The following is a 144,179-nucleotide window of genomic DNA, read 5'->3' as shown; positions in this document are numbered from 1 at the left end:
ACCACTGAGCAACAACCACAGCCTCAATAATTTTCTTCTTAATTAATTATTATTATTATTATTATTGGTGCTAAGGATTGAACCCAGGGCCTTGTGCGTGCAAGGCAAGTACTCTACCAACTGCGCTATATACCCAGCCCTCATCATTTTTTAATGCTAAAGTATTTTAAAGTGAATTAGAGCATATTAGTCCACTGTTTCAGTGTACATCTCTAAGAAAAATATTTCCTGTATACCAAAATAAAATGATCACATAATAAAAAAATTCCTTAGTACAATCTAAAACCTAATCTGTAAATTTTAGAAGAAAATTTTCCAGTTATTGCCCAAAATCTTTTTATAGGACCATGCTTTGTATCTGGTTGCTATGTCTATATATCTCTTTCCCTTAACCAGAAAGCAATACTTAAAGCTGAACCTTATTTGCTGCCACCTTGTGAGACAGTTCAATTCCAGGGCAGCAGGAGTGAGGGAAAAGGGAAGCAAAGGCAAGGAAACTGGGAAGTGAATTTGCCAAAGGAACCATCACTTTTATCAAGGGTGACTGATTGCTTGTTCCTATGGGGCCATCTTCTGGGAGGTTGGATGAACAAATGTGTTTCAGGAAAGTCCATCAGGGAACAAGGAGGAATATATCTGCCAGTTCTTATTTCCTATTTGTACCATGAGGCACTACCACCCTTGATTTCTAGGTTACAAATGCACAGGTGCCCAACAGACCAAAGCATCTCATGCCTTATTATCACAGGAGAGCTCTGGACAGGAGACCAGTTGAGAAACACTAGCACAACAAACTGTGGTCGGGTGGGATATATGTGAGACTGTCCTGATGTAAGTGTTACATGGAGTTGCTCTCTACAGCTTGCCACAGTTCTTCTCTTGTTCTGAGTCAGAACAAGTGGCCAAAGGCCACGAGATAGAAAGAAGGGTGTTTGATATAATCTTTAAATCTAGACTTGTTCCCCTTTCTTTTTCCATGACATTGACCTGATGAAGGGATCCACTGTCCTACAGAATGTGCCCCATTTAGAATTTGTCCAATGGCTTCCTCATGAAGTCACTTAGCTTGTTCTTCTACCCCCTGTAAAATGGAAGTTCAAGATAAGGCTTGCATAGATCCAAGTTAAACATTTTTGTATATAATACAATGATAGTGTCTGGTTTATTTCATATCACAGTAGGACACACATTATCTTGTCTCACTAACAGTGAAGCTGAAATTGACCACTGGATTAAGGTAACACTTTGTAACCCTATAATGATACATAATCTAAAAATAGAGTAAATTTTTAAATTAACATGCAGAAAGGGGGTTGGGTTGTGGCTCAGAGGTAGAGTGCTCACCTACCATATTGTGAGGCATTGGGTTCGATCCTCAGTACCACATAAAAATAAAATAAAGAGATTGTGTCCACCAATAACTAAGAAATGAATATTTTTTTAAAAAAGATGCAGAAAGGAATTGCAGCTGAAGAACTGTATAGTTTTTTGGTGGGGAGAGTTTTTATTTATTTGGTATTGGGGATTGAACCCCTGAGCACTTTAACACTGAGCTATATCCCCAGTCCTTTTTAAATTTTTTTAAGTTTGAGACATTGTCTCACTAAGTTTCCCATGCTGGCCTTGAATTTGAGATCCTCCTGTCTCTTAAGTTTTTGGAATTAGAGGTGTGCACCACCACACCTGGTAAGAACTATAAAGTTTACTTTGAAAATCTAAGTCTCACTAATCTGGTAGATTTAAGTGATTCTAAGTAATCATTGGCTAGCTTGGATCTGGTGGTAATGAGATGACAATAATATGATCATTTTCCTGGATTCACCTGTACTTTTATAGTATGGATTTTATAAATTATATAGTACTGAATGTATAAAAATAATAGTATTCTACATAGGCAGCTAATAATAGTGCTCGATAACCACTGAATATTAACAAGCATTTAATAGTAAGTAATTTTTATATTGTAGCCATTTTAAAGTGCTTGACATGTATTAACTCCTTTTATCTTCATAACAATAGTGAGTTGGGTATAATTATTTTTCTCCTTTTATAAATCGTGAACCTAGAGCAAAGGTTTTTCTTTCTACTTTAAATGCTCTTTTCTCAGATATCCACAAGGTTATCCCCTTTCTTCCTTCCAATTTTTGTTCAATATTACCTTCTTATAAATGTTTATGTCACCACTAAAAGCTGAAATTTTCCCTTTTCTCTAGTGCTTGTCTCCCTTATTCTGCACTATTTCCTTTCTCCATAACTCTTGTCTTCTCTGACGACATATTAATGTGTCAACTTGGCTAGCTGAACCACATCTCCCCCAATTCTCTTCTCTGTATGTTTGTAGAATGGTCACAAGAGAGATTTTGTTGAGATCTGGGAGGCAGAAGGGAAGCAGCAGCCACATGGTTTTCAGTCTCAGATGGTCAAATCAGATGCATTCAGAGTTGCTGCACTTTATACATGTGTCACTCTTTCTTCTGCCCGTCTTTGGTGTGTGGCACACATTTCTGTGTCTCCTCACTACCTCCTTCAGTTTATCTGATTCCTGGACCAGTGAATGTTTAGCTTCTGGATGAGGGATGCCAGCTGCATCTGTAGGATACTTACCTCATTAAAGTTGGAGGTGAGGCTGGGCATGGTGGTGCATGCCTATAATTCCAGTGACTTGGTTGCCTGAGGCAGGAAGATAATAAGTTTGAGGTCAGCCTGGGCAGTTTAGCAACTGCCCCCAGGACAACTACACCCCCAGGACATTGATGAGAAAGGAATGGAATCCTAAAAATTAGGATGAGTACAGTTAATCAAAGTCTAAAGCTGGAGACATTAAAAAAATGTTTTTAGCTGCAGATGAACACAATACCTTTGTTTTACTTATTTTTATGTGGTACTGAGGATCAAACCCAGTGCCTCATACATGCTAAGCAAGTGCTCTACCACTGAGCCACAACTGCAACTTTAAGCTGGAGACCTTTGAACTTTTAATTTCTGCCAAGCCTTCTTTGCTAGTAAAGACAGTTCTTCCACCTTTGTCTGAGATGGTTAGTTTCCCCTTGCCTATAATGGGTTCTCATGAGGTAGCTACCTTGTAAGAGACTACTAAGCATCTTCAGGACCTGTTCTCAGTGCCTTATTGTTTGTAGACATATAACCAGACTCACTGTAGTCCCCCTGTCACAGTAAGGGTTTATGGAAGTCAGGTGATCAATGGAAGTTAGGTTCTGATTTATTTCACACTGGGCCTAGGGAGTTCTTCTACCTATCTTGTGGGTTATTGCTGAGGGCCATTGCCAAGTAGGAATGATGCATGGATATTTCCTTGCCAGCGTACCCCATGTTAAATGGACTTGCCTTGGAAATTTGCTGTGACCTTGCATGTGTGTTTGAGAAAGGTGACCTTGCCCAAGGACCAAGGCGGATCCGGGTTTAGAGCTGATCATGTTTGAGGAAGTATCCCGGTCCTTGGGTTTAGGGCGTTCCCGGTTTAAGACAATAGGGGTTTTAGGGAAGTTGGAGGTTGAAGATTATTGCTGCCGGGATAAGGGTGTTCCTGCTGCTTGTTCCCGTTGAGTTCTCGTGAGATTCAAAGGAGATTGGAAAAAAGCCTCGTGGAGTAGGTGAATTGGGCGGCAGGAACTGGGATTGCCCCAGAGCGTGTGTGGAGGCCGGTGTAAGTTCGGGAATAAAGAATTGCTGTTTACATAGAAGAAGACCTCAGAAGATGGAAAAAATATACCCTGCTCATGGATAGGCAGAACTAACATCATCAAAATGGCGATATTACCAAAAGTTCTCTATAAGTTCAATGCTATCCCAATCAAAATCCCAACAGCATTTCTTGTAGAAATAGATAAAACAATCAGGAAATTCATATGGAATAATAAAAGACCCAGAATAGCAAAAACAATGCTAAGCAGGAAGTGTGAATCAGGCGGTATAGCGATACCAGACTTCAAACTATACTACAGAGCAATAGTAACAAAAACAGCATGGTACTGGTACCAAAACAGGCGAGTGGACCAATGGTACAGAATAGAAGACACAGTAACCAATCCGCAAAACTACAACTATCTTATATTTGATAAAGGGGCTAAAAGCATGCAATGGAGGAAGGATAGCATCTTCAACAAATGGTGCTGGGAAAACTGGAAATCCATTTGCATCAAAATGAAACTGAATCCCTTTCTCTCGCCATGCACAAAAGTTAACTCAAAATGGATCAAGGAGCTCGATATTAAATCAGAGACACGGTGTCTGATAGAAGAAAATGTCGGCTATGATCTACATACTGTGGGGTCAGGCCCCAAATTCCTCAATAGGACACCCATAGCGCAAGAGTTAACAACCAGAATCAACAAATGGGACTTACTCAAACTAAAAAGTTTTCTCTCAACAAAAGAAACAATAAGAGAGATAAACAGGGAGTCTACATCCTGGGAACAAATCTTTACCCCACACACTTCAGATAGAGCCCTAATATCCAGAGTATACAAAGAACTCAAAAAATTAGATAATAAGATAACAAATAACCCAATCAACAAATGGGCCAAGGACCTGAACAGACACTTCTCAGAGGAGGACATACAATCAATCAACAAGTACATGAAAAAATGCTCAACATCGCTAGCAGTCAGAGAAATGCAAATCAAAACCACCCTAAGATACCATCTCACTCCAGTAAGATTGGCAGCCATTAAGAAGTCCAACAACAACAAGTGCTGGCGAGGATGCGGGGAAATGGGTACACTTGTTCATTGTTGGTGGGACTGCAAAATGGTGCAGCCAATTTGGAAAGCAGTATGGAGATTTCTTGGAAAGCTGGGAATGGAACCACCATTTGACCCAGCTATTCCCCTTCTCGGTCTATTCCCTAAAGACCTAACAAGAGCATGCTACAGGGACACTGCTATATCGATGTTCATAGCAGCACAATTCACGATAGCAAGATTGTGGAACCAACCTAGAAGCCCTTCAATAGATGAATGGATTAAAAAATGTGGCATTTATACACAATGGAGTATTACTCTGCAATAAGAAATGACAAAATCATAGAATTTGGAAGGAAATGGATGGCATTAGAGCAGATTATGCTAAGTGAAGCTAGCCAATCCTTAAAAAACAAATGTCAAATGTCTTCTTTGATATAAGGGGAGTAACCAAGGACAGGGTAGAGACGAAGAGCTGGAGAAGAAGAATAACATTAAACAGGGATGATAGGCGGGAGGGAAAGTGAGAGTTAAGGGAAATTGCATGGAATTGGAAGGTGAGCCTCAGGGTTATACACAATTACATATAAGAGGAAAGGAGGAGTAGGAGAAAAATTATAGAAGTGGAAGAAACGATTTATAGTAGAGGGGATGGAGAGAGAGAAGGGGAGGGGAGGGGAGGGGAGGGGTGAGGGGACAGTGGAGAATGGGATAGACAGCAGAATACATCAGTCACTAGAAAGGCAATTTGTAAATCAATGGAAATGTAACTGATGTGACACAGCAATCTGTACACGGGGTAAAAATGGGAGTTCATAACCCACTTGAATCAATCTGTGAAATATGGTATATTAAGAACTATGTAATGTTTTGAACAACCAACAATAAAATAAAAACAAAACAAAACAAAACAAATAAACTAAAAAATTAATCCAAAAAAAAAAAAAGAATTGCTGTTTGAATCTACAAGCTGTGTGATGGCTCGTGATTCTGTGCCAAGCCAAGACATTGGCAGGTTATTTTACCAGTTCCATAATGTAAAGTTGTAATAGATGTACCCAACAATTAGCAGAGTTTATGGGTTTATTGACCTATGAAGTAAGAGATATTATGGTAGAAAAATCCAGGTGGAAGCTACTAGAACCACACTTTCTTGTAATTACAGTAAATAAAATGCATACTGCATTCCTGGAGGGAGTACAGCAATTAGTGTCATCATAAAGGACTTGAAAGATGTAAGGATGGTGAGTCCTATCACATCCCCACTCAACTTACCTAATTCAATCTTTGCAGAAGACAAAGGGATCTCGGATAATGACTGTTGGTTATCATAAACTTAAGCAATTAATGATTCCTGCTGGAGCTGCTGTTTCATGTCATTTTGTACCTAGAGAAAAATCACAACTAAGAGCTACATAAAATCATTCTCTGGGATATCTGTCACCTAGCTGGTGGCAGATTTATTATGTTGGGCAACTTTTATCATGGAAGGTGTGGCAGTGTGTCCCCACTGGAATGGATAGTGTGTATATGGATTTTCCTTCCCTGTTTATAAAGCTTTTGCCCAAACCACCATTTAGGCACCTACAGAATCGCTTATTCACTCTCATAATATTTCACACATAGCATCACTTCTATAAAAGGAAGTTGTTTTGTTTTGTTTTTGCAGTACTAGGGATTGAACCAGGAGCGCTCATATACCATCATGCCTGGCTTTGTTTTTCTTTATTTTACTTAAGACTCCAGAAAAACTGGAGTAAACTTTTACTTTTATAGTCAATTGAATTTTAACAGGGGTGCCAAGACCATTCAGTGGGATAAAAAATAGTAACTTCAACAAATGGTCCTGGAACAACTGGATATAAACATGCAAAAAGAGCGAACTTAGTACCAGGTGTAATGGCACGTGCTTATAATACTAGAGACTCTGGAGACTGAGGCAGAAGGATTTGCAAATTTGAAGCTAGCCTCAGCCACTTAGTGAAACCCTGTCTCAAAATGAAAATTAAAAGAACTGGAGTTGAAGCTCAGTGTTAGGTTACTCCTTAATAATTCTAGCCCGGTTGCAGGGGGAAAAATGGACTCTTTTATAGCACCATACACAAAAATTAAGTCAAAATAGATTATACACTTAAATGTAAGAGCTAAAACCAGAAAATTTCTAACTCTCTTTTTTTTTTTTCCAGTGCTGGCAATGGACCCCAGGGCCTGTGCATGCAAGGCAAGCATTCTACCATTGAGCTACATCCCCAGCCCCTAAAACTAGAAAACATTTAGAGAAGAAAACAGATAAAATAAGTAGGTCTCCATGACCTAGGTTAGGGCAAAGACTTATTAGACATGGCACCAAAAGCACAATACAAAATATGCGTCATCAGAGTTAAACAAACAAACAAACAAACAAAAAACCCCAAACAACTCCCTTTTCTAAGGATACTATCAAAAAGTGAAAAGATAACCCGTAGTGTATCAGATTACTGTGCATGCCATGACAAAACACCATAGCTTGAATGTCTTTAAAAAACAAAAAACAAATTTAGTTTTTCACAGTTCTGGAGAAAGTCCAAGATCAAGATTCCATCAGGATTGATTTCTTCTGAGGCCTCTTTCCTTGGCTTGCATATGGCCATCTCTTTGGCTTCTGACATGGCTTTTCCTTTGCCAGCACCTCCCTGGTATTACTTTGTGTGCCCTAATCTGACAGTCATTAGGTTGGATTAGGGCCTACCCTATAATGGCCTCATTTTAACCTAATTACCAGCATCATCTGTTGTAGTCCACTCTTTCCCCATTAAATGGTGTGGCACTTTTTTTCTTTCTTTTTTTTTTTTTTTTTGAGGACTGGGTATCTAACCTAGGGCCTCACTCATGTTAGGTAAGCACTCCACCACTGAGCTACATCCCCAGCCCTACCTGAAACTCTTGTTAAAACCAGTTGAGAATACATCTATTTCTGGACTTTTAATTCTTTTTCACTGGTTCATATATTCCTCCTGCCAACATCACACTGTATTGGTTACAATAGCTTTGTAATTATTTTTAAAAATTCTTTATTTGGGCTGGGGATGTGGCTCAAGTGATAGCACGCTCACCTGGCATGTGCGGGGCGCTGGATTCGATCCTCAGCACCACATAAAAAAAATTAAATAAAGATGTTGTGTCCACTGAAAACTAAAAAATAAATAATAAAAAATTCTCCCTTCTGCATCTGATCCAGATGTCAATGATTGTCTCAAAAAAAAAAAATTCTCCCTCTCTCTCTTTAAAAAAATTTAAAAAAAAATTATTTATTTACAGGACTCCAGTTGAACTTAGTGGTAAAATGAATTTACAATGTTTCGGTTTTGATCCCTAGCCTTACACACAAATACATACACAGAGCTGACCATGTTTAAAGATAAATATATAAATTATTTGTTTAACTGATACATATTAAAATTATACATATTAATGATGTACTGTGTGTTGTTTTGATCACATGTATGCATAGCATTCAAATCAACTTCAATGTATTTTATCTACTCAAACATTTATCTTTTTTTTTTTCTTTTTAGTACTGGAGATTGAACTCAGGGGCACTTTACCCCTGAGATACATCCCCAGACTTTTTTTTATACATCTATACGTATATTTTAGTTTTAGGTAGACACAATACCTTCATTTTATTTGTTTTTATTTTTATATGGTTGCTGGAGATTGAACCCAGTGCCTCACACATGCTAGGAAAGCGCTCTACCTCTGAGCCACAGCTCTGGTCCCCCATCCCCAGCAGACCTTTTAATTTATTTAATTTATTTTTTTAAAAACATATTTATTTTTTAGTTGCAGTTGGACACAATACCTTTATTTTATTCATATATTTTTATGTGGTGCTGAGGATCGAACCCAGGGTCTCGCGTGTGCAAGGCGAGCGCTCTACCGCTGAGCCACAACCCCAGCCCCTTGTTTTTTATTTTGAGGTAGGGTCTTATAGTTTGCTGAAGGTCTCACTAAATTGCTGAATTTGCAATCTTCCTACCTCAGCATCCAGAGGGGTTAGAGTTAATGGAATGTGCCAGTATACCCAACTTGAGAGTAATCATTTTTAAAAAATGTTGATTTTTTTAGTTGTATTTGTCAATATCTTTATTTATTTATTTTTATGTGGTGCTGAGGATTGAACCCGGCCTTGCATGCACTAGGCAAGTGCTCAGTGCATGCAACTCCAGCACAACCCTCCCCCCGCCCCCACTGCAGAGTAATCTGGCATGCAGATATCTTATTGTGGATTTGATATGCATTTCCCTGATGATTAGTAATATTGAACATTATTTCATATACTTTATATGCCTTCTACCCATTAGCAGACCATTTAAAAAATAAGTTTTTTTTGTTGTTGTTTGTTTTTTTTTGGTTGCTGCGTTTTTGTAGTTCGTTATATAATCAGAATACCAACCTTTTGAGATGTATGGATTATAAATTTTCTGTCATTCTGTAGGTTGTTTCCTTACTTTAATTTTAGTTTCTTTTATTACTTTTTAGTTTAATGTAATCCAGATTTTTACTTTTGTGATATTGTCCAAAATATCCTTGCCCATTCCAATGAAGTCTTTGTGTAGAAATGAGGCACAGTGATCTGGATGCATTGACACATCTGTAATCCTAGCTACTTGGGAGGCTGAGGCAGGAGGGCTGCAAGTTTGAGGCCAGCCTGGGCTATATAGTGAGACCCTATCTTAAAAAGAAAAAAATGAAGTGTAGTAGTAAGACCATGCTCATAGAACTCACAAGTTTTACCTTATCCCCTCTATAGAAGTCACTGGTCTGATAAAATAGTAGGATGGCCTTTTAAAGAGTCATATATGGCACCAGTTGACATATGGCATACCTTGTGAGGCTGAGGCAGTGTCCTCCACAACTCAATATATATCTGACAATGATATAGTTGGTACACTTTATTCTATAGTCTGGAATCATGGGTCTGGGATTAAGGGCTGATAATAAGGGTGACCTCATTCAATATTATCCCCAGAGATCCACTAGTAAACTTTTTGCTTCCTTTTCCTGAGACTTTGGATTCTTCTAGTCTAGAAGTCTTAGTTCCAAAGGAAGAGATGTTCCCTCCAGAGGACACAACAATTATTCCATTAGGCTGGAAGCTGAGACTACCATTTGGTCACTTTTGAGTTCTGCATGCCAATGGGTCAACAGGGGTTATTGTATTTGCTGGAATGATTGACCTTGACTACAAGGGGGAAATTGGGTTGCTACTGCACAAAGTGGTTAGGAAAAAGTATGTGTGGAGTGTAGAGGATATCTGGAATGCCTAGATTTTAATCTCATGTCCTGTGATTAAAATCTAGGTTGAAACTAGGACAACCCAGTTCTGACAGGACTGCTAATGACCCAGACCCTTCAGAAAGGAAGGTTTGGGTCACCCTACCAGTCAAGGAACTATTACCAGATGAGCGCTTGTTGAAGGCAAAGAGACTATGACATGATTAGCAGTTATAAATGTCTGCTGTGATAGGTGACATTCATAAAAGTGAAGACTATGGGGCTGGGTTGTGGCTCAGTGGTACAGCACTTGCCTAGCACATGTGAGGTCCTGGGTTCAAACCTCAGCACCACATAAAATAAATAAATTTTAAAAATAAACCATAGTAGCTATAATAAAATTTAAAAAAGGGAAGACTATGGTAGTCACCAGTTTTAAACTGAAAAAATTGCTCTGAACACATTAATGATTACACGAACCTGTGAATTGTTTTATAGAATTTACTTATTTCTGAGATTTATTTTTGAACTTAGATTTTTTCCAAAAAGAAAAATGTTTTACATTTTTTATTAGTGCATCACAGTTATACATAATAGCGGGGTTCATTTGGACATAGTTGTAAATGCATGTAACATAGTTTGCTCCATTTCAATCCCTAGTACTTACTGTTTCCCTCTCCTTCTCCTCCTTCCTGACCCCCTTCCTCTAAGGAAAATAACTTTAAAAAAAACTACCCTTTTATTACCTTTAAGCACATTACATAATATTAAAATAAAACAATTAAATGTTGTCTGCTAGAGGGCTTTTTTTTTTTTGTACTGGGGATCAAAACCAGGGGTGCTCTACCACTGAGTTATACATCCCAGCCCTAGCCCTTTTTATTCTTTGAGACAGTATCTCACTAAGTTGCTTAGGCTTGACAGTATCTCACTAAATTGCTGAGGCTGGCCTTGAACTAGCAATCTTCCTGCCTTAGACTTCTGAGTTGCTAGGATTACAGGTGTGGGCCATTGCACCTGAATAGAGGTGTCTTTTTTGGTGGCGGGTACTGGGTATTGAACTCAGGGGCACTCAACCACTGAGCCACATCCCCAGCCCTATTTTTTATTTAGACTTGCTTAGTGCCTCATTTTTGATGAAGCTGGCTTTGAACAAGTTCCTCCTGCCTAGGCCTCCTGAGCCGCTGGGAATACAGGTATGGGCCACTGTGCCCAGCTTAGAAGTTTTGATTTAATATTTTATACATTCAAATTAGCACATCAAAATATAGCTGTGGTAGTAGGGCTCAGGTTGTGGCTCAGTGTTATATGCGTGAAGCAGTGGGCTCAATTCTCATTACTGCATATAAATAAATGAATAAAATAAAGACCCATCAACAACTAAAAAAATATTTTTAAAAAAGTCTATCTAAAGCAGGGATGGCTTCCTATTAGTAATCATAGTCCTTTATAAATGTCTCTAGTGCAGTACTCATCACCTTCTATTACAGTTATTTGTTCACTGATATAGTTTTCAGGCTAGACTACAAACTCCATGTAGGCATTCTCTCTATCTTCCTCCCTCACTTCTTATTTTTTTCTTCCTTCTTTCCATCCTCCCTTTCCTTTCCCTTCCTCCCTCCCTCCCTCCCTTCCTTTTGCCAGTGCTCCGGTAATGTCCAGATTTTAGAAATACTCTATCTTGGAAAAAAGTAAGTTTTCAGTGTGGTATGGTTTATAAGAATAAATATGAACACTGCATATGTATAAATGGGTGATTAATCAGTTAATGACTATAGCAGGACATAGTGGTGCATATCTGTAGTTCTAGGTACCCAGAAGGCTGAGGCAGGAGAATCATAAGTTCTAAGCAGCCTAGACAACTTAGTGAGACAGGGTCTTTCTAAAATAAAAAAACTTTAAAAAAAAGCAAAAACTGTGGGATGTTAAGTTTAGTGATAGAGTGCTTGCCTAGCATGCACTAAGTCCACATGTTCAATTTGCAGCACTGCAGAAAAAAAAAATGACTGTATGTGAACATCCTTATGATCATTTAACAATGTTGTTAATAAAAATAATTTTGGAATCAGAAACGAGGCTTTAAAAACTGGCTGTGCAAGTTATTATTTGTTTTTCCAGTTTCCAAGTCATTTTATTCAAAATTTGTGTTTGTTTCCTGAATCAATAAATACTATACAAAACAATGTAAAAACGGCTACCATTTTCTCTCCCCTGCTTCTCTCACCTGAGGACAATCCCATGGGCAACCTTACTTAGAGGTTCTCCATGCAGATTTGGTCCAGCAAATGAGGTTGTGACGTTATAACTCCTTAAATCATTTTCAGAGGGATTCAAGTGGGGTGGGAGAGCCTCTGGGATCTGAAGGTGACTAGGTTAGGGGCATGGATTAATGTCTTCTGGTAGGAGAGGGCGCCTGGGACAAGAGCCTACCCCAAAGAAAAGAGTGTCTAAAATGTTCACGGTTCCTTCTTTTGCCTCAAAAAGTGGCATTTATTCAAAGAAAAAAGACAAAAAAAAAAAAAAAAAGAAAAGATGTCCATCCCTTGACTCCCTTCCCTCTTCTATCTGCTCCTTAGCCCCTAGGATTGAACCCTGGCTGGAACTAGGTAGCAGGACAACCCCTCTCAGATGAGGTCAGCAACATTGAGGGGCATCTCTTCAATGGAGGTGTTGTAGAAGGTCTCCGTGTCTCGAAGAGTTCTCTTGTCTTCTGTCACCATGTTAATAGCCACACCCTTTCATCGAAAACACCTACCTTGACCAATTCTGTGGATGTAGTTTTCCCTATTGGTGGGAAGGTCATAGTTGATAACTACAGAAACCTGCTGCACATCAATGCTTCTGGCCTATATCAAGAAAGATGGCAAATTCATCCTTTGAATTGAGGATATGATCCATCAGAGGGACTTAAATATACATGTAGGCAGTCAAAGAAATGCAAGAGAAATCAAGTATCCTCTGTTTCCCAAAGATCTTAAGCATGCCAGGTTTTCTTCCAAATTGCTACTTTCCTAAGAGAGGCACTAGTTGGCCCTATGGAGAGGAAATCACCTAATGAAACTTATTATTAAGCATTAGGTGCCTGACTTAGCCTCTCAGAGTCTCAATTACCTTGTTTTACAAAATAAGATAACTTCTCATAGTAATATCATGAGGATTGAGACAACTGTCACAGTGCTTGGCTTAGAACAGGAGCTCAATAAAAGATATATTATATACTACATATGTCCAGGAGTAATTAGACTTTGAGTTAATTATTATAATTTCTGTATTATTTATTATAATTATTAAGAAAACACAAAGCAATGTATGAAACTCTGGCTCATAATTGGATTTTATTTATTTATTTAGCAGTTCTGGAGATGGAACTCAGGAACCCTCTATCTACCATTGAGCTCCATTCCCACCCTTTTTTTTTTTTTTTAAGAGAGAGTGAGGGGAGAGAGAGAGAGAGAGAATTTTGATATTTATTTTTTAGTTATCGGCGGACACAACATCTTTGTTTGTATGTGGTGCTGAGGATCAAACCCGGGCCGCGCTGCATGCCAGACGGGCGTGCTACCGCTTGAGCCACATCCCCAGCTCATTCCCACCCTTTTTATTTTATTTTTTAAAAAATATTTTTAGTTGTAGATGGATATAATAACTTTATTTTATTTATTTTTGTATGTGGTGCTGAGGATCGAACTCAGTGCCTCACATGTGCTAGGCAAGCGCTATACCACTGAGTCACAATCCCAAATTTTTCATTTGGAGACAGGGTCTTGCTAAACTGTCTGGATGGCCTCAAATTTGCAATCTTCTTGCCCCTGTCTCCCAAATTGCTGGGATTACAGACTTGCAACATTACACCCAGCCCATAACTGGCTTTAATAAAAAACAAAACAAAAAAACATAGAGTGTTCTTATAGATATTAGGCAAGCTTCCTCAAAATTTGACATTTGAGAAGTCCTCATTTATAAAATGACTGGTTCAAAACTGGCCTATAGCTGGGCACAGTGGCAAATGCCTGTAATCAAAGCGAGTTAGGATGCTGAAGCAGGAGGATCACAAGTTTGAGGCCAGACTCAGCAATTTAGCAAGGCCCTAAATAACTTAGTAAGTCTCTGTCTTAAAGTTAAAAAAAATAAAAAGGGCTCTGGGGATGTAATGTGCTCCTGGGTTCAAGCCCCAGTGCCAAAAAACAAAACAAAAAGCCCAAATCTAGCCTATGTATATCAGAGGATTGTTAAAAGATCAATGCCACAGTCTGGTTGGGCACAATTCAGGAGCCACTTGTCAAAAGAAACTAACTTTATTTTTAGAACTACAAACGCCAAACAAAACAGCTCCTCAGGAAAAAACCCTCAGAGCCCAACTGCCACCACCGGCTTCCCTCAAGCCTCTCACCCCACACCAGCCTCTCCACCTCCCACAAACCTTCTGCTCTTGAGGCCGATTGGCTGGGTTGCGTGGGCGGAGCCAAAGAAGTCCCCTAATGAGCAGCTCCCCAATCAGCTAGATGTTGCTGGGGCCGCTGTGAGCCAATCATCAGCTGGCAGTCTGAAGGGCAGGGAAACATCCCAATGAACATCACCGCAGAGGAGCCAATCAGCTAGATGTTGCTGGGGCCGCTGTGAGCCAATCATCAGTTGGCAGTCTGAAGGGCAGGGAAACAGCCCAATGAACATCACCACAGAGGAGCCAATCAGCTAGATGTTGCTGGGGCCGCTGTGAGCCAATCATCAGTTGGCAGTCTGAAGGGCAGGGAAACAGCCCAATGAACATTACCACAGAGGAGCCAATCAGCTAGATGTTGCTGGGGCCGCTGTGAACCAATCATCAGCCGACAGCTGGAAGTTTGCTGGGGCCCCTTTGGCTGTGGCTCTCAACATCTCCCCCTCTCTGTTTAAACAACAAGCATGTGGCTTGGGGACCGTGCCTGCCTTAGGTTGTCCAATACTACATATGGTCCTTACCTGTCTTTGGATGAGCTGACCTCAGGGCGTCAGCCTCCTGTCTTAGGTTGGTACCATTGTAATTGGATCTTACCTGTAGTTGACTACCGGTCCAGTATACAGCCACACCTGTGGAGAGGTCTTTGTCATGACAAGCAGAAGGGAGGAAGATACACCAAGCCAATTGATGGCTCTTGTTGGAAAAACTGTACCACTGATGACATCATCAGCAAAAATACCCCAACACTACCACAAGTCGCTGCACCAACAGATAGTTCACAATGCATACAAGTGACACATAGTTTAGGCAAGTTCTGCAAGCAGTTCAGTGATGGCTATTGCAGAAACTGTAGATTAGTTTTATCTTTGTCTTCACCGGCACTGGGATGAAGATAGGAATTCTGGCAATAATGGCTAAAGAAAAAATTATGTAACATTCCAGAAGGCACTAAAAGAAAACAATTTTCTTAACAATTTACATTGTCTTCACTGGCACTGGGATGAAGATAGGAATTCTGGCAATAATGGCTAAAGAAAAAATTATGTAACATTCCAGAAGGCACTAAAAGAAAACAATTTTCTTAACAATTTACATTATCTTGAAGAGAATTATTAAATATAATGAAAAGGAAAGGTGAAAGTAAACAAACAGATCTGTTAACCTTCTTTTTTGTTTACATATTAAAACAATTCTTAATAGTTATTTACCCAATTTAAATTAAACCATTTAAATCACGTGAATAAAAAAAATATTTGGATCCATTTTTTCATGAGCGCTCATCATATATGATATATGGATATACGTACATTCAAACATATAACACAAAACACAAGTGTGCACACATAATATAATACATACAACACATAATAGTAAAGGCCTTATAACTTTTTACAGGTGAAATCTCCATTGCAATGTTTAAAAACTCTATAGTCAAAAAAAAAAAATAGAACTGATCAGCAAAACTTAACCTAGGTCTGTATGAGCTCAAAAAACAAAATAGAACTTCATGATATGGGAAAGGGCAATAATAAAATAGATATTGAAAAAAGCATCCTGGTTCTGTCGCAGATGTAAGGACAGCCAAATTGGAGTTTTGGATATCAGCTGTTATGGATTTGAGCCAAATCATCTTCTTTTTGGTCTGCAGAAATCGCTTTAGTTAATCTCTCTGGAATCCAAATTGGCTGCTGTTCTTCCTGTGGAAACACACAAACAGGCCCCCGACTCCAGACAATCACTGGGTCAGAACCTTGGTTAATCTCTCTGGAATCCAAATTGGCTGCTGTTCTTCCTGTGGAAACACACAAACAGACCCCCGACTCCAGACAATTACTGGGTCAGGACCTTTCCATTGTCCTGTTAGAATATCTTTCCAAAGTACCTTGGGCTTATGTACACTTTTTGGACACATATGCCTTTCTGCAGCACTAAGTCCTGATGAATCCAAATTTAAAAAGTTTAGAGTAAAAAGGGTTATTTTAAGTTTATCTTTGGGGAATATATACCCCTTCCCAATTCCATCTTTTTGCTTTAATAAGTACATTTTAATAGTTTGATGAGCTCTTTCAACTATGCCTTGTCCCTGTGGATTGTATGGGATTCCTGTTATATGAGTAATGCCAAATGATGAGCAAAATTGTTTAAAAGAGGTAGAAGTATAACCAGGGGCATTATCTGTTTTTAACTGTTTTGGAATGCCCACAGTGGCAAAATTTTGTAAGCAATGAGCTATAACATCTTTAGTTTTTTCTCCGGCATGAAGGGAGCCCATCAAAAATCCAGAAGAAGTATCAACTGTAACATGCAAATATTTTAATTTTCCAAATTCTGGCAAATGTGTGACGTCCATCTGCCAAATATGGTTAGGTATCAATCCTCTAGGATTGACTCCAAGATTAACTTGTGGTAAAAAGGTCACACAATTTTGACATTGTTTTATTATTTGTCTAGCTTGTTCCTTAGTTATTTTAAAACGCTTTTGTAAAGTATTAGCATTGACATGGAACCTTTTATGAAAATTTATAGCTTCTAGTGTAGAGAAAATATGTATGTCATGTGTAGTTTTATCTGCTAAATCATTGCCCAAACTAAGGGCTCCAGGCAATCTTGTATGTGCCCTGATATGTCCTAAAAAGAATGGATCTTTTCTGTCCCAGATTAAACTTTGTATAGTGGAAAACAAAGAGAAAACAGTAGAAGAAGGGGAAATCCTACCAGCATCTTCAAGGGATACTATAGCATTAACTATATACTGACTATCAGAAAATAAATTAAATACAGAATCTTTAAACATCACAAAAGCTTGTAATACTGCATTAAGCTCTACCTTTTGAGCTGATTGTTTGGGTACTAAAAGTGTAAAAGTTTGATCAGGTGTAACTATTGCTGCTGTACCATTATTTGACCCATCAGTGAATATATTTGGAGCATTCATGATAGGTGTTTTTCTTGTCATTTTTGGAAAAATTACAGGATGCAATGACCAAAAAGACAATAAAGGATTAGATGGTAAGTGGTTATCAAATGAAACATTAGATTTGCACATGATTATTGCCCAAGTATTTAACTCATTAGCTAATTCATCAATTTGATTCATAGTATATGGAGTAATAATTTTATTGGGAGAAATTCCAAATACTCCCTTTGCTGTTTTTATTCCTTTGAGTATTAATTGTCCTACAGCCTCAGGATACCTAGTAAGAATAGTGTTAGGAGAATAAGATAAATGTATCCATAATAATGGACCTTCTTGCCAAAATACTCCTGTAGGAATATTTTTTGTTGGTAGTACAATAAATAATAAAGGCAAACTTATATCAATTCTATCCAAATGCATATTTTCCATATATGTTTCAATGATTTTTAATGCCTTTCTTGCTTCAGGCGTTAACATTCGGGGTGAATTTGGATCTGATGGACCTTTTAGGATATCAAATAAAGGTCCCACCTCTCCTGTTGGTATACCTAGATAAGGCCTTATCCAATTTATGTCCCCTAATAACTTTTGAAAGTCATTAAGTGATTTGAGTTGATCTACTCGTATTTGAATTTTTGGTGGACGGACCATGGTTGAGGATAATAGAACTCCTAAATAATTAATTGGAAAATTTAATTGTACTTTATCTATTGCTATCTCTAGATTATAATTTTTAATTAGTTTGTAAGTGTGGCATAACATTCTAGCAATGTTTTTTTAGCTTTGTGTGCTAATAATACATCATCCATATAGTGAAATATTCAGGATTTAGCTTTGTGTGCTAATAATACATCATCCATATAGTGAAAATGTTCAGGATTTTGATTTCTAAGTGGCTGGATTACTTTGTTAACATAAATTTGACACATAGTTGGGCTGTTAGCCATCCCTTGAGGGAGTACTTTCCATTCATATCTCTGATCAGGACCTTCATGATTCAGTGCAGGGATAGTAAATGCAAAACGTGGACTATCCTCAGGATGAATTGGAATTGAAAAAAAAAATCTTTAATATCTATAACTAAAACATACCAAGTTTTTGGCAAAGCAGACAATTGAGGAATCCCCAGTTGAGCAGGTCCCATAATGACCATTTCATTATTAATGGCTCTTAAATCTTGCAATAATCTCCATTTACCAGATTTCTTTTTGATGACAAAAATGGGAGTATTATGGGGAGATACAGAAGGTTGTATATGTCCTTCTGCTAATTGTTGTTTGACCAGATCATGGGCTACTTGTATCTTTTCTTTAGTCAAGGGCCACTGAGGAACCCATACTGGTCTTTCTGATTTCCATGTAATTTTTATTGTCTCAGTGGCCCTTTGTGAAAATCCAACCCATGTCTGTCTGTTCCTTGATCTATTTGTATTGGTGCTGCTATACCTTGTTCTTGTTTTTCTAATCTTTTTCCTTTCTTAAAACCTTGTCTAGCCATAATAGTGGGTGCATTTTGATTGATGTTATTTGTTAATGTCAAACTTAATTGATCTAAGACATCTCGTCCCCATAAATTTACGGGAAGATGATCCAATACATATGGTTGTATAGTTCCTTCACATCCTTCAGGATCCTTCCAATCTAATACCATTGCACTTCTATGGGGATTAGTCGCCACTCCTAGGCCTCGAAGCATTTGAGTGGCTTGTTGTAATGGCCAATGTTTTGGCCATTCTTGACGAGAGATGATGCTAAGGTCTGCACCTATATCCAGTAGCCCATTAAATTCATGTCCTTGAATATTTAGTTTTAGCATGGGGCAAGAATCTAAATTTAAAGAAAGCATAGCCCAATCTACACCTGTGGAGCCTAATCCCTTGGAACCTCTTTCTACAGCATGACTGGAAAATTTACCATGTAGGCTTCGTATTATTAGTAACTGTGCTATTCTATCTCCTGGTGAAATTATTGATATACCCTTTGGAGAAGTGGCTACAATTTTTATTTCACCTTCATAATCGGGATCAATTACCCCAGGTCTTATCAAAAGTCCTTTTAGAGTAGAAGAGCTGCGTCCCAATAATAAGCCTACTGTTCCTTTGGGAAGAGGTCCTTTTACCCCTGTGGGAATGATTTGAACTCCCATCTCTGGAGTTAGTACTGATCTGGCGGAGGCACAGATGTCCAACCCTGCGCTCCCTCTGGTTTGTCTGATGAGGGATCTGATGGACAATGTGTCCTGGTCACTACCCTGATGGGGTTGCTGGGTTCCTCCAGTGCTCCATATATTTGTGGTTTGGGGCCCCGGAGTATTGGGGCCCCCTGTCCATTTTTTGGCAACGGAGCCCGATGCCTTTGTCCATGATATTGTGGATAAACACCTTGTCCTTGTTCGTTTTTTGATAATGGAGTACCCTCTATGGTGGTTTGAGAACGGCATTCATTAGCCCAATGTCTCCCTCTACGGCATCGTGGGCAAATACCCGGTATTCTACTCCTTTGATACCTAGTTTTGTTAAACCCTCCTCCTATGGGGCAATTCCTTTTAAAATGTCCTGTTTGTTGACAATTGTAGCATGTTCTTGGCCTGGTATATAAAGCCTGTTTTACTGCAGCTGCTACAATTTGCCCTTGTTCATTAATGTCTCTGGCATCTAAAGCCTATTTTACTGCAGCTGCCATGACTTGCTCTTGTTCATTAATGTCTCTACATAATTTAATATATGTGTTTAAATCTTCCTGTTTCCATGGTCTAATGATATCTCTGCACCAACGATTCGCTTGGTCATAAGCCAGTTGTTTTATTAGTGGCATTGCTTGTTCTGTATTCCCAAAAATTCTGGTAGCTGTTTGAATAAGCCTATCTACAAATTCAGCGTAAGGTTCATTAGCTCCTTGTATTACCTTAGATAATTGACCTTGTAAACCTTCATGTCCTTGTAAAGTCTTCCATGCCCTAATCGCCTCTGTAGCAATTTGTGAGTATACGCCAGGATCATATGCAATTTGTTGCTGCTGATCCTCATAAGGTCCCTTTCCTAACAACACACGTAGATTTCTCTGAGGATAACCAGCTGCTGCATTTCGCCTAGCCGTCTCCTTGCAAAATTCCTCATTGGCAACCTTCCATAACAGGTATTGACCTCCATTTAGCACAGCTTTACACGTTTTAGCCCAATCTGCTGGTGTCATGTTCAAGTTGTTAATGGATTCGACCAAGCTTACAGTGAAGGGTGCTTGAGGACCATAGGTTGTTACAGCCTCTTTTAGCTCCTTCACTGTTTTGAAATTTAAACCCTGGTAAATTTGCTGTCCTCCTACCTCAAATACAGGGCATGTTAATACTTGAGATCCTGTCTCAGGATCCCAACTATCAACTGCGGGGGTTGGGAGCCTCCTAGCATATGGAGGTGGTGCTGTTGATTGGACACTTATGCCCTCTGGTGATAGAATGCTGTTAGTAGCAGTCTCCTGTAGAGGTGGTGCTGTTGGTTGGACACTTACGCTGTCTGATAGAAAGGTGTTATTAGCAGTCTCCTGTTGTAACTTTTCCCCTGATGGCTTTTTCTGCTCTAAACTTCCTTCCTCTGTCTCACTAGCTCAAAAGACCTTCTCTTTTACTTGAATCTTTTCCTCTTTCTGACTAATTTGAGAGACCTTCTCTTTTACTTGAATCAATATGTCTTCTCCTTCCTCTACCTTTGTCTGAATTGAAGGCTTTGGACTAAGCAAACCAGATACGAACGTCCACAATGGCAATGTGCCAACTGGCAGAGTCCCTGGGTTGTTCTTTTCTATTCTTTTTAAATCTTCACCATGATGGTTCCACTTTGATATATTTAACAACTCCTCCTTAAAAAGCCATGGGCTACATTTTTGTATTGTATCTTGATTTTACTGGGATGCCTCCATCCTCTAACAATTTACTTAACAGTCTTTCGGTTTGTTTTTTACTAATTTCTGTTCCCGTATTTCTACTATAATACAACCCAACAAGATAACACCAAACAAAACCGAGACAGAATGAAATAAAATTGGAACAAAAATTCATTATATCAGCCTTTCTATCCTCCTGAAATGTGCATCCGTCCTTTCTCCCTATCTGTTCCTCAGACGCAAATAGTTTTTCCTCAGATGTGAGCGGTTTTTCTTCCGTCTCACTCATCTCCAGGGACAGGCAACTTAAAACAAAAATGAAGCAAAACAAAAGAGGAAACTTAGAATGGCTACCCATCCTCTCGCCCTGCCCTCAGGGGCGAGCAGTTTACTTTCCCTCAGTCGCTCCCCGTGCGAGCCACCAAATGCCGCAGTCTGGCTGGGCACAATTCAGGAGCCACTTGTCAAAAGAAACGAACTTTATTTTTAGAACTACAAACGCCAAATAAAACAGCTCCTCAGGAAAAAACCCTCAGAGCCCAACTGCCATCACTGGCTTCCCACAAGCCTCTCACCCCACACCAGCCTCTCCACCTCCCACAATCCTCCTGCTCTTGAGGCCGATTGGCTGGGTTGCATGGGCGGAGCCAAAGAAGTTCCCTAATGAGCAGCTCCGTGGAGGAGCCAATCAGCTAGATGTTGCTGGGGCCGCTGTGAGCCAATCATCAGCTGGCAGTCTGAAGGGCAGGGAAACAGCCCAATGAACATCACCACAGAGGAGCCAATCAGCTAGATGTTGCTGGGGCCGCTGTGAACCAATCATCAGCCGGCAGCTGGAAGTTTGCTGGGGCCCCTTTGGCTGTGGCTCTCAACAGATCAAATAGCTGGGGTTGGTGGTATATGCCTATAATTCCAGCAATTTGGGGCCCTGACACAGGAGTATCACAAGTTTGAGGACAGTGTTGGCAATTTGGTGACACTCTCATCAATTTAGGGAGCCCCTGTCTCAAAATTTAAAAAAAAAAAAAAAAAAAAAAACACTGCGGATGTAGCATAAAGCATCCATGGATTCAATCCCCAATCCCTATTACATACCCTACCAAAAAAAAAAGAATCAAATATAGAAATGAGTTTTACAAATTGTAAGGTGTTAAAAATGCCTGTTAATTTTATATTTACACTCTGAGTTCTTCAACTGCAATTGAATGTGAAAGTATTAGACTTGGGGTATATATAACTCAGTGGTAGAATGTTCACTTGGAATGTGTGAGGCCCTGGATTTGAAAACTAACCCTCCCTCCACATACACAAATTAAAATTGCTATACTAATATGCAGTTTTACCATATACATATTTTATATTATCATTATTATAAAATATAATAATGTCAGTGGACTTTTATTTTATTGATTTACATGCAGTACTGAGACTTGAACCCAGTGCCTCACACATGCTAAGCAAGCACTCTACCACTGAGCTACAACCCCAGCCCAGTTTTACCTTCTCATTCATTTTTCTTTTCTTTCTTGCATTGCTGGGGACTAAACCCAAGGCCTTGACTTATTGGATGAGCATTCCACCACAAGCTATGCCCAAAGTTCATCCTTGTCCATTTTCTTTCTTTTTTAAAAAATATTTTTAAATTTTTTTAAGTTATAGTTTGGCACAATACCTTTATTTTGTTTATTTATTTTTATGTGGTGCTGAGGATCGAACCCAGGGCCCTCACATGTGCTAGGTGAACGCTCTACCACTGAGCCACAACCCCAGCTCTCCTTGTCCATTTTCTAAAGAAAAATCACAGCCATTTATTTCTCAAACTTACTAGGAGGCCTGATGACTTAATGTTACAAATTCATAAAATTGATCCTGGGGGACATAGATATTCAAACTGCCAAAAGTTTTATATATATATATATATATATATATATATATATATATATACATATATATATATATATATTTTAACATGTTGATGGAATTTTATTTTCTTTATTTATTTATATGCAGTGCTGAGAATCGAACCCAGTGCCTTACACATGCTAGGCAAGTGCCCTACCACTGAGCCATAGCCCCAGCCCCCAACTGCCAAAAGTTACACTCATTAGCATACTGTTGCTTACTGAAAATCTACCATTGGCTCAAGTAGACAGAAACTTAAATAATCAGTGAGAAACTTGATCAGGCACCTAACCGCCATTAAATTTTCCCATGACCTTTCCCTCAGCGTTCAGCATGACAGCCCTTTGCATGAACAAGCTGAGATGGCCTTGGGAAGATTAGGGACAATTGACTTTACATGTTTATGTGAGGTGGGAGTTTTTTGTTATTTTTTTTATGTGGATTCACAGTTAACAGTTCCTAAACTTAGCTGCATATTATAATCCTCCAGGAATCCACTCCAGACAAATGAGAAAAATAATATTAGAAGGAACACCTCACCCGGCAAGGCAAGATGGTACACACTTAATCCCAGCTATTAGGGATGCGTAGACAGGAAGATCAAAAGTTGAGGTCAATCTTGGCAACTTAGCAAGACCCTGTCTCAAAATTTAAAACAAACAAACAAATAAATAAATAAATAAATAAGGTTAGGGTGTAGCTCAGTGGTTGAGAGTCCCTGGGTTAAATCCCTAGTACCAGGAAAAAGAAAAAAAAATAATCAAGGAGGAATCCTCAGCAACAGTATTTGAACAAATTTCAGGTTCTTCTTATGCAGTTAATTGATCAAGCCCCTCTGTCTGTGGACTACTGGCAACCTCTGGTTCACCTTGTTTTAGTATTGTTTCCCTCTTATTCACTTTTAAGTGCTCTTTCTTTTGCTAGTAGTTCTGTATTTCCCAGGGTCCCCAATGTCAGGATGAAGTCTATCTGATATGTCATTGACACCCTAATGTGACTTAGTTTAATGTGCTATTTCTTCAGAAATGCTAATGGTGGGATTTGAGACTGTATGATAGCCTGGGGTGGGGGTGGTTGAGAGAGGAAGGGCTTTGTTTCCTGACCCCACAAATGACTACTTAGGGAATAGCTTCCTTTTACCTATCCATAAAGTCAGCCATACATATAAATTATGCCTCACTCTACAGAGATGAATTTCAAGAAGGTGGTGCAAATGAAGTCAACGGAAAATCTAGATAGGACCTGAAATCTTTTTTTTTCTTTTACATTTTTTTTTAGTTGTTGATGAACCTTTATTTTATTCATTTATTTATATGTAGTGCTGAGAACTGAACCCAGCGCCTCACACATGCAAGGCAAGTGCTCTACCACTGAGCTACAACCCCAGCCCAGGACTATTTGCTACTCCCTATTGAACAAAACTTCTTCATTTTTTTCTTCTTTTAATTAAAGGTGTGAGAGAGAGTTTTCTTAGCGAATAGAGGATTACTTTCACTGGAATTATTCAACATACTCTGGCTTTCCATTTGGCAGGGAGATTGCAAAGGGGATTAAATTGGATTAGAATCTTTCAATAATCTTTAATTAATTTTTTCTATTCCTCTGATATAGCAAAGATTATTATTCTTCATCAGATATTTCTCCAGTTTATGACAAGTAGGATTAAATTCTTTACTTTTTACATGTGTATGTTAGATGCTTTTAGTTTGATCTTTTCCTAGGAGCCTTTGTCCAGGTTGCCATACTTAGAAAGGGCCTTTCAGAATGGTAACGTTTCTTTTTTTTTTTTTTTTAATTTTTTTCAATTGATTGTTCTAAACATTACAAAGCTCTTGACATATCATATTTCATACATTAGAATCAAGTGGGTTATGAACTCCCAATTTTACCCCAAATACAGATTGCAGAATCACATCGGTTACACATCCACATTTTTACATAATGCCATATTAGTAACTGTTGTATTCTGCTGCCTTTCCTATCCTCTACTATCCTCCCTCCCCTCCCCTCCCATCTTCTCTCTCTACCCCATCTACTGTAATTCATTTCTCTCCTTGTTTATTTTCCCATTCCCCTCACAACCAGAATGGTAACATTTCTATAGATACTCCATATAGCTCTTGAAATTGCTCTTCTGGTCCAGGCCCTGCTCTTTTCTTCTTTGAGTTACTTTATCAGTCCTCTAACTATGTCTGGTCTCTTGTCTTTCTTTTTTTTTTTTGTGTGTGTGTGTGTGCGTGACACTGGGGGTTGCACACAAGATGTAGTGCATGCTAGGTAAGCACTCTACAGCTGAGCCCTGCTCTATTGTCTTTCTGCAATCCCTTCTTCAAACTTTGCCAGAATTGAATTTCTAAATGTCAATCTGTTTATATAACTTTTCTATTGTAGTGGGTAGCCCATCATTATCCAGATAATGTTCAAATGTGTTAAAATGAATGCCTGAGGCTTTTTAATGATCTGATATCCATTAGACTTTCCAAAATTCTCATTATGATAGTATTCCTTCTACAAACCATTTGTAATTTCTTGAATTCTCCGGGTTTTCTTAAGCCTCTGTTTTGCAAAAACTGTTCCTTCTGCCTGGGATAGCAGTAGCTCTTTCATTTTGAAGTCAACTTTTTGTCACCTTTCATTCCATAACTACATTAAGTGTTCCTCTATTGAAGTCCAATGATATCCTGATATACAGTCACTGTAGTAGTAATTACAATGTGCTGCAGCTGATTTTCATGTTTTCCATACTAGACAACCTTTAAGTAAGGATAACTTTCATTTATAGATTTCTCTAACACACAGAAAATGCACTTAATAAATATCTCTGAAGTTAATGACCTTAAAAATAGATGAATCCTAACTTGATTTCATTATAAAGCATGAGGTCAAATTTATAGTCAACTAACACAGTCAACAACAGAATGTAATGAATGGAAAAATAATAAAACCTGTGCAGGGAATACCCCTAGGGGTCAGACTACATAAGGGAGGGCATACTGCTGGACATGGTGGTGCACACCTGTAATTCCAGCTACTTGGGATGCTAAGGCAGAAGGATTGAGAATTCTAACCCAGCCTCGGCAACATCAGCATACAAATTCTGAACAGACAAAGACCCAGAACCTATGGAGATGTCCATTAATTGTAAAGAAAAGCATGGAATGAAAGCATAATTGGTGGTAATAGTGGGGAATGCAATTATTTTCTTGTAGTTTTCTGGAAATAGTTCTTGTGATAGCCTAAACTCCCAACTATGCTGTACTATATTTTGTTTTGTTCCCATAGTTCTGGGGATTGAACCTAGGGGCACTCTACCACTGAGCCACACCTCCCAACCCTTTTATTTTTATTTTATGTTTTTGAGGTGTCAGGACAAGTACTCTTCCACTGAGCTACATCCCCAGCTCCTTCTTTTATTTTTTATTTTCAGACAGGGAATTGCTTAATTACTGAGGTTGGCCTTGAATTTTTCAATCCTGCCTCAACTTCCCAACAGCTGGGATTTCAGATATGAGTCACCATGCATGGCCCCGTTCTCTTACTTGGAGGAAGAAGAAGAGGAGGGGAAGACAAAGAAGAGAACCTAAAAGGTAGGCTCCATGAATTAGAGTTGACCTTCTCCTCACTTGAAATCATGAGGATTAATTTGTGATTACAATAGTAGGTAAAAGGGCTGAGTGTGTAACTCAGGGATAGAGCACTTGCCTAGCAAGCCGAAGGTCCTGGGTTTAATCCTCTGTGCCCTCCCCATGTAGAATAATTAGTAATATAGTATAAATTAAGTATAACAATTTATCATAATGGAATTATATATCAGTTGAATCAATTCCCAAGCTATTATATAAATGATAATGAATTGTTCTTGGTTAAATAAACTCAATGTAAATTACATGTCATATTTGTACTTTAGCAGCCTCTAGGAAGTGTTTGTTATAAATGGAGCCTAGAAGTACAGTCAAATTAAAAACACATATGCAGGTTTCTATATTCACTAGAATATAGGTTTCTAAACACTATAGGTTTCTATATTTACTAGAATACTTTTACCCAATGTCTAATTTGCCACTGTTTTTTTTTTTTCGCTTTTTATTACTTTTTGGTCAAATAGAGGGATTGGTTACAAACCAGGATTCCTTTGAGGTCCTTCACACCAGCAGGATATATTCCTGTTCTACTCCCTGGGATATGCTTAAAAGGCTTTTTAGAGCTTAAATTAAACTTGATTATTATTATTTTTTTTCATAGAATCTGCTTCCAAGGAAAACTTACCTTCCTTGGGGAGGAAATTGCCATATATCCTTTCAGAGATAAAAAAGATCATAAAAAATAAATATTAAGGTGAAATTAGGGGGAAGAAACAGATATAAATACAACAATTATCATTTCCTTTAAACAACAGCTAAGAAAATAATAATAATCACCACTTATTAAGTTCTTTCTATGTGCCAGATACTGCCAGGTATTTCACAACTCTCTGTGATAGCTAATATTATATCCATTTTTATAATTTAGGAAAACAAAGTTCAGAGATAAATAACTTGGCCCAAGGTCACATAGCTAGATATGACACAGCCAGAATCTTTTTTTAATTTTTTTTTTGTAGTTGGAGATGGACAGAATTCCTTCCTTCCTTCCTTCCTTCCTTCCCTCCCTCCCTCCCTCTCTCCCTCCCTCCCTCCCTCCTTCCTTCCTTCCTTCCTTCCTTGGATTGAACCCAGTGCCTCACACATGCTAGGCAAGCACTCTGCCACTGAGCTATAGCCCCAACCCTCATGAAATCTTATGTTGTAAGTGTATGTTTCTTTTCTCCAATTCCACTTAAATATTTATTTGTTTATAATCTATGTTGGTGCTAAAGGGAATTTAGGAAACTTCCTCCCTAAGGAAAATGAATTTCCTTGGAAGCAAATACTATGGAAAAATAGAGTATCAAATGTGAAGTTCAACTTTAACAGCTATGTTGTTAAAAGAGAGGGGGAATTATTCTTCCAAATATTTTCAAAGATTTACCTTTTCATATCTTTTCCCCCCAGTGTCTTTTTTTTTGGTGACACAGGATCTGTCTATTTTGCTTCCTTTTCCTGTTTCTCTCAATTTAGGAACACTATATACTTCCATAACAGGTGGAAAACTTGTCAAAATACCAAGTACAGCACAATTACCAAATTTAAAAGTGATAAAACACTACATGGACCATCTCTGCAATGATACAGAAGAAACAGGTAACAATACCGTGGAGAACTGAATGACTAGAGTACAGTGTTTTGAGACAAACACACTCTGTGTGTGTGTGGACACATACTGGCATTCGTGTACATGTGTTAAGATATAATTTTGTGGGGCTGGGGCTATAGTTCAGTGGTAAAGCGCTTGCCTTGCAGGTGTGAGGCTCTGGGTTCAATCCTCAACACCACATAAAAATAAATACACACATAAAGCTATTGTGTCTATCTACAACTAAAAAAATATTTAAAAAGATATAATTTTGCATGATTTGATTAATACATTAACACTATGTTTATGTATTACCTATTTTAAAGAAATTATTGTTGAGAATCATGCCTTTTAACAAAAGAGTCATGACTGTTTTGTACCTTGTGTTAGTTGATGCTCTTATCCTTGGGTTCTGATTGCACCTTAGCTTTTGCCTTTCTAGGAAAAACTAGTTGATGTAACTATCCAGTAGCTGGATAGCAAAGCAATCGAACACTCCACCACCTTACCTTTGTAAATATACCTAGAAGATGCCATGATCCATCTTTCTACTTTCTAAATATCCTCAGACTGAGCCTCACATAGTAGTTCTGACTCATCATTCATAGACAATTCAGTTTTCTGTTTGCTTCATGTATATGGAGTAAACTACTTCCTTGTAATACAATCATATTGACATTGTATTCTGAGAACTCCCTCAGGAATACAGTTTACATTTTCAGTCTTGCTCATTTTTGAAAAATTTTTTAGTACATTATAAAAATACATAATATTGGGGTGGGTTTTAATGCGTAGAATGTAATTTGCTCCATTTCAGTTCCCAGTACTTCCTCTTTCTCACCTCTCTTCCTTCCCTAGTCTTGTTCATCTTTAAATCATCATTTGCTGAGGTGGGGGATTGATGTACTATTAATATAAACTAATCTTAGGCTGGGGTTGTAGTTCAGTGGTAGAGCACTTACCTCGAAGGCTTGAGGCCCTGGGTTTGAGCCTCAGCACCACATAAAAATAAACATATTGTGTCCATCTACAACTAAAAAAAAAAATCTTTAGCAGAACATGGTGGCATGTGCTTGCGGTCCCCGTTACTCAAGAAGCTGAGGAAGGAGGATCACTTGAGACCAGGAGTTCAAGGCCAGCCTGAGCGACATAATAAGACTCTGTCTCAAGAAGAAACAAACAAAATCTCCTAATATGATATTATCTTTTACTTTTTGTTAAAATTATTATTTCATGTTTCTTTCTTTTTTAATGGTAGTAGAGATTGAATCCAGGGTTTTGCACATACTAGGCAAGTGTTCTACTCCTGAGTTACATTCCCAGTTCTTTATAAATTTTGAGACAGGATCTTGCGGAATTGCTCAAGTGGGCCTCAAATTTGTGATCCTACTGCCTCAGGACTACTGAGTTACTGGGATTACAGGTGTGTGACACTACAACTGGCCTTGAAATTACTATTTCTTGACCAAACATTTAATTTAAATAATTAATCACCTACTTTCTTTTCCAGAGAACTATTTTAACAAGTGAAGAAGTTTCAGTATTTGGAAGTATATTGTTCTGTCATATGTCTATCATACATTTTATTCCTTCACAGAAGGACTCTATGGGAGAGACATAAAAACTGTTTAGCATGCACTTGTTAATAGTGAATATAGGCCAACTGACAAGCTAACCTAAGAAACATCTTTCTAGCAAAAACATATCTTTGAGTTTGTGGCTGTAGTGGATCAGTTTTTCTTGTCAGATAAAAGAATGAGGCAGTGGTAGTGGTGATAAAATGCACTTCTTTGTCTTTCCTTGGAAATCACTGATAGCCTCAATTCCCGTAGCTCTCTGGCATCTACTCAACCTAATAAACTTCTTCCTTTAATCTTGGATGATGAATAGCACCTTAATCACAGGTTACACAAATGGGCACCATTTCTTTATGGTACTTGACTTTAATTCCTTTTTCCTTTTGCCACCATAGGTTTGTTGACATCTATGGTTCATGATTTTTAGTTTCTTTCAAATGCAAAAAAGGCTATGGGGTGGAATCCTTTGAGATTAACCCCGCTTCATTGAATATCAAAAGTATGTTCACTTCTCACAGTTGAAGAGCACAGATAATAAAATAAGTGCCTTAACTTATTCATTAGTGATCAGAACAGGGATCCCCTTCTAGATCCTCTCCTAGCTTACAATAGTGTGCTCTTTAGACCTATGAGGACTTCTTTTAATATTTTTCACTAGAAATGGGAGGTTTTTCTCCTTCTTTCTCCTTACTTTCCCCTAAATCTAGAGTGTCTTCAACAGAAACTATCAAGGAAGTCAGCTGACAACCTGTCAGTGCTATGCCTTATATACTATTATAAGACATGCTAAATGACTATATCAGAACAATTGAAGAACAATTTATAGAAAAGCTGGTGGAGCTGTCTCTACTTAAAGCTAATCTCTGAGCTGGTGTGGTGGTGTACATTGACAATCCTAGTTACTTGGGAAGCTGAGGAAGGAGGATGGCAAGTTTGAGGTGAGCCTCTGTAATTTAGGGAGACCCTGTTTCAAAATAACATTTTAAAAGGGGCTGAAGATATAGTTCAGTGATAGTGCACCCTTGGTTTAGATTCTCGGTGAAAAAAAAAAGGTAAGCCAATCTTTGCATTTGAACTTTGATACCTATCCTCTTCCAGCTTTCTTTTCTACCTTCTTTCTACACAGCAACTGTGCCTATCTTCTCTTGGTTACTTAGTGCTTATCAACTAAATCCTTCCCAATATCAGTTCAACATGCTTTAATCCCAACAAATTTAATGCAAAGAAAAAGCCACTTTAGAGGTATACTTCCTTTACTGCTTTGTCCTTTTTAATTTTAATTTCTTTTAGTCATTGATGGGCCTTTATTTATTTATTTGTATGTGGTGCTAAGAATTGAACCCAGGGCCTCACAGGTGCCAGGCAAGTGCCCTACCTCTAAGCCACTACCCCAGCCCCTGCTTTGTCCTTTTCTTCACCTATAAAATCACTTTCTTTTTTTGCACTTACATCTCCATTTCTTCACCTATGCTTTGATTTGGTCTCTGCTATCAGGAGCTCAAACAATTGTGGATAAGGTTAGAAAGCCTTCCACATTACTAAATCCAAGACACTATTTTCTTGTTCTCATCCACTTGGTGACCAAGTATTGATCTTGGTAAGGACTTGACACTGTGAATTCTCCCCCTTCTAGAAACACTGTGTTGGTGCCTTTTAATTTTCCTCTTATCTCTCTTGCTCTTCAGGTTCATTTTCATCTGTAGAGCATTAACAGTTCAAACACTTCACATCTGGTTTCTCCGCTTTTCTTCTCTTCTCACTCTAAACTTGTTCCTAGGCAATCTCAACCAAATTAGCAACTGTACTTATATTCACAACTCTCAAATTAATACTTTGAGGTCAAAGTCCACTGGCTTAACAAAATTGGATTTAACACTTGTTTATGTCTCATATGTCTATATGAAACTATTCGACACAACTTTTCCTATCAAATAAACACAGATTTTCTTATTTAAATGTTTACTTTTACATAGTTCTGATAGGATTGTAGTTTTAGGAAAGCAACCTAACAGTTTACATTGAGAGCTTTAAAAAAATTGTCTTTTTCATGTTGGCCAAATTATATTGTTATATTATGTGCCGGTATGAATATGTATCAACAAATCTTGCCAATATGTACAATATACCAATAAAATGTATGGAAAATTTTCTTTTTTAGACATGAATTTTTGAAAGCTAACTTTGAAGTGAAAACATTGATGATATTAAATTTGGAAAAATGTAGGCTGGGGATGTGGCTTAAGCGGTAGCGCGCTCGCCTGGCATGCATGCGGCCCCGGTTCGATCCTCAGCACTACATACCAACAAAGATTTTGTGTCCGCAGAGAACTAAAAAATAAATATTAAAAAAATTCTCTCTCTCTCTCTCTCTCTCTCCTCTCTCACTCTCTCTTTTAAAAAAAATAAATAAATAAATTTGGAAAAATGTAAATACTGATATACAAACTAGGCTTAATAGAAACATGTTTATTCCTAAACATATTTTCATACTTTCCACAATATCTGATTTTATGTTATGTTCCCACTCACTATTTTATTTACTTATTTTTAATGTGGTACTGGGGATGGAACCCAGTGCTTCACATGTGCTAGGCAAGCGCTCTATCACTGAGACACAACCCTGGCCCCTTACTCTTTTGTCTCACTTGCATCAACATTAGCATTCAGCATAACTTTCTAACCTAAATTAATATCAGGTTCTGGCTTAAGTGCTAGTTGTAAATATGTATGTTTGGAATTCTGCACAAAATTTATTTAAGATCAAGGATACAACTCTGTAGTCCCCTTATATATGGCAGTATGTGTGGGATATTCAATAAAGATTTTTTTAAACAAAATATGTAAATTTTACTTTTATTTTAAATTAACAGTTCACTAGAGCTGTATAGCATTTAAAATTTCCTATTTGTTCCTTTTCTTGCTATAGAATACTACTTATTAATACTTCAATTTTATTTTTAAAAACCAGAACAATGCTTGTATGACTTAGCATTGAAATTCTTAAGATGAACTGGATGGACCCTGCAATACCTGCCCTCCTTCGGTTTAGATGATGTTTCTTTATGGAATCTACTCCTAAATCTGTGGTACACTGTACAATTTTTAGGTGCCTCATTCAACCTGTCCTGGTAGTATTTAATCTTTTAGCCTTGGCACTGCAGTTTTATTTCTTCTTCTGCTTGGCAGGTCAGGCACATTTATCATGAGTTGACTGAAGGTGGTAGACCATAGAACCTCAGTGGTGGCACAAACTGCTTGTCCTATTGCCATGTTTTCCAAATGATGTTTTTCTCTTTGGTATTGTGTCTGCCAACACTACAGCTTTTAAAACCAGGTGTTCCATAAATGATTAGTTTCATTTACAAAACTTGCTATTTTCTCTGTATATTCAGATATACATATACTTTTATATCATTTTTATATTTAAGCTGTAAGCCTATTGTATCCCTGAATGCACAGGGTACAGAGCACAGTACTTGGAACAGAAAATACATAATACATATTTGTTAGATGAATAATTATTCACTTTTTTGTATTTCTTATAGTCTCCTCAACTTTCTCTAGGTAAAGATTAAAGCTTTCCATTTGAACATTTGTGTTATTCCTGATTATAAAGTCCAAGGTTTCTTTCTATCAATTTAGGTTTCTAGTCCATTCAGATTTATACTTTATGGACAATGGCTGCTGCTATTAAGAAAACCAAGGCATGAATAAATAACGTAGACTCTCCAATGTGTCTACAAGTTGTACTTTATTTATTTTGCTACTGGGAATTGAACCCAGGGACTCTTTACCACTGAGCTACATGCCTAGACCTTTTTATTTTTTGATTTGCTAAATTGGGAAGGCCTCACTAAATTACTGAGGTTGGTCTTAATCTTGTGATCCTCCTGCCTCAAGTCTCTGGAGTTGCTGGAATTACAGGGGTGTGCTACTGTGCCTGGCCAACTTGTATTTTATTTTGATAATCTGTCATGAAGGGCTAACACATTTTTTTTTCCTTGAAAGAGAAGTTTAAGAAAATAAGATCTGAGGAAAAAAAAAAAAAAGAAAAGAAGAGCTGGGTGCAGTGGCACCGGCCTATCCCAGCGACTCTGAAGACCAAGGCAGGAGGATGGCAAGTTCCAGGACTGCCTGGGCAACTTAAGGAGACTGGGTTTCAAAATCAAAATGTAAGGGCTGGGGTTGTAGCTCAGTGGTAGAGCTCTTGCCTTGCATGAGGCCCTGGGTACTATCCCCAGCACCACATAAAAATAAATAAATAAACAAATAAAAATAAAGATATTAAAAAAAATTAAAATGTAAAATGCCTGGTGAATGTAGCACAGCGGTAGAGGGTCCCTGGGTTCAAACCCCAGTACAAAAACAAAAACAAAACAAACAAAACCCCACAAAAGCAAAAACAACAAAACCCTATAGGATTTTGAAATCTTGCATGCTAAGGTTTATATAGCCAAAGTACAAAGTTTTTTTTCCCAGTTGTTGGCTTTTGGGGCAGGGAATTTTCTGGGAAGTACTGAGCTTTCATTACCTAAAAGTAGTTCGGATGAGCAAGTCAAACTTCAGATGAAAATTTTCATTATCTAGAAAATAACTGACTAGAATGTAAAAAAAAAAAAAAGTCCTTACTAGTTTAAGATGAATACTGACTGAAAGGGTAACTGACATGATCACCCTTTACTTTAAAAGAAAATATTTGGCTGACAAATAAAAAATATTTATATATATATATGTATATATATATAAATTTGGCTGGGAGCTATGACAAATGCCTATAATTCCAGCTACTTGGAAGGCTCAGGCAGGAGGATACAGGTAAGCCTGGGTAATTTAGGCAGACCCTGTCTTAAAACAAAAAACTTGGTGTGGCAGCAGGGATGGATGAAGCATCTAAAAATGTTGATAATTTTTTAAAAAAATAATTTCTTGTAGATGAACAGCATACCTTTATTTTGTCTGTTTATACGTGGTGGTAAGGATCAAATTCAGTGCCGCACACAGGCTAGCCATTGCTCTGCTACTGAGCTACTGCCCCAGCCCCTGATAATTTCTTTAGATCTGGAAGTTCACTGTATTCTTCTGTTTGAGCTTTTCCATAATAATACTCCCCCCCCCCCCCCAACCATGGTACTGGGGATTGAACCTCAGGCCTCCTGTATGCTAGGCAAACACTTTACCATTTAGCCATATCTTCATTCATGTTTTAAAGTTTTTTAAGATATTAGCTTTGTTCTATTTTTAACTCTAGGAATTCCATTTATCCTTATAGCCTTGACAAATACAGGACATAGGAAAACTACACAACCGATCATTATTTTTTATTTGCAAATCTCTGCAAGTCCCCTGTGACTACACTGTCTCATTAGGGGAGGCTTCATCTTTGTAATATACATTCTCAGCATAAATATTTGATTTCTTAAAACAAAGAAAGTTGGCTTCCTGAACATCTCATGTGGTGGTACCAAACCTCTGATACTACCCCAGAATCTTTTTATAATCAAGAATCACAATTCTTTCCAGAAATAGTTTTTTCGCTCCTTACATGACACGTTTCGGAGATACAGTGTGAGGCGGAAGCAGACCTGCGCTTCAGGTCAGGGACCAATCCAGAGTTGGAAGGCCATCGCAGGGTTCTCTTTGGGACTCAGTTTCCCAAGCAAAAGACCAGTGGGGCGGTCTTCCCGCGTCTCGCTGCCCCTCCCGACCCGCGGGCTGCCCCGCCCTGAGGGCGGAGACCGGGCGGAGCGGCGCGTTCTCCTCCGCCTCTTTCCGACTCACCACTGCCCCTGGCGCCCGCGGCGCATGTGCCCAGCGCCCCCTCCCCGGCCCTGGATTCCACTTCCCCTCCGCTCGCGCTGCAGCGGCAGCTGCCTCCAGGCCCCGCGCCGCCTCCGGAGTCCATGGCCGGAACGCGCTGGGTACTCGGGGCGCTGCTCCGGGGCTGCGGCTGTAACTGCAGCAGCTGCCGGCGCACCGGCGCTGCTTGTTTGCCCTTTTATTCCGCCGCTGGCTCCTTCCCCTCGGGCGTTTCGGGCCGCCGCCGCCTGCTGCTGTTACTCGGGGCCGCTGCGGCCGCCGCCTCTCAGACGCGGGGCCTCCAGATCGGGCCTGCGCCCGCCGGGAGGCTGGCGGGCCCTCCACCTGCGGCCACCTCAGCGGCGGCCGCGGCCGCCGCCTCCTACCCGGCTCTGCGCGCTCCTCTGCTACCGCAGTCGCTGGCGGCCGCCGCGGGCTCCGCGCGGAGCTACAGCCAGGTACGTGGACGCTGCAAGGGGCTGCGCACTGGACCCCTCTCCGGACGCGCGCACGCGTCCCCGCGCCTCTTCGCGTGTGCCTCGCGTGCGCGCCCGGGTATCCGCGGCAGGCGCCGCACACCCGCCCCCCTCCCGCTCCGTCCTCCTATTGGGCACGGGAACAAGGGACGCTCTCCCAGGCCTTGGGTTTTCTCCTTGTTTTGTTCTCCCCTCGAGTCTCTGGTCGGTTGGGCAGTGTAAGTGTGGCTGGGGTGAATGTTGAGGCCTTGTTTCCCGCCGGGCCCATGGTAGGTTTTGTTAGGCTGCTGATGCCCCCAACCCCGCATCCCTCTAGCTTTCCGCCCGCTGGTGGTGAAGTTGGGAGGCCGGACCCCGCGGAGGGTTGGGAGTTTGGGTGCAGCCAGAGCACTAGGCCCGGGCGGCCCTCGGCGCCTCACGGTAGCCACTGATACTAAGGTTCGCCACACAGCTGCGTGAGCTGGCTTGGGAAGGAGCCGCATCTCCAGCGCGCCCCTCTCTCTTGTTTTCCCGGGGAAAGGCGGGCTGCCCCAATTTACTGAAGGTCACCTCTGCAACTCCAGTTCCTTTGACAGAAGGTCCTTTAGGACTGTCGATCGCGGTCCACTGGGAGAACACTTGGATATTGGGGGAGGGGCTGAGTGGGGTAGGAGCGTCTAGTGGGCTACGATTTGGGGCCCCAGTTGGGAATATTTTCCTTTACTTTTTTCCATTCTTTTCTTTTAAAGTGTGTATTTGAAGAACCCAGATTGCAACTATTCTATGCATTGTATATGGAGCTTTTTCTTCTGCTTATTACGTGGCATCTGAGAAGTGCTAGCTCACTTTTTCACTACCTACCGCGCTAATGCTTTGGGTCATATTTATCATAATTCAGTTTGTGCTTCTCCTTGAATTTATGGAATTTGGGAGGCTGCTGTCTGCTCATGGCTGAGCTAATTGATTTGAATACTGGCCCAATACTTTATCCTGCTTTTTTTCTGTAAAATATTATGATGCTTATGGAATTCTGGGAAAAGAGAAAAAAGTTGTCTTAAAAGAATCGTTTTGTGAGCTGGTTTCTTGTAAAATCTGTTGTGTGTTAGACATTTTGCCTACACTTATTGACGCCTTAAAATTGGACTTTAAGTGTTCATGAAAACCTGACTGGAACACAGATATCTGTCCTTAGCTTAGTAGATTGCAAGTCTTAAAGCTTGATTTACGTTCTCAATTTACGGCTGTAGTGCTTTGTTGGATTCTCTCTACATTCCAGTTTGGGCTCAGTGTTATAGTCTACTTTAGGTATTTCTCAGGCTCCTGTTACCTCACACTTCTGCTGTTGCCTTTTAAGATCTTTCCCTTATTCAATTGGTCCAACAGATTAATCTTTCCAAGGCCTCCTGCTGTCTTGTTGTTTTACCCACTCCTCAGTGTCTTTTTATTAACTTCCCTTTGCTAACCCAAGTGAAGGACACAGAGGCCTTCTGCTGTATAGTACCCAAGTTCCTTCTGCCAGCTCATCTTCTTTGGCTCTGTTTTTACCCTGCAAGACAAATGGGATTAATTGCTATTTTTCAAATGCACCTTTGTTTGGACTGCTGTTTCCCCTCGCCTCAAACTGGAATACTTTTATATTTCTCAAACTTTTATATTTCCTGCAAGGTCCATCTTTGATCACTTCCTGATTCTTTTTCTGTTAGAGCTTTATTTTTAATTTCTATAGTATTTTGTATCTTAATTATAGCACTTGAAGCATCTTGTCTTCTGTATGTGTCTTATTTTGAAATGAAGGTCTAATGTGGTGCATTCTGTGTAGGGGACTCTAAAATATTTTTGTCATACTGAAGGAATCCTTCTTGTACTATCCTAACTAAAATATTATTATTAGTTATAATTTGGGGTTGATGAATTTAAAAATAAGTCCTGAAGAAAATTTGCACTGCTAAATGACTAGGATATATTTGCTTATTGCTTTAGGATGTTCAATTTTAAGCCAAAACAGGAAAGTTAGATTTATGAAGTTTACTTCTGACCTCTGAAATAATCTTAATATCTAGAGCATCTGTTTGAAGAAATAAGCACTAAGTTGGTTGTCTTTTCTTCATTTCTCTTGAAAGGAGTCCAAAACTACCTACCTGGAGGACCTTCCACCACTCCCTGAGTATGAATTGGCCCCATCCAAGTTAGGAGAGGAGGTGGATGATGTTTATCTCATTCGAGCTCAAGGATTGCCTTGGTCATGTACTGTGGAAGATGTGCTTAACTTTTTCTCAGGTAAATCTTATTGTATTTTAAATATGTAATTTTGTCTGAGTAAAGGGTTGATCTACAGAATCCCAAGTATAGCTATGGTGGAGACAGTGTCTTTGATGATAGGAAATTGTTCTGGCTGGTTTTACACTCAATACCAAGTGACATCATGATACTGTTTGTGGTATGTATCATATTTAATGATTGACTGCAACAAAAATAATATTAAAATAACATGATATGAAGCCAGTTTTCTTTTAAGTTTTACTATGTACATAACAAAAAGCCAAACCTATTAGTGGAAATGTGGGATTGAAAGTAGCTGTTTATGTAGTAAATGAACTTAAATGCAAGATTACTTGCATAAAGTTCCTTTAATAACATATTTCAAGGTTTACTAGTCCTTAGTTTTTTAGTTTCTATATCTGACTGTAGTTTTTAATTTTCCTTTCAAGAGGCTTTTAGGGGGCTGGGGTTGTGGTTCAGTGGTAGAGTACTTGCCTGGCATGTGTGCAACACTGGGTTCGATCCTCAGCACCACATAAAAAACAAAAATAAAAATAAAACAAAGGTATTGTGTACATCTACAACTAAAAAAAGAAAAATTTTTAAAAAAGGGCTTTTAGTAGATGTCACTTTCAAGTGTGGTAAAAGGATGTAACTGAAGGGCTGGGGTTGTAACTCAGTGACAGAGCACTTGCCTAGCATGTGAGAGGCACTGGGTTCGATTTTCAGCACCACATATAAATAAATAAAAACTAAAGGTACATCAACAACTAAAAAATCTTAAAAAAAAAAGATGTGACTTAATGTATTAATGTTCATAATATTGTGTGAGTCACGCATTTTATAAAGCCAATTGCCACTTACATCTTTGACTTGCATTGTAGGAAATGTGCACTATGGGGATACCTTTCTTATAATGGAAAATGGGGAAAGTTAAATTATCATAGCAGAATTATTTTTATAGGAGATATTTTATTCATAGAAATTAAACCTATTATTTTAATTCCTTAAGTGATTAGAAACCTGTTATATAAACTTTGGAATGGACATAATGCATTTTGAGTTGCACCCAGCCTGACTTGACATTTAATGGTCAGAAGATCTTAAGCTTCTGAGCCAAGGTTTCCTTATCTTTTCTGCTTGGAACATTTTAGACACCGCTACCTCATTAGTGTTTGGATGACTTCAGTGATGGGGATTTGTGTAAAGAATGTGACAGGCATTTTGGTTCCTCCTTTGTTGTAGGAAAATTGCATTCTAATGACTTGTATAATTGAGCTTGATGTTTGATTTCTGTTTTTAATTGACTTTATTCATATACTTTTAGACTGCAGAATCCGCAATAGTGAGAATGGAATACATTTCCTTTTAAATAGAGATGGGAAACGAAGGGGTGATGCCTTAATTGAAATGGAGTCAGAGCAGGATGTGCAGAAAGCCTTAGAAAAGCACCGCATGTACATGGGTCAGCGATATGTGGAAGGTATGTTCCTTAGATTCTGGCTTTTTATGATCTTGCATTAGATTTTAAATTTTGCGAGACTCGTTAACAATAGTGAAATAGTTAAATATTATGAATGCATTATTTTATAACTTGTAAAAATGAAGCTTAGAGAGATCATCAGAATTTTTTATAGATTGAAAGTGTTGACCAAGTTTATCTTAAAGTTGTGAGAGTTAAATAGGTTATGATTGGCACATAATAAATATTCAATAAATGTTATTTTCTTCAGAGATGTGCAAAAAGATTAAAACCATTGGTGTTTTAATTCTTGGATAATCTACCAAGTGTTAGTGTATTTGATTTCTTTTTTAAAAAGTAGTGTCCTGGCCTGGGGATGTGGCTCAAGTGATAGCGCGCTTGCCTGGCATGCGTGTGGCCCGGGTTCAATCCTCAGCACCACATTCAAACAAAGATGTTGTGTCCACAGAAAACTAAGAAATAAATATTAAAAAATTCTCTCTCTCTCTCTCTCTCTCTCTCTCTCTCCCCCCCCCCCTCTTTAAAAAAAAAAAAAAAGTAGTGTCCTTCCGGGGCTGAGGTTGTGGCTCAGCCGTAGAGTACTCACCTAGAACGTGCGAAGACCTGGGTTCGATCCTCAGCACCACATAAAAATAAATAAATAAAGGTTAAAAAAGTGGTGTCTTTGTTATGTAAATTTTACATCCATTTTGTGCTTTTTCTTTGTAGTATATGAGATAAATAATGAAGATGTGGATGCCTTAATGAAGAGCCTACAGGTCAAGTCGTCACCTGTGGTGAATGATGGTGTAGTTCGATTAAGAGGACTTCCTTATAGTTGCAATGAGAAAGATATCGTGGACTTCTTTGCAGGTGCTTTGTAGTCATATCATGTTTGGGTTCTTATTTCTTTTCTCCCCCCACACCCTGTCCCCTTGCCTTGTTGTTCTATATCTTAGATGTGTTTTGATCTAATAGGCAGATCTTTGGGGGATGTCACATTTCAGAATTTCATGAGGGTTTGTCTTACAATAGAAGAAAATATCTGCTCAAAATAGTGGCCGTATTTGTCTAATACAATAACCATTTATATGATTTCAAAGTGTTATCTAATTTCTAGCTATAAAATATGTGCCATTAGTAGTAACGTTAGTCTAAATCTCTGTTGTCTCTTCAAATATAATTAATGACAAAAAAGTTAAAAAAAATTGAGGGAATGGCGTGTTTATGATAGATTACTTGGACCTGAGCGTGGTCTTGCACACCTATAATCCCAGGTATTCTGAAGGCTGAGGAAGGAGGATCTCAAATTTAAGGTTAGCCTAGACAACTTAGCGAGATCCTGTCTCAAAAAAAAAAAAAAAAAAGGCAGGGTGGGTTGGGGTGTAGCTCAGTAGTAGAGTACCTCTTGGTTCAATTCCTAGTATTGAAAAAAAGATTGGTTAGTTGGACCATCAACATTCTGAAAATATAAATACATATTTATTAATAACTTCTGGCTGCATAATAACTTCTACCCATTAAGCATGTATCCAGCTTTGGGATTGGCAAAACCACATACAAGTTTTATTAGTGCATTTGTTAACTATAAAGATTATAAAAAGGTTCCTGGTAGCAACACTAATTTGGAATAATTTTTTGTATCCTAGGACTGAATATAGTGGACATTACTTTTGTAATGGACTATAGAGGGAGAAGAAAAACAGGGGAAGCATATGTGCAGTTTGAAGAACCAGAAATGGCCAACCAAGCCTTGTTGAAACACAGGGAAGAAATTGGTAACCGGTGAGTGAGACAGATACTAGTGATGCAGCAGCATCACACTTCAAGTCATTTTGATGAATGTGTTCTAATATGACTGAAAGTTTTCAGACACAGAAATGTAGAATAGTATGAGGAGCCACCAGACATCCATTGCTTGGATTAACAAATTATTGACATTTGTTATGTTCATTTCATCTGTTTATTTTCAGTATTTGTCTTTTAAAAAAGGTATTTTCTTACATAATCACAACAAAAAGAAAATACCTTTTTTAAAAGACAAATACTGAAAATAAACAGATGAAATAAACATAACAAATGTCAATAATTTGTTAATCCAAAATTAGCAATAATTTATTATCCAGTAATAACCCACAATCTTTTCACAGTTAAACCCCAAATACCTTTTTGTAGTTCGTTTGTTTGAGCCAGAATCCAGACAAATCCACACCTTGCTTTTAATATGACTCTGATTCTCTTAAAATAGAGCAAATTCCCTTCTTTATTTTTTATTCTTTTTCCCTTTTAAAAATGCAGTTGACTTTTGAAGAAATTGGGTCAGGCAGTGTCTCCTGTTTATATCACATCAGGATGCATGTAATGATGTAGGTGATTTGTGCTTAGCTTCAATTTTGGAGGCATAGGAAATTGTCAAATTTTAAATCTCTGTTTTGCTGTTTTCTGGCCTTTTTATTTAGCTCCTTCGAAGCTTTTTTTTTTTTTTTTTTTTTTTTTTTTTTTTTTTTTAAATAGCGCCACTCCAAAAGCTGACTATTTCAGAATCTACTTATAGAATGGGTTTATAGGTCTTTTTAAAAAAGTGGTTCTTGAGTTGGGCACAGTGACACACCTATAATCCAAGCTACTTGGGATGCTGTAACAGGAGGATGCGAGTTTGAGGCTAGCATGGGCAATACAAGACTCTGTTTCAAAAAAATGTTTTGTTTAATTATTATTTTTTCTTCCCTTTAGGTTCTGGGAATCAAACCCAGGGCCTCATTTATGCTAGGCAAAGTGCTCTACCACTGAGCTACACACCTAGTCCCTCATTTAATTGTTTTAGGTCTGTAAATACAAATAATTTTTTTAAAAAAATTATTTATTTATTTTTCTTCTGGTCATATGAGAAAATAGCTTGAGAGTTAAACTCATATGCAATTTCCCTACTTCCCCACACACAAAAAAAATGAGGCACAAGTAAAATTATAAAGTTTCTAGTATTATACTAAAAATGAAAAAGAGTTGGAGGGTGTCAGGTCTTTAGATCTGTCACGATCTCTTGACTCTAGAGTATAAGCAATTAAAGGAGAACTTATTTGCATTTTGCCTTGAGCCTAATGGCAGGATTATGATGTCTGATTTTTGTTTTTTATGGGGTACTATGAGAATATTAGCACAAATAATAGGCATTTATGTCTATAATTCAATACAGCCTACCAAGAGAGTCAACTTTAAATTTAAATGAAGAAAAATTAAATCATTATCTATAGGACACCAGCTGTTTTCCATATGATTTCTGTGGAACTTGTGACTGACTCTTGGCGTCCAGGCTATAGTGAGTGGGTTTTTTTTTTTTTTTTTTTGTCACTACATAAAGAGTCTTACTGAGTTGCTTAGAACCTTACCCTTGCTGAAGCTGGCATTGGATTTATGATCCTCCTGCCTCAGCCTCCCAACACACTGGGATTACAGGAGTGCACCACTGCACTTGGCTCTGTTCACTTTTTTTTTAAATTTATTTATTTTTTATTAGCTACACTTGACATTACAATGATCTTGGCAATTTATACATTTGAATCAATTGGGGCATAATTTCTCATTTTTCTGATTGTACAGATTGCAGAATCACACTGGTCATAGAGTCACCTATATATATACAGCTATCATAAAGTCTATTCTATTCTGCTGCCCTTCCTATCCCCCCCTTCCCCTCCCCTCCCCTGCCATCACTTCTCTCTATCCAATCTAATATGACACACTTTTTTTTTTCTTTTTCTCCTCACAACATCATACATGTATTCTGTATAACGATGAGGGTCTCCTTCCGTATTCCGTGCAACTCCCCTTCTTCCTCCTTTTCCCTCCCACCTCTCTTCCCTATTTAGTGGTAATAATACAAATAATTTTTACAGGTACTGTTTAATAAGCTAGTGTGGAGTAACAGTGTTGAGGGAAAAAAAGCTTGGATTTAATTTAGTCCCACTGTCACTATAATGGCAAGTCAGAATTCTTAGGTTCTCATTTACCTCCTAGGGAAATTCTAGAAAAGGTAGCTTTTCCTATCCTGGGACTCTTTTGTTTGAACTTGGGTACTTTACCACTGAGCTTTCTTACCAGTGATGGACTATAGAGGGAATTTTTTATTTTTTATTTTGAGACAGAGTCTTGCTAAATTGCTGTGGGTTTCCCTTAGTCTGTGAAGCTGGCCTTGAACTTGTGATCCTCCTACCTCAGCCCCCTGAGTTGCTGGGATTATAGGTGTGTGCTACTGCACTTGGCTACACTGGGACCATCTTTTACAAATGTGACTAATTTTCAAAGAATTCAATTGCAGGGCTTCGACAGGTTGATAAGCAACTATGGAAAGAAGACCAAAAAAACCTTTGTTTTGGCTTGCTTTTCATTACTGTAATGAAATACTGATGCAGGCTAACTTTATAACAATAAGAGGTTTATTTAGCCCATAGTTTTAGATGCTGAAAGTCCACACAGTGTGGTGCATTGACAAGGTCCCCCCTGCTGTGAATGGTATGAGTGCTTACCTGTGGGAAGAAGAAATCACATCTCACAACAAGAAGTCAGAGTGATTTTAGGGGTAGACTCAGGCTTTTATAACAACTTACTTTTCTGAGAATTAACTTCAGGATTCCCTTCTTAGAGCAGTACCCCAAATGACTAAAAGACCATCTTCTTAAAGTTTCACAGCATCCCCCAGTATTGTCACTCCAGTTACGAAGCTCCTAACCAAGAAATTGGGGGCGGGGGGGGGGACATCTAAGCCACAGCAACCTTGTAAACATTCTTTTTTTTAAAAAAAAATCCATAAATCTGTGAAACCTTTTGCATTCCAAAAAAAAGTTTAGTTTCTGTACCCACAATTACAATGAGGATAGTTATTCTTATAAAGCAAAACAGTAAAAAATGTTGTTAAAATGTATATGAGAATATATTTGGGGGCAAAAATTTTGAGGCAAAATGATTAAATTATTGATCTATTCTGTTCAGAGTATTGTTTTCATGGGTTAATATCTGTAGTCACTGTTAAATTTTCCCTTTCCTGTTCTTTTTTGGATACATGTATTTTATAAGCTATTGGAAATATCTTAAAACCTATTTTATTTATTTATTTTTTTAGTATTATGTTTTAGTTGTAGTTGGACACAATACTTTTATTTTGTTTTTATGTGGTGCTTAGGATGGAACCCAGCGTCCCACACGTGCTAGGCAAGGGCTCTACTGCTGAGCCACAACCCCAACCCCTTAAAACCTATTTTAAATGGGTTCAATGTACAGTTATTTTGCATCATTTGTGACTATTCGTTTTTGTTTTGACCTAGGTATATAGAGATATTTCCAAGCAGAAGGAATGAAGTTCGAACCCATGTTGGCTCTCATAAGGGAAAGAAAATGGCATCTTCTCCTACTGCTAAGTATATAACTGAGCCAGAAATGGTCTTTGAAGAACATGAAGTAAATGAAGACATTCGACCCATGACAGGTTTTGAAAATGAGAAGGAGATAGGTAAGGTCCTATCTCCTTTTGAGACTCATTGGGTCTATCTTGTATGTTTTGGTTTTTGTTACAATATTTTTCTTTTTTTTTTTTTTTTTTTAATTATTTTATTGTTGGTTGTTCGAAACATTACATAGTTCTTAATATACCATATTTCACAGATTGATTCGAGTGTGTTATGAACTCCCATTTTTACCCCGTATACAGATTGCTGTGTCACATCAGTTACATTTCCATTGATTTACAAATTGCCTTTCTAGTGACTGATGTATTCTGCTGTCTATCCCATTCTCCACTGTCCCCTCACCCCTCCCCTCCCCTCCCCTCCCCTTCTCTCTCTCCATCCCCTCTACTATAAATCGTTTCTTCCACTTCTATAATTTTCCTCCTACTCCTCCTTTCCTCTTATATGTAATTGTGTATAACCTTGAGGCTCACCTTCCAATTCCATGCAATTTCCCTTAACTCTCACTTTCCCTCCCGCCTATCATCCCTGTTTAATGTTATTCTTCTTCTCCAGCTCTTCGTCTCTACCCTGTCCTTGGTTACTCCCCTTATATCAAAGCAGACATTTGACATTTGTTTTTTAAGGATTGGCTAGCTTCACTTAGCATAATCTGCTCTAATGCCATCCATTTCCCTCCAAATTCTATGATTTTGTCATTTCTTATTGCAGAGTAATACTCCATTGTGTATAAATGCCACATTTTTTTAATCCATTCATCTATTGAAGGGCTTCTAGGTTGGTTCCACAATCTTGCTATCGTGAATTGTGCTGCTATGAACATCGATATAGCAGTGTCCCTGTAGCATGCTCTTGTTAGGTCTTTAGGGAATAGACAGAGTAGGGGAATAGCTGGGTCAAATGGTGGTTCCATTCCCAGCTTTCCAAGGAATCTCCATACTGCTTTCCAAATTGGCTGCACCATTTTGCAGTCCCACCAACAATGAACAAGTGTACCCATTTCCCCGCATCCTCGCCAGCACTTGTTGTTGTTGGACTTCTTAATGGCTGCCAATCTTACTGGAGTGAGATGGTATCTTAGGGTGGTTTTGATTTGCATTTCTCTGACTGCTAGCGATGTTGAGCATTTTTTCATGTACTTGTTGATTGATGTTACAATATTTTTCTTAATAATCATATTGTATTGTGAGATTGCAGGACAAGGAAATTGAGTTAAAGATTTAATGTCTCTGTAGTATGTATTTTGAATATATACTGAAGGGCTTAATTATTTGGTTATGTTTTTAACTTAATTTTGTAGTCTATTAAAAGCTGGACACTAAAAATGTAATGAAAGGAAGTAAAATGTCAGCATTTAAACTAAGATAGGGAAAGATAGTTGTACAGAGCAGGGATATTAAGGATTTTGTTTGCCTCTGGATTTAATAATTTCTTTGATTCCTAACCTCGAAGCAACATTGGAGTCTTTGAAATTTGTTAAGTATTTTCCAGTTGGCGCTTTGCAGTTATCCTGTCACTGTATTTTTCTATCTTCCTTTCCTTTCCTCCTGGAACCCAGAAAGTTTCTCTTGCTTTATAGTTCAGTTCATGACCGGTTTACCTTCGTTCTGTTGTAACAGAAAATTAAGTTCTTAATTTAGTAATGGATTCAAGTATTAGATACTTATGGGTATTCAGGTGATATTTGTTAAATAGCAGAAATTTAGATTATTTTGGCTTTTAAAGCCCTTCCTTACTGGTTCAAGATGTTTTGAAGATTTTGATATAAAGGCCATATCTAATTATAATCTGTTAATAGCTCTTGATGCTTTATGTCCTTGATGGTGTTTTTTGTTTCTCCTTCAGAATTGCCTAAGGAGATGTCAGAAAAGCTTCCAGAAGCTGTTGATTTTGGAACTACGCCTTCATTGCATTTTGTCCACATGAGAGGATTACCTTTTCAAGCTAATGCCCAAGACATTATAAATGTGTGTGCCATTAAGATATCCATTCTCAATAGGTTTGAACTGAAGTTCTAAAATTGAACTTGTATTAGTTTGCGGAAGGTGCAGAAGAAAATGCTGTATTTCTGGAGTATCTTTAGATAGTGAAATAGCATCTCTTGTTGTAAAGGTTGTTTAATTTTTTGTAGCTGAAAAGTGTAGGATATCTGGGTATGGTTGTCTGTGCCTATAGTCCCAACTACTTCAAGGATAAGGCAGGAGGATTGCTTGAATCCAGGAGTTTGAGGCCAACTTGTGGATTGTAGGTGGATTGGTTCTCTTAAAAAGGGTGGGGGTTGGGGCCAGGGCTGGGGTTGTGGTTCAGCGGTAGAGCACTTGCTTAGCATGTGCAAGGCCCTGGGTTTGATCCTCACCATCACATAAAAATAAATAAAGGCATTGTGTCCAACTAAAAAAAAAAAATATTAAAAAAAAAAGGGGGTGGGGTGTGGCTCCGTGATAGAGGTGCTTGCTTAGCATGTGTGAGGTACTGGGTTTGATTCTCACCACTACATATAAATAAGAACAAAGTAAAGGTTCATCCACAACTTAAAAGGGTGGGGATGGCGTTTTATTACACTTGTGAAAATCAGGTGAGGATTTTATAAATGCACAGCAAAATGGTGTAGATTTATTAATAAAGTAGGAAAATTTGGTTTTAGAATAAATGACTTCAACTTATCTTTCACTTTGGGAAAATGACACTAAAGCATATGATTACAGAGGTTTTTTTTGTTTATTTTTTTTTACAGAGCAGTTATATACAGATATTTCAGTGTTCCATTATAAATTGAAAATATCATAATTTGAAAATACATTTAATATACCTAATCGGCTAAACATCATAGCAACACAGTATACTGTAGGGTGTTGGTGGTTTATCTTTGTGATCTTGTGGTTGACTGGGAGATGTTTGTTGCCACTACTGAGCATCTCAACAGAGTACCTTACTTTGTATTGCTAGCCAGGGAAAAATTAAAAATTTTTTAATTTTTAATTTTTTATGGTTTCTACTTAATTTGGATTGCTTTTGCACAATTGTGAAGTTGAAAAATCATAACTGGAACCATCTAACCATTACAAATTCAGGGCACGTCTGTACTAGACAAAAATCTAGGCTTGAGTTTTTATGAGATACCATGTAGCCTTCATGAAATGGGATTCCCTAATATTTGAGAAAGTAAATTTAAAATACATTTTTTTTTTATATTTATTTTTTAGTTCTCGGCGGACACAACATCTTTGTTGGTATGTGGTGCTGAGGATCGAACCCGGGCCGCACGCATGCCAGGCGAGCACGCTACCGCTTGAGCCACATCCCCAGCCCCAACATTTTTAAATTTAGTAATAGATACTGTGTGAAATAAAACATAAAACTACAAAGCTCTCAACTTTATGAACTTGAGAACATGTATGAAAGATAGATCCAAACGTAGATAGAGTCTTTGGTTACTAGTGAAGCCTCAGAGTTGTCATTATTTCAAAAAACATACTAAGAGCTAGGTATGGTAACATATGTCTGTAGTCCTAATGACTTGGAAGTCTGAGGCAGGAGGATCACAAGTTCAAGGCCAGTGTCAGTTGTTTAGTGTTTATCGAGGTCCTAAGCCAATTAGTTAGAACTTGACTCAAAAAATGAAGGACTCAAGTTGTAACTTAGTGATAAAAGACCCCTGGGTTCAGTCTCCAGTACAAAAAAAAAGGCACATATTAGGAATTATATCTTTACCCAATTGAAGTTTGCAGGTTTTCATTGAAACTTGTTTTTGCGGGCTGGAGTTGTGGCTCAGTGGTAGAGCACTTGCCTAGCATATGTGAGGCCCTAGGTTTGATCCTCAGCACCACATAACAATAAATAAAGATATTGTGTTCATCTACAACTAAAAAATATTAAAAAAAAAAAGGAAGAAACGTGTTGTTGCTTTGGTTTGGAATGATAATCATTTAGTGTGGTAGCCCAGTTTGTGTATTTCTGAAAACTGATAGCTACGTATCTGATTAAATGTATTACTAAGGAATAAAGTATATTTGATAGATATTCTTTAGAAACAGATGTGTGTGGGAGAAATGAAAAATTGTGTGAGAACCATTTGTATAAGGATCTGTAGTTTGAGGTTCTTTGATAACAGATATTTGAAATGTAAGTTTGAGTCTGAGAAAACTCAGACCAGAAGAGATGGTAGATTTGTAACTATCTTATTGCTTAATGGATTTTCTAAAAACCACTGTGTCAGGTGTCTGAATCAATGACTGAAAGCAAAAGCAGAGCCACCACTACCTGGGCTGGGGATGTGGCTCAGGGGTAGATTGCTTGCCTGACACACTTGAGGCCCTGTGTTTGATCTCTAGTGCTGCAAGAAAAAAAAAACTAGAGCTACCAGATATCTAAAGCTTGGTCCTAGTTCAGTTATATTCTTTTTGTTTGCCTCCATTTAGTTTTTTGCTCCCCTGAAGCCTGTGAGAATCACCATGGAATACAGTTCCAGTGGAAAGGCTACTGGAGAAGCTGATGTGCACTTCGATACTCATGAGGATGCTGTTGCAGCTATGCTCAAGGATAGGTCCCATGTTCGTAAGTATTGCTCATGGTTTTCCTTGTATTCAGTGCTTATCTTTGCTTACAAATATCTTTCCTTATTTAGGGATTGGTCTAGAATTTTTCCTAAGGAAAATAAAGGTAAAATATAAAACACTGTATTATAAGAAAAACATTTAGTTGACTGCCAGTTTCCTTATATTTCTATCCAGAGTTGGGGTTTTGTTTTAATTTTGCTTTTGCCTACTTGTTTTTGATTTTTTAAATGTTTTTATTTTAAATTTGGGTGGCAATGGGGTCTTGCTAGTCTCAAATTTAAGGGGTTCAAGTGATCTTCCTGCCTCAGCCTCCTGGTAGCTAAGACCATAGGTGTTTGCCATCCTCTGTAGCCTCGTTTTTTAAAAATATTTTATTGTTGATGGACCTTTATTTATTTCTCTATATGTGGTGTTGAGAATCAAACCCAGGGCCTCCTACATGCAAGCGCTTTACCACTGAGCCACAACTCCAGCCCTCGTTTTTTTTTTTCCCCCAATAAAGAAAAATGTTTGAGTTATCATCTAAACTATGAGAAAAATGGCTGCAGTATTTTTTCTGCCTTTTCAGGTTTTAAAAACTAATATTTTTCTATTGTTTTCAGAGCATAGGTATATTGAACTGTTCCTGAATTCATGTCCAAAAGGAAAATAAGACTTCCAGGGACTCCAGATAGTAAGGTAATTTTTTTTTTTCCCTACCGTGCATGCATTGAACCCAGGGCCTTGCATTTGCTGAGCTAGTGCCCTGTTGAGCTATATTCCCAGCCCAAGTAAAGTAAATTTAAGAGGTCCAATTATGGAAATTATTTTCAAATAGATGAATAATCATTAACTCACTAATTTGAATATGGTAGAAACCATTCTCTTTTTAATAAAGATCAAGCTCTAGTGATAGTTAAAGTAACACTATAAAGAATAAAAGTTCATTTTGATTGTATAGTGCTTTCAAGCATTATCCATGCATAAAATTTTTTTCATAATTCCCAACATTTATCATGCTGTGCCCCTCCATAAATTGTATAGCTATCTTTTATAGCTGTAAATTATAATATATGGAAAGTTTCCCTTGCATTAGCTTTTCTTCCCACTAAAATGTAAACACATTTCTTCAGTTTTGAGATATTTTTACAATATATAAAAGGTGTTATATATGAAATCAGGGTGTGTCATTCATATGCAGTTAATTTGTCATTACTTCCTTTTTCTTTTGAAAATGATTTTTTGTCTTAGGAAGAACATAGTTTCATAGTGTTAACTTATCTATGACATATTTAATAAACATATATATTCTTCCCTCCCTCGGAACTGGGGATTGAACCCAGGGGTGCTGTACCACCAAGCTACATAATTTTTTTTTTTTTTTTTTTGTGGTGCTGGGGATTGAACCCAGGGCCTTGTGCATGCAAGGCAAGCATTCTACCACTGAGCTATATCCCCAGCCCCTCTTAAAATGTTTTTTGAGACAGTCTCCCTAAGTTGCCAAGACTGGCCTCGAACTTGGTGATACTCCTGCGTTAGTTCCCTGAGTAGCTGGGATTATAGGTGTGTACCACTGCACCTGGCTGCTAAATATATCTCAGTGTCCTTTGACTAAATTTGTAATATCTTTTTTTCTCCATTAATTGTTTTCATATATTGTATTGCAGTTATTTCCCCATATGTAGTAAAACACATTCTGTTGCTATAGATGTTGTAGGTTACTTTTGGATATAAAGTTCCACAGTCCCAATTATTACCTTATTTCTATGTGAAATGTATTTTGTGCTCAGTGCCAGAAATCATACAAAGCTAGGTACCTTAATGCCTTAATTTCCTTACTTTAAATTTTGTTTTGTTTTGTTTTGTTTTTATGGTACTGATGATTGAACCTAGGTGTGCTTTATCACTGAGCTACATCCCTAATACCTTTTATTTTTGAGATAAGGTCTCTCTAAGTTGCTAAGGCTGCCCTTGAACTTGTGATCCTCCTGCCTCCATCTTCTGAGGTGTTGGGATTATAGGTATGCACCACCTGAAATGTTGGGATTATAGGAATGTACCAACATGTCCGGCTCCTGACTTAAATTTTGTCAGATAACTTATACTGAGTCAGGAAGAAAAAAAAAATGAACTTGTACTTTTAAATGGTATGTAAACACAAGTTTTTTTTTTTTTTTTTTTTACATTTCAAACAGAAGTGCAGCCGGGTGCAGTGGCTCACACTTGTAATCCCAGCAGTTTGGGAGGCTGAGATAGAAGGATTGCAAGTTCAAATCCAGTCTCAGCAAAAAGTAAGGTGCTAAGCAACTCAGTGAGACCCTGTCTCTAAATAAAATACAAAATAGGAGTAGGGATGTGGCTCAGTGGTCAAGTGCCCCTGAGTTCAATTCCTAGTACTGCCCCCTGCCAAAAAAAAAAAAAAAAGCAAAACAAAAGTGTAATATTTTTTTGTTTTATTTTCAGGATGAAGCAAGAAGCATTTCATTTGCACATCTTTCTTGGACATGGGCTATAAAGTTCCTGTTTATTGGCAGAAACTGCTAGAGAAAGGATTTTGGGTTTGGGGTTAATGCTTCTAAGAAAAATTCATAGTGAACAATTGAGAAGGAGAAAGATTCAATTTGGTATTATGAAATAAACCACAAATCTTAAATTTTTGTTTAAACTGTTCAGGATCTGATTAAGAAAATCTGATTAATTCTTTATTTTATATAATTAAGCAGTTTGTTTTTATAGAGGATATGTTACCCATTGTAAAGACTACATATTTTTATTCAGTACTATCTTTAAAAAATCTTTTTCTCATTTAAAAAATAATCTGTTCAAAGTTTTGATTTTGCCTATGAATTGAGAGCTCTGATGTAAAGCTTCTTATGGATGAAATAATGTTTTATTGTAACCAAACACTCACCAAAGCAAGGAAAGGTTTCAGACCTTTAAACCACTATGGTGTGGCAGATAGTTTTAATTTTAGCTATATTTGATTATTTAGATAGGGGTAGTGATTAAAATAAATAAATACCACAGGTTAGTGAGTATAAATGACAAGTTGGCAGTTTTATGTCTTTAGAAATGTTTTGCCTTTCTAAACCTTGTGGTTAAAGGCATTTAACATTGGTGCCTGTCTGTTTAGGGGGAAGTCTAGTCTCAACTTAAAAGTTGATCTCCCCCTCTGTTTTTTTTTGGTTTTGGGTAAACCTTAAGGGTGTTTGTTAGTCTTGAAACTGTAAAGTGATATGTCACAATAGTCCAGACTTATACGGACATTAATGGCTTCACTTGATTTAAACCAGCTCTAGACAGGAAAAAAAAAAATCTGTCTCCCTCATTTGCTTTTCAGTGCAGTAGCACATCCCATATTTTAGAACAAGTAGGGGTGCCTTGCTTTAAATAAAAATAGCATTTAATGTATAATTGTGTGAAGGGTTTATGGATAAAGCTACTTCTGCCACATTGTGGCAGTACCTTCTGCTTTAATATTAACAGCTTGTTATTTAAATATTGGACAAAATGGCTGGCTTCAAAATGTAGTCATTAATAAACTAACTTTATGTGCACCTGTGTAGGAGAATCAAAGTTCTGTATACTTTCTTTGCCTTGTTCCTGTTCTCAGGGTGACAGCTGCCACCAGGAGATGTGGTTATAGTTCTTAAAATTGAATTTTCCCAGATTTCAGAGAGGTGATATCTGGAAGAGAGATGATGTTTTCTCTCACTTAATATATAACCATCTTTGATTACCAGCTAAGATACAAAAATCACTGTACTGTAAGCAGTCAATAAATGGAGGCTCACTTTAGGCTGAAGATTACCTAAGAGTATTTATTATTGGAGTATGTGAATCAGTTGCTTATATATTTTATTACAGCAATTCCTGGTATATTAATGTAAGAAGAAATGATTAATTTTCAGTTGTATTTAAAAAAATTCTCCTGTAAGTACATGACTTAATCTAACAGATGTACTACTCAGATGGAAATGTTTTCATATGTGGTTGAATGTGCCAAGTTGTGAGAACTGGTATCCGTACTTATGTCATTTGTTCAGGGTCTGAACAATCCCATTCATAATTGGTATATAATTTTCTTTAGAAAACACCTGTAGAGTCTATTGGGATTGGGTTTAGTGAGGAATTCATTCATTTGTACTTTGTCTTCAGCTAATGAGTTTCATTTGCACTTTTTTGGTAAAAGAATGAGAGCAAGAACATTAAAATACTGAGTGATGGGTAAACTTGAAGGAATATGTCTTCTTGCTTCACTAAAGACTGAGTTCTCAGTATAAAACAGGTTCATTTTTGGGAAGTCACCATATGAATTCATATATTCTACTTATTAGTTTTTGTTCATAATTTAGGCTAGTGAGTGAGTGATTGATAAGGCAAATGTAGTTATTAGGAGAGGAGGAGATCCACATAACAGAATAAAAGTCTTATTCATTCACAGGAAATTTTTGTGTCTCAAAATTTTTTGTTCAAACTTGGCTGTGCATTATTATTTGCTTTTGAAGGAAGCAATGAGTGAATTTCTATCTTCTGTGTGATTTCCTTATGTCTTTATAATCTTTGTTGTAAAACTGTCAAAAATGGTGGGGTTGGAGTCTGTGGTCAGAGTCCCCATATCCTGCTTTGGTTTAGCTGTTTCTTAAGTTAGTGCAAGGGAGAAAAACTCTGATAGGGATTATGTAAACACAAAGGAGAAAATTCCTGAAGATTGTGATCCAATGTAATGTGTTCACTGATTCTGGACACTGAAACTGAGCCAGTGTTCCTTTATACCCAGTTGGCAATAGCATCCAAGTTAGGTATGGTCAGAAGATTCTATGTCCTTTTCACTACTGCACTGTGGAGAAGCATAAGAAAACCACTTCCCTGTAGGTGACATGGTATGTAAAGATCCCACTTATTAGCCAACATGCTCTGTTAGCATTTCTAAACAATCCCAAGTAGGTTAGTAGGTTTTTATTTGGAGATTCTTTTTTCTTCTGTGTTAACATCCTCTTCACCTTATTATTTAAAACACTCCATATTCCTGAAGAGTTCCCATACATTATGTGAAAGGATTCTCGTTCAATTGGTAGGACCAAAGTAGAGTGGTGTACCTCAGCTGTAGAGTAGAAGGAGGTTGAAATAATAGAGGCTTTGATAAAACAAGACTTTTCAAGTAGTAGAAATATGTTCCTATTCCTGAGTTTAACAGATTAGAAAATAATCTGAAATTTTTAGGAAGGGAATAAAGCTGCTGTAGGCGTTCATTTATCGTTTTTTGTTAGTAGACATATTTTCAGTTCCTTAGATAGAGATTAATTTTAGTTTGGTAAGAAACTGCTAAACTGTCTTCCAAAGTGGCTATCCCATTTTTCATTCCCACCAAGAGTTTGTGTAGCTCCCCATCCTTACCTGCATTTGGTGGAGTTAAGTGTTTTGGATTTAAGCTATTCTAGTAGGGGTATAGTGTTATCTCATTTTTTTAAAAAATGTGTTTTTTTTTTAAGCTGTAGGTGGACACAATACCTTTATTTATTTAATGTGGTACTAAGGATCGAACCCAGTGCTTTGTGTGTGCTGGGTGAGCGCTCTACCACTGAGCCATAGCCCCAACCCTTATTGTTTTGATTTCAATATTGTTTTGATTTCAATTTCCATAAAGAAGTTATTTCCATAGTGCAATAATAAACATCTTTTCATACACTTAGTTGCCTTTTTTTCATCTTTGGTGAAGTGTCTGTTTAGATCTTCTGCCCTGTTTTTTGGTAAGTTTTCTTATTGAGTTTCATAAAAGGGATAAAGGAATATTCAGTCTGTCTTAAACTTTGATGATATGAAAATGAAGAATGGGGCTAATTTAAAAATTCTTTATATTTTTTGAAGTAAATGAAGAGATGGAGAAGGTATGCAGTGAACAGCCTTCCTCCCATTCTATTACTTTAGCCACTTCCCCTTCTCAGGCAACCCTATCATCAATTTTTAATATAAACTTATACTGTATATATATTTAAGCAATTATTAGACATTGCTGGTCTGCATTTTTCCCCCAATTGAACAATTTAAAGGTTGTTTTATATTAGTATACAAAATCTTCACTCATTTTTTTTTTTTTTTTGTTCTGTTGATTGAACTCAGACACTCAGCCACTCAGCCAGCCCTATATTTTGTATTTTATTTAGAGACAGGGTCTCACTGAGGTGCTTAGTGCCTAACCATTGCTGAGGCTGGCTTTGAACTTGTGATCCTCCTGTCTCATCCTCCCGAGCTGCTGGGATTACAGGTGTAAACCACTGTGCCCAGCTTTGTTCTTTGTTAATGATTGTGCAGTGTGAACTATCTTTATATCTTCTTTCAATTAAAAAAAACCCTTTATTATGGAAAATTTCAAACATACAAAAATAGAATAGCATAATCACCTTCCCATTTAAATCACCAATGATTATCAGTTTATGGGTATCCTGGTTTCATCCCCATCGATTTATTCTTTTTTGTGGTAGTGGGGATTGAACCCAGGGTCAATTATTATGGACTACATTGCCCAACCTTTTTATTTTTTATTTTGAGAAGGAGTCTTGCTAAGTTGAGGCTGGCTTTGAACTTGCAATCCTTCTGCCTTAGCTTCTTGAGAAGTGGGATTATATGCTATTGAGCCTGGCTTTTTTCTTTAATCCCACTTATTTGGGGGCTGAGGCAAGAGAATTGAAAGTTCAAGGCAAGGCAATTTAGTGAGACCGTTTCAAAATTGGGGAGAAAAAAGGGGTGGGGGGAATGTAGCTCAGTGTTATATAGTACCACTGGGTTCAATCCCCAGTACCACAAGTCTCACATTGTTGCCTAAATTGATTCCAGACTTATGAGCCTGAGTGATTCTCCTGCCTCTGCCTCCCACGTGCCAGTTCTGAAGGTGCTTGCCACTGCACATGGCTTTCCCCCACCTCATTAATTTTTTTAAAATTAATGGCTTTGTAGTTTTTTTTTTTTTTTTTTTTTTTTTTTTTTTTTTTTTTTTTTTTTGTAGTTGCAGGTAGACAGCATGCCTTATTTGCTTATTTTTGTATGTGATGCTAAGAATTGAACCCAGTGCCGCATGCATGCTAGGCAAGTGCTCTGCCACTGAGCTACAGCCCCAGCCCCAGCCCTCTCCTCATTAATTTTTAAACTTAGATAGCATTATTTCACCTGTAAATATTTCAGAATGCACTTTAAAAATAAAACAACTCATTTCATAAAAATACAATTTCTTGTGACCAAGCCGGTTATCATTTTTGAAAACTTTTTTTTTTCCTTTGGTGGTACTGAGGATTGAACCAGGGGTGCTTTACGCTCAGCTACATCTCCAGCCCTTTTTATTTTTTGAGACAGGGTCTTGCTAAAAAGTTGCTGAGGCTGGCTTCCAATTTGTAATCCTGCCTCAGCCTCTTGAGTGGGTGGGATTAGAGGCATGCACCCGCACACCCAGTCATTTCTTTGAATCAGAATGCAGACAATCCACATGCACATTACAGTTGAGTATGCATATTTTTCCTTGCAATCTTTTACAAAAAATTTGAAACATACATACAATTTGGATCATCAACATACCTTTTACCCATCACTTAGATTCTGCTAGTGACATTCTGCCATACTTTATCATGTACATATTCATCCCTCAGTTTTTCTTTTTTGTTTTTGTGGTACCGGGGTTGGAACCTAGGGATGCTCCACCACCAACTCTGTTGCCTGACTTTTACATTTTTTGTTTAGAAACAGGGTCTTGTTGCTAAATTGCTCAGGCTGCCCTTGAATTTGTGCTGCTCCTTCCTCAGCCTGCTGAGTCACTGGGATTACAGGCATGTGCCACCATGTCCAGCCATCTTCTTTATCCATGTCAAAATAAATTGTAGACATTTATACTTAAACTTTTCAGTATACATGTCATTGATTTTTTTTTTTAATAGTAGGGATTGAATTTAGGGGCACTGGACTACTGAGCCCTATTTTGTAAATATTTATTTAGAGACAAGGTCTCACTAAGTTGATTAGTCTTTCACTTTTGCTGAGGTTGGCTTTGAACTCGATCCTCCTTTCTCAGCCTGTGTTCTGTGTATTTGTGCAATTTAACTCAAGCCCTTAGCAAGCTATGAAACATTTCCATCACATTAGAATTTTGTTTATTGATTGATTGATTGGTACTGGGAATTGAACCCAGAGGTGCTTAACCACTAAGCCACATCCTCAGCCTTCTTTATATTTTATTTAGAGACAGAATCTTTCTAAGTTGCTGAGGCTGGCTTTGAACTCTTGATCCTCCTACCTTAGCATTGCTGGAGAAAATTTTTTACCTGGTCAGTTCCTGTACCATTCCTGTACTTTGTTCTCTTCCCTTGCAAGTATCCATTGTTAGGATTTTGTTGACCACAGATTAGTTTTGTTTATTTTAGAAATTAATTGGAATCATATAGTACATATGCTTATATATAATGTGTATGCTTGTGTAAGTTTCAGCATTTGCGATTCTTTTTTGTGTTTCACCTCTCTGTTCCTTTTCATTGCTGATTAGTATTCCACTGTATGAATATGAATATGCCACAGTTGAACCTTTACCTGTTAGGTGAGCAATTGATGAGCTGGTTCCAGGTTTTGGCTGTTATGAATAAAGTTGCTTTGAACATCTTCTACAAGCCTTTTTGTGCACTTTCATTTTAATTTATTTGGGGTAAATGTCTAGGAGTAGAAGATCTCGAGTTGCAAGAGTGATATATTTTAAATTAGGGTCTTACATAGCTTTTTTTATAGTGGCCCTCCTATTTTACATTCCCACAGAATTGTAAGTACATTCTAACTGTTGGGTGTTGCTAGTCTGTAAGTTTAGCCATTGTATGTTTTTAATTCACTTTCTCTTAAAACTGATAATGAACACTTTTTCATAAACTTATTGGGGCCTTTAGTGAACTTGAATGCCTGTTTATTTTTCTTAATTGGTACGTTTCCCCATATATTTTTTTCTTATTTGTTGAATAAGATTAACCTGTAAATTTCCACAGTCTGAATTTTGCTGATTGCTTGTTTGATGTTTATTGATCCCTTTTTAAAATTGGGTTTGGTGTTTTAATTTCAAGAGTCCCTTATTACTGCTGTAGTGAGCTTTAAATACCTTTTGCTTTTAGTGTGTTCTCATTTCTTATTGTGTCAGGAATTGTCCATGCCTGAAACTTTTTTCCCCTTTTTTTGTGGTATTGTGGATACAACCCAGGGCCTCCACACTCAATTACTACATCCCCAGCCCTTTTTATTTTGAGACAGAATCTCACTAATTTGCCCAGGCTGGCCTTGAATGTGAGATTCTCCTGAGTGACTGGATTATAGGCACATGCCACCATGTCTGGCATAGATTCATAAATCTCCCCTTTTATGATTTCTGGTTTTGTGTCAGAATTAGGTATCTCAGTGAAATGATTCTGAAGCCTACAGGTAAAGTTAATAGGTATGTTCAAAGACTTCTGATCCCAAAACATCTGTTTCTAACTGAAATAAAGCTTTCTTCTACCATTTGACAGAAAATGGCAAATATTTGGGAATAAAGATCTAGAGTTAAGAGACTTGAGATATTCATAATTTCTGGTAGGCTTTCTGGTCAGCTGCCTGTAATTCCATTCATTCCTCATTTTCTTAAGAAAGTAAGTCAGGGAATACAGGTGATGTATCATAATAGTTTTTAACCTGCTCTTACCTATAAGAATGTCTTATTTGTGATTAACCTTATCATTGAATATGAATGATACTTTTGTTTTAGAAAGCGGTATCCTCAAAGGTAAGGCATTAATGCTTCCTGGAGACTTGTGTAGCCTTTTAATCTGCTTGCCCACTGGAGGCTGGAGTTACTTCTTACCATCTTAATTAACTCTTAGGGAATTGATATCTTTAGCAATGCTTATAATTACTTATGGATTCTATTTTTAAATTAATTTTACATTTCAAAGATAATAAACTGAATAAAGTTTGTGTCTTTATGTGTAAAAATTGTGCTTGTCAAATATTTCGTTTCTGATTTGGTATATTGACTGGCTGCAAAAGTAACACAAAGGTAATCAATGTGTTAAACATGAAATCAACCTGTCCTTAGGAGGTTGAGAATAAAATAGAAGACCTTAATGTTTGACAGTTCTCAAGCCAACAAATTTTTAAGAATCAGTGAGAGTTGACCTTGGAGAACATTTGGGGAACTATATTAAGCTAAGTTATTTAAAAGAAGTTGTACTATAAATCCAAACAGGGCCACTTACTATACTTCTGAAATATAATTCTTTAAAAACACTTTACTTTTTTTTTTGTTATCAAAGCTGAATGAAGCTGTAGTGGACAATGGCCCAGAGAATTACTTAAAAACCACTAGGCCATATCTGGAGTCCTATCAGGGAATGGGTAAATTCCCTTAAAGAGTTTCATAATACATTTTTATTTTTATTAATATTTATTTTTTAGGTTTTTAGGTGGACACAATATCTTTTTTTTCTGTTTCTTTTTTTTATTGGTTGTTCACAACATTACAAAGCTCTTGACATATCATATTTCATACATTAGAATCAAGTGGGTTATGAACTCCCATTTTTACCCCAAATACAGATTGCAGAATCACATCGGTTACACATCACATTTTTACATACTGCCATATTAGTGACTGTTGTATTCTGCTACCTTTCCTATCCTCTACTATCCCCCCTCCCCTCCCCTCCCATCTTCTCTCTCTACCCCATCTACCCCATTTCCCTCCATGTTTGTTATCCCATTCCCCTCATAACCTCTTATATGTAATTTTGTATAACAATGAGGGTCTCCCTCCGTTTCCATGTGATTTCCCTTTTCTCTCCCTTTCCCTCCCACCTCATGTCTCTGTTTAATGTTAATCTTTTCTTCCTGCTCTTCCTCCCTGTTCTGTTCTTAGTTGCTCTCATTATATCAAAGAAGACATTTGGTATTCGTTTTTTAGGGATTGGCTAGCTTCACTAAGCATAATCTGCTCTAGTGCCATCCATTTCCCTGCAAATTCCATGATTTTGTCATTTTTTAGTGCTGCATAATATTCCATGGTGTATAAATGCCACATTTTTTTTATCCATTCATCTATTGAAGGGCATCTGGGTTGATTCCACAGTCTAGCAATTGTGAATTGTGCTGCTATGAACATCGATGTGGCAGTATCCCTGTACTATGCTCTTTTAAGGTCTTCAGGAAATAGTCCGAGAAGGGCAATAGCTGGGTCAAATGGTGGTTCCATTCCCAGCTTTCCCAGGAATCTCCATACTGCTTTCCAAATTGGCCGCACCCGTTTGCAGTCCCACCAGCAGTGTACAAGAGTACCCTTTTCCCCACATCCTCGCCAGCACTCATTGTTGTTTGACTTCATCATGGCTGCCAATCTTACTGGGGTGAGGTGGTATCTTAGGGTGGTTTTGATTTGCATTTCCTTGACTGCTAGAGATGGTGAGCATTTTTTCATGTACTTGTTGATTGATTGTATGTCCTCCTCTGTGAAGTGTTTGTTCATGTCCTTGGCCCATTTGTTGATTGGGTTATTTGTTTTCTTATTGTCTAATTTTTTGAGTTCTTTGTATACTCTGGATATTAGGGCTCTATCTGAAGTGTGAGGAGTAAAAATTTGTTCCCAGGATGTAGGCTCCCTATTTACCTCTCTCTCTTTTTTTTTTTTTAAAGAGAGAGTGAGAGAGGAGAGAAAGTGAGAGAGAGAGAATTTTTAATATTTATTTTTTAGTTCTCGGCGGACACAACATCTTTGTTGGTATGTGGTGCTGAGGATCGAACCCGGGCCGCACGCATGCCAGGCGAGCGCGCTACCACTTGAGCCACATCCCCAGCCCCCCCTATTTACCTCTCTTATTCTCTTGCTGAGAAAAAACTTTTCAGTTTAAGAAAGTCCTATTTGTTGATTCTTGTTATTAACTCTTGTGCTATGGGTGTCCTATTAAGGAATTTTGAGCCCGACCCCACAATATGTAGATCGGAGCCAACTTTTTCTTCTATCAGACGGAGAGTCTCTGATTTGATATCTAGCTCCTTGATCCACTTTGAGTTGACTTTTGTGCATGGCGAGAGGAGGGGATTCAGTTTCATTTTGTTGCATATGGATTTCCAGTTTTACCAACACCATTTGTTGAAGATGCTATCCTTTCTCCATTGCATGTTTTTAGCTCCTTTATCAAATATAAGATAGTTGTAGCTTGTGGATTAGTCTCTGTGTCCTCTATTCTGTACCATGGGTCCACCCGCCTGTTCTGGTACCAGTACCATGCTGTTTTTATTACTATTGCTCTGTAATATAGTTTGAAATCTGGTATCGCTATACCACCTGATTCACACTTCCTGCTTAGAATTGTTTTTGCTATTCTGGGTCTTTTATTTTTCCATATGAATTTCATGATTGCTTTATCTATTTCTACAAGAAATGCCATTGGGATTTTGATTGGCATTGCATTAAACCTATAGAGAACTTTTGGTAATATCGCCATTTTGATGATGTTAGTTCTGCCTATCCATGAACAAGGTATATTTTTCCATCTTCTAAGATCCTCTTCTATTTCTCTCTTTAGGGTTCTGTAGTTTTCATTGTATAGGTCTTTCACCTCTTTTGTTAGGTTGATTCCCAAGTATTTTATTTTTTTTTGATGATATTGTGAATGGAGTGTTTTTCCTCATTTCCGTTTCAGAAGTTTTGTCGCTGATATACAGAAATGCCTTTGATTTATGTGTGTTGATTTTATATCCTGGCACTTTGCTGAATTCATTTATTAGTTCTAGTAGTTTTTTTGTAGACCCTTTTGGGTCTTCTAGGTATAGAATCATGTCATCCGCAAATAGTGATAATTTAAGTTCTTCTTTTCCTATTTTTATGCCTTTAATTTCTTTCGTCTAATTGCTCTGGCCAGTGTTTCGAGAACTATATTGAATAGAAGTGGTGATAGGGGGCATCCCTGTCTTGTTCCAGATTTTAGAGGGAATGCCTTCAATTTTTCTCCATTCAGAATGATGCTAGCCTGAGGCTTAGCATAGATAGCTTTTACAATGTCGAGGTAAGTTCCTGTTATCCCTAGTTTTTCTAATGTTTTGAACATAAAGGGATGCTGTACTTTGTCAAATGCTTTTTCTGCGTCTATCGAGATGATCATATGGTTCTTATCTTTAAGTCTATTGATGTGGTGAATAACATTTATTGATTTCCGTATATTGAACCATCCTTGCATCCCAGGGATGAATCCTACTTGATCATGGTGCACAATTTTTTTGATGTGCCTTTGTATCCGATTCGCCAGAATTTTATTGAGGATTTTTGCATCTAGGTTCATTAGAGATATTGGTCTGTAGTTTTCTTTCTTTGAGGTGTCTTTGTCTGGTTTCGTAATCAGGGTGATGTTGGCCTCATAGAATGAATATGGCAGAGCTCCCTCTTTTTCTATTTCCTGAAATAACTTGAAAAGTATTGGTATTAATTCTTCTTTAAAGGTTTTGTAAAACTCCGCTGTATACCCATCCGGTCCTGGGCTTTTCTTGGTTGGAAGTCTTTTGATTGCTTCTTCTATTTCATCTATTGATATTGGTCTGTTTAAGTTGTGAGTATCCTCCTGACTCAGTCTGGGCAAATCATATGACTTAAGGAATTTATCGATGTCTTCACTATCTTCTATTTTATTGGAATATAGGTTTTCAAAATAATTTCTAATTGTCTTCTGTATTTCTGAAGCGTCTGTTGTAATATTGCCTTTTTCATCCCGTATGTTAGTAATTTGAGTTCTCTCTCTTCTTCTCTTCGTTAGTATGGCTAGGGGTCTGTCGATCTTATTTATTTTTTCAAAGAACCAACTTTTTGTTTTGTTAATTTTTTCAATAGTTTCTTTTGTTTCAATTTCATTGATTTCTGCTCTGATTTTAATTAATTCTTGCCTTCTGCTACATTTGCTGTTGTTTTGCTCTTCCTTTTCTAGGGCTTTGAGATGAAGTGTGAGCTCATTTATTTGTTGGTTTTTCCTTTTTTTGAGGAATGACCTCCAGGGGATGAATTTCCCTCTTAAAACTGCTTTCATTGTGTGCTGAGGATCGAACCCAGTGCCTCACGCATGCCAGGCAAGCGTGCTACCACTTGAGCCACATCCCGAGCCCCCATAATACATTTTTATAACTTAATATAAATGATTCTAATCATCACATTTCTACATCTACTTAACCCTGAAAAGTCCTTAGATCCTATTTGGACATAAATTGCTTTCAGTGATGTTAGTCAGGTTTTATAAGGTTAGATATATATGAAAGCAGTTTAAAAAATTAAAAAAAAATTCTCCTCTTTTGTACTAGGGATTGAACCTGGGGTACTTTATCTAGTCCTTTTTACATTTGAGGCAGGGTCTTCTAGATACTTTTCTGTGGCTGGCCTGGAATTTGGGATCTTCATGTGTCAGGCTCCCAAATTGTTGGGATTATAGGTGTGTGCCACTGTGCCTGGCTTAGTTTTTGTTTGTTTTTTTTGGTACTAAGGATTAACTTTAGAAGAGTTTTAGATACATAGGACATAAAAATAGTAGGATTCCTACATACACCTTACCTGTTTTGCCTACTGTTATCACACTGTTATATAGTATATCTGTCACAATTAAGGAATCAACATTGACAAATTACTTTTCCACACTTCAAATTTTCTTAGCTTTTTTTCTAATACCCTTTTCATTTTAGGGACTTTCACATTACATTTAGTTATATAGCCTTAAACACCTCAGATGTTTTGTTTTTGATGATTTTGATGATTTGAAGGAGCAAAGATCAGTTATTTTGTAGAATGTCTCTCACATAGGTATTTTTTTTCTTCTTCTTCTGCTTGGCCTGGAGCTTTTTGGGAAGACCATTCTCTTCATATCACATTAAGGGGTACATATTATCGATGTCACTGCAAATTCTGATGACCTTGGCCAGGTTATTATAATTAATCTTCTCGCCATATCCTAATATTTTGAAGGAACCTACTGAACACAGTCCATACCCAAGAGGTGGGGAATTAAGCCCATTCACCTTGAAGTGGATGGATTTACTTACATAAATTGAAAATTTTCTGTATGGGAGATGTGTCATGTCTTTATTTGGTCATTTATATCAATATGGACTCAGGATACATATCTTTAGGCTATACTCCTATAATGTTACTTTGTTGCTCAGAATGTTTCATTTTTGGCCATTGGGAGATTCTTCAGTAAACTCTTTTGTCCTTTTTGTAGTGTACACTTCCTTACTTTTCAGGCAATACAAGATGCCCCAGACCTGGAACCAGCCATTTTTCAGAGAAGCCCTTGAACTCCTTTCAGTTTTCTTTTTTTGTGGGACTGAGGATCAAACTCAGGTTTTGTGCATGCTAGTCAAGTTCTTTACCACTTAGTTATATTCCCAGCTCTCCTCTGGCTCCTTTATTTTTATTTTATTTTTTAGCAACACTGGGGATTGAATCCAGGGGTACTCTACCACTGAGGTACACTAGTACTCTTTTTGAGATAAAAGCCTCAATTTGCTGAGGGTGCCTTGAACATAATGTGATCCTCCTGCCACAGCCTCCTGAGTTACTGGGATTATAAGTGTGTGCCATCATGTCTGGTTCTTTTGTTTTTATGGCTGTAATATTTCACCGTGTGTGTGTATGTTATATATATATATCTCACATCTTTTTGCTGCTATGAACATGAATATACAAATATCTTTAGGAGACACTGCTTTATATTCTTTTGGATATATACACAGAAATGAGCTTACTGGCAATCTGTTTAATTTTAGAAACTGTCATACTGTTCCCAGTCACTGAACCATTTTGTATGGCAACATTTTGTAGTTTTTAGTGTATAAAAAAAGGCTAACTAGCTATGTGCAAAAAAACTTTTTTTTTTTTTTTTTTTTTTTTTTTTGGTGAACTCAGGAGTGCTCTTCTGCTGAGCTGCATCCTAATGAGACAGGGTCTTGCTAAATTGCTGAATCTGGCCTTGAAGTTTTGATCCTCCTGCTTCAGCCTCACGAGTTGCCATTATGCTGGCATGCAGCTCTGAGCAATTCTAAACGAAAACTCAATTAATTAATTACTTATTCTTCCTTATGTTTCTAATTATGGAGTTGCCTCTTTTCAATTTAATGCAAAACTTAATTATAAAATAACATTTGCCAACTAAGGATAATTCCCATTTTGTTCACTTTTGTTCCCCTCATTCTGTGTGCAGCACCTAAAACAATGCTGGCTCATACAGATACCCTATTCCACCCACCTCCCCCACTAAAAAAGGAAGGCCCTCTCACACACAAAATTATTTAAAGGAAAAAGGAGACAACAAACTAAACTAGAATTATTAATTTTTATTTTCCTCAGGTATTCTTAAACTTTAGCTTCACCATGTAACAGTCTAGACTTCTGGAATAACAACTCTTTCCCAGACTGTAACCTTTTTCAGAGATAGAATTTATCAAATAACATGGTTCCAGGATGTTTTTACTCCTGAATTCTAAACCAGCCACAGAATAATGTCTTCTCAGGTCTTAATTGGAATCAAACAATCTAGACATATATAACATAATCATTTCTTTCCTTGCTGAGTGCACTTGCCTTTTTCCAGTCTGTTACTAAGAGATGTCTGAGTATTGCCCTTTCCAAGAAACCAGTCTGCCAGTTCTGATTCTTGGTTCAGAATAAGGAGTTCCTTATTCAAGGAATAATTTAATAAATATGAACTAACTGTTCTCAGCCATCAACAAATTAAACCTGCTTTATACTTGACTTAGCTTTGCTTACAATACTGCTTACAATTTCCCTTATGACATGGAGAGGAAGGAAGGACTGGGAGAGAGATGGCTTGTTTTGTGGTAGGGGACTCTGTTCTTTCTTGTTCTAATAATGAAAATACTTGTAGGTCAAGACCAGAAAATTCTGATCCTAAAATTATAATATATTACACAATATTATTTTCAGTACATTCAGAATTTATATTACTCTCTAATTTCCCTGAGTTGGGGTTCACAGTTTGGTAGAGATATGTAAAGAAGAGGTAGTTAGTGGGAGTGAAGAGGAAACAATGTTTATGTCTAGCAGCACCTGGGAAAATAGGTAACATCATTTTGACCTCAGTTAACATTTATCTTTCCTTCTTGAAACAGCAAATGTAATAGAGGGAGATGATCACTTTTCCATTTTTTTTCCCACCCTGCTGTTCTGGGGAATCAAAGTAAGGGTCTTGTGCATGCTAAGCAGCCACTCTACAACTGAGCCACATCTCCAGCCCCTTTCTTTAAATTCATATATGCTTGCACCCTTCCTATTATATCAACCCCATACTCATAAAAATAGCCTTTCCAAAGGTACAAAATAAAATAACCCCCTTCAAATTTGGGTTGTTTAGATTTACAGAAGAAAGGCTCAACTCAGTAACTTTTTAAAATTTATATTAGGGAAATTGAGCAAAATTTCCAGCAAACCCAATCACTGCCTTTTTTTCCCTGGACCTTGTTTACCTAAATTATTCCTATCAACTTAGTTGATTTTAAGAATTGGGCTTTAGGGGTCTTGACATCTAACACAGGTACAGAATGCACCTGTGTGAGTGATTGGTTCAGGTCTCTTCTCCAGTCTTATGATGGGCTGGTGGAATATTGCTTCATCAGCTGCTTGTGACAGGGATTGCAAACTCGCTCAGGCTTGATACTTGAGGGAAGCGGCAGTTCGTTTGTTGAACAAGCATTACAGAAAGTTCCTCTGCAGTTCTTACATACATTCTACAAGGAGAAGAGGAGGTTAGGTGAGAAAAAGAAGAGCAAGGCATAGAATGCATGGGATAGAAAGGCTGAATATTCTAAGTGCTCAGTGCCTAATCAAGTGCAGGCTGAATGTCTGCTAGGTACCAGGTAGTAGCTGACTAAATTTAGTTCTGATCTACAAACAAGTTCACAGTCTAAGATCTAAATGTTATTAGATCTAAATGAAGAGAAGCAGCAATGCCACAACACTCAAAAGAACAGGTAACACAGAAATTGTTCAGTCTTTGGAATACATTTCATACTTGTGATCCTGACATTCATTTTCAGCGGGGCTAATTTAGTGCAAGTACCTAAGCACATGCACTAAGGCAGTGACCTAGCAATGGCTTTGGTGAACAGCCTAGGATTAAAAAAACTGCTAACTTTGAACCGAAAATAAGATTCTGAATACACTCATGTGCTTAATGCATTCTTGTGATGCTCCACAAGCACATCCTTTGGGATATCAGTGAGACAGGCCCATAGCTGGCTCCATCATGTTTATAGGGAAACTCATCTCTATGAGTCTTTAGTGGCCAAGCACTGGAAGTCATGTTTGTCACTATGGCAGTGTCACTGCTAAGGTTGCAACCAGGAGATATACAGCTCATCATAAAAGGTTGTGAAGAATAATTCCCCCCATGAAATACTGCTTTCATCCCAAGCAATCTTCCTGAGGGTGCAGTGGAGTGGGGGTGGGGGTCACTTTCATCTGAAAGCCTGAGAAACCTTTTCCTATGATATGTTGAAGTTACTTTGAATGGCTCAGAAAAGCTGGAATTTGATTAGCAGTTTCTTCTCTTTTGGCACATCTTTCTGTAACTGCAACTTCTAATCTATAAAAGCAGTTCATCCATTATCTGGTTCTGCTAAACTAAGACTAGGTCACAATAATAATTTTGTTTGCTAAAATTCAGAATGATAAAAAATGGTGATGTAATCCAGAATTTGGGCAAAATTCTCATGTCTTCCAAGCACTTGTTTTTTTTTATAGTCATTTGTACTTAACATTTCTTGAGCATGTACTATAAATTGGGTACCATATTAGACGCTGAGGATACTGTGGTTATGCAGTCCCAGTTGTTGAGGACATTCCTTTCTGAATGCTTCCTTTACTCTGCCTACACTCTACTATAATAAACTGGAAATGTACTCAGGCAGAGACCTAAGGACCACGGGAAAAACAAGTGGTCCAACGGGAAGAGCTCATTTCCCTTTGTTCTGAGCTGGATGAAATACTAGAAGTCACTTTGGTAAATGTCGTATGTTTAAATAAATTATTTGCTTAAAATTATATGTATAGTTATTCATATAATTTGCCAACATGAATTACTATGACTGAAAAAAAAATAGGTATCTGATAGATGCTTGCTCCCTTGGCTTCCTACCTGACTCTTGGCACTCTGCTCTATACAACAAAGTTCCTGCTATTCCTGGAAAGGGGCTAGTGGTGCAAAGAACATCTTCATGAAGAACCTATTCATTTCTCTCCACTTACCTTTGATAGGCTGTCATCCTGGCATAGCTGACATATCTGTGGCTTTTCAGAGAGCAGCGGCTGATCCTAAAGCACACAGTGAGTCAGTTACTTTCCCTCAGCACTAGAAACTTGAATGCTTTCAGAACATGCATTTTCTTTTTGGTTCTGGGGATTAAATCCTGGAGTGCTTAACCAGTGATCCTCATCCTCCCAGACTTTTTTTATTTTTTGAGACAGGGCCTTACTAAATTGCTGAGGCTGGCTTTGAACTTCTGGTCCTCCTGCCTCAGCTTCCTGAGTCCCTGGGATTATAGGTGTGTGCTATGGTGCCTGGCCGGAAAATGCATTTATATATATATTTAGCTATTGTAGCCACACTCAGACTATCTGGAAACTAAAGAAACAAAATTCACATAGTCCTACCACCTTTGCTATAACCCTAACACTATCCTTACAACTTTTAATTTTTATAATAAAACAACATGGTTATACTTCTAAATAGAAAATTTAAGCACAGAGAAGTATAAAGTAAAAAAGTTTTAAAAACTGCCCCATCCTTGTTTATTCTACCATCAAAAATAGAGAGCAGTAGGCTTCATTTTATATCCTAATAGCTAAGTCACACAGTAACTCAAGCACAGAGGCATTTATGGTCTTTCTTGTAGTGTTATCAGATTATATTTGTATTCTATAAGCATTTATGTTAGTTTATTTCTAACTGATCATTTTTTCCTTTCCATTTTATATAAGGAAAAACTAAAGGAAAGAGAGCAGAGGTCTCACAGTATGTCAAGAGAAGTGAGAACTGCTGTTTTCTTAGCAAGTTGCTCAAGACTGTGCTACTTTCTGACCCTTGACTTACATTATGGTTCTTGTTTACAAATAGATTTGGACTTATATTTTACATCTCCTTTTTACTAGCAAGAAAACAGTTGGCATTTATGTTTTCCAACATGTATGAAAACTTTAGGCAATCCATTATTTAGTACATTGTTGAAAGGTTGGTACACAGAGGATATACCATTTATTTTTTTCCCATACTGTTTACTGGCTAGGCATAGTGTACCAACTTCATACTTTTAGAAAAATTGGAGGTTCAGTTACCTGTTCATCTGTAGGGTGGGACAGCAGCCTACAATATAGAAACAAAAAATCATAACAAATATCAACTTAATATATTTCCATTTATATCATCTCAGTAAATGTTCAGAAGACAAATAGTTTGTCAAACAAGCAATACTGGAGTTCTTTGATATTACTAGGAACAATTGAATTATTAATTTTGCACTCCCAGATTTTAGACATTTTGGTTAAGTCTATTATTAGAATCTGACACTTGACCTATATTATGGTTCCCATTTACAAACAGATTTGGAGTTATAGTTTATACTTCCTCTTATCTACCAAGAAAATAGCATTCTTTTTTTTTTTTTCCTTTTAGTTCATGTTGCTAAGAACAGAACCCAGGTCTTTGGGTATGCTAGGCAAGCACCCTACCATTGAGCTATATTCCTAGCCCAACATTAATGTTTTCTAACATGTAAAATTCCAGTGGCCCATTAGACATATATTTTAATAGCTTTTTTTCCTATCCATTATAATGGAAATCTATCCATTATCCTATGTCATATATCAGTCTCTTCTCCCAAATATTCATAAAACGTTAGCTTTAGCAAATTAATCAGGGAAAGGGAAATGAAAGAGATTGTCACATGAAAGTCCATTCAAGCTGTTCTATTTCTTCATTAGACTACATTGAGCTAATCCTGACTTCCCTACTTGGAGCAGAACCTAAAGTAGAGAAGTAAAGCCCAGGTACTTTTAGTTGTGGGGAAAGTGTGCCACAGGTTGATAATTGTTCCATTTCTTTTTAATTGATGGCAGTGTGATCACAAGACTAGGTTATACCACGTGGGGACGAGGTTTTCAAATATTCCTTGGATCACAATTTCAAGAGGACTGGTGTGGTTCCATGATTGCAGTTCTGGCTGGAATAGGCCCTGGAAGTTGCCATTATGTTGTACAGAAACAAAGGACTTAAAAACAGAAGATATGTGATAAGCAAAGGCAACTTGCTATGTCACCTAGCCTCTCTGTGACACTCAGTTTTCTCATCTGTAAAGTAGGAATGGATGGTTTTATTTTTGAAAGAGAATTTAATTTAGAAGGAGATACTGAATGTGAAACACACCTTCTAAGCCACAGAGCACAATACAGATAGTATAAGGAAGCACTGACATATTCCCAGGGCCTAAATCAGTACTTGGCATTTAATAGACACTCTTGATAATTCCAATTAATAACTGGATTTTAGACCACTAGTAGGCTGACCCTGAAAGGCACTTGGAAGGCCAATTTTACAGCCGAGTACCCTTCCCTGTGCCTATGCTAATCTGTAATGTCAGATGAGCTGTATCTTTTTTTCATACATAAATACATGTTTGTTCTTTTTGTGTGTGTGCTATTGAGGACTGAAACCAGGAGACACTACCATTGAGTTATATCCCCAGCCCATTTTAATTTTTTATTTTGAGACAGGGTCTTCCTAGGTTGTGGAGGCTGGTCTCAATCTTGTGATCCTCCTGCCTCAGCCTAACAAGCTGCTGGGATTACAAGCTTGGATCACTTCTCTGGGCTAGATTGACTGAAGTTTAAGGTTAGTCTTATATTAAACCATGTTCTCTAAGAGCACAACTAAAGACTTAGAAATTATGTTGTCCTTGGAGGCAAGGAAAGGATATTTTGACTAAGTCTGTGATAGTCAACTTACCACTGGATTATGTGTTTAACTTCCCCAGCAGCTACCTATGCTTTAGAGAGAGCAAAGATGACACTCTACCTCATTCTTAAGGCATCAAAAGCCTGGGTAGGGACAGCTTTCCAGAGTGGACACTATAGAGGTCTTTCCAAAATCCTTTATGGTTTTCTTTTCTCATCACTAACTTCTCCCCCTCCTTTAAATATACTTAATTTTAAATTCACAGCAAAACAGAATTGAAAGTACAGAGACTTCCAACATACCTCTGCACTCCCAGCTTCCCCTAATATCAATATGCTGCACCACAGTGGGTACATTTGTCACAACTGATGAGTCTATATCAATACATCATCATCACCCAGAGTTTATAGTCTAGATTTCTTGGTGGTACACATTCTATAGGTTTGGACAAATGTGTAATGAAATGTATCCACCATTACAGTAGTGTTCAGAATAGTTTCATTACTTGAAAAATGCTCCATGATCCTCTATGATTTCATCTCTCCCTTCAGCCACTGGCAGCCACTGATTTTTTTTTTTTACTGTCTCCATGGCTTTGCCTTTTCTAGACTCACAGAGTTGGAGCTTCTTCATTTTTTGATGCAGTGGCACTATATATTTTGTTATATTTCTAACCTGCTAAATTACTGTTAAAAATCAGCTTCCTTGAAATAATTCTGTTTTACATAGTGAGAAGATCAGACACAAAGTTAAGAAACAGAAATGAAGTTAAGCTGTTTCAGACACTTAAGAAAAAGAAATAAGAGAGCAGGAAATGTGAATATCTATTTGAAACTTAGCACACACGTGAAAAGAAGTCATATTCAGGAACATTTAAGAACCAAGAAATGCTATGATTTATGCTACATTCTCCTGGGACACCAATTCAGTATAAATGAGAACTAATCTTTAAGTGATAATTTGAGTTTTAGAATTAATCAAGTAAGAGTCAGAGGACAGCCTGATTACCCTTCTTTGTTCTGAAATGACCTAATAAGTTTAGTTTAATTAATACTGTTTTCTGGTTTTATTATTTATTCACTTTCCCCTCCAAATGTCTTTCTGGCATATTAATATTAAAAGTCAGTGTTTTGCCTGTGTCAGTGCCAATGTATATTAAATAAGCTCCCTCTTTCCCACTGCCCCCAAGTGACTTTGTATCTTACTTAATACTTAATTAACAAACACCTGCGGTTTTCTTCCAAGGACTTTTTAATTTTATCATTTTCCTCTTGAATTTTGTACTTTCCATCCTGCCAAAAGAAAATAGCCCAATTTCAAAATTTATCTTATTTATGAGTAAAGTAAGTTCAAAATACCTATATATCAGTTACTTCTTATGAGTTTTTTTTTTTTTTTTTCCCCTGACTGAGCTCTGCATAACTGGTAAAATCAAGCACAAATGTATCTAGCAGACCTGTGTAATCCTCTGGGAATTCAATTAAATAGATGCCTGAATGCTACAACAACTTCTACAGCCTATGTATTCAGAGAGTTTTCTACTCTGAAGAATGAAGTAACGTTCCACCTGCATAGTGATACCAATGCTCTTAAGCCCTGTCTGAGCAGTTTTTAGGGACAAATTCTGTGGCATGAGAACATATATGTGTACACATACGCACTGCTGCATGCCTTGAATTGCAGTCCATCTGCTTCCAAAAGTGGAATCTGTGTTCTCAGACCATTCAACTATCAAAGAAGGGAGGTTAATGTACTATTTATCCTTCTAAAACTCTACTACAAGGCAATTCTAGATTGAAAAACTTAAACTCACTGATAAAATAAGGTAAGACTTACGTAAACCTTGTAACTCCTTCATATTTTGTTCACTAAACTTAATAAAGATAGCATGCTTATATAAAATGGCTCTTTACATACTTTAAAACATTAGCGGTGGTTACTATTACAATGCATTTACAAAGTTGCTTAGGGCCTTGCTCAGTTGCCAAGGCTGGTCTTAAACTCTCAAAGTTGCTTAGGGCCTTGCTTAGTTGCCAAGGCTGGTCTTAAACTTGCTATCCTCCTGCTTTAGACTCCTGAGCTGCTCCCATTAAAAAAAAAACAAACAACAACAACAACAAAAAACTCTTTGGCAAATTAACAGCTCATTCTCTAGAAATTTTAAATAAGAATCGTATATAGGTTTTACTTTATTATATATAATAACATACATAAAGGAGCCAATTTCTTCTCTGTGTTTGATACAAAAAGTACCTCATGCGTTTTGGACTTCATTACTTGAAGAAATTGGCTCTTGTTTCCTAGTCCCAGAGATATCTTATCCAATTTTAGCCTCCTCACCACAGCAGGTGCTAGACGACCCTCCTTTTAAGAATGTTTGGTAGGAATTTTTATTTCTGCTCTTTAAAACCACTCTGTTACTTTCCCTTCTTTAAGCCTTGTTCCCTCTAATTATTTCTAAAAGAAATTCCTAGAGTATGCTCAAACTGAAATCCTCATGACTTAGAAATACTAGCAGAAATCCAAGAAGCATGTTTTTGGTAAGCTACCACAAAAATCTTAAAAAATTATTATTACAATCCCCTTTCCAAATGAAATCATGAAGACTCGGAATAAAGCTTTCATCTCTCCAGTCCAGCTCATTTGCTGTCTGTATACCAGAGGCCACAACAATAAGGTATGAAATCCATGGGCTCATCAAGGTAGCCTCTCAAAATTAAAATAAAGTAAATAAACAAGAGAGTAACAAACATACCACCTTGGGTTCTGGCTTCTGACTCTTTTCTGGGGTGCTCCTGTTGTGTAACCTTCTTTCTTTTTCCTGTTTTAGTTCTAACTCAAGCTGGTTCCTGGGTTAGGTGGGAAAGGAAGATTGAAAATTTGAATTTCTGTATTCACATTCCAAACTCTTTTCTTTTTTAAATATTTCTTTTTTTTTTCAACTTTTTTTTTTTTTTTTTTTTTGCCAAATCTTTCTCTTAAAGTTGAGTAATTAAGTTTCTTTTGGGGTATTGAACATGGGGGCACTCGACTACTGAGCCTTATTTTGTATTTTATTTAGAGAAAGGGTCTCACTGAGTTGCTCAGTACCTCGCTTTTTGCTGAGGCTGGTTTTGAACTCGAGATCCTCCTGTCTCATACTCCTAAGTAGCTGGGATTAAAGGTGTTTGTCACTGTGCCTGGCCAGTAATTAAGTTTTAATGAATTAAAAGTTACCACACATATATGGACAACTAAGCTTTAAAGTACTAAAATACAATAAAACCAATAATATTAAAAAACATAAAACATGCTTAATCTTTCTTGGATGATTATGGATATATTTTAGGATTGCCCAGTACCTGAAGGGCAACTCCTGAATATTGGTATTTTATATGAACTCTTCATCAAGAGTTGTGGTCACTGAAATGACAATAGTATTTGCCATAACCAAAAGACAGCATTTATAAAATTTCAGCAAGATATAGTATCAAAGTATGGTTATTATAGATCCATTTCATATTAATTAGTTGTTCTCTCTTAAAGTTATGTACTCTACCCTCAAACACTACTGATCTCTGTTGCTATAAGCTTTATATCCAACAAAGTTCTATTTGTTTGGAATCAGTGACTTAAGCACAAAAGTGAGTCACATTTGAAATATAATATGGAACAGTGGTTAGTGCTGGAGTCAGAGAAATAGATTTTTGAATGATAGCATTGTCACTTATTAGCTTAGCTGTCAGTTTAAACACATCTGACCCTCCCAAGCTTTAACTCCATCTGAAAGTGGGGGCAACAATATAAACTACTAGAAGGATTGCTGTGAAAACACTGGGTGTGGTGAAGAGCTCTGTAAAGCACACAGCACACAGGAGGAATGCAGGAAATACTAACTAATGTTATTATTGCTATGTTGGCTATTCATTACTATTTATCTAGGACCCTGCACTCAAATTTCCTAATTCTTTAATTACAAAGGATGTTGACAGGATTTAGGGAATGGTGATATACGTGAAGCTAACGGAATTCCAATCCAGGGAAAAGACAGTAGCTGAGATGGCTGTAAGTCCTGAGATTCCCTTCTTGCTGTCTGGCCTTAGAACTCCCCATGACCACCCTGTCAGCTCAAGCTGCCCTCCCTTCACCGCTGCCTGGTGAGCTCCTCCACTTCCAGCTGTAGACTGTTGATCTTGTCTCCGAAGTCCTGTTTGAAGAGCCGGTTGTCCAATTCAGCAGACTGGCGGCCTCGCTCAGCCTGGCGCAATCTGGATGTGAGCCATATGAACTTGTGATAAAAAACAAAAGCCATGGTGGGGAGGAAGACCAAGTTCACAACACAAAATAAAATAACCCAAGGAGGAAGGCATGGAGAGAGAAAGAAGAAAAAAAACTTTGTAGGACACAGGGGAAAATATTATGAGGGAAAAAAAAGATGGAGAAGAAACAAATTCTAAAGAAAAGCAAGATGAAGGTGAACCAGGCAGAGGAAAATTTTCCAATTTTTTTTTTATTCTAGCACTACAGTTTACAGTCATTAGATGATCAACAATAAAACATCGCTTTTTAGAAAATCCATATCCAAAGCCAACCTCAAGTACATAGTAATTTGAGTTTAATTCATATTTTGTTTTTATTTCCTATTTGATTTGGTACTTTTTATTCGCTTTACATACATAACTGGAACTTGTAATTGGGTAACTATCTTAATAAGTGGAATTATAACATTTTTCTGGTCCTTTCCTCAAACCACATATATTAAATCATAGGACATTATACATCAACGTTTAACCAGGCTTCAGGTTATTATACAAGGAAAAGCCAGAGTCAGAGTTTGGCTGACTCTTTCCATTCCATTTCTACCAAGTCATGTGTGACTATGTGGACAAAGAATTTAGCACTGGGCCTTATAAGACTCCTGGCCACATTCTCTGGATGATTCCAATGGATGCTTTCTTCTAAACTTATAATTTTGCACCTATAAGAATCATGTTTTAGAAGGTAAAACACTTGGAGCTTTATATAAAGGAACTTAGAAGCATGCTATGTGTAGTTTAAAAGTTTTTATTTTCATGTTTGAGTCCTCCCTCCAAATGCCCATAGAAAAGGCAACTCATCACCACAAAAGGTTGATGCAGATAAGAATGTAGTAAGCATTTTATTTATATAGGTGCAAAATGATAAGAACTAATATAAGCTCAAGAGCACAGTATCTTTCATAAAGTTGGCTCTAACATATGTTCTTCAATTTGATTTTGGTTCGAGTCTGTGTAAGCATAAAAACATATGAAATCTATCTTACTCTCTTAATTCTGGTTTTGCCAAGTAGAATGTAAAGAATTTCAAGAGCCGGAAGCAAATGGGTTGTCTTTGTCCCTACCTTAGCAGCTGAAATGTTGTGAAGCATACCAGATGAAGGAAAAAAAAAATAAAACAAACAAACCCAAGCAAACAAAATCCCAAATATTTTGACAAGACCTTTTGACAGAATGAAGGCTTACTAAAAAAGCCTGTATCCCCAAATCAAAAGTCACTTTAAGAAAAAAAAAAAATCAAGGTATTTATACAATTATTTACAATGTAAAGCATAGAAAGGGTTAGATTGGTGGTCACTTAGAAAAAGAAGCCCTGCTAATATTGCTTGTGGATACCTACTGGGAACTTTTATATGGACACAGTATCTTCATTTTATCTATTTATTTTATGTGGTGCTGAGGATCGAACCCAGTGCCTCACACATGCAAAGCAAGTGCTCTACTACTGAGCTACAACCCCAGCCCTGGGAACTTTTATTTTTATACTAAATAATAATAAAGAATATGCTTTATCATTTATTTCTTAATCTGAAATGTTTTTCTAATAACTAAATTGTTAGTTTCCCAGAACCATTAGCAAACCCATCTAAACAAAAAGTAACAGAAATTCTTAATAACAGAAACTAAGGAATAACAGGCAGGAAATCATTATTCATATATACGCCTTATCCTCTTTACTCCAGTAGGAAAAGCAGGATAGAACTGAAAAATGCATAGTGCATTTTGTTTATAGGAGAAGAGTGTTTTTATTAAAATTTTTTCTCTCTGAGCTAAAGTGGAATTGCAGAAAAAGTGGCAGAGGTAGAAGATGACAAATATTAGGAGATTTTTCTCAAGCTTCCATAATATGATGTTATCATAAGTTACCTAATTATTAAATTTATCTCTATGTACTTTAAAGAAATATAAGGATGCTTTTCTTTGTTGTTGTTGTTCAAAATCACTAAGGCAAAAAAGTTGCAAGCAATCTTGGTTACTGAGAATAGAACTGTAATGAAATACTAAGCACTTATCCTTAGTTTGGGGATTAAACCTACATAACAAAATTGAAAAGGGGTCATGGTCTAAGAGACACAACTACTTTAGAAGAGTCCAAGTTTACATGGTAGTCACCTCTAGTTCATTACATTGCAATGACAGAACAGGCTTGCTGATACAGACATTAACAATGCACCTAGAATCTGATATTACCAAGGAATGGGTTGTAAAGGCATCATTAATATATATATATACACAAAGCCTCAATTCTCTGGGCTTTTCTTTTTAAATGCTATTTTTATTTATTGGTCAACTCAGAAGTAATTTCTCAGTTTATTTGTCATTTAATTAGAAATTTGCACCAAATTTCTAACTCTGGGGAGAAAACAATAATAAGGAAAAAACCCCAACCTATTTGTCCAATTATTATTTTTTAAAGTCCAACAAATACAAAGTCAACTTTTGGTGACATTTTTATGGAATCAGAGCTTAAACATAATAACTTTCAGATTTCTCCCTTTTACAATTGACTTGTGATACTGTGAGGTGACCAACTGCAAAATGCCTAATGATGTTTTGGGATCAGTTTATTTGCTGCACTATTTAAGGTCTTTGCCTGTTTCACCAAATCTTTTTCACTAGATGAAATAAAATAAAAATGAAAATGAAGTGAAAGGGAAATGAGGAAATGAATAAACAGGAAACACAAAGATAGCAAGAGAAATAAGTCAGCTTGATATTCAGAGAGGTAAGTCATATTTTATTCTCTCTGCTTTAAATGCCAAGTCTAAATGAGTGAAAAATGTGATACATCTCAAAAGTACAATTTAGAAATACTAAAATATATTTGGTATAAACATATAACTGCCTATGAGCAAGTACTTGGCTTACTTTTTTCCTATAGATACTTTTTATTTATCACCCATATTAGGGGTTTTGAGTTTATTTATAAATCTGCAGTTAACTTTTAAGTTAACAATAAATATGCACTGTTGTTTAGTACCTTCCCTCATTAAGAATCATTGGAATAAAAGAAGTCACCCATTCATCCATTCATTCACCTATCTACCAAATTTATGCCTTGTACATTTAAGGTACTGACAGATCCAATGAGGGAACATTTTTGTGTCTGTGTGTGTGGTACTAAGGGTTGAATCCAGGGCCTTAAACACGGTAAGCAAGTGCTCTACTACTGAACTACAACTCCAGCCCTCCCAATGAGGGAGCTTAAAAGATCTTAAAAGATTTGTTAATTAGGGCTGGGGATATAGCTCAAGTTGGCAGAATGCCTTCCTTGAATATACAAAGCCCTGGGTTTAATCCCCAGAACTACCACCACCACCACCACCACCAAAAAAAAAAATGTTAATTAATCTCAAGGAGCCTATTCTCTCAAAGGAAGGTATGTATTTAAAGGACTATAAGGTAAAGCAGATAGTAATAAGTGCCACTAAGTGGTAAAGATAGAGACAGATATAACGCTATTTCTAGCTGAAAATAGGTATCAGAAGAAGCTTTGTCTCAGCAGCTCAGGAGGCTGAGGCAGGAGGATTGTGAGTTCAAAGCCAGCCTCAGCAATTTAGTGAGGCCCTAAGCAACTCGGAGAGACCCTGTCTCAAAATAAAATATGGTTAAGCGCCCCTGGGTTCAATCCCCAGTACTGGAAAAAAAAAAAAAAAAAGCAGCTTTGGAGTGTGCTTGAATGGAAAAAATATATCTGAAGAACAAGAAAGCAGGAAGGAGAAGGTCATTTCTAATTGATAGAACTCTCAGCAAAGCAATGGATGAAAAAAGGGGAAAGCATATCCAGGAACCCATAGTTTAGTTTTTTTCAAGTGCAAAAAGGGTGGTAAGTAGGTGTTAAAGGTGGAAACACTGAATGACCCTGGGTGCCATGCTGTGTTCAGTCCTGAAATCTTAGCCACGTTTCTCTTGGCTGCTGAGTTACCAACAGTAGTTTCAGACAAATGGAGAATTAAGAACATATCATAGAAAGAGAGATGCTTTGGGCAGAGAGAACTGAAAGACTGGTGGGAGATGGTGGTCAGAGGAAGAAAACTCAAGACCAGTCTCCTGATGGAAGTCAGAGAGGAGACACACACTGCAGATGTCAGTGGAAGCTAAACAACTATTGCGGAGCCAGTAGACAGCAATGGGAGATGGGAGAGAAGAGAGAAAAATGGTTAAAGAAAGGAAAGATCCATAATAGATCATTCTATTTCTATTTCTAAACCACCTTTTGGAACCCCTAGGTCACCTAGTGCCAAAGTATTCCAAGACTTTAGTGAGGAACAATAAAATCACACAATTATAAATACATACTTAAAAATTCTTTCATTCTTGAAAGTATACTTCTAAGACTCATCAGTGAAATGGGTTAAATTCCCATTTCTAATATTCAAAGTAGTCAGGACAGGCTGACTGACATTTCTTAACAATATTTTCAATGACATCTTAAAACACATAAAATTCAATTGGCTTTCTTTCTCCAGGCATGGCTGATTAGGGTTGGAAGAATTTCATATATTTTTTATTTGCCCAAAGCAGAGCATACTCTCTTCACTTTTAGCACTCGCAGCTCAAAGTATTTCACTAAAGGAATAGCACTTTTTACCTTTGTTCCAGTTGTTTAATGGTAGCAGCCATCTGATTAGTCTTCTCTTCCAAGCGACTGTTTAGTTCACTTTTCTGTTTTACTCCTAAGTCTGAACTCTGTATATAAAATAATTATAGACTATAACATAAACTTCTTAATTATAATCACATATGCTTTTTGAACCTGATGATAAGGGGAAAACAGAGAAATATAAATGCTCATACATTTCCAAACAGGAACAAACAAACAAACAAAACAAACCCCAAATCCCCAAACCAAAGCTCCAAAAGCAATTTGGTTAAAATCAGTATTATTTATATGCAACCTTATCATAATATCAGAAGGTTCATCAATTTATCATGTTCCATTTAAAATCTAATGGAATACATAACTCAGCTGGCATCTTAAGATAGAGAGTATAAATTGTAGGATGAAAAAAGACCCCAACCAGCTTTGCAATATGAAAAGTGGGCTTGATTTTTCAGAACACAATAGAGAATCTTATGAGAGTCTGATCCTTTTTTGTATGTGTATGTAATACTAGGGATTGAACCCAGGGCCTCATACATGCTAGGCAAGTGTTCTACCACTAAGCTACATCTCCAGTCCTTTTTAAAATTTCATTTTGAGACAGTCTTGTTATGTTGTCCAGACTGGCCTTGAAATGTGATCCTCCTGTCTCAGCCTTCCCTCAGCTGGGATTCTGGGTTGTGTCAGTGCTTAGTGACTCTTCCCTCTTAAAGTGTGATTCTACAGAACAAGAAGGATGGAGGGGAGCTCCACTATTTCAGAAAGCTGGTGAATCTATTCCTCATATTTCCCCTACCTGCAGCTTAAAAGCAAGTTCATGCTTGAGAGCCCTGAGATCATCCAGCTGCTGCCGCAGAGACACCAGGGCATCCTGCTTCTCACAGACATCCTTCTCCAGCATCTTCATAGCCAATTCCATCTCCTGTCTCATGCTGATCTGGATCTCCAACTCTTTTTCAACATCCTGCCACCAGAGGTAAATGAATTGATTATACTCTCTTTCCTCAACTAAGTACAACCATAAAATTTCACAGGAAGAGTAGACCAAAACCCTCAGGTCTGAATATTCTGGTAAAATAGCCAAAAGCCATCATTCATTTTCAGAGACATTAACAATAAGAACAATTAAGTATAACATCTGTTTGATAATGCACAAATCTAAAAAATTACTAGGTTAAAGACAATGCTATTTATGGTCAAAATATGCACACACTTGGGGTACTGTGACGATGCATAAGTCCTATTATAGAAATATACATAAAGTGTTATAGTAGAAGCACAAATTGAAGTAGTTGCAATTCTCTCAAATTTAAATGTTGATATATTCAAGAACCCAAGGAACCCAGAGTATATTCTGGGTCCCCAAGGATAACATCTCAATTATTAGGAATTATCAATACAGCTAACTGAATTTTTAGATTCACTTAACATGAAACTCCTTTTTGTTTCAACCATTATGACTGTAACATTATTCAGATCAGCAAATATACAGAGACCTGAGTTGTGTCTAAGATATATCTAGCACCTTGCCTATTTCTTGCCTTCTTAACAAATATTTATCTTATTTCTTATTATGATAAAAGAATACAAAAATTTTAAGATTTTTATTATGTGCTACTTAACTGAGACACCCCTCTTAACATGATTAGCACGATATAAAATGAATCATGCTATATCTGAAAATCTGACATATTATTTCTAGGACCTTCCTTGTAAGAAGTATTTTGAGATCAATTTACAAACACATAGAAGGCAGATACTAAATAACATTACTATGTTTTCAGACAATCTTAAGTTCTGCTGTACACTGTTAATTTGTAATAACTTTTTATTACATATTAAATCACCCCTTATTTTTTTGTCTTTCCCCTAGTCTTAGAGACACTATGGGGGGGGAGGGGTCCTTTTGTTTGTCATCCTATCTGAACTTCAGGAAGAATTAATATGCTAATAGCAAGGCTTATTGATACTTATGAATCTTAAACACATACTACACATATATATTTTAATTTCTAAGAGTAATACTGGACAATAAAATTTTCTCTATATATATTAGAGTGAGAATAAACTCAGGAATAATAGGTAAAAATAAGATAATCTACATTCATGATTCCTACTAAGGGGACAATGTCAAGCTTTGCAGTGGTGAGGACTGAGGGAGGAGTGGGGATAAGTAAGTTCTATATACCCAGTGTTCCTGAAATATAAACTGAAATATAAAGAAGAAAAAAAAAAGCAGGGGGTAGTTTTGAGAAAGCCACACAGGGAATGTGGGTTAAAAAAAAAAAGTTAAGAAAGAGTTTTCAGAATTATAAAAAAGTTATATATAGAATACTACTGATATTCCAGATCTTGGTCTATAAGGTAAAATCTCTTAGGCCATTTCATGTGTTCCTGAAATACTAGAACTTAGGCAAAGTTTACCAATCGTAATTGTGTTTCCTCCTTTAAATGCTTTCTTGCTTCATTTAGTGCTTGTCCTTCTGCAGTCCTGTCTTGCTTAGGACCCTTGAAAAGAAATAAAGTATTGAATATTTAGGGATTTAAATAACCTACATAGCATTAGCAGATACTGGCATTGCTATTTAGTAAAGAAAAATGATGATAGATATGGTGTTGTGCTGTGGGGATGGGAGACGAATTTGTAAACCCTGGAGCCAGGTTCTGCATACCCAAGGTCGCTGCTGTGTGGAGACTGGGTGAAGTCACCATCCCCAAGTCTGATCAGGAAGCAAAACCTTCAGTTGAGGATTTGGAGAACAATAATACATTAAACTCAAAGCCATTGGACAGTATAACACTGAGATTCATTTTAAAGTGAAAATGACAACACATCTCAAGAAACTCAAAGAATCATACTGTCAAAGACAAGGAGTTCCAATGAATTCACTCAGGTTTCTCTTTGAAGGTCAGAGAATTGCTGATAATCATACTCCAGAAGAACTGGGAATGGAGGAAGAAGATGTGATTGAAGTTTATAAGGAATAAAAAAGGAGTCATTAAATGGTTTAGATATTGTTTTATTTTTTTTCTTTTCCCTCAATCCTTTTTTATTTTTAAAAGTAGTTCTTTTGTAATGTGGTGTTCAAATGGAATTGAAAACTGGCACCCATCTCTTTAAAACAGGGTCTCACTGAGTTGCTTAGCACCTTGCTTTTGCTGAGGCTGGCTTTGAATTCACAATCCTCCTGCTTCAGCCTCTGGAGCTGCTAGGATTACAGGCATGCACCACTCCACCACTGTGCTGATTTTTTGGTGATCAAACCTCAGGTCCCTTCGTATTGTCCTCTCCTTTTAAAAAATTACACATGTACACAGAGAGGCCACCTTTTTCAGGACTGCATTTTCAGGCTTGTGGTGGTAAATAAGATCGACCAATGTGAGTACCTATAATGACTTTCCAATTGGCCCTGAAGTTCTAGCACATGATTGCTTCATTACTGGACTGTGACTTTCAGTGGGAGATGGAAGTTTTTCAGAGAATTGAATTGTGGGAAAATGACCTTTCCTTAAGTTGATGCTACTTTTAAAATCTGAATGTTTAGACCAAAAGAGGAGGAATAAAGCTTTGGAGTCAAGATAACAGATATGATGAGAGTAATGACGAGCTCCAAAGATGGCTTCACTGAAGAGAAAGCATTTTAAGATTAACACCAACAAAAACAATAATCTTGTCAGACAACCTTGGAAAAGTTCTAATTTTCATTAGCAGTTAATAAAGTTATTCATGCAGAAGTGTATACAACAGAACACTGCTCCTCTGATTTTATTTGTACTTTTGGCCTGGGATATGGGTTTTAAATGGGCATTGTATCAGCTTCATTAAAATAAACAATATTTGTAAAAACCTTTCAAAAATGATGATACCTAAGCACTTATACAATGAATGAAGACAGTAAGGAAACTGAAGAAGTCAAGTACATTTAAAAAGTCAGGCAGAATTGGAAGTTTCCTGCTTTATTTAAAAATACTAAGATAAGTTAATGAGACAGAGCCAGACATGGTGATATAGGCCATAATTCCAGCTGTTCAGGAGGCTGAGGCAGGAGGATCATAAGTTTGAGGCCTCAGCAACTAAGTGAGAGTCTGTCTCAAAATAAACAAACAAACAAACAAATTAATTAATTAAAAAAAAAAAAAAAACGGCTGGGGCCTGGGGTTGTGGTTCAGTGGTAGAGCACTTGCCTAACACGTGTGAGGCAATCCTCAGCACCACATATAAATAAATGAATAAAACAAAGGTCTATCAATGTCTTTAAAAAAAAAAGGCCCAGGGATGTGAGGCTGGGGTTGTGGCTCAGTGGTAGGTAGAGTGCTCGCCTAGCACATGTGAAGCACTGGGTTCGATCCTTGGCATCACATAAAAATAAATGAATCAAATGAAGTTATTGTGTCCATCTACAATTTAAAAAAAAAAAAAAAAGGCTGGGGATGTAGCTCAGTGGTAAAGTTCCCCTGGGTTCAAGTCCCAGTATTAAAAAACAAAAACCAAAAACCAAAAAAAAAAAAAAAAAAAAAAGAGTCTTAGGTGTTTTAAAAATCAGTCTTTAAATTAAAATAACATATTCACTTTAAAACATGAGCTGGGCTAAAGGTTCAAATGATACTACATTAATTCTCCAGAGATCTCATATTTAGTGTCTTACAAGTATCCGGAGATCACAGCTAAAAATACATAGGTCATCAAAGGCTATTCTGAGCATTCACAGTAATTTCTTGAAGTCTATGCATTAGTCAAAGAACCTACACATACAAAACTGCTTTTGTTCCCACTCAGAGCAAATTACTTGTGAGGAACAATTTTAATAATTTAAAATTATGGATATAAATTATATCCTCTAATTAAGGTAGCTTGGAAAAGTACCAAGGTTTACAAAAATTAATTAGACATGTATAAAAATTTGGTCCTTTAGGAGATAAAGTTATCTAGAAAATTCATTTATAAGGTAACTCCCAGTGATATGATATAAAGGAAGTGTCACTTAACAAAACAGTAACAGCACAAAAATAATGGCATATTTAATATCACAAATATCAATTAATTATGGTACAAATCCTTAATACAACAACAACAAAAAAGGAACAAAATTAGATTTTCTTGAAGTTAAACATTATGTAGGTAGAGTGAAGCCAAGGAGCATGATGTAAGGGAAAGGGCAAAACCTCTCCATTTAAAAACTGTGCCTGATATATGCAAATGTCTGCATCTCCTCTAGAGACTCCCTTCTGTTGCTAATACATCACATACACTCTATGAATGTTTTATAAATCCAGTTAATATTCACCTTTCGATTGGATTCCAATATATAGGAGCTCTCTTCTTTAACTCGTTCCATTTCTTCTTGCAAGGTAATAATTCTGTTGTTTGCGACTGCAAGCTGTTGGTGAAATTTTATTTATTTTTGTATTAATAGCATAAAATAATTTATGATCTGCTAGGCAAAAATTTTTAGGCTTGAATAGTCTTAGAAATAAAGAAACTATTTATAACCCAATGAAAAATGTTCTTAAAAGGAACTCAGGAGAAATATCTTTAATGTAGGTTTAAAAAAAAATCTCCTGGGCTGGGGTTGCGGCTCAGTGGTACAGTGCTTTCCTAGCATGTGCTTGCCTAGGCACTGGGTTTGATTCTCAGCACTGCATATAAATAAATGAATAAAATAAAGGTCCACTAACAACTAAAAATATATTTTAAAATCTCCTGTTGCTGATTTTTAAATAAAAATTTTAAAAAGTTTTCATATATTTATTTATTTATTTATATGGTGCTAAGAATTGAACCCAGTGCCTCAATTGCTATGCCATACTGCCTCAATACAGCAGTAAAAGAACCTCAGTAGAAATGTTTGTGCTGGATTGCTTAAAACCTTATGGGATAGATTTTAAGGGTCATATCCATAAGTTAAAGTTTCATATATATATACTCTTCATTCAAAATTAAAGCCCACAGAGCTGAGAAACAGGCATTTAAAATTAAAATGTTTGTTCTGAAGGAATAGCATATTCCTGATCAGTGCATTAATTTGATTTTGTTTAACCAAATTTATCTCACTGAATACAACATGTCCATTATAATTAGAAACAGAGAAGACAAGCTCTTTGCAATAATTTGGATAATTTTACTTGAGGATTTTCATAGAACCATCTAATGCTGCTGGGTGCAGTGGCATACACCTGTAATCCCAGCAGCTTGAGAGGCTGACATAGAAGGATTGCAAGTTCAAAGCCAGCCTTGGCAAGTTAGTGAGACCCTGTCTAAAAATAAAAAATAAAAAGGGCTGGCAATGTGGCTCAATTTTAGAGTGCTTGCTTGGAACACATAAGCCCTGGGTTCAATTCCCAGCAAAACACACACACACACACACACACACATCTAATGCTATTAAAGAAAAAAAATTGTAGCTTAGTCTTTGGCAAATTAGGGAAAATAGCTTCATTAATCAGAAGGAACATATGAGGTTATTTTTTCCTTCAGGAACTTATTCTAAGAGCTTTCACATATCTATTATTATCTGATCTTCTAAGTAATGGTGAGATTATAAGGAGGAGTATAAACACTCCATTTGCCAGTGAGGGAATTGGGCCTCTTAGAGGTCAACTGACTCAGGAGCACATGACATATAAATAGCTTAACAAGTAAGCAGAAATTATTGGTCTTTTGACCAGTGATCTTTATTTTATCTTACTGTCCCAAGAAGAATATAAGAATATAGAGAATAAGAAGCTTGCCTGTCTGAAACATATAAATCAATGCCTAACACATATAAATCTTTGTGTAACTATAGCACCTAGTGCCTAAAATGTTATTTGAATGAATAAATGATGAATATCATGCTATATGCTAAATATTTACTCTAGGACAGCTCAGACAAAACATTTGCATAAAAGATACTTAGAAAACATGCCTATGCAGTCTAACTGGGTTAAATGAGAATCCCAGGATAAGCCAACTAACCAGTCAGGTAAAAAAGGAGTTATATACTATAGTAGATATATTTGAAAAGTCAAATCCTTCATTTCTAAGGTTACATAGAAATTACTGATTTCATTAATATACATTATTAAATTTTATAGGTCAAAGAATTTCCAAAACACTTACCTCCTCTGTGAGTTTAGTGTTTGATTTTTCTAATGCATCTACTTTTGCCTGAAGGTTGTTTACAGTAGCACTACCAAGAGAAAAACAATGGTCTCTTTTGAAAACAATACCCTGAACTTTCCTTTTGAAACACCCATACTTATCATTCATTCATTGTCTAATGTCTATAATTTTTGATAGACTATTAGGCTCTAAGACAGCTTACAAAAGGCTGTGTCTGCCTTAGCTGCTTTATCTTTGGCATTAGAGTTCGTATTAAGTATTTGTTCAATAAAAAAAGAGCTAATGAGCTACATGTAAATTTCAGGGTTTACCTATATAAAGCACAAATAGGCTATATGAATTAAATGCTTTACATGTACCAAGCACTCTTCTAAATTATTTCACTTGCACAATTTTATTCTTTCAACAGCTCCATGTGTTAGGTGTCTCCAATTACAGATAAAGAAACTAAGGCATGGAAATTAGAATAAATAATTTAATATAAGAGCCATGTTTATATTTTATTATCAGCTGTAACTGTATCTTTGCTTGGGTGATATCTCCATAGTTCATTATAGTCATGATTATTTCTTGGTCCCCAGAGAAAATAAATTGCTCTTGAATTTGTTAGCTGGAATGAAGACTACTCAAAATTTATACTGATACTAGTATAAATATAATCACATTGTAAGTCAAATTAAAAATGGCTTTCATAACAGAATTTATAAAAGTTCTACAAACTACAAAAATATAATTTTTGTATGCACTAATTATTCTTTGGAATTATTAAGCAGTCTTTACAATAACAAGAATATCAACATATTTCAGAATATCAATAGTTTTTAGATTACTGTCCTCAGGACAGAGGAAAATTTCATTTCTGAAGAGTTCTGAAACTCCTTGGTGAATGCTTGATAAATTAAGGGCAGTAATGGTGAAGAGAAGGTTAATTAATATCTCAATTCAAATGTATTAGTGAGAAACACAAGGGACCCAGAGATATATAGGAACTAAATTACTGAGTTTAGTTTAATACTAAAATTTGTGGCTTTATCACTGCACCAAGTAGGCTGCCAATTTCAAATATCTGTGCCACACATTTTAAAATTCTTAACTGAATGTATTTATTTACTTAATCACTAAATTACTGTTTTATAGTCTCTTATATTGCTTTTCACTAAGGGTCACCAAAACAGTTAAATCTCATTTATCTAATGTCTAACTCAGTGCCTGACAATCAGGAATTCTATATTTATATATTTGTTGAACATTGTCTGAATTTATCCTCCTTGCTTATCATTTTATACTTCCTTTCTCTCCCAACAAAACCCCAGTAAAGTAATATTATTTATTCATTCTTTACTTCAGATGTCTGTTGAGTTCTTCTACATAGTTCTTCTGGTCCAGAATTGCAGTTATCTGACCATCCCTGGAAGAAAAAGAGAAGTAATAAAAATAAAATAAATAACAATAGAAACACCACCCATCTCTTCATAAAACATGAGAAGAAAATTGGGGCACATATAGTGAACAAAATAAACATGATGCATAATAACCCTCTCCACATATCAACAAGAACGACTTGGAAGTTTAAAAATAAAAGTCTACATTAATAAAGCCCCTGCTATAGCTTATAAATCTTTTTTTTTAAATATTTTTTTCGTTGTCAATGGACCTTTATTTTATTTATTTATATGTGGTCCTGAGAAATGAACTCATGGCCTCACCATGCTAGGCAAGCACTCTACCACAGAGCCACAACCCCAGCCCGCTTATAAATCTTAATAACTTAGGTTATAGGCCATAAACTTCTCTATCAGTGGCATTTAAGTTTAAAAAGTTTTTTTTCTTGCAAGTTAATACATTTTTTTCAGCTTCACTAGTATTATTCATAGCAAAAATTTTCTATTCCCCATAGGAAATGAATTAAACTCACTTATAGTATAATGTAGCTGTTCCCAAAGGCTATATATTTACCTTTAAGTCTATTTTTATTCAAAGCAAGTGGTAAAAAAGGCTTGTAAAGGTTAAGTGCTTATTATTACTAGGGAAATAAAGTGTGGAAAAATGAGGTTCATTTAGAACCAACTAACCTATAAAAGGCACAAGTTCAAATGATATACTTTTTCTTTCTCTCTTTTGGCAGTGCAGGGGACCGAACTCAGGGCTTCCTGTGTGCTAGGCATGTGCACTACGGTAATTGCTCTAACACTGAGACACATCCCCAGCTCCTACAGATGACATAAGCTTAAACTCAAAGTCAAAGATTAAAAATATCAGACTAATTATGCTTTCAACTGCTAAATACATAAAGGATATAAGGTATACTTCTGATCTCTAATCAGCAAGTACCACAGTATTTAAATTTTTGTATTTGAAATAATATTTGCTTAATAAGAAAGTTGTAAAGTTGTACAGAATTGCCATATACCTTTCACTCAATTCCCTCGATGTTAATATTTTATATAACCCCATGCTGCATATTTCATATTGCAAATTTTAAGCAACTGACATTGTAATCCCTTTGGTCAAAAAGATCATGTTTTCAAATATTACTTTAAGAGATGAAGAATTAGATAATTTCATAATTTTAATTTTGTTTGCCTGAACCACACAACAGAAAATTATTTAAACTAAATGGATTTAGTAGGAGGCACAAATACTCAGATATTTTTAAAGCTATATCATCAGAAATTCTTTTGGCAAGTCAGTTAAATCCGTATTGTTATAAACTTTAAATATGACCAAAGGGGAAAAAAATACTACAAAGGAAAAAAGAAATCTAATTTTCTTTGCACATACCCTTCACTACCTTTACTGCTGTTCCCATCCTTGAGATACATTGAAAAATCTATAACTCCAACCTACAGAGAGAATTTTCAGAATTTAATACAAATTTTGATGCTTTTTCCAAGGCATAAAACAATGTCTTTTTGTAAGAGTAAAACAAAAAACAAACAACAACAAAATGTCTCTTTCTAGGCATTCAATATAATAAAATAGTCATGATAATCACCAGAAATTTTTAATACAAATACAATGTTTTGCTTTTTTTCCCCTTTCAGCACGGTGTATTGAACCCAGGACACTCTACCAATGATACTTCCCAGCCCTTAATGTTTTACTTTTAATATAATCAAGAATTGCTGTGAGTTAGAAGTATAGGATCAAGATTATATCAATAGGACTAGGAAACCAGATCATTAACTGAGACAGTCAACAGAATACTTAATGTATATAAGGTTTAAAGTTTCTTTCTCTTTTACTTATTTCAGGCATTCTGCTACTGAATTTCTATTTGCTTTTAGGGATAAGTTTTTAAAAGTTAAATTATAAAAATAATGCACATTTCCCTGTGGTGTCTATTCTTTCAAAGCTTCATTGATGCACATATCTTCATTTTTCAAGATTTGCTATTTAATTATTCAGCTTATTCAGAATATTCTAGTATAAATTTTTTTTAATCAAGATTGAGTCATATTTTGTCTTATATTTTCTCAGAGTAAAACCTAACAGAAATTAATCATAATATTTCACACAGAAGAGGTAAGAAATAATAATAGTGAAAAAGCAATTACTGGGCAATTAATATGTGCTAAGACTAAATCTAAGTGAATTATGTGTACTAATTTCTTTATTCCCCACAGAACCCCATTAATTACTCTCTCTCTCTTTTTTTTTTGTATTGGGGATTGAACCCTGGGTAGTGTCTTAGGGTCTCCCTAAATTGCTGAGCCTGGTCTTGTACTTGTGATTCTCCTGCTTCAACCTCCTGAGTCACTGGGATTATAGGCTAACATGCCTAGCTTATTTATACTCTTAAAAAAAAAAAAATCCCTACATTATATCAAGGAATCTGAGGTGCCAAGAAACTAAGTACCTACATAATTTATTTAGCTAGAAAATGAAGAAGACAATTTAAAACTAAGCAGTTTGGCTTTAGAGTCTTTAATCTTAAAGACCACGCTATACTGGGTTGCTTTTGTTTTTTTGGATGGTACTGGGGATTGAACCTAGTGCGTGCACTCTACCACTGAGCTATATCCCCAGCCCTTTTTAATTCTTTATTTTGTGACAGGGTCTCACTAAATTGCCCAGGCTGGCTTTGAACTTGGGATTCTCCTGCCTCAGCCTCCTAACTTGCTGGGATCACAGGTGTGTGCCACTTTACTGGCTTTTTAAAATATTTAACAGCAATTGCAGCCAAGATAATAAATTTGAAAAATATTCTAGAAGACAAAAATCTAATTTTTCATACATCAAAACTAAAGGAAATCCCATTTATGATTCTCCTCTTAGTTGATATAATCTAATTAACCCAATTCCTGAGATAACAGAACCCAAAGTGACACACTTGGTTAAATGAGTATTATTTCCATACCTGAGAGTCCAAATCTTCTCCTTTCATACAAAAATTTGCATCAATGACATTCAGACCCACCAACAGACCAGCAATTATAGCTCCTTCCTCTTCCATCATGAGGGCATTTGGTTCATAGAATTCACTGTAAGAGAAATACAGAATATTCTACTATAATAAAACCTCAAAAATCCAATGATATAATCATTAAGGAAAGAGAAAAATGCTTGCCTCATGGTTAATATGGTCATCTATGATAATAGTGACAAAGTTTTAAAAGAAGAAAGTGTTTCATAAATATTTTATTTTAGATAGCAGGTGCATGAATAGACTCTTCAGATAACAAGTGATCTGGTTGAAAAAAAGATGATCAGATGGTATTTTTATTGAAGTGAGTATTTAGACTTTTCTGATATATTTATATTTGTGATGCATCACTGGATACTTCTGAAATCTTTTATGCATTTTAAAATTTTATTTGGTTTTATTTTTATTTTATTTTTTATTTATTTATTTTTTTTGAGAGAGAGAGGGAGAGAGAAGAGAGAGAGAGAATTTTAATATTTATTTTTTAGTTTTCGGCAGACACAACATCTTTGTTTGTACGTGGTGCTGAGGATCGAACCCAGGCCGCACGCATGCCAGGCGAGCGCGCTACTGCTTGAGCCACATCCCCAGCCCTGGTTTGATTTTTAAAAGTTAATACCTTCTTAAAATTTTTTTATTTTTAATTCTGTTTAAAAATAACATTCCTTCAATGCAGTAAGTAAGCATCTTACAAATGTGAACAGATGAATTATATATATTAATTTTTGCTTAATTAGCAAAAATGAGCAAACATGCATAATAGGTTGAAAATGATTTAAAAACATCTGTTCAAGTCTTTTGCCTATTTTTTAAAAAATAATTCATTAGTTGTTGATGGACATTTATTTATTTATTTATTTATTTATTTTTATGTAGTGCTGAGAATTGAGCTCAGTGCCTCATACATGATAGGCAAGCATTCTACCACTGAGCCACAACCCCAGTCCATCTTTTGCCTATTTTTATATTGCTTATATGTGTTTTCTTACTGGATTGGTAGAGTTTTAAAATATACCTTGAATATGAAACTTTTGTTGAATATATGTATTATGTATTAGAATCATCTTTCACTCTGTGAAAGATGGGCTCTTTCTTAATATTAAAGAGTATCTTGATGAATCTAAGTTCTTCATTTTAATGTGACCCAAATTATCCATTTTTCTCCCTTTACAAGTAGCAAAATTTTGCATCTTAAGAAAATTTTGCCTTCTTTTTCTTTTAAAAGTTTTATTGTTTTGTCTTTCCTACTTACATCTATGATCCATCTGGAATTTTGGGGCTGTTTTTAAATTTAATGATACATGTCAACTTCTTATCTTACTGAGCCTGGGCACACACTAAGGTGTCAAAGTCTTCTCTGTTTTCTGGAGGTATTAAGGTTTGGAATGCCCTGCAAAAAACCATGTATGTCAGAGTGATAGAACACACATAGTATAAAACATCCACTTGGAAATACAAGTATGTGAAGTGTGATAGTAAATATTAGTGAAATTGTTATGAGTCAACTATTTCTTATAAAATGAAAAATTTGTATGATTCAGTTTTATGACAGAACACATCAAGGGAAAAAGAAAGTTCAAAAAGGTGTTCATACCTGAGAAGTTCCTTCTTATTGATCAAGGCTTTCATATATTCTGAAAGTTTCTTTTGCATTAATGCCAAACGAAGCCAGGCTCTTCCTCTGCCTACTGGTGTCCTACAAGAACAGAGACAAAATGACTAAAAATGTAAGCAACAGAGGCAGGGGTCACTGTGGAACAGATTCACTTCATTTTCCAATGGTCTCCCAGTATAATGAGCACATTGAGGTGTTCCTCATATCCTGTCTCAATACAGTCCTATACTGGGAATTCTGTGCAGAATAGTAAGATCCAGGGGTGTGTTTAGGATAAATGCTCTTACAAAGAATTAATAACTGAAAGAGGGCACTGGGATTGTAGCTTAGTATAGAGTGCTTGCTTAACATATACAAAGCTGAGTTTAATCCCCAGTACTACCACCACCACCAAACAAACAAACAGAGAGATAAATAAATAAACAGTTACTTAATGTGACTACTTCCCAGACTTACTTCTGGGAAGCCCAACTAGAAATGTTCCATCAGATTAGTATTTCTAAATACTCCTAGATTTAGTATGGGTTATATAAGGACCAAACATGAATGTGAATTCAGGCAATTTAAACTTCTATCTGATTAAGATTAAACCAATCTCATATGGGAGGGTGATCACTACTCTTTTTCAAGTTCTAAGACAGGCTGTAGGTGTCAATTCCCGAGGTTCACTTGATATCCGATTTAATATTGACTTTAGAACCCCATCAAATACATTATTTCCCTAAGTCAACTCCCTAGATTGAATTTCTTGAGACACATTGATTCTCACAAGTGTTTTTTTTTTTTTTTTAAAAAGATGTTAGGCTGTGAGTATAGCTCAGTGGTAGAGTGCTTGCCTACCAGGTGTGAAACCCTAATTTCAGTCCCCAGTATTGGGGTGGGGGGTGAAGGAGAACTTTGGTATTTTAACATGAAGCCAACCTCTTTTAGAATGATTATCCTTCAAGAGCACACTTTAAGAAAATTTTACATACCAGTTCTCTTACTCATAACATTATGCATTTTGTAATGTTGTAAAAATGATCATAGGTATTATTATCTTTAGTATTATTCTTCAAGAAATAAGAATGTTGTTCTTGAGAAACAGAATTCAACTTTAGACTTACTTAAGTCCTGGAAGATCTTTAACACTTGCTGTTATCTCTGCGGCTTCTGGAACAAGTTTTTCTACCAGTTCTAGAGGACCCCAGAAGGATTTATTTTGCCCAAGAAACGTCTTCTTGGCTAAGGTGACAAAAACAATGCAGTATTTTAAATGTTCTTTAAAACACAAATAGTCCCTCACTATACACCCCACTACATACCTCCCATCTATTAGATGTCTTTTTCAGGAATCCAATCCTAGGCTATTAGACAATTATAAAATTATTTATGCTTTCAGAATACATAAAATTTTGTGAAAATATTCTCTACTTCCTAAAATACACAGTCATTCTTTCAGAAAGAATTTGTGACCTAGCCTCATAACACCAAAATTTAATAATTACTAAACCATGTGGTATTAGTAAAAAAAAAAAAAAATAGCCCAATGGTAAAGACTGTTTCCCAAACTGAATATTGAGAAGGGAGAAAGTGAAGGTGAACAAGTCTAGGTTCTGCTTCAAAAACCTGTGGTTAAATAGAAAGAGTAGTGAAACAAAAGTCAGGAAACCTGAATTCTAGCACCTGCTCTGTCCCTGTGTGACCTTGGGCAAGTCATGACCCATTATAGGCAGACCTATATTGCCTGCCAATTGGATAGAACTGCTGTATTGGATTTAATTACTTATAATGGTGGTTCCAATTCTTAACATTTAATAATCTGTATTTTTTAAGTCCTATAAGTCTTTTAAGACAACCATAGCTCTGCTCCCATACAGGTTGCACTCCAATGGATTAATTTTATTAATTCAAGTCTTATGCTTTAGCTCCTCAAAGAATACTTTCTTTTTGACTATGTAGTGCTAGGAAACAGCTGCATACACATTTACATTCTGAGGCCCCAGCCCACCTTTTAAGCCATGTTTCAGACAGTGTTCCATCACCACGAAGAACTGCTGCAGGGGTGCATAATCAGAGTCTAGAGTCCTCCCCAGGTTCAGAGCTGATTCAATCAAACCCTTGATACTCAGCTTGGCCATGTTCATCAGGTTCATACGTTCATTAGCCATGAGATAATTTGGATCTGCAGCCAAAGGGGAGAGAATGAAGTTTGGTTACTGGGAATTGTAAAATCCAGTGGGATTTCACCATGGTGATATTTGCACTGATGGTATAAAAGCAATGGTAAGTAATACTGGTGGTGACTTGTGATAAAGCAAGGAAGTGGCACCATACTATAAAACTTATATGTTCTTCTTGGCCACGTACTTGCTGTGAAAAAAATAAGATGTTTACTGCCCTTTAGAGCATCTTTGATGAAGCAGTAAAATCTACTTTTTTTTTTTTTTTTAAGCCTTAAGTACAGTCTTTTTATATTCTTACCACCACCCCATCTGGGCACCCATCATAGCTCACTACTGTGCTGCCTTCACACTGGTCTCTGTGCTTCCACTCTAGTTTGCCCCTCTCTCTACAGTTTCTTAAGTGTTCTAAAAATAAAGCCAATGTAGGAAAAAACAATAAAGTACTTAAACTGCGTTATTAGTATTTATACTAATATCATTTTTTATTTAAATGAAGCATCAACATTATTAGTATAATATGGTAATAGATCTTAACTTCTGAATTTTTAAGACTTAGAATATAGTGTGTGGTTCTCAGAACCAAAGGTAATCTGAGGAAAGTGACTAAGTACCACATTTTATCTGACAGAACTCAGAACAGTCTAGGCACTTACCACCCTCATTTATTGGTGCTTAACCTGTGCAAGGCACTGTACAGGGAGAGTAAAGCTTAACTTAAGCTTACAAAGAGAGTAAAGCCTCAACTGCTCTTTCTTGACTCAGTATATGATCTTGCACAAGTCACATCACATTCTGTGTCTACTGAATAGCTGTAGCTGGTCCATGGGCACAGAGAGTCATCAGTGATCAAGCCAGAGTCCAGATCCCATGTGTCCAACTCCAAACCATGTGCTCTTAAGCACTATGATCTACCTTTAAATGAAATTATGACTCCAAATAATGTTTATCCTTTCCTCCTCCTGATCATTCTTTTACATGATTACCTTATTTACTTATTACTTTGCTATTACCACTTAAGTATTCTCCTTTTTTTCAGATACTGAAGCAGGCACAGAAGAGTATAGTGGTTCAAAGTCAACAGTTCACAAATGGCAGTATTTGAACTTAGATTTGACATGAAAGCAAATATCCTTTCCATTATGCTACATGTATCTCAAAACATCAAATTTCTATTAAAAACTACAAAAGGCTGGGCATGTTGGCCCATACCTCTAATCCCAGCGACTCAGGAGGCTGAGGCAGGAGGATTGTGAATTCAAAGCCAGTGTCAGCAATTTAGCAAGGCCCTAAGCAACTTAGCGAGATCCTGTCTCAAAAATGCCTGGGGATATGGCTCAGTGATTGAGTGCCTCTGGGTTCAATCCCTGACTCCCTAAAACAAAACAAAACAACCCCAAACAGATAAAACAACAATTACAAAATCCCTCCCCCCAAACAACATCTAAAAAAAGGCCCAGAGGTCTATGAAACACTCCATTTTTTCTTAGGAAAACTAAAGTACTAATTAAACCATGTGCTTTCATAACACAGATAATGCAGTTAATATAAAACTATTTTATGAAAATTATCCCAAATAATTTTGTTCACACAATGTTTTCATTTATATCTGCTTTCACAGTTAAATGAGCAGAGTCAAATGGCCAAATTCTAATCTAATTTTCTCCATTAAGTTTAAGGGCGTCCACATTTATAGTTCCAACTACACAAATCTTGGTATGTTTAGTATTTTCTCAGGTAATATACATATTTTTTAAATATACTTTAGTTGTCAATGGACCTTTATTTTATTTCTTTATATGCGGTGCTGAGGATTGAACCCAGTGCCTCACACATGCTAGGCAAGCGTTCTACCACTGAGCCACAACCCCGCCCTTCAGGTAATATTTTTAGAGAAATACTTTATATGAAAGTAAAAATTTATCCATATTCCAATTAATTATTTCTCACATATCAACAAATGTTTTATGACTACGGTTCAAATGCAGCTCTCTTGGGTCATGGTAGATCAACTTGTCAAGGATACAGGAAGGAACTGGTGGTGTAGCTTGGCAGTAGAGTGTCTGCTTAGCACGCACAAGACTGTGAGCCTGAGCCTCAGCACAAAAACATACAACAAAAAGGTAGAATAAGCTCATAGCGAAATATACACAAAACTATTTTCTGAAAGACAGCCATGAAGAATAACTTTGTCAAATATTAATTTCTACTTATTACCAGCACTTTTGTGTATTACTATGTTTCAGACTTTCTCTAATCACTGGGTGTACGGGCATGAATGTTTGTGGAGAACAACTGGACTCCCCACTTAACCCCTCGAAATAGGTGGCAGGGAAACTGCTGTTGGACTGGGATAACTACCTGCGTATAAGGCTACACTTGCTGTGCTTCAAGCCTGTAGACCTTTTTTTTAAAAATTATTTATTTATTTATTTTTATTTTTAAAATTTTTTTATTTTATTTAATTTTTTTTCACATCTTTTTTTTTATTGGTTGTTCACAACATTACAAAGCTCTTGACATATCATATTTCATACATTAGACATGAGATGGGAGGGAAAGGGAGAGAAAAGGGAAATTGCATGGAAATGAAGGGAGACCCTCATTGCTATACAAAATTACATATAAGAGGTTGTGAGGGGAATGGGAAAATAAACAAGGAGAGAAATGAATTATAGTAGATGGGGTAGAGAGAGAAGATGTGAGGGAAGGGGAGGGGGGATAGTAGGGGATAGGAAAGGTAGCTGAATACAACAATCACTAATAGGGCCTGTAGACCTTTAATTCACAAACTAATTAACAAAATTTAACAATGCCACTAGTGGCAGTTTACAACCCTTCTTCTAGTCCTCATGAGAATTAGTCCCATGGGGAGAGCCAGATTTGAAGTTAATATCATGCTGTGAGAGGTTTTTGCAGAAGTACTCACACCAACCCATCTACACTGTTTCATTTTGTTTCTCTTGTAATCAGTAGCAAAAATGTTGAACATGTGGTTTGGGATTGGGTTGAACAGGCTATAGAAAGATTAGTACCACCATTCTTTATTAAACTCTACCTTCAACCTTGGTATGACTTGACATTTTGATGTAGGAAATTATTTTTCATGGGGGGCATGTTTTTTACTTCAAATCTAGCTTTCCCCATGGGACTAATTCTCACTAGATTAGAAGCAGGCTGTAAACTGTGACAAGCAGCAAGTCACAGTAAGTTTCACAGTAGTTCAGGCCTCTACTCACTAGATGTCAGTAGACTCCTTCAGTTATGACAACCAAATCTGTCTTCAAATATTACCAAATGCCCCCTGGGAGCCAAAAAAAAAAAAAAAAAAAAAAAAATGGAGGCCCCCCCCTCCTGCTGAGAACTGCCAGTTTAAACAAACAAAAGTCTAACAAGAACCAGGTAATATGACTACTAGACATAAGAGCTTAAAAGGAATGTACTTCTCATAGTTAATTAACATAGAAGTTATAATAAGTATTATTTAATGCTTATTAACATTTTTGTGTTAGTAAATAATAATGTGATCAGTAATAAATAATTTTTTTTACTTTTTTTTATTGGTTGTTCACAACATTACAAAGCTTTTGACATATCATATTAATAAGTAATTTTTAATTATGTCTCCTAGTTAGTAAATTACTGAAAGTAACTACTAAACTTTTCTGTTTTGTTACTTGTCTTAAATTGTATTTGAGTATAAAATAACTCTGCAGAACTCATCTATGCTATAAAAAGGGCTGCAATGACTTGAAAGCACAGAGGGAAAGCAGAGGTAAAGTTTTGTTGTGAATTTGGATGTTGGTTATTTGAGAGTGTTGAGTATGTAAAAGTTTATTGAGTATGTGAAAGCTTACATACGCTTATGTATTTTGTGCTTTACAAAAAGTTAAAAAAAGATTCTGTCACATGGTATAGGACAGAATGATTTTTTTGAGAAACGCATAATTTTTTGGTTGGGTTGTAGTTCAGTCACAGAACACTAGCCAAGCATGTGTAAGGCCCAGGGTTTGATCCTCAGCTGCACAAAAAAAGAAAAAAAAAGTATAATTTTTCATAGTGTTATTAGTCCTATTTTTTCTATAAGAATAATAACAAAAATTTAAAAATTTCACAGTGCTAACATTTAACACTGTTATTCCAATGCTGAACTTTCTTTTAATTACTTTTTAATTAATAGTGAACATCTATTGTGCTTAGACATGGCTTAATGCTAGGAACATAGAGGTTAACAGGCCTAGTGTCCTGCCATCAAAGTGCTTACTTTTCTCTTTTTCAAACTTGGCTAATAAAAATTTCTGGAGAACAGGAGGGGGCAGTGTATAGTGAACACTAGAAATTTCAGGATAAACATTATCATCTTTAACGGTGATCAGTTTTATTCCAGGAAAAATAATTTTACATGTCTTTATATTAAATAAAATATGCCTATTTATAGAATTGAATGTAAGTTTTCCATATTTTTAAGGCAAATATAGTAGAAAATGACATCATTTTAGGGGTTCAGGCAGGCTGCATGTATAATATCATTTTCTCTACATTTGAGTGTACTTCCAACTTTGAGAAGCACTGCAAAATCACTACAAATAGAAATCCTATACATAGGATGCTATGGGAATATATACAGATGAAGAGCATCTGACCTGATTCTCTATTTTCCCTTCAAATTTAAGGGGCAGATATGTGTCCATACATTTTTAGAGGATCACACTTTTAAGTTCATCTTAAAGGACAAAAATAAATTAGGTTAGGAAGGGATAGGAGTAGAGATGTTGAGGGAACAGGATAGAAGGAACAGACTGGGTAAATAGAAATATGAAAGAACATGGCATACTCAGAAAAACATGCCAGGAGTTACGATTCACATTAAGTGTTGAGAATGACACAAGACCGAGACAGGATTGATTGCTAAGGACATTATTTAAGGAGTATGTTTTTTACCTTAAACTCAGTGAAGATTTTAACGTAAGGTGTGATGTCACAAAATTTGAATTTTTGAGACGTCATTTTAGCATTCTTGTTGAAGATGAATTGAAAAGGAGCCTGAACTCTAAAGTTGGGGAGTAAGAAAGGGACTACTACAATAGTTAAGCAGAGTAATAAAAGATGAAACTACAATAGAGGATGCTGTATAGAGAAGAGGGATATAGCTTTGAGAGGCATTCTGGGGTAAAATGTCATGATTTCAAGACTCAATGACTATTTGCACATGTAGGAAAAGGCAGAACTTGAAGAATGGGAAATAATCTCTACATTTCAAGTTTTGGTGATTAGATGGATGCTGGTACAAATCACATTGGTAGGGAATACAGTTAGAATAATAAGCTAAAATGAGCTAGGAGCAGTGGCGCATGTCTGTAATCCCAGTGGTTTGGGAGGCTGAGACAAGAGGATTGTAAATTCAAGCCTGCATCAGCAACTCAGCAAGGTTCTAAGCAACTCAGCAAGACCCTGTCTCAAAATAAAAAATAAAAAGGGATGGGGATGTGGCTCAGTGGTTAAGCACCCCTGGGTTAAATCCCTCATACCTTAAAAAAATAATAATAATAATAGGCTACATTGATTGGTTTTCCAATCAAAGTTCTTTCAAGACCATGTGACTACTGCATCTTTTTGAACTGCAAATTTCCATATAATTAGAGTCACACAACTCATTTAGTTAATAGTGATGACAAAGTTGAGTCCAAAGTCACATGACTAAGAATGATGGTGAATCACACTGTTCTGAAAACCACTCATCTGACCAAGACCTCATCTCATCTCCTAGTGCAATGACTAATGCTCATACACAGTCTTCAAACATTTTATAAATAACTGAAGGAAAAGTAAGGTATATTTAATGTTATGCTAGTATTCAGTATGTTACATTACACCCAGTTCCTGGTCAAGTGGGAATAATTTATGAAGCGGGATAGCAGTTATTCCTCAGAATTTCTGATTATTTGTCAGATCAAAGCTTTATCTTATATAAGAAACAAAACAGTTGTTATTCAGGCTTTTCAATAATACCTGGGAGTTATTATATGAAATTAAAATCACTAACAGAAAAATACACAGAGGAAAACTTACCCTATATGTTGGGAATAACTAAAGATCAATAATTCCTTAGTAAATCTATTTTGAATTTTTGCTATAATTGTTTTAGAATGTAAGTGGGCATAAATGAGTTGTCATTAATTGTGAAAGATGTAACTGAAAGTACTAAAAAAATTAATTAAAAAATAATTAGTTTGATTACATTTATTTGTATGAGAACCTTTATCAATTCTCATTTACTAAAAATGTTAGAGTCTTAGGACCTTTAGATTATCTATATATTTATATTCATATCTATCTTTTCTGCTTAATGTTATTTAAGATATTGTTATGTACTTCTACTCAATAGATATAAAGAGAAAATTTGTTTAAGTAACACTTTCTCTGGGTTGAAACCTGTTAAAGGAGCTAGTTAAGGACTAGGATGTAGCCCAGTGGTAGAGGACTCTGGGTTCAATCCTCAGTACTGCAAACAAAACAAACAAAACAAAAACACAGACCAAGTCAGGACCATTGCTGGAATAGATCAGTCATTTAAAGAATTAACATCAGTCCTTCACAAGTCTTCCAAAATATAGAAGAAGCAACTTGCCAATTCATTCTATAAGACTAGGATTTCTTTGAGATCCCAAACAAACAAGAACATAAGAAAATTACAATACTCTTTATGACTATAGATGCAAAAATCCTAAACAAAATACTGACAAACCAAATCTGGCAATATACAAAAAAGATTATGTAGCAAGACTACGTGGGATTTGTACTAGAATGCAAGGTTGGTACAACATATAAAAATCAATGTAATATGCTAAACTAATGGAATAAAGAACAAACAGTATTTGAATTGTGATATTTCAATAGGGTAAAAGGGTAAAGCACTTTTTTTGGCGGGGGGGGGGGGGGACTGGTATGGGGAGAGTGAACCTTGGGGCTATCATTTAGCTACACACCCAACCCTTTTCATTTTCAATTTTTAAATTTTGAGACAGGGTCTTGCTAAATTGCCCAGGCTAACCATGAATTTGTGATACCTTAATCTCCAGAGTAGCTGGGATTACAGGCATGAGCCACCATGCTCAGTTCAGACAAAACATTTGATATATCCAACATCCTTTAATAACATACTCAACAAACTGGGAAGAAAAGAGGCATTCCTTAACCTGGTAAAAGGCATCCATGAAAAAGTAATACAAAAGACTGAAGTCTTTCCCAAAGTTTAGAAACAAAGATTTCTGTTCCCACGACTTCTAATCAACCCTATACAGGAGGGTCTAGCTAGGGCAGTTAGACAAGAAAACAAACAAAGGCATCCAGGCTGAAAAGAAAGAAGTAAAATCATTTGTAGTTGACATAATATTGAATATTGTATATTAAAAAAATTCCCAATAGAATCTACACACACAAGTTGGGCATGGTGGCATACTCCTGTAATCCCAGAGACTTGGGATACTGAGGCAGTACAAAAGAAGTTTCAGGCTAGCCTCTTGGCAATACATCATCTAAAAAAAGAAAGAAAAAACGCTGGGGATATTCCTGTAGAGGACCTCTGAGTTCTATCCCCAGTATGCGGTGCCAGGGAGGGGATCTCCACACACACAGAAAAAGTATTAGCTAATAAATGAGTTTGGCAAGGTTGAAGGGTACAAGATCCACACAAAACTGAATTGTATAGCAATCTCCTCTTCTCTGAGGTTTTGTTTTCTGAAGGATGTCAACTGTGGTCTGAAAATATTAAATGGAAAACTCCAGAAATAAACAATTTGTAAGTTTTAAATCATATACTGACTTTTCTGAGTCGTGTGATGAAATCTTATGTTATTGCCTCAAATAACCCTCATCTTACTTAAGAATGGTCCCAAAGTGCAGAATAGTGTTGCTGGCTATTTGTATATGCCAAAGAGAAGCTATAAAGATCTTTACATGAAAAAGTGAAAAGTTCTCAATAAGTAAAAAAAGAAAAAGAAAAATTGAAAAAATTGTATGCTAAGATATACAATACAATAAAACATTTGAGGCAACCATATTCACCTACTTTTTATTAGAGTATATTTTTATTACTGTTCTATTTTATTGTTATTAATCTCTTATTATAAATTCCATTTATTGTAGCAGCAAAAAGAACAAATACTTACAAATAAATTTAACAAAAGAGATGCAAGTTTTATACACTGAAAATCATGAAATCTTGTGGAATAAAATTTAAAAAGATCAAAATAAATATACTTCCTATGTTCATAAATCAGAAGACTTAATATTGCTGACAGTACTCCTCAAACTGATGTACAGATTCAAAGCAATCCCTGTCAAACTCCCAGATGTATTTTTGCAGAAATTGGTAAATTTGTCATAAAGTACATGTGGAAATGCAAGGGACCCAGAATAGCCAGTCTTGAAAAATAAGAATAACATTGGGTGACACATTTCCTGATTTCAAAACTTACTACAAAACAACAGTAATCAAGATGATGTAGAACTGTCATTAAGTACAGACACATAGATTAATGGAATATTCAGAGTCCAGAAACAATCTCTACTATAGTTTTTTTTAAAGGAAAAAAAAACATGTTAGTGAGGAAGTAGAGAAATTAAAATCCTTGTACATTGCTGGTAGAAATGAAAATGGTACAGCTGTTTGGAAAATAGACTGGCAATCCTTCAAAAAGTTAAACATAAAGGTTACCATTTGATCTAACAATTCTACTCCTAGATATACTCCTAATGTGAAACATAAAACTTCGCATATTGCTATTCAAAATATCATTTCTCCTAATTAGCCCCAAAGTAGAAACAAGTCCAGTGTCCACCAATAGATAAATGGATAGACAAAATGTTGTGTATTCATACAATAGAATATTATTCGGTCACAAAAGGAATGAAGTTATGATACATGTTACAACATGGATGAATAATGAAAACTTGCTAAATGAAAGAAGTCAGACACAAGGCCAAATATTTTATGATTTTGTTCATATGAAATGCCCAGAATAGGCAGATCTATAGAGACAGAACATAGATTAGTGGTTGTCAGGGGCTTGAGAGGAAGTAGAAATAAAAGGATTAGAGAGTGGTGACAGAAGCACACAATTTTGTGACTAACAACCAGTGACCTGTACACTTTAAAGTGGTAGTCTTTATAGTACATAAGTTATATCTCAATAGAACTATTATTTTAAAAAAACTAATGAGACTTATAAAAGACTTAATAATGCATATCCTACATGGAGTTTGATTCAGATAAGCCAACAGGAAGACATTACTTGAGACAACAGATTTTGAAAATGGGCTGAGTATTAGATATTTTTAAGAATTACTGCTAATTTTATTAGATGTGGTACTTAAGTATTTACAGATGATAAGATGTAAAGTTTGCAGTTTAAAATGTTCCATAAACAAAGCTGTGGAAACAGAGTAAGACCGGCAAATATTGACAATTACTGAAGCTAGGTTATAGAGATAGAGAATCCATCATGCTATTTTTTTCTATTTTATACACTTTAAAGAGTTTCACAACTAAAAGTAAAAAGGAAATTCTGCCTTCTCTTGCTTCAGGTCATGGTTTAATTGCTAGCCTCCAGTAATAAACTAGTACTGTTTTCTTGTTATCTTCAAACAAAATAAAAAAAAAAAAAAGCCCATTCAACTGGATTTAGCATTGAGTGAGCTTATTTGGTGACTTATTTTCCAAAACCATTCTTTTGTACATCTTGGCTAGATATACATTTCTTTAATCTTTAGTAGATGTTCTTTCATAATCCAAGCTTGTATTAGCATTCCCTATGAAATCATACTGATTTCTTCATTGGGCTGCTATATCATAATATAATCAATTTTACTTTTGGAGAGTTTTCCAAACTTCTTCAGGTATCTTTACCTGATGAATTCCATGCCAAAAAACACCACCTAGAAATATCTCTGGAAACACGTTGGGACAATAGTCAGACTTCTTTTTTGATACAACATAAGACATTTAGGTGGGAAATACAAAGAGTTCCCCGTTTATTCAGTTTATTCCATACAAGTAATTTAAACAGATGTTAGAGGGCATCACTGTGACCTAGAACAATTAAATATCTGATGTAGAACAATTAGATTTGTCTCTCTCATATTCCTTGAGGGATGTTGGAAAAAATTCCTCATTCCTCTGTGCCTCCCCTGTAAAATGCTGGGGGAGACAATGCCTCTTGGACCTCTTGTGTTCCTACATGTCTTTACTGGTTTATATCAAGCCTGAAAGGCCCTGATACCTGGGCTCTGTCTTAGGGCTATTTATGTAGCTGATAATTACAAGAGATGAAACTTTCCTATTGTTTCCTACAAAAGCACTGGAATTATTGTAAGTTTGGAACAGGGATTCAATGTAGTTAAAATTTACTAGGGATGATTTATCTGAGAGACTTATGTAAAATGAATTTTGGGGAAGAGGATCAAATGGCTCGCCATGAAGAACTGAAGTAATTGGAAAGGGTCGAATTGAGAAAATCTGTTAAGGAAACAGAGAAGTCAAAAATGGCCCAAAGTTTCTGCCCAGTGACACTAGAAAGGTGTGCTATAGACAGAAATAAAAATTTGAGTAATTGATTTGGAGAAAAGGGTCAAAGTAAGCTTGGTTTTGGATACAGTTATATTTATGTGAAAGAATTACAGAAGAAATAATTTCTGGTTTGGGAAATGTTCATGTATTATAAAATATGTGCTACTTGTCAAAATAATTCCATTAGAAAGTAATGCTGTTTATATGTTAAAGCTGAAAGTGTTTAATACCTTGGGAATGTGCAAATCATAGTAACATTCCGGAACACTTTAGAGTCCTGGGATCTGTTTTTCACTGTGAAATTTACACACATACACACACACACACACACACACACATGCACACGTACATATACATATATGATAAATTTTATCCTTCCCAATAAAAAAAGCCATAGAAAAACTTGATGTGATCTTGAAACAATGTCCCTTTTAAACATGTTATTTAATGAATATCCTAAAAGATCAGTGTAAATATACACTAATGCTATTTTACTTGGAATCACAAGCATAAAGTTTTCTCAGTTACTGCCATGGAAAATAAAACCTAAATCTGACACTCCTTCTTATGGAAAACAATTAAAAGGTGGTTAGAAAATTTAAAAAAGAAATAAAGAAAAAAGCTGAAAGATGTTGGTGTGGCACGCACCTTCTGTATCATCGCGCATTTGCTCCACCAAATCTGTCAAATCCTCCCAAGAGTCTTTGCAAACGGCAAAAAGAAAGGAAAAGAAAGATAAAATGTCATGCAAGCCAAGAAAGAAAAGTGCTATTAAAATAAGATTTCCAAAAGGATAACTGAAAGGGAAGTTCTTAGTACTTTTTCTGTTTAGTTCAAAGATTAACAGTTGAAAAAGTCTGGGAATATAACCTACTAAGCAGAGATATCAACAAGGATTACTAAATATGTTTCAAAGATAAGATTAGTAATTTAAAAGTTTCTAACATAAAGAAAAATGCATATCCCATAAAACAGCAACAGAGATTTTTTTCTACTGAAACCAAATTAAACACTTTGTATTCTAAGTATATTCAACATTAACATCATTCAACATCTATTTTGATCATCTCAGTGAAGCTGAATATTTTTTAGAAACAGGACAAATCTCAAGATGCAAATGAGTGACTTTTCTTAAATTAACAACAAATAAAATAACACCTCCACACTGTCCTTTCCTAAAACACAAAAGGAAAGGATGCTGCTTTGAAGAAACACAAAATAAAGCATTTAAAATTCAATAAAGCTAACTGTTTACTCAGCATACAGAGTTACTATGATCTGAGGCAGCACCCATAATCAAACACATTAATATTATTGCAAGAAATAAGTGAATATTCAGATTAAATTGGACAAGAACTACAAACAGCCTCAAGTAAATTTAGTCATGTTTTTTCACCAAATGAGCTTTGGCAAATTTGTGAAAATAGGTTATGATTTCCAGAGGTTTTAAAAACAATTTTGGATTCATGGATCTATATATGTAAAGCACTTAGAAGTTATCTTACACAGAAAAAAATACAACAAATGGGGGCTGGGGATGTGGCTCAAGCGGTAGCGCGCTCGCCTGGCATGCGCGCGGCCCGGGTTCGATCCTCAGCACCACATACCAACAAAGATGTTGTGTCCGCCGATAACTAAAAAATAAATATTAAAAATTCTCTCTCACTCTCTCCCTCTATCACTCTCTCTTTAAAAAAAATACAACAAATGTTGGCTACTATAATTTTATAGTAAATTGGTGCTGACATATATTATATTTAGACATTTTGCATAGGTGGTTTGCAGGTAAAATCCTCAGACAATATAATATGCTACAGATCTATATTATGTAGGATCACAGATCCATAAGAATGTACTTTTAACTATATACATCACTTGCTCTACAGACTTGCAAGTCAAAAGTATGTCACTTTACAAATCAATAGTATGAAGATCCCATTTTATTCTTTATTTTATTGAATTCGAAGCTATACTTTTCATCTAATCAAATAAAATCCTACTTACTAAAGCAAAATATAAAGATCCTCTAAGATTTGTTAGAGAAAGATCTGGAAAGTGAATTTCTAGGTAGGTACCTAGAAATGTGTAGTGGGTACCAGAGATCTCTCTGACGTTTCCTTTGGCAAGTCCCATTTAGAGCACTTGCCTATCTCTATCAGACACATTTTCTGTTTTTTTTTTTTTTTTTTTTTTTTTTTTAAGTTTATAAAGTTTTGATTCTCAGGGTAATGAAATCAGTTGAGAACCTACCTCTCCCAGAAAGGTAAAAGGGCTATCTTTTCCTTTTTTTTTTTTTTTGTACTAAGGATTGAACTCATGGGTACTCAACCACTGAGCCTCAGCCCCAGTCATATTTTGTATTTTATTTACAGACAGGGTCTCACTGAGTTGCTTCACTTTTTCTGAGGCTGGCTTTGAACTCATGATCTTCCTGTCTCAGTCTTCCCAGCCACTGGGATTACAGGCATGCACTATGGTGCTCACCTGTCTTTTCCTTTCAATGTTTTCTCTTTATTTTAGCATTTCAGGATTTTGTTGTAATAAAGAATAGATATCAGGAGCTAGGGCATAGCTAAGTTTTAGAGTGTATAACCGTGGATTAAACCCAGGAGTGCTTAAACACTGAGCTATATCCCCAGTCCTTTTTATTTATTTATTTTTGTTGAAACAGGGTCTCACTAAGTTGCTTAGGGCCTTGTTAAGTTGCTGAGGCTGGCTTTGAATTTGTAACTTTCCTGCCTCAGCTGCCTGAGTTGCTGGGATTACAGGTGTGTGCCACCACACCTGGCTAGTAAAATATATTTTTAAAATTGTGCCTTTGGAATATATCCAAATTATTAAAACAATAATGGCAGCATCTAATATATTAGTCAAAGAAGTGCACGGCAAGCTGAGCATGATGGTGCACACCTATAATCCCAGTGATTTTGGAGGCGGAGGCAGGAGGATCTCAAGAACAAGGCCAGCCTCTGCACTCAAAATAAAAATAAAAAGGTCTGGAAATGTAGCTCAGGGTAGAATGCTTGCTTAGCAGTATAATGCCCTGGTTATATCCCCAATAAAACACACACACACACACACACACACACACACACACACACAGAGTGTATCAATATTATTTTGTATCATAATAATACACATTAACAAATTACAGAGACCAGGAATCTAAAGATCTAAAGCCCTACCACAGACAGGTCTGGATTAAAATTTTTCTAATAAATATTTTTTTCTAGAAATAATTAATAATTCAGAGTTGCACAAATCAGAATTGTGCCAGATGTATAAAAGAAATGTTAAAGTACATGGTTAAGGGGAATTTCTTTTTTTTTTTTTTTTGAGAGAATTTCAATATTTATTTTTTAGTATTTGGCGGACACAACATCTTTGTTTGTATGTGGTGCTGAGGATCGAACCCGGGCCGCACGCATGCCAGGCCAGGGCGCTACCGCTTGAGCCACATCCCCAGCCCCTTAAGGGGAATTTCTAAAGTTACTTTGCCTAAACAGCCTTAGAATCTCTGCTCAAAACACTGACTAGGCAAAGCAGCATCTCTGCAGTGTGTGTAGTGCCATGTGACTGGAATGAAACATTGCAGCCACCACTCCAAACACCTGGATTAAAATGGTGCACTTAACACAATTTAGTAATCTTTTTAAAAAAGTGTACATGAACAAAGACCTTTTTTTAGTCAAGAAATTCAGAGACAAGGCTGGAACTGTACAATGGCCCTGAATTAGGAAGCACAGTTTATTTAAGGCTTACTTATTTTCCTGGCTATTATTCTGTTTTAGATCTAAGAGAAACGAAACAGCAGACTAATTATATAGCTCTGGACATATTTAATCAGGTCTGCTGTTAACTATTTGCTTTTAAGGTACATGGTAACTCAATTAATGACAGCAGTGTGGTCTGACAGAGAGGCCTTGGCTTTGATGTTGAGATAGGGCTGGGATGCAGGCACTGCTCTGTGGACAGTGGATGAGCTCTTGGTCACTGGCTCATCCTGTGGTGTTGGCAAAAGACAAGGCTGGGAAACATTCCTTGCCAACATGGCCATGTTCCCTATATAGTTGCTTCTTTTTTCCTTTGGATGAGGGATATGGCTTAAGTTCTCTCCTTCCAGAGAAGTACTTGAATGGGCTCAAAAAGTGATTCTCCCTTGTTTATGTATCCAGGGTTGTGCAATCTCTCATCTTGATATAGTCTTCCTTTAGCAGTATTACCATAAACAGCGAAGTTACAGTTAAAGTTTACAAGGCCTGGGAGTTAGCTTGTCTCCTAGAGGTTACAAGTCTTTGATTTAGAATGTGAATTTTTACAAATGTATCATAGTTTCTCAGGGAAATGCCTTGCTGAAGCTGCAAGTACTGACAGATCACAAAAACTCCTTTCAGGGCTGTTGAAAAAATTAAACACTAATGAATTTTAAGAACTTAGCACATCATAGGTACTTAATGTCAACTTTAGGCTTATAAGAAACCATTTGTAATATGTATTATGTGCTCTTATTTGGCTACAAACTGGATTCTTTTTTTAAAATATTGTTTTAGTTGTAGACAGACACAATATCTTTATTTTATTTATTTATTCATTTATTTATTCTTATGTGGTGCTAAGGATTGAACCCAGTGCCTTACTCATGAGAGGCAAGCACTCAACCACTGAGCTACAAACCCAGCCCCAAACTGGATTCTTATAAGCATTTTGGCCATAATAAAAGAAAATAAGTAAAAGGGATTTTAAAAAAAACTAAGCTAAACATTAAACACAGGGAAAAACATGCCAAATTAAGTAAGCGAAATAAAAAATTTAACAGTTGAGGTGCCATTAAACAAATACTTTAATTAGCTTGGTAATATAATAGCAAAAATTAGCAAAGGAATTGTCATGCTAATTTTCATTAATGCTAAGAGGTCCTGTTCTAATAAATCAGTAATTTAGGTCAAGGTTTATCTTTTCCCCATAGTATACTAAAACCAAAAATATCAGCCAGGATTTACAAATGGTCTTAGAAAACATTGCCCTCTTGCCTGAATGGCCGCACTGGTAGAGACATCTCTGAGAGACTTAAGCTGGGAAGCTGCTGCCCTCCGGACTGGACACTGTACGAGTCCGAGGTGAAATGTAGTACATCCCATACATAGCCTAAGTTCTATAGTTCCAGGAAAGGGGAAGAAAATCCCAACAGCCCTTGTCTCAGAAAGCAAACTAGAGATTTTTAAAAAGTGTAAAATTTCTCATGGCACGAGTAATAGCAAAATGTATTTCCTGCTTAGGGCCCTATTAGTAGTCTTAAAAAAAACTCACAACTGTATCATTTGGAAGGTTTAGATTTTAATACGTATGGGAAAATGCAACCAATTGCAGCAGTGAAAGACAAAATCAACCAATCAATAAAATTGTAAAGGAGTAGCCAGTATGAGATTTCATAATACCATGCTATTAAACACGTTTTAAAATATTTCAAGCACCTTGGAAATGTTAACAAAAAACTTAAGTATTCCTATTTGATCTAGAACTTCCAGTTCTACAAATTAAAACTGGTAAAATGTTCAAGTTGTACATACTGCTATTTACCAAAACTATCCATGATAAGAAAATTTAGAAACAATCCAAATGTCTGTAAGGCAATAGTCAAAGAAATTATGGCATGTTCAATCAACTGAAGGCATTAAATAAAATGATAGAGATTTCTATTTACTGGTGTGGAAAGATACTATAAGAGAAAAAAAGGCAGGTCACAGGGCACAGAAATGATAAGATCTACATGCATAACATTGCATGAGTGCAAAATGTTGTATGTAGATAATTTCATAGTAGTTAGCTGAAGGTGTTAGAATTTTATGTGAAATGCATTATTTTGTATTTTATATTTTTATATTCTATAACTTTTCAATACAAATATATTGTTGTTTTTATTAAAATATATATACCAATATTAAAGACATTTTCTATAATAAAAATATCCCATTATTTTCAATACAATAACAAAGAAATTTTTATTTGAGAATATATAATTATATAAAAAGTAAACGATTACTCAAGAGGCCATTTAGGGACACATTTGTTTCACTGTTCCTCTACAAAAGTGTTTTTAAGATCTTTCTATTTGTTCTCTGGAAAAATTCAAATAACAAAAATTATAAAGGAACAAATTTTAGTATTTATTCCCCTGTACTCAAAAGCACTTCACAGCAGTTACAGCAGATTGGTGATGCCTCGAGGAGCCACATGAAAAAAAAAAAATGCTTCCTTTTAAACTCTTTACCTGCCAAGAAAGGTACCAGGAAAAAAACAAAATATAGAACCCTAACTGGAAAGCAGAGGATACCAGTGTACTCACAGTGCTTGCTCTCTTTCTAGCCAGTACTTGGTAACCAGGCTCAGGACTCTGGTTTTCATCTGATCTCCACCACTAATCTAATCTGGTACATTTGGAAAATTATTCGTATTTCAATAATTGGTTTAGGACAAATTATTTCAGGGTCATTTGAAAAGATGACAACCCAAAGACAAGTTCATGTGAATTCCTTTAAGAAAGACAGAAGTTGTGCTGGGGTTGTAGCTCGGTGGTAGAGCACTTGCCTAGCATGTATGAGGCACTGGGTTTGATTCTCAGCACTGCATATAAATAAATAAAATAAAGTTCTATTGACAACTATATTTTATATATAAATATATATATACACACATACATACATACATACATATACATATATAAAAGAAAAGCAGAAGATAAAGATTAAAGTAGACACTCTGTTCTAAGAAAGTTCCAGAAAAAGTTTACCACTAGAAAGCAAAGACTATAAGGTATTATGATTAAGGACACTGCACTAAAACAGACACCAGTGCGGGAGTATCAGTAGGGAAAAACTGAAAATAGGCCTGAAATGGGAAATTCCACACAGAACTTATGTACAGCACCTTAGTCTCAAAGACATCATGCACCTTCTCTGTGGTTTAGGTAGAGACTGGGTACAAGAACAAATCTAAGGGGCTGGAGTATTGGCTCACTGGTAGAGCACTTGCATGGCATGAGTGAGGCCTGGGGTTCTTTCCTCAGTACTGCATGTAAATAAATAAATAAAAGATCCATTGACAACTTATATATATATATATATATATATATATATATATATATATATATATATATATATAAAAAGAACAAATCTACTAGTATTTTTTCCACCCAGATTTTAGATTTTACAAAGTTCCAGAGGCTGGGTGGGTAAAACTTACCTTGAAAGGGTGACTAGCCAGGCTGTTCTCAAAGCACAGCAAAAAGAAAAGATGAACCTTGTCCAAAGAACTTTGCCCTCTAGGCTTCTGAGATTGTATTAAAGCTACAACCTTCTTGCTTTGAAAAGTTCACAGACTGTCTTTTGCATACATAATCACAATTTTGGGAACCTGACAATGTCAATCTGAGGGTATCTGTGTAAGTGGCAACAAATATTCCTAAACTAATCTCATAAGGACTGATTATAAAAGTGGGGGATACACAGTCAAAGCAAAGAGTAATAACACAATATTGTGACAAAGAGAATCCTGACAGTCTGGCATTGGTGGTGCACGCCTATGAGAAAGCAGAATTCTAAGTGTGAGCTCAGTTTCAGCAACTTAGCAAGACTCTGTCCCAAAATAAAAAATAAAAAAAGGACTGATGATGTAGCTCAGTGGTAAAGCATCCTGAATTAAATCCCTAGAACCCCACCTCTGAGAGAGAGAGAACGAAGGAGAGCACTCCAGAGGGAGAGAGAAATTTTCTGAATACTTACAAAGGGAATAAATCCAATGCTATACTAGATACTGGGTCTAGATACACGGTGGACCCCTGTGCACTGCATGTAGCATTTTGATGGTTGCAAAAACAAAGCATGCCAATAAACAGGTCTGTGACCTGGAAAAACTCAAAATATTTAATGGAAATATAAAAAAAACACAACACACTGGAAACTGAATCTGAAGCAGTAGCTCTGCTTTCAGGAGACTGTTTCTACTCATGGATGGGTGAAACTCTTGTCAAGGAAAGGTACTGGTATATGATATAAGCAAGACAGATGAATGAATGCACAATTTTAATTTTCATAAATTTTTGGAAAAAAAAATCTTTTCCTGATCAGAATAACACACCCTCTTGTAGAGTATTTAAAGACATAAAGATAACCTTTAATTCCACCAATCAGAGATAATCACTTTTTACATTTTTTGGTACATTTCCTTTGACTTGTGTTTAAGTGTATTTGCATTTAAAACAAGTGTGATCATAGTGTATATGTGGCTTGGGAGACAGTTTTCAAATTCTTATATTCTAAACATTACTGTATGCCATTAAATATTCTTTCACCATTTTTAGTGCTTGTTGTATGTTTTACAAATTAGTAAACAATTTTCCTCCTAAGTTATTTAAATGGCTTTCAAGGTTTTGCTACTCTAAGTTGGAATGTTTTGATACACACACACACACACACACACACACACACAATACACAAATTTTTTGCCTGTATTTCTGATATTTCCTTAGAATAAATGCCTGTTATAGTCACTGGGAACTAATTTCCTAAGGTCCCTGATTCATACTGATAAAGTGATTTTCAAAAAAGGCTGTTTCAACATACACTCTCTACTGTCAGAGCCCCATGTCTTCCTCCCATACTTCCACCACCACTTAGTAGTATTAGTAGATATATTAAAAAGTAACAGTAGCAAATTATTAATTATACTAAACGTCTATTTTCTAAATGACAGTGAGTTCAGAACATGAGATAAATAATAAAAAAATAAAAACCCCCAAACAAAACAGAAACCATAAGTCATATTGTATATAAAAAAGGGAAGGTATTCTAATAATCTTTTCTTTTAAATGAATTATTTTCTGGGATTACAAGGAATAACTGAGTCTACCTGAAATCTGTTGGATATCTGCCACAAACAGTACACAGAAGCCTTCTGCAGGATGAAAAAGAAGTTTTGCCAACAAACTTCCTATATTATTTCATTTTTTTTTGGGGGGGGGTGCTGGGGATTGAACCCAGGGCCTTGTGCATGCAACACAAGCACTCTACCAACTGAGCTATATCCCCAGCCCTTCCTATATTATTTCAAATGAAGAATCATTCATTAAATCTAAATAACTGGAGAATAATTTCAAGTGACACAGATAGTAAGTACCTAGTGACTCAGGAAATGAAGGTGTCAGTTTTGTTAGAGATGGATTTGTGGATGAAGGGATTGGAGGTCCTTTCCCTTTCCCAAATTAACACTGGTATCAAGAATCTCAAGAGGGAATAGTATAACAAGAATGATCAAGGTTTTGGTGAAGTACAGAACCAATAGCCTGGTTGGAATAGGAAAGTATGTTGAAGAGAAGTTTGAAAACAGGGGATAAATAAAATTACCTGTAGAAAACCATGGGAATGCTTGCCTAAAGAGTAAGGATTTACACTACTGCTACTATGAACAGCTTTTTGGATCACTTTGTACTTTCATGTGAGAAACACTTTAAATTTAGCATACAGAAGTGCTGCCTGCCAGTCTGGTCAGTTTCAGAAGTGTACCATTTTTGCTGTTTGGCAGTATCTGTGGCACTATGTAAATATTTTTGTGCACTTTATAAAAACGAATGAAAAGAGAAAAAAGAAAATGAATGAATAGAAAACTGGGGTCTTCAATTTAATTGACAGCAATTACTAAGAATGCCTCAAATGGCATTCTTTAGGTTCTCCCAGGACTTCAGCTGCACAATACTATGATATATTATGTAAAAACTGCTGGAAATGAGTCACCAGAGACCGGGAAGACTTCCCTTATTAATGCAGGTCTACTGAATTTCTGCGACATGTATACTATAGATGGATTGAGCCATTGGCTGCCCAATTTTGTACCACTTACTACATCATGTAAGGTCAATTTTCTTATTTGTAAAGTAAGATAATAACTGTACCTAAGCTTAAGGGGTGCTAAAGGGATTAAAGAAGATAATAAATCTGTAACACTCAGATCAAACAGTTCTTACACAAAGTAACTGCTTGGCAAGTGACATTATCTTCTCCTGCTAAACTACTGTCACCCCTTCTAGGAATATTCTATGTTCAATATAGAAGGCTGCTCAAATAGGTCTCTTGTATAAGAATGAAAAGTTCTTATATGGTCGTGAGACTCATCTGGTAATTTTATGAAACTGGCATGGGAAGAGACATAGCTTTGGAGAAAGCTAAAAAACAGGTGTAGGAATCTGAATATGACATGATTAGATCTTGGCAGTTATAGAAATGAAAATAAGACAAAAGAGGATGTTGTGAAATGGAGCACAAATACACCTCTTTTAGGCCCTAAAAATGGACAGCATTGTTTCTTGTTTACTCATAAAAGAAAACTATAAAAACAGATGCCTTAAAATGGTTTATATAATTTTATATATACACACCTGTATGTTTTTACAGGCTGAATAGTAAGGTTACTTAAAATTCAGTTAAGTGATACTTGTTATGCTATTAACATGTTTACTATGAAAATAGCTACAGCCTTGAATTTTCATCAACTTAAGGTTTCATTTAAGAACTTTTGAGCTTTACACGTCCATAATTTTCTTGGCAGAAGAAAACACATGCTTATCATCAGAAGGATATGGGAACTATCACACATAAATAAATGAAAATAGTAAGTCTAATAAAAAATTTGCATGTCAGTCAATATTGAGTTGTCTTATTATTTTTCTATTAAATGGAGGGGAACTATTCTTATTAAATCTTATTTAAAAGAGCTTAAATTTAAAATATGTTTCAGTTCTTTACCTTGATCTTGAACTCATGGAGAGGAAGGGCTCTTGACTTCTTATCCCCTTATACATTTGTATCATGGGATATTCAATAAATATTTCTGACCAACTAACAGACCAAAATAAAATCTTTGCGTGTAATGCACTATCAGTACTAGATTCGTGTTACATGTAAGCTTCTCTTTACACATAATCATACAAATGCTAGATGTCTAAAAGGGCACCAGAATAAATACCAAGGGAAGTGAGTTAAGCAATAACAGTACTGTGAATTCTGCTATCATATGCTCTTCTTCACAGTAACTCTAAAGACAAAGACCTCAGCAAAGTTTCTTTTCTTAACACGTCCACCCAATATATATATAATGTCTTCATAGTCTATTTCGTATTATCTGTATTTAAGAAAAGTTTTCTAAGTAAAAGAGTAATTTAAAAGCTTATAGATGCCTTTGTACCAAATGGCATATTTTACTATATTAAACTGACCATTTGAGTATCATATCTCTTGTCAGATTCTCTCTCCCTAAAAATGGTAATAGAGACGCACATATTTCTTGATAATTGAGTTTTATTTTTATCTAATTATTTTTCTTATTCATAGAGGTCCAAGAATGGGCAATACTAAAATTTGAGTCTAAGCTACTAATGTTCACCTTTAGTATGGTAAACAACCAGTTTGGACTACTCTTTTAAGATTAGATATAAAAACAGAAATATAAATTAGATTATAATGTGCTTAAAAATGTGGTTTAAACTGTTGTGGCTTCAAATATTGCTTCAGAACTACTAATGGGAACTGCTGCTGCTTATAGGGCACTTTACATTAGTGGTCTCACTGAATCATAACATATGGAGTAGTTACTACCACCAATTAAGAAAGGAGGGAAGCTCAGGTAAGGAGTGATTTAATAACCTGAGCAAGGTCACATGAGTATTGAGTAGTGGGATAAAGAAATGAATCCAGAAGGAAGACACAAATATCTACACTTTTAACCACTACCCTATATCATCTCTAAATTACTAACTACCATAGCTTAAAGCACCAAATCACCCCCATAATTGTAATAATCCCTTTATTGTTCTTAGTATATCCCTAATTTGAGAATACTATAGTTTTCTATAACTTAATTAATATCCACCCAATTATTTTTTTTTCTTTTGCAATGCTAAAGATCAAACCCAGAGACTCATGCATTCTAAGCTAGCACTCTACCACTGGGTCAAGCATGGTATAGTGCATGCCTATATTCCCAGTGACTCAGGAGACCCAAGGCAGGAGGACAATAGGTGTGAGATCTTGACAATATAGTGAGACTCTGTCACAAAATTAAAAAAAAAAAAAAAGGGGCTGGGGATGTAGTTCAGTGGTAAAGTGCCCTTAAGTTCAGTACACAGAAAAAAACAACAACCACAACAACAAAAACAAAACACTACTACTGAGCATACCATAATATCCAGCCAATTTTGATTAGACTTATTGAGTACTAGCAGAATTCTTCATGATCATTTTTAATTCTGTGCCAAAATTCTGTTTGGAAATTTTCAATTCTCCACAAAGAATATACTTTCATTGTCACAAAAATGTCTTACTATAAAAATCCAATTTATCTGGGCGTGGTAGCCCACACCTGCAATCCCTGTGACTTGGGAGGTTGAGACAGGAGAATCCTGAGTTGGAAGTCAACCTGGGCAACTTAGTGAGACCTTGTCTCAGAATAACAATAAGAAAGGGCTGAGAGTAATAGCTCACTAGTAGGGTACCTGGGTTAAATCCCCAGTACCAAATAAAATAAAATATCCAACTTAGACCCACTTTAATAAGCACACAAGAAAAAAAAAGAATTATTTTAAATAAAGATCTAAATAACTGGCCAGATACTTAAACCATACAGATATTTCAAATATGATAAAAGAGGGTAGGAATGTGAAAGAAAAAGGGAAATGAGCTAAAAACTGGGCATTAGTTTAAGAACTATAAGAATTTGACTTATACCCTAAATCCTATTAAAATGTCTATAGAATACTTTACAAGCCTGGAAGGAGGCTGAAGCAGGAGGATAGCAAATTCAAGGTCAGCCAACCTGAGCAATTTGATGAGACCCTCAGCAATTTAGCAAGATCTTCTTTCAAAAGGGCTGGGGATGGAGCTCAGTAGTAAAGCTCCTCTGGTTCAATCCCCAGTACCCTGTGAGACAGGGGGCGAGGGAGGGAGAAAGAGAGAGAGAAAGAGAGAGGTAGAGAGGTGTGTGTGGGGGGGGATGAGAACACTTAACAGAGTAAAGGCAATATTATTTTCTTAGTTGAAATACAACACTATTGGCATCTTTTAAGATAATTTCAATTTAAGGTACATAAAAGACAAAACACAAAAGGCTCAGGATTTCATTCTGTTTTTTAAATTTATTTTTTTAGTTGTAGTTGGACACAATACCTTTATTGTATTTATTTATTTTTTGGACAGATTACCTTTATTTTATTTAATTTTTTATGTGGTGCTGAGGATAGAACCCAGTGCCTCACACATGCTAGGCAAGCGCTCTACCATTGAGCTACAGCCCCAGTCCCTTATTTATTTATTTTTATGTGGTGCTGAGGATCAAACCCAGGGCCTCACATGTGCTAGACAAGTGCTCTACCACTGAGCCACAACCCCAGCCCCCCACCATTTCATTCTTTAAAGATACTCTTTAAGACATTAAAAGATTTTTTTCAATATACAAATTGCTAATTATGTAACTTTTTATAGGGTAACATTTTTTAAACCAAGTCACAATTACAGCTGTTTGCTGTTAAATATTTTATAAAAGGAGGTAATACTGGAGCCTGTCCTTCATGTGTGTGCACATGTGTACACATATAATTTATGAGGAATTTCTGAAAAAAGTCTTTTTATTATTTTCCTGATCCTGGAATTATATATACTTATTGTAAGAATGCTACTCCAAAAATCCAGATGTAAATGAGCACAAACCATTATAATATAAAGCCTATCACTTAATCTCAGCAATGGTACAATTCCTGAAATAATTATAATGATGCTTTAAAAGTCTAATTGAAGTGTTTTGCTTCTATTCTTAAGAAAAACAAAGGGCATTTATTCTCTAAAAACTCCAAAGTGCTTTAAAAGTTCCCTTTCTTAGAAATTCCATTATGTACATAGTGGGAGGGTAGCCATCTGTAAACCAAGGAGAAAGGCCTTGGGAAAAACCAATCCTGCTAACTATCTTCTGCTAATTCTTGATCTTAGACTTCCAGCCCACAGAATCATGAGAAAATAATTTGTTGTTTAAACCAAAAACACTCAAAGAGTGTCTCTGGCAGGTAATTGCAATGATAGCACATGTTTTTCTAAAAAAAAAAAAAAAAAAAAAAAAGCAAAATAAATTTTATACAAATAAGGCTGCCCCTCTAGTGTTGACATGACAAAAGGAAAGTGAGCTATATCTCAAATTGCTCAATGTGTACATTTAAGTTTCACTCTTTCCCCTTTTCTGTCCCACACCCTGAGTAAAGACCCAACTCTTTAAGAAGTTGTATTAAGGGGCTGGGGTTGTGGCTCAGCGGTAGAGCACTCACCTAGCATGGGCAAGGCCCTGGGTTTGCTCCTCAGCACCATATAAAAGTAAATATATATTGTGTCCAACTACAACTAAAAAATAAATACACACACAAAAAGAAGTTGTATTAAGCCAGGGTAGGTTAACCTGGTAAAGTGTAAACCTGCTTAATACTTCTGTGGGAGTGAATAGAAGGCTAAACTAATAGAGAGATGGTGTTTTTTTTTTTTTTTAAAGTCATAACATATTAGCATCAGAGACTCATAATACCTTCTGTTCCTTCTGCATTCCCTATTGGTGAAGGGAACCCAGGACTTGCAGCCAAACACTTGGTAGTCACCCCAGGCAGGCACTGCCTCACTTCATCCTCAAGCCCTTCAGCCACTTAATCATCAAACACATTCTACTTTTTCAGTGACTGTTCCTTCTCTTTTGTGATCACTCTCATGGTTTTAGTTTGGGATTATCATCAGTGACCTGGACCATTTTAATCATCATGGTAAGGGGTCCAAGAGAGCTTGTCTTTCTGATCCATCTACTAATACTGATAATGGGTGATCATTCCATATTTAAAACCTTATTTCAGGTTCAGACATAAAGAACCAGTAGCTTTTCACTAGCATCAAGCCCAGGCTTCTCAGTCTGTCCTTTCTAGCCTTACACCCTGCTGTGCCAAACACAAGCATGCTATGTTCCTAACCACTTACTATTCCCAGGCTTGGCTAACTCACCATACTACTACTTGGCTAACTCAGATACTACTTGAAATGCCCTGTCCCATGTGTATCCAGTGATCATCAAGTTCTCTCTCAAGGTCTGTATCAAGACTCACTTATTCCATGAAGTCTCTCCTGACTCCTACCCTCTCCTTTCCTGTGGACTCAATCCTGGGCTCTTGTCTTTAGGGGAAATATACTTGCAATCAAAGTTGTTGTAAATTTGCCCCTGGTTTTAAAAAAGAGAATATGTAAAAACAAAAGAGAGTGATTATCACACTGCCTACAAATAAATGTTGAGATGAGTAGGTGAATGTTTTTATTCCCATTTAACAAGATTAGGCAGAAATAATTGGTCCAGGCCTATGCACACTGTGGACTGCACAGTGAAGTGTAGAAACTGTTTTAGAAAACAAAATTTAGAAAACACAAAGCTTCTATGCTGAGGACACACAGTCTATATCATCATCTTAAGAGGGAACTCCTTGTCCATTTTCTTTTCTAGGGATTTGTACTGTCAATTTTTCTCTGTGAAACAGCCAGGAGGAAGTCTGGACATTCCTGAGTGTCCAGGCATCATTGGCTCCATTTTGTCAATAAGGTGAGATTCACATAATCACTATCCACTACTCAAATGCTTACAGCTAAAATAAATCTAATACTTTTCACTAGTATTAACAGTGGTATTAACACTGGTATTAAAGCAGACATTTCTTGGGTCCATATGACTATTTAGACTCTTAGAGTTACCAGTAAAAGAAGGAAATAAAACCACTCATAAAGTACTACCTAGATTCCTAGATCATTATACTGATATATACTTTCATGGCCTGTGCTTTCTTTGATCATTTTCATTTGTAAAATCATTTAAAATAATTGCTTCTTTTGACTAACCCAAGGCAAACCCCTCAAATTCAACATCAGTATTTCTCTTATTTTCTTCCAATCCTCCATAGTTGATTGAAAGTTTTGGAAACTTATTTGTCTGACTTCCTTCATCAAAGAATGTGCCCCTTATAGCTTAGTTTGCAGCTCTCATATATTTCCCATAGTGCTGTTTTCATATCTGTGGCAACAGATTTCTCTTGGAAGAATTCAAACAGTACCACACAAATGCTTATGAGCCAAACAGCTCATTTTTGCTCACCCATTGGCCTCTTACTCAAAAAACAACTGTATATTCAAAGTACTTAAATTATTAAAATTATTTTGACAAACTGGATTTTATAATTAATATTTCATATTGCATTACTTTCAAAATGGTTGGGGATTGGAGGAATAGAAATAATCCAAATATGTTATATGCATATACAAATATGATGCAATAAAATTCATTATTCTGTACCATTAATATGCACTAATAAAAATAAATTTATTTTTTAAAAAATGAATGGAGATTTTTTTTCAAATAAAATATGTAAACTTAGGTATTTGCTAAAAGACTTCTTGATAGCCTTTTAAAATCATTTTCTTACCCAAAGATTTTTAAAGCTTTGAGGCTGTTTTAAACAGTAGTGGCACTGTATGGAATTTCAGCTGATGTCTTCTAACTTTTGGGCACATTCTGAAGCACAGCTGAAGGAAGCTGTTTAACTGACAAACCAATTGTTAAGAGATGCAAAAGGTCCAAGACTACTTAAACTTTATTCTTAAGATAAATACAAAATTACTGCTTTGTGTTCTGTGATGTTAACCCTCTCCAAAACTTCTTAAGGCTAAGTCTAACTGGGAAGATAAAATCCTAACCAAACACAATGGGTAAAATCTGAGTCATGATAACATTGCAACAAGGTCAAGGGTAAGGAATCACTTTTCCTAACTCTGTTATGGGCAATTCACTTCAGGGCCCTTTTTGTCCTGTAGATAAGCCTAAATACCTGGCAGATGTTTATAAAGAACTTTTCTTCATATGCAAGCATTTTAAAATCTTTAAATCATTTTAAAGTAGAGTAAACACAATCTGAGAAGCCAGTGTATTAAAAATAAAACCACTTCCACCTTGGTATTAAGAGAATTAAGGGGTAGAAGCTAAAAACATCTAACAATTTAAGGGAGGTTCTAGGAGAAAGTAAGTCAAGAGATAACAAAAGATTTCAAAGAAGCTGACAGTGGAAATTTCAAATGAATCATAATAGTTAACACAAATAACTTATAAAAAGCAATGACCCATAAAGTCCATGGGTAGGGATTATCATATCAATCATGTTTAACCTACTTTTAAAGGTCCATAGTCATTTAAAAAAGTAAATATAAAACTGCTTTCTCTTTTGAATTAATACTTATTATTAAAGAAAAAAACATTTTATCAAATGTTTTCTAGATGTCATAGGCTCTTTAACATTATATCCTGATGGCAGGATACCCCTCTAGTGTTTCTACTATAGTGATCATGTACAATCCTATAATTGTAGTCATGTTATTTCAATTTACTTTTAAGAATCACTGCAATTTCTATACTATTTTCATATGTGAACAAAATTAATAGCTTTTTCATTATTGATTAGGATCAGACATGAAAAGTGACCTCAAATTTCTCCTTAGAGGCTTAAAGACAAAGAACTCTGAATGCACCAGCATCATTGAAAATGAGACCTCAGCGGGTGGGAAAAATATTTTTTCACTGTAAGTGAGAGAAGGGAAGCTGGGTGGTAAATAAGGATGAAAGGTTTCCAAGATTGTTAAAAATTTAGCATGCAGGTTCTTCCCACCTCTCCTTGAACCTCCCAACCCCTATAACAATGAGGATACTGTAGAGACACTAGTGGATGGAGATCTGACCATACCTTCGTGGGTAGGTTCTGGGTCAGGTGTAAGTGAGATGTCATCCAGCTCTCGCAGGCAGAGCCATTCTCCATCCATAGACACTCGGAATTTGCAAAGGTAGATGGTCTCCATGGCAGCCTGTGTGATCTTGTCAGTGGTGGGGGTTGGCATATCGGTCGGAGGAGTCAGAGCAGACATGATGACTCAGCTGGGACCACAACACACACACACACACACACACACACACACACACACAGAGGAAATATAATAAGACCTCCTCACCAAAAATCCCCAAATCTGAACCTCTGAAACAAAGCGTTCAGGAAAAGGGGGTGGGGGAGGTTAAAAACAAACAAACAAAAAAATCCTAAAATTAAAAAAGCAAAAAAACAAGGAAACCAACTGCTCAAGAAAAATAATTCTACCCTATCTTTTCTTATTGACAATTCCTACCACATAGCAAAATAAAATGATGCTTGTCTTTTCCAGCGTCCTCTCCTTTTATCTTTTCTTCTCTACCCTCTTCTCTAGCTGAGCTATAGGCTTCAAATCTGCCAATGCCTTAGCTGGCTTTAAAAAACTGGTCTTAGCACGAATAAGTGAAGAAATCCTTTCTTTGTGCAGGGAAAACAAAAAATATATAAACAAAAAAAGAATGAAAAATAAGACTATATTTCCAATTTAGCTTTTAAAAAAATCCCAAACTGCAGAAATCACTTCCAGGATCTGCTCAGATGAGCCAGGATGCTGAGTTCTAACAGGATTGGTTGTGCGCAGTAAGCAGGGTGTTGACCAAAATGGCTGACTAATGAACTGAACTGAAAATTCAGGCTCATGTGACCAGCTGCTCTGAACGTAGGGGGAGCAATTCCCAGGATGCTTTATAGATGCTGCTGATGCAGGGAGAGCAATTAGCTGCTTTCTCTCGTCCTGTACAACCCACTTCCAGACTGTGCTAGTCAAACTGTGATCAGACATAATGCAATGCACATATCCTCATCAATTCCCCTCACTTTGTGATAGAAGGGCTGAATAACAGAGGACAGTTAATACTGGATAATTTTTCATTGCAAAGATGGCAAAGAGGCAACTGGATTGATTTTTAATCAAGCATATAATTCATCTCTTTAGCCCTTACATACATATTTGTTAAAATACTATAAAAAGGTGGTATTTTAAGAAAAGTAAAGGTAAGTTTTTAACTTAAATAACTTATTTTCAGGCATAATTCCTTCTCCAAAGTACAAAGGCATTTCTAGACTGTGAAGAAATGAAGGCTAAAAAAAAAAAAAGAAAATCTTTCCTGATTAATGGCAATCTCCTCTTTTAAATATTGCTATATTTACCAAATTTTTGCAATATGCAGGAAAAATGAAACGATAAAACCTTCTCATCCTGGAATGTACTGAAGGCACATTATCAGATTCTCTTAAATCAACTAACACACACACACAAAACATATTCACACACATTCACATCATCCAATGAGGTATTTAGGCCTTGATAGCTGACAGCAAAAGGGCAGGTATTCACTTTCTGAACTATGTAAGTATTAAGGAGAGGAAGGCTAAGGACTTTGAAAATGTTTTAGAAAATTGAAAACTTTTTTTTTTTTAATTTAAAGATTCCACTTTTAAGAAGAAAAATACAATTTCAAGAAACAGAAGTAAGACTATTCTGTTCTAGGTTTTTTTTTTTTTCCCCCCCCTGGTGATACTAGAGCTTGAACCTAGGGGTTCTTTACCATGTAGCTATATCTATAGCTCTTTTTAAATTTTTAAAATTTTGACACAGGATCTCACTAAGTTGCCAAGGTTGGTCTTGAACTTGTGATCCTCTTTCCTCAGCCTCTCAAGCTGCTAGGATTACAGGTGTGCAACACTGAGCCTGGCTATGTTCTAGAGATTTTTTAAAAAAATGAATTAATTTAATGTGGTTTTTTTTTTTTTTTTTTTGAAGCCAGGAGTGTTTAACTGCTATCCACATCCCCAGCCCCTTTTTTATCTTTTATTTTCAGATAGGATCTCACTAAGTACTTAGAGCCTCACTAAGTTGCTGAGTTTGGTCTCAAACTTGTGATCCTCCTGCCTCAATCTCCTGAGTCACTGTGATTACAGGTATGTGCCACTGCCCCTGGCTCTTGGGATTCTTACTGTAATAGCTTGGGGCCTTCTGGGAAACTGAGGCAGCCTGAAGACCTGTCCCACTCTTCAAACCTAGGTTCTTACAATCAAGTCATAAAGATTTCAGATGTCACTCCCAATAACAGGCAGTGAATGAGTTTATTACAGGGATGGGAAAGAGGAAAGGGGGACACTCAAGGGAAAGAATAGGTCCTCTTGGAGAGGGACAGTGTGCCTCTTCTGTACTTATTTTATTGGGAATCACAGAGAAGTTTCTAGAGAGGTCCACCTCTTGACTATTTTTGTTGTTGTTATTTTTTGTTTTTGACCTACAGCCATGACAACTCTAGGTCACTTTAGGCCATGCTGGCGGGTTCTAATTGGATTCTTAACCACAAATTCTTACAGATTTTATGGTTAGAAAGAATAATCCTTATCTCCCTGAGTTCCAGTATCTGGTCTGTGAAAAGGTCACAAAAGTCTCCCTCTTCAGGATAATTTGGGTTCCTCTATTGACATTATTTCAGGCCTGCAGCTCTCTTAAAGATAAGAAGTAATAAGCTGAGGAATGTGACATATCCTGTCCACTTAAGCAGGGTTGCATTTAAATTTCTTCTTGGAAAAGAAAGCATGTGGGGGTCAGCATTGTAGTCCCATTTTACAGAATTATTCCCTTAATCTCCTGTTCTCACCACTTGCCTCTGTCTCCCATCATTATCAGGGGGACATCTTGATTTACCTAATTTCTGAAAGTTAAAAGAAAAAAGTTCCCTTGAATAATATTAAAATTTTATAAATGCTTCAACTTAAATTGAAATTGAGCTTAAAGAAAAAATGCTAAGAACAAGATTCTGTGGTTAAATAGGCACTTTCATATTGTTAGGAGTGTAAATAGGTACAAGATAAAAATGCAAAGGCTGATTTCTGATAGGGTTACATCCTAGGAAGCCTATCCTAAATTGAAAACATTTTAAGTTGAAAATGTATTTAATACATCTAACCTATCAAACATCATAGCTTTGAAGCACAGTACATACAGTCCCTGGCTTACAATGGCTTGATGTACAATATTATGATCATGCAAAAATTATATCCATTTGGTTGAAATGTACTTCAAATTTTGGATTTTGCTCTTTTCTTGGGCTAATTATATGCTGGTACAATACTTTCTTGGGATGCTGGGTAGTGTCAGTGAGCCACAGCTCCCAGTTATCCAAATGACCACAAGGGGATACAAGTAATATTCTACAGTGTACTGTTGCTAAGCTATGATGCTTGGTAGGTTACATGTATTAAACACATTTCGGTCCTGAGGCTTGAATCCAGGGCCTCATGTGTACTAAGCACCTTGTTCTATCACAAGGTTACATGCATTTTGGACCTAAGATACTACCAAGTTATGATGGGTTTATTTGGATGTAACCTCATTGTAAGTCAAGGAGCATCTGTGTACTGTAGAGTATCAGTTGTTTACCCTTGTTACTGCACGGCTAACTAGGAGCTAGAGCTCATTGCCACTGCCCAGCGTCTCCAGAGAATATCAAACTGCATATCGCTAGACTGGGAAAAGACTAAAATTTAAAATTCAAGGTACAATTTCTGCTGGATATATATCACTTTTATACCACTGTAAACTTGACAAGCAATAAATCATGTACTTTCTGTATATATATACTTATTTATAATTAGGAATGAAAATCAGCAAGTTATTAAGGAAAATTAAATGTTCCTTTTTATTTATTTATAAATACTTTATATACTTTGTAAATAAAGTATTTATAAATAAATAAAAATATTTGTAAAATACTCCTGGTTTATTTATTTCTATCTCATTTCATCCCAATACTATCCTATATGTGGACCCAAAGTCATTCATTTATGTTAGCAAATATTCATTGACAGGTGCTCTGCATGCCAGGTGGTTATCTAGATACTGAACATAAGACAGACTCACCTTTTGGAGGCAGCAGAGTTTACACATCCAAATGAATGGGTCTTCATTTAGCACATTCACATTTAAGTACATTGTAATTCCTTTCTAGCCAAACATTATTTCCTTCTTTTTCACTAAAGCATAAAGTAGACAGTTCATAGTTTCACTTTATGCCATATGATACTTCAAAACATAGTAAATGGTCATTGAAACATTTAAATTACACTGAATGTAGTTCCTGGAAACACAACTTCAAACAGCCTTGACTATCTGTACTTGTGACATCAAGACTCTAAGTAACTCATATATTCTTAAAATAGGGAACAATGACTGCACGAATGAATCTGAATGCCCAGGATCCAATACAGTAGCCCCCCACTATATCCAAGGGATATGTTCCAAGATTCCCAGAGGATGCTCAAAGCCAAGAATAGTTCTGAATGAACCCTGCTTACATACATAGCTAAGATACAGTTTAATTTATAAATTAGGAGCAGTAAGAGATTAACAATAACTACTAATAAAAAAGAATCATTACAACAATATACTGTAATAAAATTTACATGAATGTGGCCTGTCTTTCAAAATATCTTGCAATGAAATCCCACTTTTTCTTGTGATTATGTGAGATGATACAATGTCCAGATTAGGTGAATGATGGGAGCATTGTGAGTGTTATAACTATATAAAGATTACTTGCACTATAATATCAGGACAACTGATCTAATTATGGGAGGGTAGCACCATCAGAATGGATACACTGGACAAAGGAATAATTCATATTCTGAGTAGGATGGAGTAGGAAGGCACAAGATTTCATCACACTACTTAGAAGAGCATGTAATTTAAAACCTATGAATTATTTCTGGAATTTTCCACTTAGTATTTTGGTCCCCTGTTGACCTAAGGTAAATGCAACCAGAGAAAGCAAAATCATGGATAAGAGAGGGCAACTGCACCTGCATTCAGCATTTGTGGATTGATTACAACATACCAGCACAACAGGAATATCCAGGTTATTAAGCAAGAAACCTGGCTTACATCTCTTCTGAAGATCCTTTCCAATCCCTTTCTCTCCAGGTAAAGGATACAGGGAGGGAAGCCTAAAGCAACTGAAACTTTTGGCAAGGAGACAAAAAGCTGATTACCTTTGTTTTCCACATCTATCAGTCTATGGCAGGCTCAACAATCATTTCAGAAGTAAGAAATGAGTGGGTGGGCAAGAAAACCTATACTTCCACTAGGAGTCATATCTGTTCTTCAGGTAAACACTATTTTTTCTTCAACACAGTTATTCATTATTCACAAGCAATTGATTTACTATGAAAAAGGCACTATTTGTAGAAGACTAATAAAAATGATTCTAAATGTTGCTTAGTACTACTTTTACATTTGGGTCTTCACTAAGTAAATATATTAGCTTCACATATAAAAATAATGTTAAGTCAGGAGTAAGACATATAAACCTCAACTTTTTTCCTTATATACACACTAATTACAAACTTTCTCGTTTGACCTCATCTGCCAATAATGGCACATATTTGTAAGATGGTTGTAAGGAAGGCAGGGGTACAGTTTATGGCCTTAAGATAGAATTAGAAGGCCAGGTGAAGTTCAAATCCAAGAGAGTAATCCCCAAAATATTATCTACTATGTTTTACCTGCTTACCTCACCTGAATTTCCACATTATGATTGATTCAAAGCAAACAAGATTTATGTTTCAAAGCCAGAAGTTATATTCCTCTTAAAAGTATATTGATACTCAGCTGATACTGCCATCATTTATATTTCTGTTTCTGTTAGGTGCATTGCAAATAACATCAACTCCCCTCAAAAATGCTGCAAAGTAGATATGAATATCTCCTCTTACATGCAAGGAAACTTATGTTTATACAAATACCTGCTCCAGGATCATACAATTAGCAAGTGGCAGATCTGTCATTCCAAACTGCTTTTGTGTAGACGCTCCCAAAGTTTGTTTTCTTGTATACTCTGCAATTTCAGCACTCTACCTCAACTCTTCCCTCAAACTAAATTTTACCCAGAGAAAATAAAAAGAAATGAACAAAGCAAAACACAGCATCACAGACTTTGTTCTCATAAGCTTCACAAGACTTCCTAAAAATGAGTCTCAACTCAGAAAAAGATTTGAAGACTTTTTTTTCCAGTTTTTATCTTTCATACTTTATACCTTAATGCTTCACAAAATAAATCTTCCACTTTGCTCTACAACTTACACATTTAGTTCGGGTTTTTCATAAGTGGTAATTTTCTGAAAAACTGAGTACCCAGCACAGATTTTTCCTGTTATGTGCTGGCAAGAGTAAACCCAACACTTCCCAAGCATCATAAAGAACAATGTCCTTGATTCACTTTTCTACTACTCTGGGGAGAGCTGAAAGAACCATCTCACGAGTTATGGCCACATTTAGTCACTCAGCTGGAACTTCAATATTAAGAAATTTAATAACAGAAATAGGAAAAAATAAATGAGTGGGATAATAATTTTATAAAATAACTAATTGTAGATCAGAAATAGGAAAAGATAAATGAATAGGATAATAATTTTTAAAAATAACTAATTACAGACCTACTTTAAAGAGCCTACTCAGACTGAGGATATGGCTCAGTGGTAGACTACTTGCCCAAATGCGTGCGGCCTTAGATTCAATCCTTAGTAACACACACACACACCTGGAGCAAACTCAACACACAATTTAATGCTTTAAAGAATGAATCAGGCTGGGCATGGTGGCGCATGCCTGTAATCCTAGCTGCTCAGAAGGCTGAGACAGGAGAATTGTAAGTTCAAAGCTGGTCTTCAGCAAAAGTGAGGAGTTATGCAACTCAGTGAGACCCTGACTCTAAATAAAATACAAAATAGGGCTAGGGATGTGGCTCAGTGCCCCTGAGTTCAATCCCTTTATACCCCCCGCCAAAAAAAAAAAAAAAAAAAAAAAAAAAGAATCAGTATCCATGAAACCATCTGGAGAAATGGACCAACAACTTACGTGGATGATTTATAGCACATGTGAAGCACTGCGTTCAATGCTTCTGAACTCCTGTCTTCCTTTTTAAGGCAACTATTTTTTTTTGTGTGTGTGTGTGTGTGGTGCTGGGGATTGAACTGTGTGGGCTGTGTGCATGCAAAGTAAGTAGTCTACCAACTGAGCTATATTCCCAGTCCTGAAGGTGACTTCTTGAATTTCTTATTGCTACGGCATGAAAAAATACCTTTCAGGAGGTATCATCATGCTGACATTGGTGGAAAGCCCAGATCATGATTTCACATGCAGTCCTCCCTCCCACTACCTTTCTTTTTCCAGAACCCAAGGGCATTATGACTACCTTTTATTCTGAGGTTTCTTTGATTTGAGGTCTCTGCACTCGGTAGGCTCACTATAACTAAAATGATGAGTTATAATTATTTTGTGAGAAATAAACCAGTACTACTACAGTGCATTATCTTCTTACTTGTTAAATAAATCACTGTATGAGTAATATTAGAGATAATTTCTTCCTTAAAAAGTTGAACCAAGGAATATCATAAAGGGGAAGATCAGTAGTGTAGAAGTAGGAGATCGAGAGGTAAGAGTGGGGGGATAGGAAAGGGAGGCCAACGCAGAATGAATTCTTAAAATCATGTTATGACACATACAAATATACCACAGGGAATTTCACCTCTATATATAATTAAAAAGAATCAAATATAAAAAAATGAATAAGTGAAAGGAAGACTAGCAGAATAGACGAAGGAGAATGGGGGACTTGAGAGAAGATAGAAGAAAGGGGGAGATCATGAACTGAAATCAAATTCTATGTATGTATGATTTTGACAGGATGAACCTAACTATGTATAACTATAATGCAATAATTAAAAAAAGGAAAATTGAATCTCACCATTATATACAGCTATAATACACCAATAAAAAAAGTAGAGGGGCTAGGGTTGTGGCTCAGCGGTAGAGCGCTTGCTTAGCACATGCAAGGCCCTGGGTTCGATCCTCAGCACGCACCACATTAAAAAAAAATAATAATAAAATAAAGGTATTGTGCCCAACTACAACTAAAAAATAAATATTTTTTAAAAAGTAGAGGAAAAATGTAAAACTGCTTTTATTGATGAGTAGCAGTAAGCTATGATTTACTTATGTAAAGCTACAGACTACTTCAATGACCCTGGGAAATTTATATTCCTCATACCTCGATTTACTCAGCTGCAAAGTGAAACTAAATAACTAGCTTCACAAAGAACATATTCTCCATAAGCAACTGTCTATTTTGCATGTTATTTATGCATCTGCTCAAAACAGCACCTACCAAATACCAGACTCCTAACAGATGCTTGTTGGTATAGATGTATAACTCTAAAGTATTCTAAATTCTTGCAATGGTACTCTCTATTCTCGTTTTACTTTAACTTTGAAAATCAATCCCCAGTTCTATAAAACCACTATATTTAGATCTCAAAACAGGTCATTTTAACACAGAATATATACATAATAGATTCATTCATTTAATACATATAGGAAACGTATGTGTTAATCATTACAGATACAGAACAAGGCAATAGATAAGAAACAATTACAGGTATTTATGAAATTCCTATGTCCTGTTCATACTCGCAACTACTTTATCAAACTGGTGACTTGTGAGTTTCATTCATTCATTTATTTTTAGAAAATAGGGCTTTAGTGAGTAGAACAAGGAACTAGACAGCTGTTGCCTGCAAAGGAGGCTTCAATCTAGGACCAGACTCCTGTTGTGGGAGGGGATGAAGGATCATAGCAGAAGAGCAAGTGCACTCTAGAGGCAGAATGCCCAGGATGGATCCTAGGCCTACCACTTAGAGATTGAACGACCTTGCCAAATTACTTTTCTGTGTCCATTTCTTCACAATGAAACGGAGGCAGAATTAACTTCTTCAGAGTTAGATGAAGTAATGTAAGTAAAATGCTTAGCAAAGTAACTAGTAAGTGTCAGCTTTTATCATTATTATAATAAGTGCTTCTGTCTTTGAGAGTAGAAAACAAAACAAAACAAAACAAAAAACCCAACATGAAATGAAGGTCTTTAAGGGATCAGTGTTTATGACTGAGACAGAGGAAAGTCAAAAGGAGATCTGAGTAAAGGGCATACTGTGGTGTTTCTTGGGTTCTGAGGAAGGAAGAAGTATGATGGGTCAGAATTTTACCAAGCATTCACATCAGGTGACCAGATTTCTTAAGTTCTTAAAAAAGATAGCAGAAGCAGATAAATGTCTGTGGAGAGCCCCTCAACAGTTTCTAAATTTAAAAGAACCACACTCTAAGCTAAAACAACTTTTTGCCTTCCATGTGCCTCTTACAGCCTAGTCCTGCTAACCTCTTCTTTTCTACCCATTTCAAGGTTCCCATGACTTTCTTTCAAACCATCTGGCCCCACCATTCCTTCCAACAGATACTGAGTGTCATGTCTGCTTGGTACTGAGTAAGTCTAGAGCTAGGCAGTTACTAAAATGGGCTTTGCCAGGAGGAATACAACCTTGGCCAGCAGTCCTTAAAATTTTAGGTAGACTATGGACTTTTTCACAATTATTCAAATATAGCTAACAGTTTAGGCCATGATCATATTAATAATTATCTTCTCAAGTACCACTGCTTTGTAATTCTAAAAATATTTCCTTTCATAAAGTTTCTTTTCTTTTTTCTTTTTTAGTACTAGGGATTGAACCCAGGGTCTCTGGCATGCTAAACACATTCTCTACTACTGAGCTACACTCTATCCCCCCTCCTATGATTTCAAATTATTTAATACTAATGGTGCATTACTGACTTCTCCAAACAAATCTTAAAACTGAAACATGAGCCACTTTGCACTGTAGGAAGAAGTTTCAATATTAATAAGTCTGGTGTTGTAGCTTAGTGGTAGAGCACTTGCCTAGCACGTGTGAAGCACTGAGTTCAATCCTAAGCACCACATAAAAATAAATAAAATAAAGGTATTGCGCCCATCTATAAGAAAAAAATTAAAAAGATAATAAGGCGTGGACAGAAATATAATAGTGTGATATCCCATAAAGTTCATTACAATGGAATTCTGTTTAATTATGTTGGCTGTGAGGTTGCCTGTTATATATTTATGGAGGGACAGCAATCTTTTAATCAACTCATTTATTTAAGGAATTTTCAAAAATATTATCCAATGGGCTGGGGATATGGCTCAAGCGGTAGAGCGCTCGCCTGGCATGCGTGCGGCCTGGTTCGATCCTCAGCACCACATACAAACAAAGATGTTGTGTCTGCTGAAAAACTAAAAAATAAATATTAAAAAAAAATATTATCCAACAAAGAAAAATCCAGTTAGTTTTGCTATTCATTCATCATCATTGATCTAGACTTTTTGCTACCTATAAGCTACACTAGAAAAACATGGTCTCTTAAGTTCTTGATAGAATTCCACCCCTTTAACATGCAGATTTCTGTGAAAGTCAAACAAAAAGATGCAAGACAGAATATTGTCAGGTGAATATTTTTTAAAGTCAATACTTGTCTTTTTTTTTTTTTTTTTTTTTTTGGTACTAGGGATTAAATCCAGGAGCTTTAATCCCTAGTACTCCACCCCCAGCCCTATATTTTTATTTTTAGACAGGGTCTCACTAAGTTGCCCAGACTGACCTTGAACTTGGGATCCTCCTGCCTCAGCAGGCAAGTTGCTGGGTTTATAGGTGTACGTTACTGTGTCCAGGTTCCAATACTTGTCTTTTACTCTCTAAAGTCGCTTTCTTTGCCATTTTTCTCTGCTATTCCTTTAGTTAAAGATACCTACCAGCTACCATGAAGAAATAACAAGAGGTAGCACCCAAGTTCCTGGAAGATCTCCACCTATTCCCAAAAAGACATGAATATTTCTCTCCTTTGTTAGCCTATGTCCCTCCCTTATTATTCCTATTCCTTATTTGAAATCCCTCATCCCCTTGGAGTTGAGAAGCTGATTTGTGAGCAAATTTCCTCTTCATTCTTTGGCCACTGAATGAACTTAGCCTTTCTTTCTTTCAAACACTTGCCTGTTAGACACTGATTTTTTTGCATGGGATGAGCATATAAACTTGGGTTAGAATAACACTACTATTATTATCTTACCGGTCATATTTTTTATGGGTAATTGTTTTGGTTACATAACTATAGTAATTTTTTTGTTAAATAATGAAATGTCTTTTAGGATCCTCTAGTACCCAAAATGAAGCTAAGATGGAAAGTATGAAGAGAAAACTCTGTCTATAAGAATGAACCTTGGGGCTAGGGGTGTGGCTCAGTGGTGGAACAACACTTGCCTAGCACCAGTGAGGCACTGGGTTAGATACTCAGCAACACATAAATAAATGTATTGTGTCTATCTATTAAAAAAAATTAACCTATGCTTAATAGGAGGAGAGCAGCCCAAAAAAGTCAAGATTCAGAAATTAAATCTAATATTCTGAAACTGTTGCTCTGCCCATCAGAATATGATTTGATTTTTTTTTAAGAGAGAGAGAGAGAGAGAGAGAGAGAGAGAATTTTTTAATATTTATTTTGTAGTTTTCGGCGGACACAACATCTTTGTTTGTATGTGGTGCTGAGGATCGAACCCAGGCCGCATGCATGCCAGGTGAGCGCGCTACCGCTTGAGCCACATCCCCAGCCCATGATTTGATTTTTTGATACTCCCAGGCCAGAAGAGTGGGTAAAACAAAAGCAAGGAGGCAGAAAAGAAGGGGACAAGTTGGTTAGGAACACAAACTATGATAGTTTAGGTAGAGAGGTAACAAAAAGAATCAGGAAGGCAAACAGTAGACAGTTTAGTCCCAAGAAAGGAAATTGGGGCAGGATCCAGCTACCCTCAGAGGTTCAAGTGTCCCAGGTCATTTCAGCTGTGTGTGAAAAGGAGTCATATGTACTCAGACACTCTAAAGGGCTAATCTCCAGTTCTCTAGTGGTCATTTATCTATAATTATATATTGTTGGAAGGTGCTACATTTCTAAGAGGTTCTCTCTCTCTCTGGTATGGGTGCTTCTATTTGCCATTTGACAAAATTGTATTAATGGGTCAGACAGTGCTTTGCTTTTCAGAGATAGTCTTTTTTTTTTTTTTTTTGTGGTGCTTGGGATTGAACCCAGGGCCTGTGTTTGTGAGGCAGTGACTCTACCAACTGAGCTATATCCCCAGCCCCAGTGTTTTGCTTTCTAAACACAGTTGGAAGGGCTGTGTTTAAAAAGAGCTGAAGACTAACAGATTAATGAATAATTGTTAATGAGTAATAATATTATAGACAGAGGCACCAATCTACACTGAACATATCAAGGGACAGCCTTTTAAAAAGGCACAGATCAATTTGTTGTTTCAAGAACTAGCAGTGAAAAAAACAAAACAGGGCTGGGGCTGTAACTCAGTTGGTAGAGCACTTGCCTAGCATGTGTGAGGCACTGGGTTCAGTCCTCAGCACCACATAAAAATAAATAAATAAAATAAAGGTAGTGTGTCTATCTACTATAAAAAATATTTAAAAACAAAACAAAACCACAACTATTAGTATGAAGGTGAACTATACTAGTATGACCTGATCTTTGTTTCCATATCACCCAGCTTGGGCAGGTCATTCCATATTTACAAAATCAAATAAACTTTCATCTTTTCAAAATTAAAAAAAAAAAACATACAGCAGATGAAAGGATCAATGCATCTTCAGCTCCCAACTAGGAATAAAACTTTTTAGAGAACTATTAAGAAATCAAAAAATAAGAAAGAGTGCTGGGGCTTGGGGCTGAGGCTCAGTGGCAGAGTGCCTGCCTTGCACATGTGAGGCACTGGGTTTGATCCTCAGCACCACATAAAAACAAACAAACAAACAAAAAACATATATATAAAAGAAAGAGAGCTGGGCATGATGCTGCACACATATAATTCCAAAGACTAAGGAGGCAGAGGCAGGAGGACTGCAAGTTTGAGGCCAGCCTCAGCAACATACGGAGGCCCTAAGCAACTTAGCAAGATCTTGTCTTGAAGTAAAAGATAAAAAAAAGTTGAAAGCAACAGAAATATTCATGGAGGATAAACTACAACAAATATATGAAGAACAAATATATTCTTTATTCTATTTACACACACATGAAACTGTAAACATAAAATTGATTTTCTGCCCTTAAACACATTCCTGGGTTTACATGTAATTTGGCAGTTCTTTCCTCACATTATGATTCTTCAAGTGCTCTGTGAGAGATAATCAGTTCCTTCAAGAGCCTCATTCTCTGCACTATCCTTGGCACTCTCTGTTAGGTATACTTTGAAGTGGGTAGTCATAGTAACACTGCCAGTCTTTTTCAAGATTTTTTTTTCCCTTTTTATTCCTTTTCTAGGCCTCCTCCCATCTCAAAACAGCACATACAAATAAGAAAGAAAACTGCTTCTTTGCGAGTGGGATATTTTGTACACTGCTTTAACTGGGAGAGAAAAGATAAGGACAGAGATGTGGGCTATTGCCTTAAACATAAATGTTGGCTGTAGCTTTGAGAGTTGGAAAAATAGCTGTAAATAAAATCTATGAACAGTACAAATGGCAGGAATGCCTCTCCCGTACAACTCTAAGGAGAAGCCATTTTTTTGTCCGCACTGTCTATTCACAAGAAGACTTGTAATATTAGAATGGAAAAGGAAGGCATTATAAGTACTGCAGAAGTTGGTGATGTAGCTCAGTGGTAGACTGCTTGCCTAGCATGTGAGGCCCTGAGTTTGATTTACACCACACCACCACCAAAAAAGGTACTGCACCATGTCATGCATATAGCTCCTTTTCAGATGGCTGATGAGAACTGGCTTGGAATTTCATACACCAAGAGGGAATAGGCACCGTGAAATACAAACTCATGTGTTTGTGAATACATGAAGAAGTCTGGGAAGCAAACTCACCAAATTCAGAAACAGGTATCTTCAAAAAGAAACAAGTGGCTAGGGGATGTGTTAAGGCCCATAAAGAGTACTTTGTTAAGGTATACTTTTCTATTTTTTGAAAACAAAACAAACAAAAAAAGCTACATTCCTAGCCTTTGTATTTTTTTTTTATTATAAAACATCTTGTCAATCACAGTAGCTCTATGTGCTACTATTACTTGTAATTTTTATGTAATACATTTTAAAAAGGTATGGTAGAGAAGAGAATATGAGTATTTTTTTTTTTTTTTTTTAACCCAGGGGTGCTTTGCCACTGGGCTACAGCCTCTGGCCCTTTTTATTTTTTATTTTGAGACAGGGTCTTACTAAAATTGCTGAGGTTGGCCTCAAATGTGCAATCTTCCTGCCTCAGCCTCCTGAACCACTGGCACTATAGGCATGTATTACTTTGCCTGGTGAGAATATTAGATTTAAAAATTAGAAAAAAACTGAGCAGATATGCGACACTCAAAGATTAAGAAAAAGACAAAGTACATCAGAAGACTTCTTTCATACTGTATTTATGAAAGCTGATTTTTATGAACATTGTATCCTGCAAAATTTTGTACATGTCATAAACCCTAAAAAGTTTAGGCTACTTCTCTGTACACCTCTTTGTTATGCATTAGCACTGTCATTTAAAAACAAAGCTTCTAAATTCAAATGTAAACGTTAATTTAAAAAGTTTGAGTATAGTCACAATTTCTAAAGTAAAAAGAGAATACTACTTTACTACCCAGTCTTTCCATGCTGTTATGTATAGTATACTTTTTGGCATATACATCAAGGAGTTAAAAACTGAGTGCTCAGGAAGCAGATCTTAGTTCCCATATTATTTGGTGTTGAGTTTAGGTTTAAGTACTATTCTGTTAATTAAAATAAAGTCTTTCAGGAGGCTGAAGCTGGAGGATTGTGAGTTCAAAGCCAGCCTCAGCAACTTAAGGAGGCCCTAAGCAACTCAGTGAAACCCTGTCTCAAAATAACATATAAAAGAGCTGGTGATGTGGCTCAGCTCAGTGTTTAAGCACCCCCGGGATCAATTCCTGGTACAAAAAAAAAAAAAAAAAAAAAAAAAAAGTCTTTTAAAACTATTTAATCTCAGTTTCTCAAATGAACAGTCAGGAGAATCAGAGTTCTGATAGTTAGGTACACTGTAGAAAGCAATACTGCATTGACTCTAAGGGCAACCAGGAAGTATTTTCGTATTTTCATTCACATCTAGAGTATTCATATTTAAGTAGATTTGGGTTTTAAAGTACATAAAAATATCACATACAACTAAAAATTCAAAATTAAAAAAAACACTTTAAAGTCAATTTTATATTTGAATAAATATGTAACACTAATTTTTAAAATTAATATGAATGTCTTTAGTGACTGGTCTTTAGAGACAGAGGAAATGAGACCTGTGCATTTTTCCAGCAATTTTTCTGAGCACTTACACATCAATGAACTTTCAGAAGAAAAGACCATGAAGAAATTCTAGAACTTTTATATGCTATTATATCACTCCATACTAGAATATTATAAGCTCAACTAGAATATTATACTCACGAAATTTTAGCTTTAAGTTTTCCATTTACTGATCACCATTACACTTAGGCCCCAATTTCTAACAATACTTAAAAAAATAAAAGTCAATGTTTATCAAAAAGAAAAAAAATCAAATCAAATAAAGTAACTGAAATTCAGATATAAACAACTGATACTGGCCAATGGTATCTTGTACATAATCTTTACACAAAAAACTGACAAGAGTGTCATACTATACTGATATGGATGATAAGCAAATTACACAGAAATAGAAAATTGTGAAGAGAAGAAAAAGAGTCTGTGTTTAAGTACAAAGCAGAAAGCAGATTCCTTAGAAAAATGTTGCCAGTGTTGATTATATTTTTGTTTTTACCTCTTCTGTTATACAGAAAGATTCATTTCTGCTAAGGTGAGACACTCCTATCTGGAGACAGTGCAGACCATTCCAACACTTACACCGCTGTTACTAAGATTTTTAATGGTTCCTCTTGGAATCCAATTTCCAAGTAAGTAACAAAGTGAAGTAATACTGAACCACCACCGGGTGAATCCAGTAGACTCTCATTGTTAACCTGATAAACCATATCTCAGTTTTGGATCTCTGATGTTTGATTAAAGAGTATGGTCTTGGTAGACCAGGAATCTGGGTCAACTTCATTCCTTCTCTTTGGCTGTTATTGAGGACAAATCATATAATTTAGTCTGATCTTCAGTTTCCTCATCTGAAAAGCATCATATTAGGCTCACAGAGACATGTTAACCATGATAATCACAGCACATACACATAAGAAATATTCAGCAAACGCTTAACTTTTCCTAGGGGTTGAAGCAGGAGGCAGAAAAAGCAAAGTCAGACTTTCTTGGCAGTGCTGAGCACTTATAAAGAAAGATCTGGGGGTGGAGGGTGGGGTGGGAGAGACAGAAAACAGGAACACTCATCCCAAGCAAGGTATCTGACATTTACAGCATATTTTGTAAGCCACATTTTCATACTTTTGAGATTTTGTCTTTTTATGCCAGATTTAACACTCTTGCAAGAATCCTCACATTACCTACTCTAGAGGCCCGCTCATTGCCAGTAGAAATATGCATTTGTTGACTAATTCAGCACCCAAAAGGGTTCCCTGCATTCTGAGGGCTCAAGTGTGACGGTGGCTTTCAAATGTGGAGGCCTCTTCCTGACAAAAGATGAAAAACTGGCAGGTTCCTAAGTAAGCCACACTTTCCCTTATCATCTTCCTCGCGCTTCGGATTTTTCTTCCCTTTCGGGGAGGCGCATCTGTCATATTTACGGGTATGGAGTGTACGCTCGTGAAAAATTCACTAGAACCGCTGGGACCGCCGGGGCCTCGGTGGCGCGGCAGCCACACCTACTTGGCTGTAGCTGCGCCGGGAACCTGCGAAAGGCGGGCCAGCACGGCCGCGGGGGCTGTGGGCGCCGCCCCTCCTCGGCTCCACGCGGGAAGGGTCCCAATCCACCGGCCGGCGGAGGTAGGAAGCCGGGATGGAGGCTGGTGGGCGGCTAGACGCCCCCGCCCGAGCACGTGGGAGGCTGCGAGGACTAGCGCTCAGCCCCATAGGGGAGGGAGACCAGGCCGGGCAGGAGCCCTTGGCCTGGGGACACTCGGAGGTAAATAATCCCACGGCCGGACCACAGTCATCCTCGTCTCCCACATCCGGGCGTCCCGGGACAGGACCTCCCGAAGGCCGCCCCAGCACCCCCGCCTCCCGGCCGGCCTGGCGGGGCAGCAGCGGGAGGCGGAGCTCCACGGGGGCCGGGACAGCCCTTCCCGGCCGACTGCCCGCTTCCCTGCCGGCGTCCCCATCCCCCGCCACTCACGGTGCTTGCCGCCGCCGCTGCCGCCGCCGCTCGGGTAGCTCAGCAGCAGGAAGGGCAACGGGGAGCCCGGCGACGGCGGGGTCCTCCAGGAGCGCTGCTGCTGCGGCGGCGGACGCGCTGTGAAGCCCGCTCCTCCATCGCCCGGGTAGAGCAGGAAGAAGGGGGCGGCCACCGGCGAGTCGGGCTCGGACTGCCCGGAGGGAGAGACCGGCGGCGGCGGCCCCGCCTCGCCTTCTGGGTCCTCACCCCCCACAGCAACGCTGCGCGGCTCCTCAGGCCGCTTCTCCCCGCCCCTCTTCGGCTCCTCGCAGCAACTTTCAGCACCGGCGGTGGGCGGCGGCGGGGTCTCAGCCATGCTCTCCTAGCTTCGCCGCCGCCTCGGACTCGCGTCCCAGCCCGGGTAGGAGGCAGAGGGTCACGGCGAGGAGCCGCCGCCCCGTCCCGTCCGCGCCGCCGTCGCCACCTTTCTTCCTGTCCGCGGGCGGGTGCCTGGGCTCCGCCGCTCGGTTCACAGCCCGCCCCACCGAGTCCGCGCCAGCTGGAGGGACCGCCCCGCCCGACGGCGCGGCCTTCCTACCGGCGGCCTCCCGCCCCTCCCGCCCCTCCCGCCCGGGCCCCCAGCCTGCGACTCGGCTCCCCTAGGGGGCAGCGTCCTCCTCTCCCCACCTTCCGCTTCCCTCCCGATCCTAGGGAGAAGACGGCTCTGGTGCCGATCCTTACCCGCCCCGGCACCGTCTTGAGGCGGCCAGATGCGTTTCTGCCTTGGTGCTTAAGGTGGGAGACTAGGCAAGATATCCAGGGGTGTTTATGTGTAACCCCCAACTTGTCGGTAGCACGAAGGCACAAAGAGCTGGGTTTTAGAGGCGACACTGATTTTTTTTTTTTTTAAAAAGGAACCTTTTTCTCCTAGGCAGTAAATTGTACCATTTACTATCCGTATACTGGAACTTGAACTGTTGATTCACGGTTTTGATTCTTTTGAGCTTTGTATACGATAAACCAGAGAAACGTGTCTTCCAACCAGCTCCCCTTTTGTTCCTTGTCTGCGTTGTATAGAAATCTTGTGTTTGTTTTGACTTTAATTCCTTAGTTTTCCAGTACTCCGGACGTGCGGGAGAACATTTTAAGCCAACCAGTTTAGAATTTATATGGCATTTGTCCATTACAGGTCGACAATTTCACTTTCAAAGGGCTTGTGTCATGCTAGCAATTGACCACCGTTGCTTTATTTTGAATATTTAAACCAATCCCAGAAGTAAACAGATTTTTCTCTACGAAAGACTATTTCCAGTTTTCATTTTTCTTTAACCTGGATTCCTAGCTGTTAGCTTTGTGTTTGGGTTGCAAAATGCTGGCACAGACTCCATGTTGACTCATAGTTAAAAATCACTGTTGTGTAACATTTTGCCCACCTGTTTTTCCCTCCTCTTTTCAGTCTTTTCCCTTTGTACACTTCTCTGAAAGGAAAAGTAAACCTTTTTATATCTATCTATATTTTTTATTGTAAATCACTCTTGAATTACCACCAGAGATTATGGTGAGACTTCTAAATACTATTCTTCACCGTTCTTTGAAACAAGAAGCATTTAAAAAGGAAAGGTTTACAAGAAGTTAACGTCGAGCAATCTTTAAAAATTTCTTCTGTAGCTTTTTTCTGGCATTTCCTTGACCTGTTGATCGTAGTCCTACTGCCTTGTTTGAGCAAGTCATTTGCCCTCTAAAATGATTATATAACTTGTAGGGATCATGTGAAGGTTAAGTAAGAAATTTAAGTAAGGCCTTTAAAACACTATCTAACGTAAGGTTAAGTACTTATTTTTAATTATATTTAGCCATTTTGACAAACCAGCATGTAACTTTCAAAAATAAAAAAACTGAGATGGGACAAAAATTCTTTTTCATCATCCTTTGGCATGGAGGTTTGTTGCACTTTAATTTTTTGATGAGAGTGAGTCTTAGTTAAAAGACATTTCTTTCAGGAGTTGTGTCTGTTCTCAAAGAGAAAAATGAAAAGATTCTAGATATATGACTTTAATACCTTCCTGAAATGCATCTTTCATTTTGTTTTTGTATTAAGAAATTCCAAAGGGTGTGTGTGTGAATCCCTGCCCCCCTTCCTCCTCCCAGATTGAACTCAGGGCCACTTTATCACTGAGCTACTTCCCCAGCCTGTCTTTCTTTCTTTCCTTTTATCTTTTACTTTGAGGCAGGATTTTGCTACATGGCTGAGGCTGGCTTCAAATTTGTGATCCTCCTGCTTCAACTTCCTGAGTCAATTGGATTACTGGGGTTTGCCACTGTGCAAGGCAGGATCTTTATATTGTTATCAGATTCTTTCCTAAAGATGTTTTGCAGTGTTTCAGTAAAGAGTCTGGAAAGATTCTATGCTTACCCCATTGTAG

At 36.7% G+C, this 144,179-nt stretch overlaps 2 protein-coding genes across 11 annotated transcripts; one reads left to right on the top strand and one right to left on the bottom strand.

The window, feature by feature from the left end:
• The first annotated feature begins 35,334 nt into the window (after positions 1 to 35,334).
• Positions 35,335 to 53,405, top strand: GRSF1 (G-rich RNA sequence binding factor 1). 2 transcript variants are annotated; one of them, XM_081303544.1, is made up of 10 exons: positions 35,335 to 36,130; positions 38,248 to 38,404; positions 39,714 to 39,869; positions 40,578 to 40,721; positions 41,498 to 41,633; positions 45,167 to 45,351; positions 47,153 to 47,274; positions 49,726 to 49,861; positions 50,466 to 50,541; positions 52,306 to 53,405. In XM_081303544.1, the coding sequence occupies exons 1-9, from the start codon at positions 35,777 to 35,779 to the stop codon at positions 50,513 to 50,515; spliced, it is 1,440 nt and encodes a 479-aa protein (XP_081159670.1). In that variant the 5' UTR covers positions 35,335 to 35,776; the 3' UTR covers positions 50,516 to 50,541; positions 52,306 to 53,405. The 2 variants fall into 2 exon arrangements, with proteins under 2 accessions (XP_081159670.1, XP_081159671.1); XM_081303545.1 differs by lacking the exon at positions 35,335 to 36,130 and adding an exon at positions 36,162 to 36,417.
• A 13,862-nt stretch (positions 53,406 to 67,267) lies between these two features.
• On the bottom strand, positions 67,268 to 143,005 carry RUFY3 (RUN and FYVE domain containing 3). 9 transcript variants are annotated; one of them, XM_081304894.1, is made up of 18 exons: positions 141,778 to 143,004; positions 95,854 to 96,027; positions 94,970 to 95,087; positions 93,843 to 93,944; positions 92,183 to 92,306; positions 90,604 to 90,665; positions 89,165 to 89,230; positions 87,820 to 87,889; positions 86,006 to 86,098; positions 83,145 to 83,228; positions 81,517 to 81,684; positions 80,709 to 80,806; positions 75,950 to 76,069; positions 74,581 to 74,671; positions 73,050 to 73,114; positions 70,208 to 70,235; positions 69,122 to 69,187; positions 67,268 to 67,602 (listed from the first exon to the last, which is right to left on the bottom strand). In XM_081304894.1, the coding sequence occupies exons 1-18, from the start codon at positions 142,130 to 142,132 to the stop codon at positions 67,459 to 67,461; spliced, it is 2,028 nt and encodes a 675-aa protein (XP_081161020.1). In that variant the 5' UTR covers positions 142,133 to 143,004; the 3' UTR covers positions 67,268 to 67,458. The 9 variants fall into 9 exon arrangements, 8 of the variants coding, with proteins under 8 accessions (XP_081161020.1, XP_081161022.1, XP_081161021.1 ...); XM_081304896.1 differs by lacking the exon at positions 141,778 to 143,004 and adding an exon at positions 124,426 to 125,175; XM_081304895.1 differs by lacking the exon at positions 75,950 to 76,069 and having other exon boundaries at positions 141,778 to 143,005.
• Positions 143,006 to 144,179: the final 1,174 nt, after the last annotated feature.

This window comes from Spermophilus citellus (genome assembly GCF_964194105.1).
Source record: "Spermophilus citellus genome assembly, chromosome: 8".
NCBI classification, from domain to species: domain Eukaryota; kingdom Metazoa; phylum Chordata; class Mammalia; order Rodentia; family Sciuridae; genus Spermophilus; species Spermophilus citellus.
This window is presented reverse-complemented; position numbering and strand designations above follow the sequence as displayed.

Bases quoted from the DNA above. Each gene is read 5' to 3' on its own strand.
- GRSF1 (XM_081303544.1), top strand. From the start codon at position 35,777: ATGGCCGGAACGCGCTGGGTACTCGGGGCGCTGCTCCGGGGCTGCGGC. The intron at 40,722-41,497 runs GTGCTTTGTAGT...TTTGTATCCTAG, and splicing joins TATCGTGGACTTCTTTGCAG to GACTGAATATAGTGGACATT. The intron at 47,275-49,725 runs GTGTGTGCCATT...GCCTCCATTTAG, and splicing joins ATGCCCAAGACATTATAAAT to TTTTTTGCTCCCCTGAAGCC.
- RUFY3 (XM_081304894.1), bottom strand. From the start codon at position 142,132: ATGGCTGAGACCCCGCCGCCGCCCACCGCCGGTGCTGAAAGTTGCTGC. The intron at 86,099-87,819 runs GTAAGTGTTTTG...TTTCACCAACAG, and splicing joins ACACTAAACTCACAGAGGAG to CTTGCAGTCGCAAACAACAG. The intron at 81,685-83,144 runs GTAAACTTTGCC...CTCTGGTGGCAG, and splicing joins AGGAAACACAATTACGATTG to GATGTTGAAAAAGAGTTGGA.